The sequence below is a fragment of the Phodopus roborovskii genome, unplaced genomic scaffold (genome assembly GCF_943737965.1).
Source record: "Phodopus roborovskii unplaced genomic scaffold, PHOROB, whole genome shotgun sequence".
Taxonomy (NCBI): domain Eukaryota; kingdom Metazoa; phylum Chordata; class Mammalia; order Rodentia; family Cricetidae; genus Phodopus; species Phodopus roborovskii.
The window spans coordinates 3,733,089-3,877,267 of NW_026126585.1; positions in this window are offsets into that span (position 1 = coordinate 3,733,089).

Genomic DNA, 144,179 nt, shown 5'->3' on the forward strand with positions numbered 1-144,179 from the left:
AAATTGTCTAATGGATGGTGCTTCTCTATATATTCAACTGATTTTACTGAGCGTGTGTGCCTGCATGCATGACAGAGAGAGAGAGAGAGAGAGAGAGAGAGAGAGAGATACTTTTACATGACTCTTAGAGAAACATACCTCAACACTAAAGGCATTGTAGACACTCAGTATCCATTTGGGTTAGGGCAGACAATTCACTGGGGGAAGTGCTTATAAGACCAGAGTTCATATCCTCTGCACCCACGTAAAAATCCAGGCACCATGATTCACATCTGTATCTCCAGTGCTGAAGAAGGATGGATATGAGGATCCCTGAAGCATTTTAGCCAGCCAGTCTAGCCAACTCAGCAAGTTCCAAATATAGTCAGAGACTATCTCAAAATGTAATGTGGAGAGCTACAGAGGAAGGCACCCTAAAACTTTTGTGTATACATGCACTTTCACACACACACAATGTGTAAAATAAAATTTGGTTAATAAAACGTAAAAATATGTGTCAACTACAAATGTTGTAACTATTAATAAGAGTACTTGAAAAGCTAGTGTTCAAGTGCCAGGATTTGGTGTACATCACTTTAATTTCTGCATAGTTGTCCCTGCCCTGATTACAGTGATGAGAAAATTGTGTCTCCAGTGAGTCAAATTATACTTCCGAGGTCACACAGTAATTGAGGGGCACAGACAAGATTTTAAGCTAATGCTGTCTACTTCTGAAATGGAAATACTTCCTGTTATATGTTTAGGACTGCTGAATGTCAGTAAATTAAGCTCACCTCGCTTCTGAGATGAGCAAGTTCCAGTCTTTGTAACAAACAATGGAATGTATACTGTCTCAAATGTTTTACATTTTTATTCCATGTTTCAATGTTGTGGCTTGATTGTGAAGTTCTACTACAAATTCACTTGTTCCCAGCTGACAGTGCTAATAGAACTGTGGACCCTGTAGAAGCCCGAGCTTTGCTAGAGGAAGAGGGTTGCCATGGGCTGGTCTTGATGTCCAGTTCTTCCTGTTTATTCTCTGCTTCCTCTCTGCAGACACAACATGACCAGCTACCTCATGTTCCTACAGCCATTTCCCACCATGATGGACTGTATCCCCCCAAACAAAACTTTCCTCCTTTAAGTTGCTTCTTATTGGGTATTGGTCATAGTGTCCAGGAAAACAGCTGATAAACCCAACTTTCACACCCTTTACTAAACAAAGTTAATGCTGTATGTGTGGCCCCTTTAATATGTCTCATTTTCCATTGTTCTTTGTGGCATTTAGTTTTTGTAACAGTGCCTGATGTGTGCATAGGTCTACCAAGATGGGACTTCTTACAGTTCCTACACACTGAATGCAATCCATCCATCCTTCTCTTGATCTCTGTTCAAGTCCATGTGCTGAACCCAGACGAATGTGGATCAAAAGAAGCAAAGCTCTTCCCCACATGCCAACTTGCAGCTTATTTCAGCATGCCAACTCTGCTCTAGAGGTGCTTGCTATGGATAAAAGAACAGGGGACAGAGATTGACACCTGAGTCACTGTTGGAGAACTTCAGAAAAGGTGGTCATTACTCATTCTCAACCTTCCTAATGCTGCAACCCTTTAATATAGTTCCTCACGTTGGGGTGACCTCCCAACGATAAAGTCGTTTCGCTGCTACTTCATAACTGTAATTTTCTACTATTATGAATTCCAATGTAAACATCTGGGCCATTGAGGGGTCACGGACCCACAGGTTGATAACCACTGCCTTAGAGGAACAACAGAAATAGCTTCATGTTTCCCATAGGTTTGGAAGAACACTAAACACAGAGATATTGGGAGTGAAAATGAATGACACATTTAGAACAAGTGGGTAGATTAGGTCATCCTAATGAGGGGAATATGATGTAGTATCTGACTCCATCCCCTTAGCTATAATAGAAGACCTTAGAGTGGTAAGTTATGAGGAGCAAGAGATCATTTTCCATAATTCATAAACCTGGAAAAATCAAGACCAAGACATTGGCAGACTTGAGGTTTGATAAAAGCTACTCAGTAGACTGCCTCTCACATTCTGAATTTGACATGATAGAAATGGCAGAAATGCACAAACAAGGTTTTGAAGCCTCTCTATACAGGCACTGATTCTTCCAGTCACCTCTCAAAGGCCCTGTCTTTTAACACCATCAGTGTGAGAGTTAAGTATCAGCGCATGAATGTAGTGGAAATTAGAGTTGTAAGACCTGTAACAAGATGGTGGAGAAAATGGACTTCACTCAAAGGACTTAATTCATGTTCTATAATAAATGAAATACAGGGATAATTTCTGATAGTAAATATGAATTTGGCCTTGTCTTGGCTAGCAATTTCAACAGGAGCAGTAAATTGCAGAGGGCCTGAGACTGTGTGATAGCAACAGCATGTGGGTAGAGATGTTTCCCCAAATCAGATCAATCAGGAACTTTGGGTTCCACTGTTTCATCCTCCTGTGTGAAAGATATGTCTGAATGCATGCTTCTCCATGGCAATGGAAGGTAGTGCATGGGTCTAGGTCTTTCCCTTCCCTGGGACCAGAAATTCATTCTTTATCTAGTTTTTCTCTCTTCAGCAAGGTTCAGTGTTTTCAGATAAGGAGTTCTAAAGATTTTAAGTGGGAAAAAAACTGTTTAATAATTCTCCCAAAATGTTAAACTATCCACTTCTGGAATAGGCAATGTCCTATGGCATCTATCCTAACTAGCTTTCTCTACACAGTCCAGAAACATCCAAGAAGTGAGACTCAGAAAACAAATTGTCCAGATCTGCTTGGCCTGCAGGCATGTATGCAGAGGCTGTCTTAATTGTTAATTGTTAATTGATTCAAGAGAGCCCAGATCACTGTGAATAGGTAGGTAGGTAGGTCCTTGAATAATTCAAAGATTAGCTGAGCGTGTGCAAGCAAGCCAGCAAGAAATGTTCCTCCATGGTTTCTGCACAAGTTTCTGACTTGACTTCCCTCAGTTATGCCCTGGAATTGTAAACCAAATAAATATTTGCTCATCTAAGTATTTTTTGGTCAAGGTCCTTTATCACAGCAATAAAAATCAATGTAGGACATCCTCCTAGACAATAAGGAGATTCTCAGAAACCAAACATAAACAAAACAGCTGTCATGTTTGCACTTGTATCAGAATCATATAGCATTATTATACCTTATTTATGAAGTACATTCTTGTAGTACATATATATATATATACATACATATATATATAATTTACAAGGTTATTAAAGTTTGAATTTATAGTATTTTAAATTACATACACTATCACATAATAGTTCTTCCATGTGAGCTAACAAAGCCTCATGCACAAAGGTTTGTAAATGGATGAATAGGTGTGATATATTAAAACTATTTCAAAGCAGGCCTTTCAAACAATGGTATTTTAAATAATCCAGATTTGTGAAGCAGGGACCCTTTTTTTCCCATGGATAGGGGATTTAGCTATTTAGCTCCTAATATAAAAGCTTCTCACAATATGGATAGGAAAACTGTAAGGCAAACCACTAGCATTATAATGCACTTCAAAATAAGAATCAGAGAAGAAAAAAAAATCCTTACCTAATCTAAACTTCCCTCGGGGAAAAGAAACAAATTCACAATAACATCTCAACACATATTAATGGGATTAATAACAACAAAGAATCATCAACAACAATTATAACCAATTAGCCAAATTGGGGCACAATGACACAAAATATGGAGCTTTTAAATGCCCTTGGCCCTGTAGGTACAAAACAGGGACAGAGCATGAGCAATGGATAGAGGGACCAGCATCAGGCACTTAGTGTGCATCAGAGCAGAGCTAAAATGAGCTGGAGAGAAACAGAAATCCTGCCCTCACCCAAGGAGCAGGTACACGTTCCTTCAAGTGCAGCATCTCCCACTGCCACCCTAAAATGCTACCAAAGCTACTTTCTCACAACGTATCTACAGTACCACTGGTAGAGTAGCATCCATCACGGATGGCTATATTCCACCACTGATAGGGTCATTCATGGTGAAAACAGCAAGATTCAGCCCCGATGCATCTCTACAGAAAGGCAAGAGGAGGATAAATGTTGAGAGAGATCTCTGAGAATCAGTGAGGATTCTTCCAAAGAGGTTTAGCTGAGACAGCAAGAACTACCCTGAGGATGGGAAGTGCCACCCCACTGGCTGGGTTCTAAGTGAAAAGGACAAGATGATCTGAGCACCAGCAACCACCTTTCTGTTTTCTGGTTTTATACTGTGATCAGCTGCCTCCCACTCCTTCTGCTATACCTGACTCACGATTGCCGCCACACATTCCCCACCTCCAAGGACTCCCCCTTCAAATTGTGAGTCAAAATAACCCCATGTTTCTTAAATGGATTTTGACACAGCAACAGGACAGGTAAATAATGCAGAACCCTTGTTTACCTTTCCCAGGTGAGTTCCACAGAGTGGCTAGTTTCTCCTATCTATACTATGGCTACTTATAGTCTTAGAGAAATGAAGTAAATTATTTACAACTATCAGGGAGCTGGGCAGTGGTGGCACACACCTCTAATCCCAGTGTTTGGGAAGCAGAGGAAGGAGGATCTCTGTGAGTTTGAGGCCAGCCTGGTCTACAGAGTGAGGTCCAGGACAGCCAAGGTTACACAGGGAAACCCTGTCTCCAAAATACCAAAACAAAACACAAAGAGCTATCAAGAAAGATAAGATAACTTGGTCTAATTCAGAAATCATACATATAACCGATATTAATGTAATCGAGTCACAATCTTACTTAGCTGTAACTTCAGGAGGGTTTGTTGATTGACTGACAAGCTAGTGATTGCCTTCCCAGAGCCTTGTTCCTCCAAGGAGAGTTGAATTCAACAAATGAGGGTCACAACTCCTGACTATTAAACAACTATGTTGGGCCTGTTGCTACTTCTAACCAATGCTACTTAATCATAATCTTTGACAGTGTTGAGCCTAAATCTAGTTTTTGTATATAGTGCTGAGGACTGGATCTAGGACCTTGCCTTTATTAGCCAAGTTCCTGTTCCTGAAGTATAACCCAGGTTTTTTTTTTTTTTTTTTTTTTTTAATACTGTTTTGTTTTGTCTTTGATAGAGAATCTCATTAAATTGCCCAACCTGTTTTGAACTCATTCTTGTATGCCAGGCATGCCTTGAACTAACACTTGCTACATCCTTAAAAATAGTTGGGCATTTCTATAAGCTAAGTTTGCGGGGTTTAATAGGCTTCCCATATAGTAAGGATGTTCTTGGATGTTTAAGATGTCATGTGTACATGGGGTTTCTGAGGTTGTGTGAGGTAAGATAAAGGGGTCACCTATGTTCTTTTTAGTTGAGAAAGAATCTGAAGAACAACATCAGACTTCTAGAAAAAATTCATTTGTGAAAGCTAACTACAGAAATCAGTAGTCGATCATAAATAAGACGTTTGAGGCTGGAGAGATGCTCAGCAATTAAAGTCCTCACTTCTCTTGGAAAGGACTAGATTCAGTTCCCAGCACCCACATGGTAGTTCACAACTGTCTGTAATTCCAGCTGCATGGAATCCAAGTTATTTTTTGATTTCCTAGATTACAAGGCATGCATTGGATGAACATGCACACAGTATGCAAGCATATATATATATATATATATATATATATATATATATATAATAAATCTTTTTAAAATGATGTATCAAGTTGCAGTAAGACTAGGCAACCAAGTATGAGGGAAAGGGTCCCCAAAGCAGGCAGCAGAGTCAGAGATGTCCCTGCTTCCACTGTTAGGAGTCTCATAAGAAGACCAAGCTACACAACAGTGTTACTACACATATGTAGAGGGCCTAGGTCATGCAGGCTCCGTTATTGTAAGTTCAATCTCTGTGGGCTCCTATGAGTCCAGGTTAGTTGATTCTGTGTGTTTTCTTGTGATGTCCTTGACTCCTATAGCTCCTTACTCTCCTTTTCCACAGGATTTACAGAGCTCTGGTGAAATTTTTGACTATGGGTCCCTGCATCTTTTTCTACCAGTTGCTGTGTGAAGTGTCTCTGATGACACCTGGGCTAAGGCACCAATCTATGAGTATAGCAGAATATCACTAGGCATCATTACATTGACTAGTTATTTACTTTTGTGGTGGGGAGGTTGCCAGTGGTGTTTGGTTCTATCCTCATCCTCTGGTTCCTGGCCTTACAGGCAGTGTCAGGAGTGAACTCCCTCTCAAGATATGGGTCTCTGGTTGGCCACTCTCCCAATTTCTGTGCCATCTTTATGCCAGAACATCTTGTAGTTGGGGCAAATTGTAGGTTGACGGTATCTCAGTCCCTCCACTGAGAGCCTTGCCTGGTTAAGGAGATGGCCAGTTCAGGCTAATTATGCCCTATTGCCATGAATCTTAGTTAGGGTGACCCTTGTAAATTCGTGGGAGTTTCCATTGCACTAGGTTTCTACCTCACCCAAATGCCTCCCTTTTCCAGCTGTCTCTTCCAATACTTTCCCCTTCCCTGACTGCATCCCATCCCCATTAGTCCCCAGTCTACCTGAGAAATCTACTTCTATTTCCCCTTCCCAGGGAGATATAAGTGTTCCCCCTTGTGCCCGCTTTGGTACTTAGCCTCTCTAAGTCTGTGGGTTATAACATGATTATCCTTTACTTTACAATTAATATTCACTTATAAGTGGGTACATACCATGTTTGTCTTCCTGGATCTGGGTTACCTCCCTCAGCATGGTTTTCTCAAGTTCCATCCATTTGCATACAAATGTCATTATCATTTTTTTTAAACAGTTGAATTAACCCATTATGAAAATGAATCGCATGCCCTTTATCCATTCTTTGGTTGACAGATATCTAGGTTGCGTATAGATTTTGGCTACTATGAATAAAGCTTCTATGAACATACTTAAACAAGTATCCTTGTGATATGGTAGAGTGTCCTTTGAGTATATGCCCAGGAGGGTTACAGCTGGGTATTGAAGTAGGTTGATTCCAGATTTCCTGAGAAACCACCATAATTGATTTCCAAAGTGGTTGTCCAAGTTTACACTCCCACAAGCAATGGCTGGACAAGTTTGCACCATCACTTGTGTTTTTGATCTTAGCTATTCAGACAGTTGTAAGATGGAATCTCAGAGTCCTTTGGATTTGCATTTCCCTGCTTCATGACCATTTCAGATTCCTCTGTTGAAAATTCTCTGTTGAGATCTGTGCCCCATTTTTTAATTGCGTTGTTTGGTTTGTCGCTGTCTAATTTTTTGAGTTCTTTATATATTTTGGGTATCAGCCCTCTGTCAGAAGTTTGTGCTTTCTATAAGGTGCCATTTTGTCTTTTTGATGGTGTCCTTTGCCTTACAGAGGCTTTCAGTTTCATGAGATACCACATATTAGTTGTTGAGACAAACATATTATGTACTCATTTATAAGTGGTTATTAGGCATAAAGTAAAAGATATCCATGCTACAATCCACAGGCCCAAAAAAGTTAAGTCATAAGGAAGGCTTGGGGTGGGGGAATGTGAATCTTGCTGTAAAGAGGAAATAAAATAGACTTCATGGATGGACATGGGGAGAGGCATGGATTGGAGGGGCATGGGAACAGGAAGGGTCAGGTTGGAGAAGAATGGAGGGAGAGAGTACTGAGATCTGGACGACTGGAATCTGGGGAATCTCTGGGATGATGAGTTTGAATCCTAGTGCAATGGAAACTCCAAGTAACCTATGCGGGTGACTCTAGCTAAGACTTCTAGCATGGAGAGATACAGAACCTGAAGCAGGTATTTCCTGTAATGAGGCAAGACTTCCAGTGGAGGGACTGGGGCCTCAACCCAGCCACATAATCTCTCACCTACAATTTACCCTTCATATAAGATATGCTGTGGTAATGGTCACACAGAAGTTACAAGGGTGGCCAAACAATGACTACTGAAGCTTGAGACTCATGCCATGAGAGGAAGCATACCCCTTACACTGCCTGGAGGGCCAGGATCCAGAGACTGAACAGATCAGAGACCTGGGATAGAATAAAAAAAAATGACTAGCAAGAAAATAGCCAGTCAATGAAACGATTACTAATCATTTTCTGCTATATTCATAGATCACCATTGTCTAACCCAATTGTCATCAGAGAGGGTTTATTCAGACACTGATGTAAACAGATGTAGAGGCCCACAGCCAAACAATAGGTGGAGCTCTGGGAATCCTGTAGAATAGAGGAGACAAAGGATTGTAGGAGCCACAGGGGCCAGGGACACCACAAGAAAACCTACAAAGCCTGGGCTGATAGGGTCACACAGAGACTGAACTGTCAATCTGAGATCTTGCATGGGACTGACCCAGGCCTTCTGCATATATGTTACTGTTGTGTAGCTTGGTCTTCTTGTAGGGTTCCTAACAGTGGAAGCAGGAGCTGTCTCTGACTCTGTTGTCTGCTTTTAGAACCCTTTCTTCCTACTGGGTTGCCTTGTCCAGCCTTAATAGGAGAGAGGAGGGGCCGAGTTGTAGTGCAAGGCCTACCCTTTTCTGAACAGAAAGGAAAAGGAGTAAATGTGGGACAGGCTGGTAGGAGATAATTAGAGGAGATGGAAGGAGGCAAAGAAAAAATTCAAAGTCAGCCAAACCAGAGACTGGTCTGGAAAATTAATTAATTAAACAGTGAAAATGTGATACTTTCTCCCTGGAGGCAATGTTAAGTTGGAATGGCCATGTGAGAGGGGATGGTCCAGTTATGAAGGGTTATACAGTCTCAGTAAATACAGTGGTGCAATTCCTCCTAAGGTCAAGAACAATGTGCACTCTAAACAGGAAATTAGAGTGATGTTGAAATGAGGTCTCCGCATCAATGGAGGCTTGATTATAACTATAATTTTGTTATCAAAATGGAAGATGGTTTAGTGAAAAATGAGTTACAAGAATTGCATATCTATATTGGAAGATATAACACACACACACACACACACACACACGGATTCTGGAGCCCTTTGTTTATTGAAGTAGCAAATATGCAGAGTTTGATGACCTCTTTTAATGCTGCCTTCTTCAGAGTTTATCAGAGGAACATGAGTATCTCTTGGACTGGCTAATTTTATGTCTTGTTTTGTTCAAGACAAAATAGCAACTTATATTTTATGATTTCATTTAACCTTATTTTAGAGATGGTGATTATTACATTCCAGTGTTTTGTGACACTTTTCCTGGGGAGACAAGATACTCACATTTCTACTCACCCCATATAAGAAACCATGACAGACCAAAGTAATGATTACACAAAAATCCAAGTTGATGAACTAATTAGTTTGGGTGAGTGATCAACAACAGTGTGAGTGTTGTTGCTTACAGGAGCAGGGGTGACTCAAAGGCGGCTGCTTGGGTGAGAACCCTACCCAATAATGGTTACCAGTCATGAAAGCTGAACCCCTGGTACTCTCTGAAGGTCCTTCAGGTAGCTTGGCATGATGGGGATTCTGCAGCTCAGTTTAGTGCAGAGGATGCTCAGTATGGGTCTTCTGAATGAATAAATGATTTTGTAAAAATGAACTTATCAATCTCTAGCCCCTGCATATTTTTCTTTATAATCTATGAGAACTGAACTAAGCAAGTATTGCCATGCCAGTCCCCACAACATCTTCCAAATATTGATAGATTATGTCCAGAATATGAATATATAACTCTCACTATTTTCCCTACATAAACTAATGTGCTTCATCACCTAATCCTCAGGCTGTGGCACTGTTTGTCTTAAGGCTATGGAACCTTCGTGAAGGAAGACTTAACCTGGAGGAAGTGGGTCACAGTGGAGGAGAAGCTTGAGTGTGTGAGACTGCCCTTCTTCCTGTGCATCTCTATGTCCTGCTTACTCAGACATGTGCCTCATACTCTCAGTGATACAGCCTCAGGCCTTTCACACCACAATAGACCATACTTTGAACAGGAACCAAATAAATAAATCTTTTTCCTGAAATTGCTTTGTTAGGCCCTTTTTTGTTTTGTGTTGTTTTGTTTGTTTTTGTTTTTTGAGACAGGGTTTTTCTGTATTGCTTTGGAGCCTATCCTGGCTCCAAATCTTTTTAGACCAGGCTAGCCTCGAACTCACAGAAATGCGCCTGCCTTTGCCTCCTGAGTGCTGGGATTAAGGTTGTACACCACCACTGTCATGCTTTGTTAGGCTCTTGGTCATAGCAATAATAAAAGTAATTAATATAATAACCATATGCTTATCACCCAAATGAAGTCATGACTGAGCATAAATGTAAATAATTTTAATAATTAAGCCAAGACTTAGGCAAAAATCAGGACTATTCCAAAGCAAGCAAAACAAGAAGACAGGTGCCTATTAGGAAATTATCACAGGTACTGATGAGATAAAAAGTATTACGAGAGATGGGTATTACTAAGAAATCCTAAGGCCAGAAAATAAACTGGGTCATGCAGAATGTAAGGTTTTCACAACTGTCACAAAAGAGCTGATATAGTCTAACTTTGTGAACCAGAAAAAAAATTTAGAAGCTGAAAGTACAAACATCACAGTGTACCCTCTGGTGATGGCCATGTGGGGAATGGTAGAGGGTGTCAGAGAGGAAGCTTCCCATCCTAAACCAGTAATCAGAAAAATTTGCCGGCCCACATTTTCTCCATTTTTAACAACCCTCTCTCAAGAATGGCTTCACTCTCTTCTGAATGCAGATGCTCTGGCGCAGGACAGACTTCCTGAAAAGACAGGACACATGTCCACTCATCCCAGAAAGGAAACTCGAAGACAATATAGTCTGTCCTGGTGAACCACTGAGTTAATTAGGCTTAATTACAGGAATGTTGGTGAGGAGTTACTCACATGAGTAGGGATCACTCAACAGCAGCTGCGTCATAGAAAACCCCACCCCATCACCGTGATGACCATCATACCTGCATCCTTTGAGCTCTCACCACTTTAGGCAGCTCAATGAGTTTGAGAAATCCCCCCCTCCCTTTTGCTGGTCAATCTCCTCTTCCAGCTGCTATAAACCTGGGGAGGTATCCTACTGAGCCTTGCAAGGTTCATCTTTCCTACACATGTGGCTTCCTCCTGGAGGTAATGTTTTAAGTTTGCCATTTCTATTCAAATACCATCTCCCAGCTCTGCCACTCTGGTGACCAAATGTCCAGTCACTCCCGCCATATTCAAACCACAGACAGAGTAAGGCAAGGAACAGTGGGGAGCAGTAAACTTCTTTCCTCTCTGTCAAGAAACCTGCCTTGCCCTGTGGCAGAGAAGAGCAGAGTCAGGTCTGTGGTGCAGCCTAATTAACACTGAATTCTCTCTTCAATGCAGCAAAACAGACCTTAAGCATCAACACTGGCATGCCAGGAAGGCTTCAAATCAATATTTCTGAATGTGTTGATTCTACTCCATGAAATATTTGTCCAAAAATGTGTAATTAACTGAGCCCCCTGCAGGCTTCAGAGAGTTATAATATCCATCTAATTTTCAATACATCACAGTTTTTATCAGTGTAGAAATCAACAGCCATTCACACCTGAAGCTGAAGGCAAGATAGCTTCAAGGTTAATTCATCTAACCTGAGTTGCTCATCTGCTTTTACCTAAATCTTTACTACAGGCAGAGAATTTAAAAGGAAACAAAGGAGGATGAAACAGAGAGAAAAACGATGAGGAATAGAAGGGAGAAAGTGGCAGGAGGAGCCAACTAGAATTCATCCACACACAATCCACACACACACACACACACACACACACACACACACACACACACACACACACACAGGTTTGCCCTGTGCTTCTGTAGGAATCACAAGCTAGGAACTGTAATGTGTTGGTTTTCCCCCATTGGTCTGGTCCCACCAGTGCACCAGCCCCAAATAACACACAGAGACTCTGTATTTGATATAATGCTGTTGGCCAGTTACTAGTTTCTTATTGGCTATAAGAGAAACATTTTTACAAAATGACATCTCCCATCATCTCCTCTTTTCTGTCTAAAATAAAAAGAAGGGTTTTAACCTTAGCATAGCAAACTTTATCAAACAACAGTTATCAAATAAGAATCACAGTTAGCAATATTTAGTCCATTAACATTTAGCAAGATTTATGTCATTATGTTAAGAGCAGTTGTTCCCTGCCGGTCTGGTCCCACCACGGCACCAGCCCCAAATAACACACAGAGACACTGTATTAGATATAAAGCTGTTGGCCTGTTACTAGCATTTCTTATTGGCTATCTCTGTCTTATCTATTAACCCATTTCTATTAGTCTAAGTATTTCCACGTGGTCTTAACTTACAGGAGAGAGACCCTGGTGTATTACCCTGTAGGTCCTCCATCTTAAATCTCTACCCTACTACTTCTTCTCTCCTCCTAGTCTCCTAGTCCTGCCTATCTTGCTTTCCTATTGACCAACAGTGCTTTATTCATTAACCAATATGAGAAACATATTTACAGAATGACATCTCCCATCAGGGAACCAAACAAACATGAACTCAGAGTGAGTCATTTGCACTAGACATCTAGAAATAGGTCAGAAGGCTCTCATGAGATAGAGTTGCACCAAGCTTGATGGACATTTTTGCTTGGGCCAAAAGTAGGAAAATAAAATCTTAAAGAAAATGTTAAGCAAAACAGTTTTTTAGCAAGGTGCAATAAATGTGAATATACTTATTGTAGCAGTGTGTGTGTGTGTGTGTGTGTGTGTGTGTGTGTGTGTGTGCGCACACTATGGCATTGTGTATACATATGCATATTGGTATGTGCACTTGCACATGCAAACAAGGAGACCGGGGGCCAGCTTTGGTGTCTTTCTCTAGTTCTCTGTAGTTGCTCTATAGTTTTCCATCTTATTTTTGAGGCAGGGTCTCTTACAGTCCACAGAGCACTGATGTGGCTACACCTACTAACCAGGGAGCCTGAGGGATCCTCCTATATGCCTGCCTCTCCATGTTGGAATTATAGGTAAACCATCATGTTTGGGCTTTTACTGGGACCTGGGGATTTGGAATTGAGTTCCTGTGGTTCTGTGGCAGTCACTTTAATCCCTGAGTCATTTCCCTAGTCCTGAAGTTCAGTTTTTGTGACATAATGATATTAGCTTCTTTCCTCACCTCCAAATATTCACTGCCTCTTTCCCAAACATCCACAGACATGGTTATTCATTGTCAAGGCAAAAGAGACAATACTTTCCCCTTTCCCTCTGGCCTTCCCGGGGTTGTTGACGCTGTTCACAGGGTCTTATCATTTCTATAGCCATTGGAGAAACTAGGCATCTTCTATGATCTATTCTCTGCATGCCCACAGTGGTTATTTCTTTAATAGCTTAACACCAGTCATGAAGTGAGATAGTTACTAGGAAATAGCACATAGCACCTACTGAGGTATGAGTAACAGAAAATGCCCTGCCCTACCAAAGGGAACAAAGGATCAAATAAAAGTTTAAAGAACATGGCACCTATGTGACTATCCAGAATAACTTAGTTAACATGACAGAAACTGTTCATCTAGGGAACCATAACTTAACAGTAATGATGACTATTACATAGTTGGCTCTGGCAAAACATCACTTTTATGCAATTTTGTATAAATGCCCCTGAGGTCAATGGTATGCACCTTCACGTAAAATGAATAAAATGCATCACATCACATCTGTCAGTGTCTCTCCACATCTTCAATTTCCTGGCCCTTTATAACTTTCTGTCCCTGTACCCAGGACTTGGACCTATCACCTTCCCCTCCACCTAGAGTTTAGCAGAGGAATTGATATTTTGTTGAAAGTTGAATGAGTAAATCTTGTCAAGAGACTTTGCCTAATTTGCTAGAAAATAATAACAATGTACATTTATATACATACAATATGTAATGAATATAGAATGCAGACATCAAGTGCTGTGATACAGAAACTATTAATTCATTGTCTATCAGCGGCCAAGTAAAGGTTAATACATGATGCTATGAATCTAATCTGTTTGACCTAAATTTGCTGCCATAAGTGAGTAATGATTCTGAGTCCAAGGCAATCTCCATAATAAAGTGAACAGTACTACAGCTTGATCCATAAACAAACTATACGTTGTGACCAAACAACTGAATCTCTAACCATATGGGCTGAATCTCTAGCAAATCATTGCCTATCAAATATGGCCAAGGCAAATGACAAATATTTCCAGGTAGATTGTTTACAGATGTCATTTTCTTCTCTCTAACCATAATCTATACATGTGAAAGGAAGCAACATTCTGAAATATTTTAATATTTTGCCTGCCCAATTCTAGGATCTCTATTAAAGCCAATTAAAGCCACTGTTAGTCATGCTATTATGACAAAAAAAGAGCTTATTTATTTCATAATTTAGATGCTTCAGCTTATTCTCACTTGGTCTCTGTAGTATATGGAAAAGTAGCTGTTCACATCATAGAATCCCTGAAACAGACAAAGAGTCAGTGACAAAACATGCCCTTCAAAGTCATGTCCACTTCCAAAGTCAGCTCTACTTCCAAATAGCTCGGTTATGTTATTCAAACTCAAAAAGAAACATCTATTCACTAGAAGACCAAATAAACGGTTCTATGCAAGTCCCTCTTGGTGGACCACAATGTCTTAATTAGGATTAATTACAGGAGCAGAATGAGAAGTTACAAGAATGGGAATGACCCAACAATTTCACTAGATAAAGGCTTCATCCCATACAGTTATGATTCATAGAAGCATAACTAGCATGTCACCCACAGTATGGTAAGTCATAAAATACTACACTGATGGAGAGTCCTCTCAGTACCCACAAGAAGCTATATTTGTAAGCTGTCCTAGGTCAAATTCTTACTTCTTATATAAAGTTAAAGAGAAGAAGGAGTCGTGAGGATTTCATGAAGATTCATGACCTTCATGAGCCTTGTGAACCCCGAGAACATCTCTCACTCCATAAAGAAATATTGATGAGCCCATTGTTATGAGTTCTTCATGGATGACCACAGATACTCTGATTCAAAAAGACAATAATCATATCCAATGTAGAAGAAAAGAAACAACTGCAAAATGTTCTACCCCTTTCTCTTGCTTTAATGGTCTTTCTGTCCTGTTCCCTAATCTACAATATTCCATGAACCATCTATAGAATATATGAATATTTGAATTCAGGGCCAGTCACTAGGATGTTATGCAAAAGATTCAACTATCCATTTCTAATAGCTCAGCCTACTTTAAAATTTTTCAGTATCTGTGGCCTATTGTAAGAAGTTTCTTTTGAATGTGGCCAACATCAGCTATAATCTACAGTCATAAGCATAAATGTTTAGAAGGCAACCTGGCTAGATTACCATATTCAACTAGCCAAAAATAAATAAATAAATAAATAAATAAATAAATAAATAAATAAATAAAAGTCTACAGCTTCCCCCGTAGCCTGTTATTATACTAGCCTCAGGGTTTGCCTTAGCTTACAATACCAAACATGCATTCCTTCCTGTGAAGCATCCTTACATATATTTAGAGAATAATTGTTTACCTCCATAACTGTTATGCCGTTATTGCAACAGCAAGTGCATTTTGCCTGGAATGCTTGAAGTGTAGTATTTAGCTAGCATTCATAACTAAGCAGCCTGCATATACTCTTCTCCCAGCAGCCTGCATATACTCTTCTGTTACTCCAAACGCCAGTCAGAAGGAAAGAGTTTCCAGTTGAATAGCAGCCTGATTTCTCCATGTTCTACAAGCACTGGCAAGAATTGGTCATGTAGTTCTGGCATAGAGCATCAGTAGGATGGCCCGGGTTATGTGTGGGTCTCAAGACTCTCCATAGATAACAACCATTATAGAGGCAGCTACTCCTGGCACTGGGCTTTAAACTGAACAGCCTCAAATATTTTGGAAGTACTTGCTTACACACACACACAGGTTGCCTTTTGAGTTAAATTCTCCAAATGCTACTTTTACGTTTTTAGATTCTTTTTACTAATGTACCAGACATACAAAATGTATCATTATGTAATGAAACTTGAAGCAGCATAGGCAGGTCTCTGGAGGTTTCCTGTTTTCTATTCCAAGCAAGTGCAAAATGGTCTTGACATTCAGTAGCTAAAAGAAAACATTAGCCAAGTCCAAGGAAGTATTAAAAAGAGCCTATAAATTATTATCAGTTGTTCTGTCAATAAAAAGCAACATGTGGTGGCATGGATGGAGAATACTTCATATCTAACTTTTTATAACTCACAACCATTCCCGTGATCAGAATGGCCTTTGTACCATACACATCCATCTGCTAAAAAGTGCTTTCACTTGATCTTAGCCAAAAGGCCGAGAAGATGGCATTGCTCTACATGTGGAATTGGGGTGGGGGATGTGAGGGGAGTGTGGTCAGGGTGCATGTGAGGGGGCAGAGAGGGTAAAAGGGAGGGAGGGAGACGGAACTGGGATTGACATGTATAATAACAAATTAAATAAAAAAAAAAGTGCTTTCAGCTGGGTGCATAGGCTCTCAAATTCACAAGGAAAAAAACTCTCCAATGGTGGTGTGTAAGATGTGTCTCAGCAGACATCCAACCCTAGAAACACTTTCGTTCAAGGGGGAAATGTACAAAGTAAACTCTCTGGGAGGTAATTGTCAACCAATAGGACAAGCATGTCCTTTGTCACTTGTCCTATTCTCTCTCCATAGGACCCAATTGGAGGTGATCCATTTGGGGGTGCCAAGAATTAAAATACACTTGTTTCCACCATACAAATCCCAGATGTTCTGTGTCTTAGCAGGGGATCCTCAAATCTTCAGTTCAATATGGGGCTTGCTGAATGGTCCTTAAAGGTAGATGGCTACAGTGTGTGTGTGGGGGGGGGCAGCTGAGATAAATGCACTCCATTCCTCTGTATATCAATGATTTTAGTGAAAGCTACCTGTTTGTCTCACATAGCTATTACTCACACATGAAAGGCTTCCAGGGTTCACAGGTACAGCATTCGGCTTTTTGCCAATTTCTTTCCCTGGGAGCCCTGGCTTGACACATTTGCTTTCATGTGACCTCAACAGGCCCTCTCGCCTACCTTCCCTCATGACCTATTCCAACCCAGACTGTAATAAACAATGAAGCAGTACATTCATTTCTGTTAGGTAACAAAGCAGACCCCCAAATGGCAGTGCTGGAGGTAATATTTTAGGTCTGGGTCTCACCTAGGTTGGATTTTGCTGGGGAACAGAAACCTAAGGCATGTTTTAGAAGCCCTTAATGGCTTCCTGAATACTCCTGACCACAGCTGACAGCACCTGAAGAGGTCTGACCTCAACTAGCAGCACTTCCAGTGTCAAACAGAATCACCACGGTAACCATCTGGACATTGCATCCCCAACCCACGCATCATATACCCTTATAATATGCCACACATTTTTGTACCTGGGTGCTGTCTTCAACTACCCAAGGTGGATAGCAGTTTATAATAAAATGAAAAGGGTTGTGGTCACTGGTTTCTTGTTGCATCTGCTTATAGTTTTACCCTCCTCTCGCCCACTTTTTTACCAAATCAGAGGTAAATATTACAGGATACCTCTTACCTATATATTTACTTGACAAAGTTGTCTCTTATACAAGTTTCTTCCGGGCAAACATCTCAGTCTCAGAACCAAAGAGCTACCACAACATTAAGAGGACACACCATCTCACAGCACATGTTGGAATATAACTGTGTGGGGATTTCCACCACAGATATCCCACCTTCAAATGGTGCTTAGTTGCATGCTTTACCACAAGAGCTGAGCCATGCAATTGCTCCACTGAGACTATTATTTGACTGTGTTGAGGCTCTGTTCAAATATCAAATTGTTGTGTTCTTTTCCAGGAGAGATATAATGTCTAAAATACAAGATCAGGCACCAAAATGCTAAGGAAAGCACTCCACCCAAGTCTAGATTTGTAAACCAATGAGTTTGTGGGAGTTATATATAGGAGCATGGATTATTCAAAAGCAGTTGCATCACCAAAACACACCACAGAAGTGAAATAAGTCATCAGAAAGTATTCCCAGGGCAAATACAATACCAAATAGTCCCAATCCAGTCAACTGTTTACTTCTTGTATAATGTCAAGGATAGAGGGGCCTTGTGAGGATCTCAGGAAGACTCATGAGTCCCTAAAACACCTGGCTCCATCCACAAGGCAATAGCAAGAGGCCTTATCTTGTGAATGAGTCATGGCACTGTGATTCAAGACTTCAGTACAAAGCCCATTAAGAAAACCAACTATATTAGTTCCTCTGTTTCTTTGTTAAGTGTCTGTATGGTGGACCTGTCTAGGTTTTATATGTGATTTGAGATTTAGTAATGTTTGTTAATGAATGTGGATGCCTTTGTATTTGGAATATAGATGTCCAGAATTGAGACTGCATGTTGATAAAATTCTCCTGTGATGAATAAGAAATTCCCCTCTTCATCTCTTTTTATTGATTTTAGTTTAAAGTCTAATTTGTTAGATATTAAGATTGCTACACCTGATTGTTTCTTGGGTCCATTTGATTGGAAAATCTTTTCCCAACCCTTAATTCTGAGATAATGTCTATCTTTGAAGTTGAGGTGTGTTTCTTGTATGCAGCAGGAGGATGGATTCTCTCTTCGTATCCATTCTGTTAGCCTGAGTCTTTTTAAAGGCAAGTTAAGACCATTAATATTCAGGGATATTAATGACCATTTATTGTTAATTCTTGTTTGTTTTGGATTTCTGGTTGTTGGTGGTATTATGTGTGGATTTCCCCCATTTTTCTTTTGGCTGTTGGTAAAGTGTGATTATCTATTGCCTATGTTAGTGTGGGTGTAGTTGGTTTCCTTGGGGTAACACTAACCAAACAAGTGATAGACTTATATAATAATAACTTTGAATCTTTAAAGAAAGAAATTAAAGAAGTAACAGAAAATGGAAAAAAAAACTCTCATGTTCTTGGATAGGTAGGATCAACAGAGTAAAAATGGCAATCTTGCCAAAAAGCAATCTACAGATTCAATGCACTCTTCCTCAAAAAAGCAAACACAATTCTTCACAGACCTTGAAAGAACAATACTCAACTTTATATGGAAAAACAAAAGACCCAGGATAGCCAAAGCAACCCTGTACAATAAAGGAAATTCCAGAGGCATCCCGACTTCAAGCTCTATTATATAGCTATAATTCTGAAAACAGCTTGGTACTGGTACAAAAATAAAGAGGAAGACCAATGGAATCAAATTGAAAACCCTGATATTAACCTACACACTCATAAACACCTGATTGTTGACAAAGAAGCTAAAATTATACAGTGGATAAAAGAAAGCATCTACAACAAATGGTATTGGCATAACTGGATGCCGACCTGTAAAACACTCCTGATAGATCCATATCTATCATCAAACACAAAACTTAAGCCCAAATGGATCAAAGACCTCAACATAAATCCAGCCATACTGAACCTCTTAGAAGAGAAAGTAAGAGGTACCCATAAATGAATTGGTACAGCAGACCACTTCCTGAACTTAACACCAGTAACACAGGCACTGAGATCACCAATTAATAAATGGAACCTCCTGAAACTGAGAAGCTTCTATAAGGCAAAGGACACAGTCAACAAGACAAAACGGCAGCCCACAGAATGGGAAAAGTTATTCACCAACCCCACATTTGACAGAGGGCTGATCTCCAAAGTATACAAAGAACTCAAGAACCTAGTCACCAAAACACCAAATAATCTAATCTAAAAAATGGAGTACAGAACTAAATAGGGAATTCTTAATAGCGGAGTCTAAAAAAGGCTGAAATACACAAAAGAAAGTGCTCAACACCCTTAGCCACCAGGGAAATGCTAATCAAAACAACTCTGAGTTGCCACCTTATTCCTGTCAGAATGGCTAAAATAAAAACCACCAAAGACGTTTATGCTGGAGAGGATGTGGAGAAAGGTACTCTCATCAATTGTTGGTGATAGTGCAAACTCATACAGCCACTTTGGAAATAAGTATGGCAGTTCCTCAGGAAAATGGCAACCTCAAGATCCAGTAATTCCACTCTTAGCATATACCCATAACATGCCCATTCATACAACAGGGACATCTGTTCAACTATGTTCATAGCAGCATTGTTTGTAATAGCTGAACATGGAAGCAACCTAAATGTCCCTCAACTGAAGAATGGATAGAGAAAATGTGGAACATTTACACAATGGAATACTACTCAATGTGGAAAACAAAAACAAAAACAAAACAACAACAACAACAACAAAAAATGGAATCTTGAAATTCACTGGCAAATGGATAGAACTAGAAGAAAGCATCCTAAATGAGGTATCCCAGTTACAAAAAGACAAACATGGTGTATAACCACTCATATATGGCTTTTAGACATAGAGCAAAGGATTACCAGCCTACAATCCAAACCCCCAGAAAATCTAAGAAACAAGGAGGACCCTCAGAGAGACATACATGGTCCCCTGGAGAAGGGGAAAAGGACAAGATCTTCCAAGCAAATTTGGATCATGGAGGTGCAGGAGAGGGAGTTATGGAGAACAAGACAGCAGAGGTGGGCATGAAGGTGCAGGAAGATTGAGTCAGGGAAAGAATAGATAGAGCAAGAAAACAGCTACCATAATAGAGGGAGCCATTATAGGTTTAAAGAGAAATCTTGCACTCGGGCAATATCCAGAGATCTACAAGGATGACCTCAACTAACAACCTAAGCAATAATGAAGAGGCTACCTAAATGTTCTTCCCTGAAAATGAGATTAATGACTACCTTATATGCCAACCTAGAGCCTCCATTTAGTAGCTGATGGAAACATAAGCAGACACCCACAGCTAAACTCTTGGAATCCAGTGGCAGACAGTGAGGAGTGATGAACAAAGGGATCAAGACTAGGCGGGAGAAACCCATAGAACTGCTAAGTTGAACTAGGGGGAGCTCATGGGATACAGTCTGATAGCTGGGAAACCAGCATAGGACCAAACAAGATTCCCTGAATCTGGTGTTAGCTGGGAGGACTGGGCAGTCTATGGGGCCTCTGGTAGTGAATCAGTATTTATCCCTAGTATTTGAATGGACTTTGGGAGCCCATTTCACATAGAGGGATACTCTCTCAGCCTAGGCCCTGCTCCAAATGATATGACAGACTTTGAAGACTCCCCATGGAAGGCCCCACCCTCCCTAGGGAGCAGAAAGGGGATGGGATGGGGGTTGGTGGGGGTTACAGGGGAGGACAGGAGGGTGTGGAAGCTGGGATTGACATGTAAAACATGCTTGTTTCAAATTCAAATAAAATTTATATATATAAAAAGATTTTTCCCCCACAATAGAAACCACTAAAGAATATCGAATACTCCCTACTTGGGATGTGTGTAGCATCATTTCCAGCAGAGTTTAACTTAAACCTAACTGTGGTTGTCACTCACTCTTCTCAGACATTAGAATGTGAACATAGAATCCCAAAATCCACATTTGCAGGGACTCCCCAGTGTTGGGAAGGCAGAAACACATAGATCACTGGGGTTTGATGCCCACCCATCTTCCAAATCAGTGAGAAATCCTATCTTAGAAAACAAAGTGGATGGCCTTTGGGGGGAGGGGAAACTGTGTGGAAATGCATTCATATGTATGCCCTTCTTTACATATATGTGTACCAGCATATACATGAACATACACACTCACAAACATCCACCTATACACCAAATATAGATACCAAATACCCAGCCTGTAGATCTGGAGGGCAATCTGTTTAACTATCACTTGTTTATGGGTAACCCTACCATGGCTAGCTGTGTGATGCTCACCAGTTTATGGATACCTCCATTATATAAGTACCTCTGTTACAGGTATCTTGGTTATGAGTACCAAGCTATGGGTAGCTTAGTCAAAGTCATGGAGATTTTCACCCCAAGGGAAGATTCTGCACCTACTCCATCAAGTGAGCTATCCTTGCCTCCCTTGTTCCTCCTTATATCTCTGCAAATCTCCTAGGGGTTATCAAATCACAGAGACCCAAGCCACTCATAAAAGCCCACTCATTAAAGAGACACATTTGAGGATATGAGTAAATTCTATTTCCATCCCAAAAGAGGATCAGAATTTAGCAATAATCAGAATAAAAAACCCATAAGTAGATTCCAAGAGTTTGCAGTCATCTGCACAATTATTTAAGAAATTAACAAATATTACTTTATTGTCCTAAAAAATATATTTTACCAGAGTTAATCTGCATTAGGTGTTATAAAAACACAAATCAACAGAGTTTTCAAATATCATAAATAGTGCCACACACACAAAGAAATGACTTTCATGTTCTGTCAATAGCTTTTTTCTTGCAATCAATATCTCCTTCAAAGAAGAAGGAGAAAGTTTATTGGGTAGTACGTAACATATTCCTTTTATAAAATGGTGTGGGTATTTGTTATTGTGTGTTCAGTTGAACAAAGTTCACAAAAACATTTAGGAGATACTTTGATCGATGCTGGATAACAGCAGGGAATTTCATATCGACTGTAGAGGTGTCTTGGTGGCCTCGTTAACATGCCAAAGGACTATTTTTGAATCTTGCTGAAAAACATATCCAATACTGGAGGTCATGGCATGGGCACAGAGTAAGTGTGAACTAAACCTTGGATCCAACACAAAGACAGCATTAAATTACCAGTTGGGTTCTGAAGACTGCTTATGGCTTTCCAGTTAATACTTGTTACTAGTGGCAACACATCCCTTTGCATCCTCTAGGTTCAGACACTTGTTCAATGGGAGACCTTGAGTGACCAGTAACACAATGGAACCCTCAGCCTTGCACCTCCCTCTGATCTTTAGGACGAAGTCCAGAGGATCATGACCCTCCCTTGTTTGGCACCCGTTTTTATTGGTTTCCTTATTTTGTTTCACCCTTGTCTTAGTTGGGATTATTATTGCTGAGTTAAAACACCAGGACAAAAAGCAGCTTGTGGAGGAAATGGCTTATTTCAGCTTACAAATCACAGTCCATCATGAAGGGAAGTCAGGGAAGAAACTCAAGGCAGGAACTGCAGAGACCATGGAGGAGTGCTTTTTACTGCCTTCTCACCATGGCTTGCTCAGCCTGCTTTCTTACACAGCTCAGGACCATATGACCAACGTGACACACCTACAGTAATCTCCCCCCTCCAACAAAAACTAACCAAGAAAATGTCATACGGACTTGCCTAGGAAATTTGATGGAGGCATTCTGTCAACTGAGCTTCTTATTCCCAAATAACTCCAATCTGTGGAATGTTAACAAAGAAACAAACGAAAGTGCTGTACCTACCATACAATGCATTCTTTCCATGATAGATGGTTTTCCACAATCCAAGCTTTAAATTCCCAACTAGCTCATAAGATCTTTCGCTTTCAGATTACTTGGATAGTGTTTCTTCAGTCTGTTTATTTAATAGTGGCTGTTAATGAACAATAAAACAGCAATGTCAGGGGCTGAGTAGATGGTCATGGAAACCCTAGCTCCACACCCAGAACCAGAGTAATAGCAAGGTGTAGCATCAAGCACGTGTAATTCTAGTGCTGAGGGGCCACACATAAGTGAATCTCCAGAGTTTGTGAGCCAAGCAGTGTAGCCAGTCAATGAGCTAGAGTTTTAGTGAAAGACCCTGTATCAAAACCAAAATAAAAACAAGGTAGCAAATAATAGAGAAAGACACCCAATGTCATCCCTGTTTTACACTCACTCAATGTCATCCCTGATCTACACTCATGCACACACACATACACACACACACATACACACACACACACACACACACACACACACACACACCACAAAAATGAACAGCACAATTATAATGATCTTACAGTAGTAGTCATGTCATCATATGTTTGGGCATTTAAGTTTAAACTTAACAGTTAAGCTCCAAGCACTCTTCTAAGCAGTGTGTATGTAGTTCACTCAGTAGACCCATGCTATTTGATATCTTTCTCATGGTTCAAATTAGTAGCACTTGCTTTTGACACAGTTGACTTTCTCAGCTTGGGTGAGTTTTCTGGAACCAAAGCAGAGATAAAACACAGGCATATGTTTCTCAGCTTTCTCTTGACTGAACCAAAATATCCTTGAGAACTAGTAAGAGCCATGTCTGCATGCAGAACTCAAGTGCACAGCTGGAGGAACAACAGAGGCCAGAATAAAAGGAGAATCCTCAGAGAAAGTTGCCCTCAGTACCTACCTAGAGATGCTTTTATCTTTGCCAAGCTCTTTGTTAGTGTTCTAGCAAAGGCAAAGATTTTTCACTATGTATTTTAAATATTTTTTAATAATTCTTTGGGAATTTCATACACACCTTTCTCTGTCCATTCTTTACTCTGACATCTTTTGGATCCATTCTTCACACTCTACTTTCCAGAGTCAATTTTTTTCTTTCTTTCTTTTTCTTTTTGATTTTCTCATCCTTCCTTTCTCTTCTTCCCCTCCCACACACACCTATATGCACACACTCTTTTGATACAGGAACTCACTATCTCTGGCTAGCCCGATACTCACTATATAGCACAGACTGGCCATGAACTCACAGAGATCCACTTGCCTCTGCCTGCTGAGTGCTTTCATAAATACATGCTCTGTAATTTATATCTTTTTTGTTCTTCATAACCCACTTGGTCTAATTAGTACTTCCTTAAAAAAAAAAACATGGGTATAGGGTCTTTTGCTAGGGAATTATTGACGTATCGGGAGCCACATGCCAAAAAATGAGTTTTCTTTCCCTAGTATCTATCAATTGTCAACAGTCCCTCAGCTAGACTCAGGGGCTAGTGAGCTCCTCTCTATCCCCACACTGGAACGTTGACTGGTTGGATCTTGTGAAGGTCTTATTCAAGCACTTACAGCTGCTATGGGTGCCTGAATGAATAAGTCCTACCATGTCCAAAAGACAGTTTCCTTCTGGTTCTTCCTGACCTCTGCCCCTTATCTTTCCACTCCCTTTTCTGTGGCGTTCCCTGAACCTTGGAAGCCACTGAATATTGACTTCAACCATGTTTCCTATCTTTCCTGTAGCATAATTCCACTTTATATTTTCATTCATTTACCTGTTAATTTTGTTAATGTTATCTGAGTACCTAAAAATGCAAATGGTTTATTATATATATATATGCATATGTATATATGTACATATGTGTACACATGTGGTATGTGTATTATAATAATTATATATCCATTTACATTTATATATATATGATACAGATTGTATATCTAAAATATGATTCTGCTTTTCTGAGAGGACCAGAGGATTAAAAGTAAATTTGGAGTAGGCAATCTAAATCTTCAAGTACAGATACTTGCTATCAAGTTTGAGAATCTCTGTTCAGTATCCCAGAACCCATAGGGTAGAAGGAGAGAGCCAGCTCCTGGAAGGAGTCCTTTGATTTCTATGCACATTATGGCAAGAGTGTACACACACACACACACACACACACACACACACACTCACACACATGGAAGTAGGTTACTAAAGAAAATGTAAAACAAGGTTTTTGGTAAATTTAGTAAAGACATGTCTTACATAGGGTTACTATTGCTATGATAGAAGACCATGACCTGTAAATGGAATTTCTTTTCCTGCTGGTCCCACTGCCGTCAGTCCCAAATAAACACAAAGAGGCTTATATTAATTATAAATGTTTGGCCCATTGCTCAGGCTTCTTATTGGCTAGCTCTCTCTTAATTATAACCCATTTCTATTAAACTATATATCTCTATGTAGTCTTGGCTTAATGGAGAATGTACAGACCTGTTTCTCCTTTAGCAGCTACATGGTGTCTCTCTGGTGGCTCCTCTCTGCTATGTAGAAATACACAGATTAATAGCTATGGGTTAATAATTAAGAGAGAGCTAGCCAGTAAGAAGCCTAAGCCCATAGCCAAACAGGTTATAATTAATATAAGGCTCTCTGTGTTTATTTGGGTCTAAAAGGCTGTAGAGCCAGGTGGAATAGAAACTCCATCTACAATGAACAAAAGCAATTTAGGGGAAAAAAAGGTTTATTTGGCTTACAATTGAACATTATATTCCATCTTTGAAGGACATCAGGAACTCAGGAACTCAAACAGTGCAGGAACCTGAAGGCAGGAGCTGATGCAGAGACCACGAGGGGGCTGCTGCTTACTGGCTTGCTCTTTGTGGCTTGTTGCGCCTGCTATCTTATAGAACCCAGGACCACAAGCCCAGGCATGGCACTACCCACGAAGGGTTGGGCTCTCTCTCACCAATCACTAATTAAGAAAATGCCCTACAGGTTTGCCGATAGCCAGATCTTGCGGAGGCATTTTCTTAATTGAAGTTTCTTCTTTTCACATGACTTTAGCTTGTATCAAGTGACCATAAAAATATTCAGCATAGCACACAAAGAAAATATGAGAGAATAAAAAATGCTAACCCTGAGGAAGATGAAGGCAGCTTCCATGTGGAGGAGGTTCTGCCTAACCTAGTTCTGAAGGGCAGGAAGATCTTGCAGGGGAAGGTTTTCTGGACACAACTTCATGCCCAGATGCTGCAGGCACTTTGCCACCAGGTCCTTGGAGCACCAGTGCCCAGGATTTTGCATCTGAGACAGGGTACTTTCTCTGGCTTTGTTTGGATAAGTAGTATTAAAAGTGTTGTAGGGCAAACATTCATATTTATGCGATATTTAACTTTTCATCAATAATAAATTCAGGTGAAGTCTCACTGTTATTAATATTGATCGATGTTCCAATTGAAAGCACAGATGTCAGGGATTTTTTTTAAAGTGGGTTCAGTTATATTTAATAGTGCTGCTGATGAGAGGAAACCTAATGAAAACCAACAGATGGTCTATTTAATATCGCTCTCGGCTTTGAAACATGTGCCAAGTGTGAGCCACACAAGGACCTGACAGGGATGTTGCGGGAAGCCTTTAATTACAACTATTTGCACTTTTGGACCTGCCAAAATTGCTACAATAACACCATAACTCCATCACCGGCCAACCCAGAATTTAAATAATGCCCATTTATGATATTGTGTGGTTCTGTCTTTCTAAATGACCTCTATAGATTTCATGTCCCACAGGTCCTCTCTTCTCAGTGTCAAGGAACTGGAGCTGGTGGTCAGGAAGTACCCCACACACACACCATGACATTAAAGAAACACACTGAACTTGCAATACTGAGGAGCATCTCTGATGCCATTACTAATTTACTCCATTACAGAACTACCCCAGCAGAGGTATGCTGCCAAGACAATGACTAAGTATTTAATACTAACACTGGAAAGATCAACCACACCATTAAGAACCTGGAAAACCACTTGGTAAATATTACCACCAACTCTCAGAACCAGACACAAAGAGACGAGGTTGCTGAAGCCAAGAAGGGTTCAGTGTCAAGCTCAAGGTCACACTGCATCTAAGTGGCAGCCTAGGGAGCTTAATTAAACATAATAAATTCACAGTGGATCCGTTGATTAAGACAATGTTAGAAAAGAAGAGAGGAGGAGAGGCGGAAAGGGGCTGGCAAAGAAGGGGAGTGGAGGGAAGGGAAAAGGAGGGGAGAGGAGGACTAAGGGGCAGGAAGAGAGGGTTTGGGGAAAGGCATGGAGTAGAGAAGGAAAGGGGAAGCTGTTCTTTAATCAGAATGTAGACAGCAGTAGAAAACCCTCTGCTTAAATGACCAAAGCAACACAAGAACAAAAGACCAGGAGTCTGACCCCCATCATCTATCTAATGTACTCTCTCTGCTGACCAACTCTGTCTTCCGGCTGCCAGCGACTCTAGGGAGTTAGGCATTAGCACATGCGACTCTCTTGGAACAGAGTGAACTAGAACACTGCACATCTATGGGTGCCTTAAAAATTGTTCCACGCTTTGGGGTTAAGATGTGGCAAGTGCCTAGAGGCTAAGGACGCTGGCTCATAGGGTTTCGCTTGGAGAAGACACTCTTACCACGACACCGGTAATGCAACAGGGTTCTATCACTAGGCTTCAAGCCCGGTGGTCCAATAGGCCTCACATGATGCTGAAAAGCTGCCAATCTGACCATCTCCCAGCATTCCAAATTAATAGTCCTGCCTCCCCTGGCCTGTGCACTTTGGCTCTTTACATGAAATTACCAACAGATTGATGGTGGAAAAACAGACGATAATCTGTCCTCTGTTGTTGTTCAATTTATAGATCAATCATAAGGAAAATCAAAGGTAGATGCCAGAAGGAAATGTCAAATTGGCATTCTTTAAATAAAACAAGCCTGAAATCCTGAACAAAATCTAACTGCCATGATTTGAATGTGCAATGCTCTCCTCCCAACCTCCAGAGAACTGTTTTTAGCAATTGTTCTCTGACTAGTGCTGCTGCCTGGAGCTGTGGAACCTGTAGGAGACAGGGCCTCACTGGACGAAGTGCTCACCAGGCAGGCTTTGGGAGGGTGTGATCTGCCACGCCCCCCCCCCAATTCTAACCTCATGTTTGCTTCCTGGTCTACTTTACTGACCCAAACATGTAATATTGGAGAGGCGACAACCTAAATTCAAAAACTCAATTGTTTTTGTTATTTTATAGGTTATCACACAAAGCAGTGCCTTTCATTCTGGCATGTCCACACACGTTATCATGCTCTGTTCTTATCCCTCCTCCTCCTCCCACATAGCATATTCTAGTTAGCTTCTCTGTTACTGTGATAAAGCATTGGCTAAAAACAGCTTGGGTTTATTGGCCTACAAGATGCAGGCTGGCTGTCATTGAGGGAAGTCGGGCAATTGCTCATGACAAGAATCTGAAGGCAGGAACTTAAGCAGACGCTGGAGGAATGCTTGATCGGCTGCCTTATGTCAGTCAGGCCCACCTGCCCAGGAGTGGCACTGCCCACAATGGCTGGCCTTTCTACATAAATCAGCAATTAAAGAAAATGACCCACAGGCCTCCCACAAAGTAATCTGGTGGAGGCAGTTTCTAAACTGAGATTTCCTCTTTCTTGAATGGCTAGATTGGCATCACGTTGACAGAATGGAATTGTGACATTCTTAATGCCTCTTTGCAGCTTCCTTCCACTCCAAAATACACCATCGCTCTCAGACCACATGCATCCCATTATCCTGCTTTCCCTCTTCTTTGTCTCTTCCTCAGATCTTTTCCTCCTTTCTCACGATCCCATTTCGGGTTTCACAATACATACTCACATGTATACATACATCCACACACATACACAAAGAACCATACGTACACATAGACACATGCATCCACATGCATGCATGCATGAGTACATGCATACATGCACAAAGATAATACACATATGTACACGCACATAAACACAGGATACACACCAAGCCTCAATGCAGTTTTTCTACAAGGTATGTGTAGTAATGAGTAATCAGGATTTTCTTAACAAATAATGAAATGTAATGTGCTGTTGGAATTTTCAATGTTCACACAGTATTAAACTGGTGGTATGAGCATATGTAAATTGATGAGGAAACAAAAATAAATTATATTGACACAAAGCCAAAGATGTGGTAAAGGTATACTTTAAATTAAATTTTTTAATGGTGACATTGGAAAAATTTCCTACTCATCAGCTGAACCAAACCTTTTCTATCACTAGCTAGATAGTACTTTCAATTTTGAAAGCCCCAAGGACTTTTTATAAATACCAGATTTACAAGAAGGTATGCAAGCAAACAGATTAGAATAAAACCTATTTTAAAAATGGATAGCATGCCAAATTTGGTTTATAAGCCATAGCTTTCCAGCCTCTCTGACCAGAGTTAGATTTAAATGAATTCTTTACATAACAAAATTAAGTTATGTATAGCTTTAAAATCATATTGTAAAAACTGAAAAATTAAACATAGCAATATAAAAAAAGTTTACTATTTCAGAGTAAAGAGGTCCCCTTGAACATATAAGCAGCCCAAATAACAATATGACTGTAGCTCCTGGTCCATTTGGAGTAGAAGGCAGAAGTCTACCAGTGCCCGAGAATCTCTGTGTCTCTCAGTCGTTTCTTCTCAGTCTACTTCTCCTTCCTAGCTATCATGCCCATTTTACTGCCCCTTGGAGACACAAGAGTCCTAACTGGAGATTTGTGACGGTGCTCCATACTCCCTAAGTATTCCCACCACTCTCTCCTTGCCCAAGGACTGGCATCTGAAAGACTCATTGCCCCTAGTCATATTAAGTGTCTAGCACACATAGTTGACATAAATAAAGCACAACACACATGCACGCACGCACACACACACACACACACACACACACACACACACACGCTTTTTACCTAACTGGAGTTCTAATAACCAAATTAATCATTCAGAGAATATGGAGTTCAAAAGAGTTACATACCATCAGCCATGAAGAGCAGGTATGATCTTGTTTAACCTTGTCCCATCATGCAGACAGCTTTGGTATGCACAAGACTGTGGAACAGACAATGCTAAGCCCTATAAATAACTGTGAAAATACAAAGCGCTAAAGATCCAGTTTTCACAGATCAAGATGGCAAAATAAAAGAATGCTAGAGAGATAAGCAATATGATAACTAATGACTCTGCCATCTACCTTTGAGGAAATTATGCCAATGAAAGGAATACACTGATGTCTAAGTAAACTGCCATGGCACCAAACTTCTTTCTAAATATGAATTTTCATACCCATAGACAATCCTACTCTCAGCATTAATCAGTGAAACTTTGCTTTGCAGTGAACAGAGGAAAATGAATAAACTCAGAGCTGATTAAGATGCTGACAATATTTGATGGCTGAGTTCTCACCTCTAAACAGGACATTTGCTCCACCCACCCCTTCTGAGGCTCAGGAAACATTGAGGAAGTGATGGAAACAAATTAAAAGCCTGGTGACAGAAAGGAGCTAAGAAATGCTATCTCTTTAGCAGCTGCAGCTGTCTGCGATGAGTCTGCACGAGACTGGTCCTACCAACAGTTGATCAGGGATCAGAAGGGGCTGACAGGGCGCATACCTCCCTGCTGAACTATTGGCTAGTGACACCAAGCTAAAGCTTGGTGTATCCACTAAGCTGTATATCCACTAAAGAGCCCTCTAGGTTCCAATGTATAGTCCCAAGCCAAGGTCACACAGACAGTCCTGGTTAAACTCAGTGGATCACAGAAATACATGAAAGTGGAAAACTGATTTGAAAGGAAGAGGGGAAGTTGATGGGGTGGGGAGGGAGAAAGGTGAATGAGAGGAATCGTGATACATTGTACACGTGTATGAAATTTTCAAGCAACAAATTTAGTAACAATTATATAAAGGAAACACTTCTTTAGTCACATAAGGTGGGTATCTGGATATATGTAGTGTAACACTATATGTAATAATTAAAACAGCCAAGTACTAAAAATTATGTGGATGACATATGCATATGAAAATCATGGGAAAAATTAAGGGACGACAACCTTATTAAATATTTCCCAGGTGTAAAAATCAAGAGTGGTATCTTCATATATTAACCTGAAAAGTTGTATATGGTATATTCCCAGAGAAAAAATTGAAAGTTTAAAGCAGTGTGTGTGTGTGTGTGTGTGTGATATCCCTAAAATTTAAGAAAATTATTTTAAGGAGAGAGAGATAACATAAAAGAGGGAGCCATTACTGGTTTGAAGAGGAAACTGAACCTAAAGAAAGGTCTAGAGACCTACAAGACTGCTGCCAAGTGACCATTTGAGCAACCATGGAAAGGCTACCATAAATGTCCTTCCTGGATAGTGAGATCAACTACTAACTTATCCACCATCATGGAGCCCTCATCTAGTACCTGTTGGAAACAAAAGCAAACACCCATAACTAAACACTGAGTTGAACTAGAATCCAGATGCAGAGGTAGAGGACAAGATCACGTTGCAGAAACACATAGAGACAGCTGACCTGAACAAGGAGGAGCTAATGGGCCTCCAGACTGATAGCTGGGAAGCCAGCATGGGACTGACTCAGGCCCCCCTGAATATGGGTCTCAGCCAGGAGGACTGAGCAGTCTAAGGGACCTCAGACAGTGGAACCATGATGTATCCCTGGTGCACAAAAGGACCTTGCAGACACATCCCCCATGGAAGGACACTGCCTTAACCTAGAGACAGGAGAGAAGTCCTAGTCCCTACTTCAAATGACTTGACAGATCTACATGACCCCATCTGGAAGGCATTGCTCTACATGTGGAATTGGGGTGGGGGATGGGAGGGGAGGGAGGTCAGGGTACATGTGAGGGGTCAGAGAGAGTGAGAAGAAGGAAAGGAAGGAGAGAGGGAGGGAGGGAAGGAGGGAAGGAGAACTGGGACCAACATGTAAAATAAAAAATAAATAAATGTAAAGAAAAGAAAATGATTTTAAGTAACTTTTATTTGCTTGATCACAAAATATTAAAGCAGTGAATGATTGAATTGAAATGAATTTTAGGGAACCTTCATACTGCTCTTCCATACCCCAAGAAACTTAGAAAGCCTATCTTAATAGTTTTCTTTTGAAAGTTTCAGTATAGAAAAGTTTCACGTCTTTTGAGAATTTTATCTATAAAATCTCTCCTTTAGCAAAAGGATCTTGTTGAATTACCTTCAAATTATGCTTTCAAAATTCCATTTCTACTATATTATTCCTAGACCCTGTTTCTCTCTATCTCCTGCGTCATGCAAGCCTTCTAGACCTACGCTGAAGAATACCAAAAAGCTTTCAACAAAATGAATTTGACATGAGAGAAACTGGGTGCCAATTCCTCATCAGTACCTCAAGAACATAATTCAAGTTACACTTCCAAGTGGAACAATGGCTTTATAGAGTGATTAATAAAGACACATAATCTCAAATACATGGTTAAATCTTAATGAGTTTTGGGCTAAAGAGATGGATCAGTTATTAAGAATACATACTGCTCTTGCAGAGAACCCTATTGCAGCTCCGATCACTCATATCAGGTGGCTCAGAATCTCCTGTAACTCCAACCCCAAAGAGTCCATTGCTCTCTTCTGTCATCCACAGGAACCTATACACAGGTAGGCACACACACACACACACACACACACACACACACACACACACACTAAAAAAATAAAATATATCTTTTTAAAATTTCAATGAAATTGAAAAACTAATGGATAAGCATTGATAAAAGGAGAAATATGACAGAGCGATCATATTTAGAGAGTGGGTGCAATTTGAAGAATTGAGTAATGGAATGGAATACTGACTTATGGTTTGGGTCTTGTTTTGTTTTCACTCATAGGTCTGTTATGTGCAGAATAAGCTCCAAGGGAACAAACTAGGGAAGAGCTCCTTGGGTTCAATACACCATGCTATCTATATGCCAAGAGACATGGTATTTTTTTTTTCTTATTGAAAGATTTCATTTTTAATTGAAACAGAATTATACCACTTTCTCCATTTCCTCCCTCCAGCCATGCATAAAAGCAGACAGATGCCAGAAACATCATCCAGAATTTTCTGTATTGGGGAATGATTTTCTCAGAGTAGTGAGAAAAAGAAAGAAATCAAGAATGACTCTTAGAATTTACTAAGACGTTCCCAGTAACCTTGAGCATTTTGATATTCAAGAAATTGGCAGGGAGTTTGGCAGCAAAGACCAAGTAATAAGTCCAATTCCAGTACATAATGAGGACGAAGTTCCGGACAACATAAAGAAAGCTCAGAGAGCATCTCCTGTCACAAGACAAATGGAGTGTCTGAGAAAAAAGTGATTAACCAGGCCAAATTCTCTTGAAATGGATGGAAAAGAAAGGCACAAAACAGCCACTGTGGGCCAGGGTAATGACAGCTCAGAGAGTAAGGCCCTTGGTGCACACAAACCCTGAGGCCCTGAGCTCAGCATCCAAACTCCACATAAGGTTGGAAGGGAGAAATTACTCATGAAAGATGCCCTCTGACCACCTGGTACCCGGCGCGCATGCTCTAAGTCCCCATACACACACACATACACACACACCACCACCACCACCACCACCACAAATAAATAAAGAATGAAACAAAAAATAAATAAATAAAAGTTATTTTAAAAACCAAAAACACTGGATTTGCCCAGAAGGAAGTACTCTTGATCCAAGTTATGGGACAATAGAGAGCACGAAAGCCGGGTGATTTTTTTTTTTTTTTTAATGTCAAAGGAGGACTTAGTAGGGAAGCAGTGTCTCTTCAGGAAGGGTCACTGACAAGGAAAACAGAAATGAGTCAAGAGCTGGAAGGGGACATTGAGTCACTGGAAGTTTCATTCCAACTGTCATACTTGAGCTTCTTTTCACATATGATAGTGATACATGGATAAGGATTAAAGGCAAAGAGGAGAAGCTGCCAGAGCTGAGTCCCCAGGAGCCAAAGGAAACCCTGAGCCTGGACACCACAGAGGAGGAGGTGTTGACCTACAGATCAGAACACCAGGATTCTGTGAGAAGAAATACTGAATGCACAAGCAGATGTGGTAGCCGAGAGGGGACAGGAGGACAGGGCTTCCCTGTGGGGAAGAAGGGTGCCTTCCCACTTGGCTGTGAGGCCAGGTCTCAAGCTGGGGATAACACTAAAGGGAAGTGTTCAGGAAGCACTTTCTAAGACCAGGTAAGAGAGATAGTTCCATTGGTAAAGTGCAAAATATAACCAGTTTATGAAAGGACAAGGACCAGGATTCAAACAAACAAAATGTTTATCACAGTGCTGTGTGCCTGTGATCCCACCGCAGGCGACAGTGACAAGCAGATCCTTGGGGCTCATGAGTCAGCCAGGTGAGCTCCAGGTTCCAGAGACAGACTCTCTCAAAAGAAAACACAGCTGGCTCCTGAGGAATTACACTCAAGGTTGACCTCTGGTCTCAACATACATGTGTATACACAAACATGCAACATGCATGAACACTAACACCCATACATGTGCTCACACAGACACACACACACACACACACACAAATAAATAAAAAGAGGAAGATAAAATTGTTTGAACAAGAAAATTCATCCCCGAGATGGAAGCCATTTGAACTCAGGATCTCTCAGGAAATTCTGACCAACAAGCACCTTTGTGAGCTTTTCTGCAGGGACTTCCTGCACTCCAGGAGACACTTCATGGAGAGGATTTTACTGTCTTTATTGTATAGGCAAGAGAAAAGTGGCATTTTCAAACACTGTGCTGTCTTCCAAGTCTACCCAATGACAAACAATAAGGCCAGAATTAAATGCAAGTATATCTAACTTTCGGTAAAAATATTACGGATAAAATTTGCTACTTTTTGTTTTGTTTTGTTATTGTTGTTGTTGTTTGTTTGTTTGTTTGTTTTTCAAGATAGAGTTTTTCTGTATTGTTTTGGAGGCTGTCCTGGAACTAGCTCTGTAGACTAGGCTGGCCTGGAACTCACAGAGATCCACCTGCCTCTGCTTCCCGAGTGCTGAGATTAAAGGTGTGGGCCACTAATGCCTGTCGAAATTTGCTTCTTTACTCCTGCCACAGGACCTAGAAGGGGAGGACTTGGAACACGAGGGAAATTAAGGGTGTGCTTTTAGGGGTGATTTCAAGGTCATAACAAACATATTTCTGTATAAATGAAGGGAAAGGTGGCTGGCAGGTGTAGCTGAGGGGAGGGGTAGTTAGTATGCGTACGTCCTTACGTTCAGTGGGCAGTACTAGAAGAAAAGAAGAAAAGAAGGGAAGAGAAGGGAGAAGAAGAGGGGAAGAAAAGGGGAACAAAAGCAAACCACTGATACTTTTGGCATGCAATTATTCCATTACATATTAATGGGTCTGAAATCTTTGTTTGTAGCTTAATTTTTAATAGACTTTCTTATCTTAATTGCTTAGATGGTAGTCTCCAAAATGACCTGCAAGAAAGATGTGTGCTACATGCTGTCATAAAGTTGACAATATTTACTCATAATGAATTCCTAATTCATTCCTAATTAAGAAGCCCAGGAATGGCCATCACGTTGGTTAGTTAAACCCTAAAGACTACCCACAAAACAACGTCAGGGAAAACAAATGCCTTGCAGGAAATGCCTTTAAATTTTCATCACCTTGTAAATCAACCCAGGAAAGTAAGATACAGCAATTAACATGCAAAATGCCTAAATGAAGTTCTTGAAAAAGCAAAGTGTGGAAACAGCAAATTGTCTTTCTGTTTGCATGAGGCAAGGAATGGCAAAAGTAATGGATTTTGTTGAACTGTTGATGCTGAACAAGCCCACACTATGGATAAGAAAATAGGATAAGTGAGTGAGACACAGGCAATAACAGATCTGTATGTGCATATGTGTGTGCATGTGTAGAGTACACAAAACTGAACATAGACATGTATTGGTTACTTCTTTATTGCGTGAACACACCAAGACCAGTGCAACCTACTGAAGGCAGAGTTTATGTGGTTTATATGGTGGTCAATTTCCACATGTTTAGAGTCCATGATGGTCATATAAAGGCCTGGCAAAAAGGCCAGGAAGCTGAGGGTTTACACTTTCAAAGCTTCAAGTCCTTCTCCTAGGGAAGTATTTCTGCCATCAAGGTCTCACCTCCCAAACACCACCACCACCTGGGAATCAGTGTTCAAAAGTTCAAGATATGGGAGATATCCCATTCAAACCAGCACAAACCTCAAATGCAATTGTAATGAACCACAGGATTCTGACTTATTAAATCTTACAAAGAATTTCATTGGTGTTAACATTTTTGATGATGCTTAATCAGATCAGTTTAAAGATATGCAAGGGTCACTAGTATGGACTATTACAACAAAGCTATTCAATTTGATCAATCAAATGCAAGGTTTTCACTAATAACCAAGTTAGCTAGACATGAGTCTTCTCAGCAGTGGGAAGTTGATATTCAAAAAAAAAAAAAAACTGCAGGCAGTAAGTCTGGAAAGACATTTAAGTTAAGTTTATGAATAGAGCAGCAATGAACATGGCTGAGCAAATACTTGTCTTGGCCTGAAGAATGGATAATGAAAATGTGGTACGTGTATACTACAGAATACTGTTCACCTGAAAAGGCAAAGAAAATAAAATGAAAATTGCAGGGAAATGGATGTAACTAGGTAAACTGGAAAGTTGAGAATATACACTCCAGACTCCTAATTGTCTCTTTCTGGCACCTGTGAGCCTAAAGTCAAGACTACATAAGAAAACATGTCGAGAAAGTAGAAAAGATTACCTCTTGTTAGCTCTAGTCCTGCAGTGCCTGGAACTCAGCTGTCTTGAAAACACTATTGTCAATGATGCAAAGACACCATCCTCTGCCTCACTTACAGGCCTTAGGACTCAGTGGAAACAGAGTACAAGCCTCCAAATCAGAGCCCCACCCTGAGTTGTGCTTATGCTTCTGAGTCTTGTACTTCAGACCCACACTTACCACTACATAGCTTCCTAGTGCTCTGGGAGCTTCAATTTAACCTACATTGTATTTGTGTGTGTTCTTGTGTGGAGTTATCTGTGTGGTTATGAATACTTGGCAAATACAACTGTGTGCACATGAGTACATGTTGGGGTGTGCTGTTCTGTTACAATGCTAGTCAGTAGGAAAGGATATTTCTGAGGGTCCAGGTTTAAATCTTGGCTGTTACATGTACTAAATCTCTTTGGTGGTTTGTGGATTCCTCGTAATGTGATCAAATTTAATTTGACCAAAGGGAAATTTATAATGCACAGACTGGTAGAGGTCCTTCTCACACCCAGAGAAGAACCAGGGAGGGTATAACATCTTATGATACAGAGTAGCCCTGTATAGCAGAGTCATCTTGTCCCAATATCCATGTGATGTTGTGTTGATAGAGTTTCTTTTCTTCCTGGTCTCCCAGCCATTTAGTACCAAATAAACACAGAGAGGCTTATATTAATTAGAAGCTGTTTGGTCAATGGCTCAGGCTTCCTATTGGCTAGCTCTCTCTTAATTATTAACCCATTTCTATTAAACTATGTGTTGCCATTAGGCTGCAGCTTACCCATAATGCTCCAGCATGTTATTCCTTCAGCAGCTATATGGCATCTCTGTGGCAACTCTCTGCACTAAGAAAGGGCTTGAATATATTCATGGAATGCATGTGTGAAGTAAGTGAACTAATTGCTAAGAATACCTATTGCAACCCAACAGGTCATTTCATTAAATAACATTGTATATCATCTTCTGATAAGTAGATACTAGTAGAATTTATGAATTCAAAAACTATCCATTGGGTAAAGCCATGTGCTAGGTGACATCTACTCATGTGGCAGATGCAACACCAGCTCCTAGAAATTTGTAGATAAACCTATCCAAGTGATAGTTCTCTGAAGCTAATAACAGAAATGCTATGACAGAGGTGTATTGTCACTTATTTGGCTTCACCCAGTGAATCATATTTATATACAAACAAAGCAAATAAAGCCATGACACATTATTGACATGGTGAAAAGTTAATCTTCTCTCTGCTGCAATGGTTAATGTTTATATAATCTTAAGGATCCTGTGACTCTTGTAAATTTCAGGGGTTTCCTAAACTTTGTGAATTTTGTTTACTTCCTGATTCTTAATCATGTTTCAATTCAGAGGAAATCCCTAACAAGTGCCTAGTCCCTATTGTCTTACCTTTTGCTCATCCCAGGATTTCTCTCATATAGGAATGAGCTATGCTGGGTGACTGATTTGCATCAGTCACAGTTCTTCAGAGAAACAGAACCAACAGAATGCACATATAAAAGGCATTTAACGTAGAAAAGAAAAGACATTTAATGTAGAAGTTGACTCACAGGAATCACAGCTGCCCAGTCTATAATTCTTGATTTGAGCTACAGTGAGATGTCTTCTGAGAATGATAATGAAATCCTTCGTAGTCACGAAATTCTTCTTACTAAGCCATTCAGTCCAGTGGGACCAAGATTACAATGTAATGCTAAGTGGGTTAAATCTGGTCAAATTCTTGACCTTTTCCAATCTTCTGGGTTATACAACTCTTGTCTCGGTGAGTGTAATATCACATCCCCTGTTAATCAGATTCCAAAAAGTCCTTTCCTCAATGATGAGCTCCCAAGAGATTAGCCTAGCCTGATCCTTTCACTGGTGAAACTCACAATACCACCAAACTACAGCCTCTCTGAGTTCGGAACGCAAATTTACATTAAGATGAGAGTGGCTGATAGCTTTCAATCCCAATCTGTGTTTCATTTGTTTAAAGAAAACACTTTCACTTCTAAACAAACAAAAAGCTAAGTTGTTACTGAAATTTTAATTTCAGAATTCCTTAAACTCTGTTGCGAGAACCTACCGCACTAATTTTAGGAACTTTAAAATGACTTCCTTAGTTGATGTGTCAATGACAACCCTGCCTTGTCTTCTCAGTGTTCCCACCAAAGAGGAAAACCTCGAATGCAACTCTTCCTATGCCTTTTGGATCTGTCACTATCTCACTAACCAGGAGATAAAAGTTGAAACTCCTGAGCCTGGATCACAGTAGGACACCTGAACCCACTCCTGCCTACTTCAGCTTCCACTAAAATTATTCCAGTATTTCTCTTTGAAATGGCAAGTAAATTCTCACCCCCCAGACTATTGCATAAGCTATGTGTAAGGATTCAGGCGTTATGCGGCCTGCCCCTGAGACCTGGCAGAATGTACTCAGGCAGTTCCATGGTCAGCCCAGGTGCAGAGGACCCCTTTAAAAGAAAGACCTCTGCCCACTTTCTCTTTCTTTCCAGCTGTTCCCCTGTCTCCCTCTCCTCTTGTGTACTGTCTCTGTCTCTGTGGCTGTGTGTCTTTTCTCATTCCTTCCCTCCCTTTTCTGACTTCTCACTTAAGCTCTGCCTGCCTGGCATGTTTGTCCCCCACCTCGGTCACCCTCACCTGCCTTGGAATCCACCAAGGTTCCCCTCATGATTTATCCTAACACTATGGACTTTTCCCGATATGCATCCTTCCACCAGTGCTTGGGAACCCACAGCTCTCATTTGGTTCAGCTCAAACCTCCTTTCCTATGTGTAGAACCAGGCAGTCACTCATTTGATTCTAGTTAAGCTGTTATTTCAGAAGACCATAGTCTGAGAAGCTTAAACGATAGGATTTTGTTTATGCCACATTTAGAAGCTGTAAAGTACAAGAATAGTCCACCAGCATATTCAGTGTAAGATGAAGACCTGCCTTGTCACACAACATCTTAGCACGTCTTCACAAGGGCTCTCCAACAAGCATCTAGATTCCGTAAAGGCAATAACCCCAAGCGTCAGAGCTCCAACCCAGGATCTAACCATTTCCTAAAGGCTACATCATCAAATACTGTTAAATCTCCTCCTACTCCTTTTTCCTTCTTCTTTGACAGTTTTTCTCTGTATTAGCCTGGCAGTCCTGGAACTTACTGTGTAGACCATGCTGGCCTTGAAATCACAGACCTGCTTGTCTCTGCCTCCGGAGTGCTGGGATTAAAGGCATGTGCCACTACCACCCAGTTCAAATATTCTTACTTTATGGATTATGCTCTAGTATGCAAACTTCGATATAACACAAACCTCCAGGCAAATGTACCGCTGAGCTCCTTTGTCTCATCCTGACGTTCTTTCACAGTATTCATACACCTGGGTATTATAGGCTCTTTGATTTCCAGATGAGGATTATCTTTTGTGTGAGTGAATGTGTCTTTTAAAAATATGAATTAAGAGCTAAATATAAATAAAACCTGGTTTTCACAAAAATGAAGCATATTTGCTGTGGGATATAGACCGATGGCTAAGGCTCAATGGCATGGGAACTGCCATGTTCAAGTTTCGACTTTAAATTTGCTTCAGTGTCTTAAAATTACCAAGTGACTACTTTAAGGGCTGATGTTGACATGATGGGTGAAGGGTCATGTAAGACACTGGAGAGAGTCTTTGAGGAAGAAAAACCTAAAAGGTAAATTCTAGAGACAAATGCGGCCATAGAATGAGCATGTCGGGAGTATAGGCAGCTGAGACTCTTGGATGCTCTTAGGATATCATTAAATTCTAATTAATATTGAATTAGGCTGCCACAATGTCAGGCATCCCAAGTGTTTCTTCTCAGATTAGACATGTGCACCTCCTCCCATTGCTCCTCCAGATGCTCACCCTGCGGGAGATGCCTTGCTTCTTGTTTGCTTTGGGAGTTCCCGAAGCTTCCAAGTCCATGCACAGCAGGTGCTGGAAACTCATTATTTGATGCTTCCTCAGAGAGAAGCGAGATGGGTAGGCGCTTCAGTGGCCTGGCATTCTGAGATAGGCCTGAGACTCCTCACTCTTTCAAGGAACTGCTGGGGTGATATGTATGGCGACAGCTGGTCACAGGATGCCTGCTTTTCTCCTTTGAACACTCCAAGAAGAGCACCTTCAAGTCAAATAAAAATTGGCTTCCAGAATTAGTGAAGACATTTTTTTTTCTATATATCCTCCTTCTTCGTTCTTAGAATTTCAGAAGGTAAAAGCTACAAAAACTCAAGATGATGCCATTAGGGTTCATAAAGGGTAAGGTGAAGCATCAGTCCATTTGCATTGGCCATGGTTTCCTAGGGACAGAATCAACAGATGCAACAGACAAATAAGATGGTGTTTATTATGGAGTGGAAGGGGGGACATGAGAGGTTGACATGAGTGGTGTCTAAGAATATGGAGGGCCAGAACTCTCATGAATTGACATTTGCAAGCTGGAAAACCAAGGAAGGTTGTACCATAACATAGTGTGAATCCAAAGGCAGAAATTTGTCTTTAGATGGTGTTGGCAGTAACGGGAATACTCATCAAAGACCCAGAATGCAAAGACCCTGGGTCTGAAGACCCAGGAACTCACCTCCATATCAAAGGGAACAGGTCTAATCAGAACGTGGTGGTTTGTTCCTATAATAGTCTTGCCACTCTTGCATCAGTGAGTACATCTTCCTTAGATTGTCAATAACGTAACCTACATATTAATTATATATAATAATAGCTTTCATAGCATATTTTATCACGTTCAACCTGTACCAACCTCTCATGTCCCCCTTCCAGTCTTGCTGATCCCTCCCTTTCTCGGCTAGTCCCCATCTAATTTCACATTTTATTTTTGCCTGTGAACAGTGAGTTTAATTGGAGCTACTTCTAGGAGCACGGGTAAGGGGTGGTTATTTATAGGAACCGTGGGCAACTTATCTGTTACTATACAAATGAAGAAGTGTGTGCTCTCTTTTAGCAACCACTAACTACCAATGGACTCTCAGTGAAGTGGAGGGACCCAGGGGCCCCTCCCTCCATGATGGAGTATAAACCAGCACAGTCTTGCACAAGTAATCACTTTTGCTGAGAATTCAGATGCTCCGTGTGCATGTCATACCTAGTGGATAGCATTCCACCACACTGTATACATTTCTCCAGCTCTTGTCTTGTTTCTGCCCCATCTTCTGTGATGTACCCTGACCCTGGATGATTTGGGCATTCAGCCCACACATGAGATGAGTCCCTGAAGAAACCAGTGTCCACTGCAAAAAGAAAGTTCCCTAAGAAATTAAAAAAAAAAAGTTTTATAAAAGAAGTACAATAATCTTTATTCAGCAAATAAAGATCCTAGCAATAAGAAAAACATGAGGAAGTATTTATTTATATATTTGTTTATTTACTTATTTACTTGTGTGTATATATGCATATGTGCTTTTTCATGTAAGGGGACACAAATGTGTGCAGTTAAATCAGTACTTGAGTGTATGAGCATGTGGGTGTCAGAGAAGAACCCTAGGTGTCAATCCTCTGCTACTATCAACCTTCCTTTCTTCCTTTCTTCTTTTCTGCTTTCTTTGTTCAGACAGCGTCTCTCATGGGCACGAAACTGACCAGTTCAGTTCAGTCATCAAGCCCATACATCGTCCTCTGCCACTGCCTCAGGCATTGGAGGTGCAGGTGCCCGCAGACATGCCTGACTTTTCTTGTGGGTGCTGGGACTCTGAACACAGGTTCTCATGCTGTGTAGCAAGCACCCTCATCCCCTGAATCACCTCCCCAGTCCCTCTTACTTTTTATAACTCATCGTCAAATTTAACATATAACCTACCTTGTGTCATTATATGTGTGTGTGTGTGTGTGTGTATACATACATACATACATACATACATACATACATACATGCTTTCCTTTGTTTGATGCACCTCACACCCCTACTTACACCTGTCTGCCCCCAAAAGTCTCCTTTCCACTTTCACGTCTCGTGTATTCTATTACCCTGCCCAATGCAGTTCTAGGATCCCCACCCACAAAAGTTTTTTAAGGCATTCTTGCTATGTGTTCATCATCACACATCTAACTCCTCAGTCTTTCAATTTTATCTCCTCATCACCCACAACTCCACTTAAACTTATTCTGAAAATATGTCATAGAAAGGCATTGGTCACTAGACAGGGGTGAGGAACTTGAGCTTCTCATATCCAATGCTAGGATTCACCATCCTTTTTGAGGACATCCAACCTGCAAACCATCTTAGACTTTGAGGCCTGTTCAACCTTCCTTCTATGAGTCCCTTCATGCTTGCTTCTTTCCTTTCGTGTGTGTGTGTGTGTATGTGTGTGTGTGTGTGTGTGTGCGCACGCGCACGCACACACATGCTGACATGTATGAATATAAATGCATGTTTGTATGTATCCATATGTAAGCAGGTGCATGTGTGTCACAGCACACCTAAGAAAGTCAGAGGACAACCTTGAGTATCAGTTCTCACTGTAAGCCTTGCTCAAGACACCTTGCTCTTGTTTGCCTCTGTGTTTTTGCTGGAGGAATTCTAGGTTTACTGATGCAAACTCCACATCTAGCTTTACTTGGTTCTAGGGATCTCATCCAGGCCCCCATGTTTGTACAGAAAGCACTTTGAGCACTGAGCATGCTTACCCTACTTTACCCACTTAGCCTAGCCCTCTTGGTAAACATTGTCTATCTAAAATCCAGAAATCGCTCCTTGGAGTCCATGAAACTATGTAAATATTTCCTAACTGGAATTTCCAAATCCCCAACACTGATTTACCGCTTTTGTACAAGGGTAAAAATAAATAAATGAAAGGCTTAGATAAAAGTGCTTGCTTCCTTTTTTCTAAATTATCTTCAACTCAGACTTTCAGCCTCATGTCAAGGTGAAGACATGACTCTAGTGAGGATCCTATAAAGAATGTGACTGAGGCATGCTGGGAGACTCTTTAGGGCTCGAGCAGATGTGGGATATATTTAGCCACATGCAAACACACTCACAGCTGAAATGCCCACCTTCATTAGCACAGCTTCTCATCTCTAAGTGGTACAAGTGTCTCTCAGTGGGAAAAGGCCTCTTTCTGCCTCCACCAATAGCACGCTTCCCTCTCCTGCAGAGAGAAAGCTCAGAGAACAAAGTTCAACACCTGGATGCAGGGAAAGGAGCTAATTATTGTATCTCTTATCCCTTTGGTATCTCCCTTTATTAATGCTGAAGCTTACTTGTGGCTAGTTGGCTCAACTCTTGCTTCATTATAACACAATGATCAAAGTCTGATTCTACATCAAATAAGTCTACCTCAATGATGTTGACACCTTAATCCACTTAATCAATGACAGGGGGCACATGTCTGTGTCACACAGTAATGTGATTTGCAAAACCGCTGCTTTTAAGTAAGAAAATAGAAAAGTTCTAAGGAAAATCAATGTGTGTTATTCTCCGAAGAAACACTGTATTGTGGGCAGAAGAAATGAATTAGTGGATCAGAGTGCTTTCTGAGCAAGAAAGATGACCCGAGTTGGAGTTCCACAGAACCAACATAAAAGCCATATATACACATACACAAAGTCAAATGTATGTATACATATATACATACACATACACACATACATAGCATACACACAGCACTTAGGAGAACAAGGACAGAAAAATGAATGTGATTTTCTAGCTGCCAGCCTAGCTATCGGGTCAGGGAGGCTTTGTCTCAAGGGAATATGTCAGGGAATGATAGATAGGATACTTGACATCATCCCCCGAACCTCCAACCTCAATCCATGCACATAGGCGCATGTTCCTGCCCAAACACCTGTATAAACAACACACACATGCCATACACATATACCAAATATACCCTCACACATATGTATATATACACAAAGAAATGTCACATTTACTGTACTGGAGATCGCTATGCAGGTTAGCTTGAATTTATTGAGCTTAAGGAACCCTTCTGTCACTGCTGGGATTTCAAGTCCACTCTTGTCATTACATCTACAAGGCAGGTATTAAAACAACTGAGCTCTTTTCAGCCCTTAAGATGATTTTAAGCAATAAGTGATTTCAAAGTACTTGATGTCTAAAGCCAGCAGACACAGCACATTCATTAACTTATCATTGACTAACCAGAGAAAAAAGAAGGGTGGTCTTCAAAGAGAATCTGTGTCTAAACTAGAGACTTCCATTACTTATTGGCCACTCTAAACACATCATCAAACTTGTTTGATCACAGGTCTTTGGACTTTTAAAGTTGTTCATTTATATTGTGTGAGGTAGGGCATGCATGCACCAGGGAAAATGTGGTCAACAGAAGACAGTTTTTCCTTCTACAACATGAGTTCCAGAGCTTAAACACAGGTACCGAGGATTGATGGCAAGTGATTCTACCACTGATCATCTTGCAGAATACTTGAGTTTCATTGTAATTATTCATCTTAAAGATTTTGTTTTATTTCTGGTGTATGTCAGGGTGTGGGGGCAGAGGTAGGCGTGTGCTTGTGTGCGTGCATGTGGGTGCCGTGCTCATGGAACTCAGATGTGTTCCATCTCCTGGAGCTGCAGTTACATGCAGTTGTCTCATGGGTGCTGGAAACCAAATTCAGGCTCTCTGCAAGAGCAGTGATCACTCTTAACCACTGATCACATCTCCTGCCTTGATACCTCACATTGTTTAACAAACATCTGAAGTAATTCCAGGGCATTGAGATGTTTGTGCGTATGTGCGTGCAAGACAACAAAGCTTTGACAAAACACTGCGTAATATGAAAATTTATTTAAAGAATATACATAATAAACAAGGTCTTTATGTCTATCCCACTCAAGCAAAGTCACTGAAATATAGCCAAGCAGTAGTATCACACATCTTTAATTCCAGCACTCAGGAGATAGAGGCAGGTGGATCTCTTAGTTCAAGGCCAGCCTGGACTACAAAGCAAGTTCCAGGACAGCCAAGATTACATAGAGAAGCCCTTTCTCAAAAACCTGCCCTCCAAAGATGCTGAAATACCTTACATTTGCAAGAGACATCCCAGAATTCCTGTGGCAGAACACAGTGAGGACCATTGGACTTGTTGGGTCAGGTTAGTCTGTATCAGAAAACAAGATAATGACAGAAAGGACAGGTCCTTATTATTTCCTTTCTCCATGTGGTGCAACCCCACACTGGAGCTTAATATCCACATGAAGACCATGTGTCTCTGCTGTTTAGTCACAAGAGAGTATGACTTCTAGTTCATCATCCCAAGTTACTGACTAAGTGCTGGCCACTCACCTGCATTCTTGACATAGAAACAGATACTTTTAACGCTGTCAAAACCAAGTCATATTGTTACAGTGTGTCCTGGTGTTTCACCCACATGCCCCGTTAAAAAGTTGGACTCCATTCCTAAAGGGGGAAAACAGGTGTATGGGCAGCTGCACGGTCTACTGAAGCTTCTGTTAAAACTTATGCTTTAGATTTCAAACTTCCACTGCAAGCTGTTGTAATTTAAATGTGACCTGCCTACCGTGGCTCACATGACTGAAGACTTGATCCCTGGATGCTGGCACTGTTTGAGAAGGTTGCTGAAACTTCAGGAGGCAGAATATCACTGGGGGAAACGGGTCCCTGGAGGAGGGGCTTGAATTAGCTCAGCCCCCGCTCCTGTTCATTCTCATTTGCTGGCTACAGACTCTATGTGACTAGCTGTCTCCCTTTCCTGCTGTCACACCTACTCCACCAGAATGAACTGTAAGAAACGTTCCTTCCTTAATATATCACACACACGTGCGCACGTATTCTGCACTTTTCACAGCATTTTCAGGCTTCCCCAGGTTCATCTTATATGAAGAGAGTAATAATGATGATTTACCTGACATAAAGGTTATCAGGTGTCCTTGGCCACCTTCCATGCAGTACAGGATAGCCTGACAGTGACAGCAACTGAGCAAGGACGGAAGCAGACAGTGCACAAGCAGTAATACAGGTCTTGCCTGCCCCAAACCTGAGCCTATGCAATGAGAAAGGTGAACTGTCTCAAGGAGGTCTAGAGAAGCAAGTGGCTTGCAGAAGTTTCCATTAACACATACTAGTTCTGCATAACAGGGTTTCATTGTGACATTTTCAGAAATATGTATAAAAATGCACGTAGATTATCTAACTATTCGCCGAGCGGTGGTAGCACACGCCTTTAATCCCAGCACTCAGGAGACAGAGGCAGGTGGATCTCTGTGAGTTCAAGACCAGCCTGGTATACAAGAGCTAGTTCCAGGACAGGCTCCAAAGCCACAGAGAAACCCTGTCTCAAAAAACAAAAACAAGAAAACAAAAAAAAAAAGATTATATAACTTATTATAACTTCTCCTGTTATTTCTTGTCTTCTTTCCACTTTTGCTGACCCCTTCCTCTTCTTAAGTAGCTATCGTGATCATTTCTAATATACTCACATACAGTATGCAGTATATGTAAATACATATCACATACACAGCCTATAGTACACATACATACATATTACCAACACATGCATATGCATGTCATCAAAATGCAAAACACACACATAACAAAATACACAGAGTTTTTGTCCTGCCTGACCCCACAGCCATTTAGCCCCAAATAAACACACAGAGGCTTATATTAATTATAAACTGTTTGGACAATGGCTTGGGTTTCTTATTGGCTACATCTCTCTTAACTATTAATTCATAACTATTAAGATGTGTATCTCCACATGGGCTTGGCTTACCAGTGATTGCCCAGGAATCCTACCTTCCCTGTGGCTACATGGCATCTCCCTTAAGACTCTCTCTCTCTCCCTCTACTCAGCATTACGCAAAACACCAACCTCCCATATAAACACCGTAAACAGAAAAAAGCACACACTACTTTATACACACACATACGCAGATGTGTACATATCACCACCACACACAAAAATGCACATACACAACACCTACCATATATGCATACACATATCTCACACATAATATTGACTTCTATTGCTAAACAATTACAATACCTTATCTTTTGCTGACAAGATGACTCAGTCTGATAAGCATGAATGAGTTTAATCCATAACACCCACGTAAACAATTTCAGACACTATAGTTTATGCTTCTAATCTTACTGCTAGGGAAGTACAGACAGGTAGATCCCTGGGACACCCTCACCAGCCAGCTCAACCTTCTTGGAGAGCTACAAAATGGATAACTCCTGAAGAAAGAAAGACATTAAGAACTGCCCTCTAGCTTCTACATACACACACACACACACACACACACACACACACACACACACACACACACACCTTCATACATGCAAACTTGTAACTGTCAGGAAAGAAAAGTCTTGCACCAGTAAAGCATCCATAAAGGAGTTAATTGATAGAAAGGAATGTAAAACTTCACTTGTTCCCACAAGTCTTAAAGCCTCCCTTGGCTGGGTTCCAGAGTACATGCTAATTTGCATGGTTGAGGTAAGGTGATCTATTTATTAAGGCAATGAAGCTGAGCGCTAGATTATAATAATTAACTCCTTGAAAATAATTATTTAACCTTCATTCAAATTTATCAGTCACCAGGGCTTGGCTGGCTCCTGATCACCATCTCAAAACTATTAGTTGGAAAGAGTTTCTGAGAACAGGTCATAGAATCCATTCCCCCTGCTTTTATTGTAGTTCCATTACTGGGTGATCTTAACAAGATCTCATAATTAATTAGTCTCATACAGACAGCCCAAGAGACCTCACTAATCAGTGACCATTTCTACATTTAAAGACAGAAACCCAGCTACCTTAATAACCAATATCATGTGCAAGTGATTCAGAGGGCAAGGAAATTAATTGAAATTGGCATAGTTGCTGGAAGTTTGGCTGAATGACGGTACAGGTGTCTTCTAAGTATGGGTTCTGGCAGAGATACGATGCTCTGCCTTTTAGACTGCAAAATATTTCAACATAAGTTAGAATGATTGACAGGTTCTTGGGTTTCAGTTTCTTAATTCTTAATATCTCTTTCCACTTCTCCCAGCTTATGTTTCTTCCTATTTTCAGCCTGTCTCATATCATTTGAATTCCTTTTACTCTACCCTGCAAAAAAGTTTTAAAATTTTCCCAAATGATATAAAATTATGCAGTATATTCATAGAAATGTAAAAATAGAAAAAAAAAACCTTTTTGAAAAGCAGACTAAAGAAAATCAGCTGATATATTTATATTAAGTTAGAGGGTCGAGTTTTATTTTCATTTGGAACTTTCTACAATCAGTAATTCCGATTTTGATAATAATAATTTAATGATTATGATATTAATAAGAATATTAACTACAATGGTTACTATATGAATGGGGAAAAATATGTTGGTTTAGAGATGAAAGGGTGTCTTGGTGTGTAAGAGTGCTTGCGACTCATGCATCAGGACCTGAGTTTCGGTCTCCTGACTCCACCTAAAAAGCTGGGCATGGCTTCACACAACTGTAATTCCAGTGTTATGGGGGATGCAGACTTGGTACTAGGCCAGCACAGCCACAAACCAAAGAGCCCAGGTTTTTTCAATGACCCCTTTCATGGAAACAAGGTCTAGAAAAATAGAAGAAGGCACAAAGTGATTTCCTCTGCCTTATGCCCACACATATGCATGGAACTCAGCTGTGCAGAAACCTGCACCACACACAGATTCTTACCGAAGGGTTGTCACTGGGGCACACCTTAGTCCCTCTCTAAAATGTGACTGTTGCATTTCCATCAAATTCCTTCTACAATACTTTCCCTCTAGGGCTGTTGTAGAGTTTAATAAAGCAGCTTTCGTGAAGTTCCTTCCATGTTCTCTTCCTATATAGTAATATTTTTTTTGTGATATCAGAAGAGACTTCACAGAAAATATACTGACATTTACTATATCAAAAATGTAATGTCTCTTTTGTTGTTTTCATTTTTTGCTGCCGGGATGTGAGCGGAGGGCATTGTGCCTGCCTTAAGCTCCGTCACACTGAGTTGTGCCTCTACTCCTAACACCTTTGTTTTTGTCAAAAACACCCAGTCAGTAAGTCAGATGTTAAGTCAGAAATCTCTCCCATACTGATGGCATTAGTCCTACTCAGTAATGGCAATCAGCAAACACAGCGTGGCCTATGTAGCCTGTGTAGCTGCTATAGACTTTTGGCCAACAGTAATGATTTGCCATTTTCTATATGGACCCGGAACAGTAATTAGGTGTTTCAATTGCATGCTTATTTTGTTAAACAACTCGTTAAAATAAAATGTCAACCTAAAAATCAACACAGGACATTTTTGCTGCTTTGAATGAGTATGGCCCACATAGGCTTATATATTTGAATGTTTAATCACTATATAGGGGAACTGTTTGGGAAGGATTTGGAGGTGTGGCCTGGTTAGAAGTAGTGTGTTAATGGAAGTAAAGTTTGAGGTTTGAAAATCTGTCTCCTGACCTCTGCTCCTTGCCTGTGGATCAGGAATTAAAGCTCACAGCTACTGGTCCAGCACCATGCCTGTCTTCATTCTGCAGTGATGATCATGGACTAACACTCTAAAACTATAGTAAGCAAGGTCCACTTAAATTGTGTCTTTTATAATAGTTGCCTTGGTCATGGTGTCTCTTCGCAGCAATGGAACAGTAACTAAGACATTTTTAGAGCCAATTTTGTCATAGAACCAATTAACAGTCAAGTCTAAAGTTCTCTTGCCGCTGGATCTGGTGAAGGTCAACTGAGCAAATCATCTCTAATTCTGCAAGAGAGGAGCTTTTTTTTAACGCTGTCCATGTATTATGCTGATTCCTTGCAGTAGGCATGGGGCCATTAGGCCAAGACTCTTCTCATTCTTTGAAGAGAGGACAGACATAATTATTGTAGGAGATTTGGCCATTTGAGAAAACATGTAAGTTTCACCACAAACTCTTAGGACTAGTATTTTTGATAAAGTAGGGTAAGGAAATACTTGGGGAATTGTGTGTTTTATGCAGAAATGAGGTACTTTAAAACATGAGCAAAGTACATCTGCATGGTAAGACCCTGTACAGAACACACAAGGAATACTGCTCTGACAAGTTAAGCCTTAGACTAGCGTACTTCCCTTCCTCCCAGTGTGAAGCTCTGTTTCTCATCTGTCCTTATGGTAACCCCTCCTCTTACTTAGACTCATGATGACAGTCCCAATTTATTTCATACCTGTTTTGTGACCAACTGGACAGAATAAAGATGTTTACAAGAAACACTTGTGTCCCTCCCTTTGCCTGTCAGACTATTGATATAATAAATAGACCCCAAGAAATTAAAGTTTTCCCAGAATCTCATGCTGGCAAGTAAGAGGCTAAAGAGGTTCCCAGAGAGGGGAACCTATCTATCATCAAGAAAGAGATTTCACACATTTCTAACATTTGCAGACAAACTGGAGCTGAGTTGATGATGGGTCAATGATGGACAAGACCACACCTTGGCCAGGGATGTTTATCTGTGTATTCCTCTTGTCTTCTTTTAAACATAAGTCTGTCAGTACCCCAAAGATGGACATAAGAGTCACTGAACCTCTTTGTTATTTTTTTCTAATGTGGCTAAATTGAAATCTGATTTTTAGCACTACTTGCTATTTAATTGGACAACTGAGAAGTAACTAAACCTTGTTTATTCAGTATGCTGGGACCAGTTTCTGACCCCAACAACATCGGTAAATCTTTCTGTATTTAATTATTATTATTTCTCCAAAATCAAGGGCTTGCTGGAAGCCACCATACTTCCTTCCACCTTCAGCCTGCAATTTACCCCAGTTTCATCCCCCACCATTCTTCATCTCTAACTCCACTAAGCCTGGAAAATGAATGTATGTTATGCCATACTGTTCAGAGTATACCATCTACTAAAGTTTTAATCTACTTGGATTTGATTGGATGCTTATTTTGCATTACCCAAGATGATTGAATTAGCATGTCTATTTTACTTTGTGTATTCTGATACGGTGATGTCTGAGGATTTGCTGAATTTTAAGGACCTTCCCTCTCAAGGCTGAACCAGTTCCTAGAGAGGATGAGCATCTATAAGTATGCATATCTTTTATATGCAAACCATCCTCCCAGAGTCCATATGGAACAAACTCCCTCATCAGGTTCTCATACGCAACTACCTTGTGGACTCACGCATCCCACATCCTGATATTAGACAAAGACAGCCATACCTCAAAGACTGCTAGCATTATTTAAACTGATTTTTAACCTCTAGACCATATCTCAGTCTCCCAGCTCTTTACCACGACGCCAAATGCAAATGCTCTGCCCTTTGTTCTCACTTCCTCTTTTCTTGACTCACTCCTTGAGAGGCCCTGGGGCCCTATGGCCTCCTTGTTTGTAAAAATGGCTTCCTGATCTGTAAACTTTATTATCCTTGAAGAATAAACAATAAAGTCTACATGTTAAAGTCCTTCCCTTAAAAGTCAGCTCTTATAGGAAACCTTCATAAGCCCTTCATCTCTCAGAGTAAGAGTGACCCAGAATTTCCGTGGGCTCATGCATAACCCATGAGAGTTCTGAACAGCAACTGGTTATGTGGTTGCTTTCCCTACCTCTCTGTCTGACTCCAGCTAAATCTTATATAAACACTTACCACCAGAGCCTAAAATAACACCTACTCCTAGACTCTCCATATGTTTGTTGAAATGAACTGAATTTTTTTTAAAAAAAAAAAAATTATTCCTGACTGCCACGGCGTAACTTTGAAGGATATAGAGGAGAAACCAGATTTGTCTGGTTCAACATATTGAACATTAGTACAGAAGAGGACACAGGCTATTATAAGACCCCAGAGGATGCACAAATGATCCTCTACCAAGGACAGCTCAAAAACATTCATGTTGGTGTGTTTGTATGGGTGTGAGTGTGTGTGTCATATTGTGCACACATGTATACACACATACATTCATATTTGTGTGGTATGTGTATGTGTGTGAAGCTGTGTCTGAGCACTGTGCACATGTGTGTAGAGAGCAGAGCACAATGTTAAATGTATTTTTACAATCACTCTCCATGTTATTTTTTGAGACCAGGTTTCTCACTGATCATGGAGCTTGCCACTTAGGCTATATTAGCAGGAGAACAAGCCCCAGTGATCCTCCTGTCTCTGAAATCCCAGCCGTGGGATAACAGGCATGAGCTGCCATGCTTGGCCTTTATATAGATTCTAGAGCTCAAATTCCGGTCCCTGTGCTTGCATAACAAGCACTTTACAAACTGAACTATCTCTGGAGCTCAAATTTTCTTTTTGGTGTCAAATTCCAAGAGTACTCTTGTGTTCAACAGAGCATATGGATTATTCCATAATAAACTTCATAACGGAATGAAAAATAGCCTCAAAGACATAAATTAGGAGCCTCAGACTCTTGAAATGAATCGGATACTGTATTTTAAAATGGAAGAGAGAATGGTTGCATCAATTGAGTTACTTTTCTTGGATTCCACTTCTTTTCATCATTCTATCTTGCCCTGCCTTTTCCCCTCTGCTGCTGCTTTGTCACGAGCCACACGACTCTTACACAGAAAGGCCCAAGCAGTGAGTTAAAGTTCCATAAATGTTAAAGTGCCCTTAAGTCCCAACTTTCCCATTACTCTTTCATCTTGAACAAATAATTCAACTCCCCCAAAATATCCCTCTTTTTAGTAAGCTAGTACTGAAGTTGCTATTATAAATTAATACTATAGGCAGAATTAAACTAATTGATCTATATGATATATGTCCTGCACACAGCAAGAGCTCCAAATAAATATGATATACAGCCATTGCTGCCTTTGAAATACCTCCCACCATCTCTTAACTTCCGCGTATGCACATGTATCAGATCGGTCTTTTCCAGGGGCATGTAACGCTGACCATATTCAGAGCTAGCCTTCAGAATTCTTCCAGGAGTTTATAAACTGAAGTCTAAATTCCCTGGTACTGGATGAAAGAGTGTTCCATGGCTCTTCCCCTGATGATACCTGCACTCTTTCCAATTGTAGAAATTCCACAGATAAGCTGAGCTTCTACTCGAAGTTTCTGCATGCACTGAGCTTCCCCAGGACTCTGTGTGTCCTGTGCCAGCTGTTCCCTTCACCTGAAATGCCCTCACAAGCTGTTATCAGAAGTTTCAAGACAGAAATTTCACTAGACTGAAAATTATGCAACACTGATTGACTGATTAAAATTTCAGTTATTACAGAGAAATCAGAATGTGATAGGTCCAGAGCCAAATTATCTTGGAATGTTGGCTCCCTAAACGGTCATTTAGTGCTCACTTGTATGTCTAACTATCATCTTTGTGACTATTGGATAAATCATTTTAAAATGTGCAAACAAGACCCCTCGCTTCCATAAACCCAAAGGCTAAGGATGATTTCATAGAGCATTTGAGACTTATGATAGAGTTTCCTTAACTGCAACCTGCCTCCTTGATGAACCCACCAACATATTTAAAAAGTAACCTTCATTTATGAATTTCTTTGTTATGTTACTGGGAAACCTTCATGAAACTGTTACCGTTGTAATAGCTAGGTTAAACTGAATCTGTATTTGATAGCCACAATCGCCCACATTTGGCTCCAAAATAGATTATCTCCTATACCTTTCGAGGTAGGAGCAGTACAGTTTATGTTGACACAGTCGGCCATATCTTCCTTCTAAGCAAAAAATCGTTCCCTTCTGCACTCTTTTCTCTCCATGTCTCTGTGGCAGCACCCTCAGACTTACTCATATTGATTTTCACATTAAGTATCTTCAGACAGTCTGCTGTAAGTTGACCTTGAAAGAGAATGTGTCTTCCCTTCATGTAGTCAATGTCTCAAAGAATGCTTAAAATGTTGTCAGAGCTCACAAAGTTCTCATAGAAATTGGATTAAATCACTCAAAATCACAAAATTAATGTCTTTCTTTATCTATTGGCTTTTTTTTTTTAAGTCATTGGCAGTGGAAATAAAGAGATAGTCTAAACTGCCATCTAAGGCATCTCAGACACCTCCACTCAGATCAAGCCAGGAGTTACAAGTTGTTGTGAGCTGCCGTGTATGGGTGCTTGGAGATAAATTCAGGTCCTCTGGAAGGGAAGAAAGTGCTCTTGATTATTGAGTCATCTCTCCAACCCTTAAGACAAGACTCTTGATTTTGACTTAAGCATCTTAAAAACAGCTACCTGTATTATTTAGGTGGCTTCAAGGGGATTTTAAGGAATTTTTATTGAATTTTTTCAGAAAATGAGATCACTGGATGTAATAAGCCAACAAGATAAAACAATATGTCATAAAGGGGAAAGAAACCCTTACTATAATGGGTTACAAGGGAGCCAGACATGTGTCTTGACTATAAAACAAGTTCATAATCTTGTTTCTGAGATTGGAAAAAAAACGTTACACATTTACTGCTTGGAAAGGAGGAGGCTAAACTCATTGTTACTTTAACATTTGTACTTGAAATGTCTTTATAAAAGACTATCATCTCTATGTTGTCTCAGAGGCAAATGCTGATTGTTGTACCAAAATTTTCCTTTCTCAGATGTTGAAAGACTTAATTAAGCTCCATTGTGAGTGCCTCTTTTTTTCTGTGAAGCCTGAATTTTTCCTTTCTTTCTAATATGCCCCACTTTTTATAAATTTGGCAAATATATATGTATGTATATATACATACATACATACATACATACATACATACATATTCCATATTTTTCAAGCCTGGTTCTACATGAAGAAGAGAGAATGTGAAGGAATGAAGTTTGAGAGTCCCTGAATCAACACCTATCAACATACATTGTGTGTCTCCATCTCTTCTCCTGCTTCTCATGTCCCCTCTCCTGTAACATGTTAATACACAGAATGACATCACAGGAAACATATCCTACAAACATGTTGTTTGATCTTTGAGTGTTAAAGGATTTCTTTCAGAACCTGAGGCAACTGCTCTATAGTTTTAGCTCTTACTTGATTAAACATATAACAGATGTCATAGAGTATATAAAGGGGGTATGTTCCCTTTCATATTAATTTCACACTACCTATTGAAACTTCTTGGCATGTCACTGAAATAATTATTTAAGGGAAATATCTGCTCTGCTATTTGATAATTTATTCTACTCTCCAAATATATATAGTGTGATGGTTAGTGTTATCAACTTGGTAAGATCTTGAATCACATGAGCATCAGGCCAGTGGGGATGCCTGGAAGGAATTATTTTATTAGATTAATTGATGTGAGAAGACTCCTCTTAACTGTAGACAGGACCATTCCCTAGGTGGGGATCCTGGATTGTGCAAAATAGGGAAAGTGAGCTGAGTACAGGCATGGTCATATTTATCGCTTTCTACTTTTTTATGGCTGATTTGATATGGCCAGCTGCTTCAACCCCTGTGACCTTGACTTCTTCATCATCGTGTACTGTACTGTACCTTTAACTGTAAGTCACATGGGCCTGTTTGCCCTACAATGGTCTTTTTCAGTATGTACTGTCACAGGTAAGGGGAAAGAAAGCTAAAGAAGTAGTCATCTTAAAATCATACACTTGAGTTGTAATTTCCACAAAATTACAAATGATGGGAATCCAGGATTCCAGTTCTGGTCAGAACTAATAGAAAAAAGTCTGTCTGAAGCTGTGGAAGGCTTCAGAAAAGTAACTTCAAACCAGATAGGAAGTGTCTAGCCCTTTTGTGTTGCCATTGACTCTATTTTAATGCTGAGCTACATTTCTAATAATGGGTGTTCGATGGAATTTTCCATTCTCATTTCAACATTGTTAGTATCTACTGGGTCAATAACTGATATTGTACGTGCACAATTCATGTTTTATACACCTTTTAGTCTTTATAGGTGTAGCATTGGTCAGAATATCTTTCCAGTAAAATGTTTTACTGCAAGTAATTTTGTATATAATTGCATTTAGATAGATTGTCTGGGAGGAAACAAAGCTTGAGAGAAATGCCAAAATAAGTCACCAGGAAGAGAACCTTCATTGATCAAGGCTAAGGATAGCACCAGTCATAGATTTCATGGCTAACCAAAGCATTGAAAACAAGTGCTTGCTGAGTCCTCAGCCTTAAATGGGACACCTACATGACCCCCTCCAAGGGCTCTGGGGTCATCTTGTAAGAGGGCTATGAAATGCTGTCATACAGGCATGACATGGCCATCACACTCATGAACTCTTAGCAGCTATAGTTGCCTCATAGATTCTGCACAAACTGAGCCCTTCAACATATCCAGTCATAGGTGGGAGACAGGCTAATGGGGATCCAATCAGGGAGGACGATGGCAGTAAAAGACTGCTGGAGAAGAGGTCGTCTCTCTCTTCTGTGTGGTAAGTTACTCCTGTCTAGTTTTAGAGTCCCCGGTTAAACTTAATGGGTCTCAAAACACAAACAAAAAGATGGGAAATGAATCGGGGCCTTTGTGTGGGAGGAAGAGGAAGTGTGATGAGTTATCAGAGAGATAGGAGAGGAAAGAATAATGATTATGACCATAATGTAAAATGTACATAGATGAAATTGTCCAGAAAAAGATAGTAAAAGTAGATGGACAAAAAAAGCCACAAGACCAAATTTTCAAATAAGTAAGTTGATTCCTTGGATTTTTAGCCACATTTCCTTTGTAATAGAAAAGGTCAATCTGACTACTTAGCATTATAAGAGAAATTTGGTGGAGGTATCAGGGGATTAATGATTTTGGTGGCCTCATTGTAGCGAGAAACAGTCATACCTTTTTGACACTGTGACAGGACATTGTTACTTCTGAAGTTCATGCTCAGGAGTCATGCAATCAAGTTTTGAATATTCATAGAGAGAAGTCTCATGATTAAAAATATATGTATTAACTCTTCGAGAAAGTCATACATTCAATGTATTTTAATTATATACATCTCCAGCTCCTCTCCTTAACTCCACCTTTCTACCTCCCAACTTTGTATTATTATTATTATTATTATTATTATTATTATTATTACTACTACTACTACTATTTAATGACCCATAGATTTCGCTTTTGTGCTGCCTATATACTTCTGGTTGTGGAGCCATCTATTGGAGCATACCCTTTAAGATAATTAGCTGTGTGAATCTGGTAAACTGTAATAATGACCAACATGGCCATCTATGTGCATGGGTATGATAGTGGAGTGTTACCAGTTGCTTTCTTATGGATTTTAAAAACCACTTCACAGGAAGAAACACATGCCTGGTACTTAAAATCTGTCCAAGAAATGATGGTTGGAGAGTTTGCAGACCCTCGGGGTGAGCCCGCTATTGTTTTGCTAAGTAGACATAGTCATGAGCTGCTTTCTAAATTAGTGTCTCTCTACTATAAATTAGTGCAGCTCTCAGACATCATAACATTTCAAGAAGGCTTAAGATTTTGTGTTGGGCCACACCCGTAGTTATTCTATGGCCACAATCCATAGTTGTTCATGGACCTCGGACTGGACACCCCTGGCAGAACAATTCTAAAGATGTCTGTGCCGCCTGATCAATGATGCCCCTTTGGGTTTTTATCACTCCTTTGCCACTTGAACTAGCCCCAAAATTCAAGAATGTATTGACCTTAATTTGGGCCTCTACGCTGAGGCCATCTACTTACTGGTTAGCCATCTTCCCTTTGAAACTATGTTTTAAAAAAATCAGACTTGAATTGAACCAAGTAGCAGATAAGAGATATCTAGTCATAAGAGGCATAATGAATCAAAGATTTGAAAACCTGTACTCCAAAATCTATCAACCCATCCCTATCCAGGAAGTGATTCCTACAGACACAGGAGGATATTCTAATTCTAGCATTTAGATAAGGAAACTGAAGTTGTAGTGACCAAAGGAAATGCAGTGGCTGCATAACTGCTAATGCTTCATTAACAATTTTATAATTGGGCTGGGGAGATGGTAGCATTGGTGAACTGCTTGCCTTATAACCGTGAGGACAAGACTTCAGTTACAAGGGAGGGTATGTGTGGTGGTTTGAGTGAAAATGGCTGACATAAGTTCATATTTGAATTTTTTCTCTATTTTTTAATTTAAATAAAAAACAATCTTATTTTACATGCCAGTCCCAGTTCCCTCTCTTTCCCATTTTCTCATGCCCCCCAGCAACCCTCCATCCCACCTCCCGTCCCCTCCCCAGGGAGCCATTATACATTTAAAGAGAAATATGACACTAGGAAAATGTCAAGGGACATATAAGGATGACCCCAACTAAGAATCTAAGCAATGGTGCAGAGTTTACCTTAAATACCCTTTCTCTATAATGAGATTGATGAGTACTTTAAATGCCATCCTAGAGCCTTCACCCAGTTGTTGATGGATGTGAAAGCAGAGATCCATATTTGAATTCTTGATCCCCTTGCTGGTGAAACTTTTTAAGAAGGATTCGGATGTTCTGGGATTTCAAAAACCCCCGTCTATCTGTCTCTGCCTGTGTCTTTCTTTCTCTTCCTTGTGCTTGTGGGTCAGCTGTAAGCCCTCAGCTACTGCTCTGGTGCCATACCTGAGTGCTTGCTGCCATGCTCCTCACCAGCGTGGTCAAGGACTCATCTCCTTAAACTGAAAGCAAGCCCCAAATAAACTTTCTTCTTCAAGTTACCTTGATCAATTGTAATCCAAGTACTGGAGCCAAGGGTGGATATAAGTGGGTCCTTTCGACCTTCTAGAGAGCCATTCTCAACTACTTCCTAAGTGCAGATTATAGGACAATGAGTATCTCTGCCTAAAATAATAAACGTGAAAGTGGACATCACCTAAGTAATGACACCCCCAAATTGTCCTCTGGCCTCCACAACCCTGCACCCAAATGTACATGAACACTCTCACATCCTGTGCACACATAGAAACACACACACACACACACACACACACACACACTATTTTGTGAGTAATACTGTTACCATCAGATGTGGTTCTATAATAACTGTAATGACTCTGATCCACAGTCCCACAAGAGCCACTTCCCTAGTCCCTCTGTACTGTGTGTCGTCCTACTTCTTCATCTTGCCTGACTCCAAGATTAAAAAAATGGTCCCCACAGTTCCACCAAAGTATTTCCGGCACTTAGGATGACTGTGGGTGGTGACCACTGAAGGCTAGCAGCCTTCCTCTACCAGCCATCAGCCCTTTCCTTGCTCATCTGTGAGTGCTGCCTGCTCTGCTGAGACTCTTCCTGTTTAAGTCAGTGATCTGGTTCTTGGTGTATCTTAATCCAATTCAATACCTATGCTCTACCCTGCCTTAAGGAACCCAGCAAAGACAGACCTCATTTCATCAGAATAGTATCTCAAACTCAAATGATATCAAGACAAGGAACACCAAAAGGGGACAGAGGGTTTCCTTTAGGCCAGCAACTGTAAGAGGCCACTCTACATACCTTAGCCTGAACCTAATCTAGACATCTGTAAGGGTAATTGACATCATCACAACAAAAGCAATAGCTTTAGGAATAGATCCCAGGTCAGGAGACTAATGGAAAGTGACACACCTGATTCCTTCCCAGTACAAGAAACAGCTCACACCAACCCCTCTATCTTCAAACTTTAGAATGTGTGGGAAAGAGAAGCTGGCTAAGGTAACCTGTAGAAGCTGATCTTCTGGGATACAAGCAGTGAGGAGGAGGACACACACCCATGTACTAGCTTCTCTTCTAGATCTGGCACTTCCAGCCCAGATCAGTCCCCTTGAGAAGTCTCCTCCATGGAGTCTAAGAAGTGAATTGGCACAGGCTCACCACAGGCACTATACACTTGCTCAATGTAGCCCTTTATAAACTTTTCTTTTTGGTAACAGATTCCTAGAATCCCTTTTGAGAGTTACTACTCCCCAATTCTTAGACCAAAGCATGAGAGATGAGTTAAGTTCCCCTAGAAACATATGTCAAGTCCATTTTTAGGGAGGAAAATGACATATACCCAAAACGAAGTATTTTAGTGGAGCCAAATCCATGCTAGATAACAGTTGTCATAAGAAATTCTGGCCAGTTTTGGACATCAGCTCTCAAGAGTGATGTCAACTGCTGTTTCTTGGCCATAGCTCTCATATGATCATCCCTGTGGGTTACAGGATGTTACACATCCATTCTCCTATGAGAGCTCTGCATATACTCTTTATATCCTAACACTTGGCATTATGCCCAGCACCCAGTTAACACCCGGGCCACAGCAGAAGGATGGGTAGGGGTGTGAGAGGATAAACATCTACTTAAGGCTGTCTGCATCCAGAATGTGAGCCATCATCATGGGAACATTCTACTTCACCTCAGCCATGCAGCTGTCTGATGCTAACAAATAGAGGAGAAACAGAGACTGTAAGGTCTCCAGTGTTGGGGGGGGGGGTCCAAGAAGGACGCCAAGAGTGACAATTTAGGTAAGATATGTATTTATTAAGGGAATTATTAATGTCAAGGAAAGACAGTATGGTGGGGGATTTTGAAAAGATCCAGGCTACTGAGGTTAGGCAGGGGTCTCCTCTTACAGATTTTAGAAGCAGATAGTAAGTTCTACGTGGTCTAGCTGATAAGTAGCCCATTGCATGTGCTCACAATGAGGCTGTCTCTAATCCACACATGGCAAAGGTTCAGCATAGGACTGCACATGTCACCAACATAGCACAGGACCTAGGAAAGACCAACCAAAGGTATCATAGCTGGATACCTTCCATTGCTTTTACAGCAGCTGTGGGGAGGGGGATGTTGCAGGTGAGTATAGCCTGAATATCACAAAACCACAATCTATAACAAAGATGGACAAAGACGAAATGACTTAAATGAGTTTATGGCTTCACATGGGTTCTTAAATGATCAAACTCCAGGTATCCTAGTGAAAAATGAAAAGGTTCACACATTTTGTCACTCATAAACTAAAATACTGGTCAGAAGGGTGTGCAAAACTGAACGAGCAACAATAAGGCTGCCCAATTATGATAGATGGGGTATTTTCATATGTGTGTATATGCACATGGTCACACACCTGTGTGCATGTATATGGAAGCAAGGGTTAGGTTAATTGCTTCCCCAGTTTCTGTATATCCCATGTTTTGAGACATCGTGTCTCACTGTACTAGAGTTCAATGATCAGCTAGGTTGGCTGGCCCACAGGCCATGGGATCTTCCTGTCTCCAGCTCTCAGTGCCCCCAGGGTTTTGATATCCTACATAAGTTTTGAGGGACCAAAATCAAAATCAGGTCCTCATGCTTGTGTAGCAAGAATTTTACCAATGGAAATATCCCCAAGCCTAGAGACATATTCTAATAAAAGAATATGAGAGCCACCACACCCAAGCCCCTGTGCTGTTCCCTGAACACCCCAACCCCAGTAATTCAGGCAGCACACTCATACTTCACTATGCTCTTCAAGGTCCTAAGTGCTTGCTCTGACCCTTCCTTGTATTGGTTAAGTTCAAGTCACAGTCTCCTGAGGACTCAGCAGAGGAAGAGAAGCAAAACACGTAACTGCAGGATCGCCGTGGTGAGTGAAGGAGACAACAACACAGAGCCCAGCTGGACTATGCCGCACAGGTTCCGGTGGGCCGTGTGCACTCCGGCAAGTTTTCACTGGGGATTTTTCTGCCGTCTTACATTATTGCTTTAACTGTTTCAGTAGCTTTCATCCTCAAATCTGGAAAGCGATTTGTTGTGTAGTTTTAGAAATCAGGGTGTGTGTTCTGTCTTCCTCCGTACTCAACATGAGAATATCCAGTAAGAAGAAGGTAAACATGCCAACAGATATGTGGCCATTTTGTTCAGCACAGGATCAACTAAGATACACAGTATTTGAGGTCCAGCAAAGCCAGGAATGTTGGGGCAAGAAATGACTTCAAATTAGGGTGTCTGTCTCACAGGACAACATCATATTCAAGCTCCATATGCCTACTGTTGAGAAATGTGTCCAAAATGCGTGCTGAATTCTTTTTTTAAAATAACGTCTGAGGGTCTACAACATTTCACATGGTTCACAATGTAAAGGCACTTGCTTCCGAGACTGACATCCCAAGTTCAATCCCCAGGACTCACGTAGTGGGAATAGAAGACTGGTTTCTTCAAGGTGCTCACTGATTGCCACATACACACCCACCCACATGGGCAAAACTCCTGCACACGGACGTATACAAACACACTCACACAGAAGAAAGACCAGCTGGAAGCCTCACAAAAGAGAAATGTCCCAGTTTGTGGTGAGGCTGTTAGTAGACTGGCCTCGCTGTGTTGCCAGGAGCAACAGCCTGCGGACAGCTGCTACTGACCACCCAAGCATGGCTTTGCCATGTTGGTGTTCCAAGGGGCTGCAGAGAACACAGCTCTACTCGAAGTCCTGGGCTAATGGGAGCTCCCCATCTTTCTAGGGCAACATGTGTAACATGAAGTTTCTGCTACTTAACAGAGAATGGGAAAGGATGGTGTGATGTTAGTTTTAAAACATCCATTTGCCACAGCCTCGGGTGCCATGGAAAGAGAGGGCTGATTGAGGAGCAGTTCGGATCAGGTTGGCCCGTGTGCAGATCTGTGGGAAGTTCTCTTGATTGTTAGTTGATATGGAAAAATCTCATCCATGGTTGGTGTGCTATATCCATAGACAGACAGAGGGTCTGCACCACACAAGAGAAAGCCAAACAGGAGCAAGCCTTGCTTCTTCTGACTATGGACATGGGGCATCAAGTGTCTGCCCTATTGTCCTGCAATGATAGGCAGTGACCTGGAGTTGTAACCTGAATAAAACTGTCTTCCTCTCAGTTACTTGGGCTTGGAATGTTATTCACAGCATCGGAAATAAAACTAGAACAAGTAAATGGTCGGCTCCTCAGTGAGCTTTTGTGGCCTCGGCATGATGTGGCCTCAGCATGATAGGGAAGACAGAGTATCTCCCACAAGCGTATTGCCCAGAGGTGGCTGCGTGGCCCTCTCTACATAACAGATGACTGGAATATAGGAGAGCAAGTGAAGTAGTTAGTCACAGCTACCTCTACTAAGCAGTATAAAAATCTGCCCTAAGAATCTCCTAGAGGGTTTCTATGGCTTGATTTCAGGGGTGTGGCAGATCATAATCTGTAAGAAAATTCTAAAAGGAAGAAACCCGAAATGGAAAAACATCCTGAGACTTTACAAGCATTATGTAAAGTATTTCTTTTCTATCTTATTGCCTAAATATAGAACATAATTTGGTTTCGTTTGCTCTTTCACTCAGTGTATCTCCTGTTTCTCAGAAGTGAAGCTTTCAGGGTTTTACATTTTCCTTCAGTGAATCTGGAATCAGCTCCAATTGAAAATGGGGAGTAAATCCTTAGATAGAGACTCTTCATAGGCCCAGTGGGTAGACTATGAACTAAGTGTTCCTAAAATTCTTCTAGATGATGCCTTAGTCACTCAGTTACAGGGGTTGGAGACATAAGAGAGTTGGGATCGTTCTTTTTGTGCAAACAAGGTGGTGTGAATTTGACTCCCCCAAACCCACATAAAGAGCTATGCCCATGTGGCCACAGTGAAGAATTGAGGACTGGGAGATTCCTCGGATTCACTAAGCAGCCATCCCACCCTACTTGGTAGGCTCCATGCCACTAATGTAGTGCCTGGGGAATAATAGGAAAGGTTGTTGCTCCACACAGGCGTGCGCGCACGCACTCACAAACACACACACACACACACACACACACACACAGAGAGAGAGAGAGAGAGAGAGAGAGAGAGAGAGAGAGTTTTATACCGCTTACCTTGTTGGATAGCTAGTGTGAAAGGATTCACATATGGAACCTGATTATTGCCTAACGTTGAGGGTACTGGTGATAGCGGATATACAAGATATTATAGAATCTTCTAAAGAGTCAAGCAATGATATGAAAGATCAGTTCACCAGCTGAACATAAGAAGGAAGGTTTTAGAAGATGTCTTAATACAAGTGATACCGAACAGAAAGGTATAATGTCCAGTTTAGGTACAATTCTGAGCCTTAGGATGATGCTCTTGATTTTGTCTTCTTTCTCAATCTTTCCTGAGCACTGTTGGCTCCCATCTGAACTCATCGTCCGTCTTCCATGCTTCACGGAAAAGCCAGGTCCCTGCAGAGATGCGATCTCTTCAGAATCAACTTAGTTCTGCCCTTTCCAGCTGTCATGTCATGCTGAACTTAAGTCTCCAAAATCAGCCTGGAAGTTCAGGGGGCTCCAGCATCCAAATCTTGTTCATCTGGCTGCTCCTTTTCAGCTTGATGAGTCAGCTTTTAACATAATGCTTCCTTCTTTTCTTATTCTCCATGTTTAGCTCCACTGCCAATTGGACTTTCCATTTCACATGAGTTTTGGTCTATTGCAATTTTCCACTTCTCTAACTCTAATCCTGCAGCTACAAATGGAGTCCCAGCTGCACTAATATCTCCTACTTGCTGGCACAGAAGAGATCGATATTTCAAAATGCCATATGTAATATAGATCGCCAATTGCATGCGTACAAGCACAGTGATATTTGAACCACTGACGTCTCTGTAAGATACATAAACCAGAGGCCAAAGAGGAAAATTTCTGAAATTGATGTTTACTCTTAGCCACACAGATAACTATTGTTATGTTATCTTCTTAGGAGGTGCTGTTGTTGTTTGTCATATCTGAAAGTGTGAAACATGAGGGCTTGAGTTTGATTTTTCTGTAGCCACTTTTTGAAAAGTCTGGGTTGATAATGTAGCTTGTAGCTACAGAAGCAAAGACAGGAATATCCTTGGAGCTCCTTGGCCAGGCAGCCCAGTCTAATGGGTGAGGTCCAAACTAGTGAGAGACTCTGTGTCAAAGAAAATTGTGGGAAGTGCCAGGGAAATGACATTTATGCTTGTCTGTTGCAAAATACTTGTTTACACTGTAAGATATGTGTCTGTCTAAGGTGCCTTCTGATTAGCTTAATAAAGAGCTAAATAGCCAGTTGCTAGTTAAGGGAGGCTAGGTGGGATTTCCAGGGAAGAGAAGAAGAGGAACAGGAATCTATGCATTCTAATTTCACCAGCAGACTCAAAGCAAATTGGATGTACTAAAACAAAGAAAGGTAAAAATCCATGTGCCAGAACATTGATTAATAAAAGCAGGTTCATTTGAGTTATAAGAGATAGCTGGGTACAAGCCTCACCTAAAGGGCAGAAATCTCCTTGTAATTATTTGCAGGCTGGTAATCCAAAGCTAGTCTGGGAAAAAAAAGAGAGGGGGGAGCCCATCCCGAGGACTAGCATATCTAGCACATGCATGGGAGAGCCCATCCAGGTGAACCCACCTGGCCAGAATCTGCCAGCATCCCGGTCCTGCCTCCACCCACGGAAGGAGCCCACATTCAGGTGCCCTGCTGAGAGCCTCCTGAGGACTGGGAATTGTACACAGGGTAACCAATCCCAGAGAATCCGCCCATCCAGAGTCTGCCAGCACCCTAGTCCCACCTCCACCCACTGGAAGAAGGCAGCTATGGGGTATTAGACCTGCTTGCACCCACTGGAAGAGAACGTTGGTCCCATACACATCAGGAAAAGAAGAGTCCCCTCTAGTATGCACTGGTAAACAACAGTATATGAACACTCCTCCACTGCTGGAGAGAGTGCAAATGTGTACAGCCATTTTGGAGATCAGTACAATGGTTCCTCAGGAAAATGGGAATCAGTCTACCACAGGACCCAGCAATTCCACTCTTAGGCATATATCTACTGGTCCACATTCATGCAACAAAGACATCTGTTCTACTATGTTCATAGCAGCATTATTTGTGACAGCAAGAACCTGGAAGCAACCTAGATGCCCCTCAACTAAAGAATAGATAAAGAAAATGTGGCACATTTATACAATGGAATACTATTCTGAGGAAAAAAAAAAAAACAATGGAATCTTGAAATTCGCCCGCAAATGGATAGAACTTGAAGAAAGCATCCTGAATGAGGTAGCCCAGTTACAAAAAGAGGAACATAGAATGTAGTCAGTCATATATGGATTTTAGACATAGAGCAAAATCTATAATTCACACCCACAGAGAAACTAGGATACAAGGAGGAGTCTACGAGATTCATACAAGGTCCCTCACAGAAGGAGAAGGGAACAAGATCTCCTGAGGATTTTGGGAGGGAGGCAGTGAGTGAAGAGGAAGCTAGGAGAAAGAGAAGGGAAGGAGACAAAACATGTGGGACTAAGAAGATTGAGGCAGGGGAGGAATAGATGAGAGAGAGAGAGAAAGAGAGAGAGATACTATAAAGGAGGGAGTCATTATAGGTTTGAAGAGAAAACTGAATCTAGAGAAATGTCCACAGACCTACAAGACTGACCCCAACTAACAATCTAAGTAACAATGGAAAGACTACCATAAATGCCCTTCCCTGGTGATGAGATTGATGACTTACTTATCCACCATCAGAGAGCCCTCATCTAGTAGCTGATGGAAACAGAAGCAGACACCCACAGCTAAAGACTGAGCAGAACTGGAATTTAGATGCAGAGAGGGAGGAGTGATAAGAAAATGGGGACAAGACCAGGCTACAGAAACCTACAGACAACTGACCTGAACAAGGGAAAGCTAATGGACCCCCAGACTGATAGTTGGGGAACCAACATTGGACTGACTCAGACCCTTTGAACATGGGTCTCAGTTAAAAGGCCTGGGCAGTCTAAGGGACCTCTGACAGTGGAACCAGAATGTATCCCTGGTGCTCAAAAGGACTTGGGGAGCACATCCCCATGGAGGGATACTCCCTAAACCTAGAGGCAGGAGGAAGGGCCTAGTCCCTACTCCAAATAACTTGACAGATTTTTTTTTGATTCCCTCCTGGAAAGCATCACCCTCCCTGTGGAGTGTGGGGAAGGGAATGGAATGGGAGGAGGGTCAGGGGGCATGGGAGGGAGGGAAGGAGAGAGAGATGAAGTGAGGGAGGAAGGAAGAGAAATGTGATTGAAATGTAAAATAAGAAAAATAAATAAATAATTAAAAAGGAACACAGTCATAAACAGGAAAATCAACATGATGCCACCAAGTCCAGTGACTCCACACCAGCAAGACCTGAACATCCCAACACAGATGAAACTGAAGAGAGTGACACTAAAAACAACTTCACAAAGATGATAGAGACCCTAAAAGAGGACATGAGAAAATTCTTTAAAGAAATGGAAGAAAAGACAAACTAAAAGTTACAAGAAATAATTCAAACAGTGCAAAGTTTGAAAGCTGAAATAGAGACAATTAAAAAAAAAACACACACAGTTGGAGGGAATGCTGGAAATAGAAAAGCTGGGTAAGTGATCAGGAACAACAGATGCAACCATAGCCAACAAATACAAGAGATAGAAGAAAGAATCTCTGGTGTTGAAGATACACTCGGAGAAATACATATATCGACAAAAGAAAATCTTAAATCCAATAAATCCCTATCACAAAATATTCAGAAAATATGGAACACCATGGAAAGGTCAAACCTAAGAATAATAGGTATAGGAGAATGTGAAGAAACCCAACTCAATGGTGCAGAAAAATATATTCAACAAAATCATAGAAGAAAACTTCCCCAATCTAAAGAAAGACATGTCAATAAAAGTACAAAAAGGCTACATAACACCAAATAGAGTGGATCACAAAAATAAGTTCCCTCACCATATAATAATCAAAACACCAAACATGCAGTATAAAGAAAGACTGTTAAGAACAGCAAAGGAAAAGGGCCAAGTAGCATATAAAGACAAACCTATCAGAATTACAGCTGACTACTCCATAGAAACTCTGAAGGCCAAAGGTCCTGAATGGATATGCTACCAACACTAACAGACCACAGATGCCAGCCAAGACACAACATACCCAAAATTATGGGACACTTTGAAAGCAGTACTAAAAGGAAAGTTCATAGCACTAAGTGCTACAAGAAGACATTGGAGAATAGTCACATTAGCGAATTAACAGCACAACTGAATGTTCTAGAACAAAAGAAGCAAACACCCCCTGGAAGAATTAATGCCAGAAAATAATCAAATTGGGGGCTGAAATCAATAAAGTAGAAACTAGGAAAACAATACCAAGAATTAATGTAACAAAAAGTTGGTTCTTCAAGAAAATTTACAAAATAGATGAACTTTTATCCAAACTAATCAAAAGGCAGAGAGAGAACATGGAAATTGACAAAATCAGAAATGAAAAGGGGGAAATAAAAATGGACACTGAGGAAATCCAGATAATCTTCAGTAATACTTTGAAAACCTGTACTCCACAAAATTCTAAAATATTAATTGAAATGGACAGTTTTCCTGATAGATATCACTTACCAAAAATTAAATCAAGAACAGATAAAAAATTTAAATAGAACTATAACATCCAATTAAATGGAAATAGTCATCAAAGTCTCCCTACCAAAAAAAGACTCAGGGCTAGATAATTTCAGTGCACAATTCTACCAGAAAGTCAAAGAATAGCAAATACCAATACTCCTCAAAGTGTTCCAAACAATAAAAGGAGAAGGGTCAATGCCAAACTCTTTTTTCTAGGATACAATTACATTAGCACCCGAGCCATACAAAGACACAACTGAGAGAGAGAACAACAGACCAATACCCCTCACAAACTTTGATGCAAAAATACTCAATAAAATACTGGCAAATCAAATCCAGGAACACATCAGAGAAATTATCCAACATGACCAAGTAGGCTTCATCCTAAGAAAGCAGGGATGGTTCAACATACAAAAATCCATCAATGTAATCCACTATATAAACAAACTGAAAAAGAAAAACCACATGATCATCTCACTAGATGCTGAAAAATCCTTTGACAAAATCCAACACCCTTTCATGATTAAGGTCTTGGCGAGATCAGAGATAACAGGAACATACCTAAACATAATAAAAGCAATATACAGTAAACAAACAGCTAACATCAAACTGAATGGAGAGAAACTCAATGAAATAAGACTAGGCTGCCCATTTTCTCAATATCTCTTTAATATTATACTTGAAGTACTAGCTAGAGCAATAAGAAAACAAAAAGGAAATCAAGGAGATTCAAATTTGAAAGAAAGAAGTCAAACTCTCATTATTTGCAAATAATATGATAGTTTACATAAGTGGCACAAAAAACTCTACCAGGGAGCCAGCCCCTAAAGCTGATAAACACTTTCAGCAAAATGACAGGATACAAGATTATCTCAAAAAAAAAAAAATCAGTAGCCCTAGTACATACAGACAGTAAAGGGGCCCCAATGTTGCAGAGAAACACTAGAGACTGTCCAGGCAGCCAGATGTGTCTGTCATTTCTATAGTTTTGGTGGTTCCTATTTCCTGCAGTTCCTATTTACTCAGGGAATATTATATCCCTTTGAGGTCTTGGGGGTGAAGAACAGGTAGTTATAATTATACAGTTCTCTTTGTCATCAAATTCATGAAAGAAACTTATATAAGAAATGTAAAGTTTATATAGTTGAGAAACATAAAAGCTTGAGTTGTTTATCTAAGATGTTTTAAGGTATAAAAAGATATTTCTATGATAGAAAGCTACAATAGAAAGTAAATTAGGTACAAGACTTTGGACTCACCAAGAGAGTATAGATAACAAAGTATTTTCTCTGAATTTGCCAAGTGCAAATGTGCTGACCATTGTGAATGCAGTTCTTACCTAGGAATTGTTTTTTATTATATATAGTTTTGTCACGTTGGAGGTAAACCTTTCCTTTTTATTTCACCCCAAAGGGGAGAAAGTTGTGGGAAAATCTTTTGTACACTATGAAGATGTGTCTTTGCTAAAATACCTTCTGATTGATTTGGTTTAATAAAGAGCTGAATGGCCAATAGCTAGGCAAGAGAGACTAGTCTGGATTTCTAAGGAGAGAGAAGAGGAGGAGGAATCTAGGCATGTGGATATCACCAGCAGATTCTGGGCAAGTCGGACATGCCATACTGGGGAAAGGTAAAATCCAGGTGACAGAACATACATTAATAACAGCAGGTTAATCTGAGTTATAAGAATTACAAGTCTAAGCTAAAGGCCAGGCTTTCTTAATCAATAAAAAGTCTCCTTGTCATTATTTGTAGGCTGGCAATCCAAAGATAGTCTGAAAGAAAGCTTGCTATACATGTCCTCTGGCTTCCACATGCAGATGTCACACAGCAGCACACACCAAGACTCATGTATGCATACATATAAATACATGCATAAAAAATTTAAGCAATAGCCGGTGTTTCTACTGTGTTAGAGTTTGGGGATAAGAGCCAGGACTTACACAAAACTACTGCTTGGATCCATGTGTTTGGTATCTCATAGGACATTCAAACAGCTCTTTACACTATCCTTAAAGTGCCTCTACTCTAATGATGTCCCTTCTCCAGCAGGTGAGGACGTCAGAACACAGGGAGATGAAGTATTGTGTCTTGACTCTTCACACAGTAAATCATATATATGGACTGTAATCCCTGGCCTCCAATATTCATAAACTTGCCACAATTTCCAAATTCATGATATTTGGAGACCAGGACACACACAATGTGACATGTAAGGACTTAAGGGAAGTGGGAAACAGTATTCAAAGGATAACAGTGGAAGAATCTTAAAGGATAGAAACTCGCCAGTGTCAAGGAAGAAGGGAGACATCACTTCCAGCAGCAAATGAATTGGTTCGTAGATTCTGAAGTCATTGGCTAATTATTTGAGTTAGTTCCCCTGGTGCATATTACCCTTGTCTAAGTTAGATGATTGAATAAATATCTATTGAATATCTACCACAGGTTAGACCACCATGCCTTGTACTTTACAAGCTTTCTTGCATTTAACTCCCATTAAAAAAAAAAAAAAAGCATCCCTAGTTTTACATCCCTGAAGTAAGAATGAATTCAAATTGAAAACTGAAACATGGCAGTTATACAAACAATCCAGTGCTGGACATAAGAGATGGTTGCCTCACAGGACCCTCAGTCTACAATGCTGAAGCTGAGCTAGAAGAGAGACTACAAACCTTGTCTCCCATCAGAAAGCTAGAGATGAAGAGAGGATTTCCACCCAGATATGTCTGTTTCATTCTTCACAAACTTTCAGATAAGCTTTAGTGAATCCTTTGGCTATAATATTTTAACAAAACAGGAGGAAAATTTCTTAACAAAAAGATATACATTCAGCAAGACAGAACTACTTTGTCCTAAAGCTGTAGGTATTGATTAATCCTTATCATACCATACCACACTACAGTGTATCCTTATTTTAGAGACCCATGGTGAAATTCCCACCAATAATTGCTTCAAAGATAGACAGACAGTGGATAGATTGATAGATGATAGACTGATATTGTTGGTGATATAAAATAGATAGTAGACAGATGCTAAGTAGACACATACTAGATAGATAGATAGATAGATAGATAGATAGATAGATAGATAGATAGATGTCAAAGATAATATATAATAGACAAAAGATCAAGGAATTGATATAACTATTTATATTTTAGTATGCTTTCATTTATATGCAAGACTATTTCCATGTGCTTCTTATTTAAGCCCTCTCTATAATTCTTGGAATTAACAAGTGCACAATCTTAGACATGGTCAGCAACCTCTGAACAGGTGAGATGTTAAAATGCTCCTACAGTCATCACACACAGACCATACCCTCTGAGTTGGCAAAACCCAAACAGTAAATAAGTCTCAAAACAACATAAAATCATCAAGCTCCTCAGAGGCTCCAAGTCATAAAATGAGCCAGCTTTGAGGCAAGAAGGATGATCCCTATTAAAGGGGATTTTCGGACTTAGGCAGGATGGTATGGCTCCAGTCTAGCGGAACAGTAATTGGATGAAAATGTATTCAAGGAGAAGCTATGGTCTGTGTGGAGAGGGCACCCTGAGAGAGCCATCACTCTTCAGTAATGTTGCCATATTTCTGTGCCACATTATTGAAATGTGTTTAATGAGCAGTCTCCTTCTGAGAAGATACCACATCCCCAGAAGCAGTTGTCATGAAAGATACTGCTTAAATCAAGAAGGAATTATGTTTATTCCTTCACATTTCTTCCTTTAGCAGTTGAAATATTGGCACTATCACTTTCCACTGTTGGAAATACTTTGTATTTATGAAAACAATACATAAATGAGGAAGAAAATTAACAATTAAAAAGTATAAAGAATATAGACACTAATGTGATCTTTCTGTCTAAACACACAGACAACCTTGCTAGCTAAGTGTATCATTTGCTAAATTTGAATATCCATATTATTTTTATATACATAGGTGAAATATATGCTTATTTATGATATTTGTAGACTGTTTCGATTTTGTACCGCAATTTTCATTAGCAACTATTACTTTTACTTTTTAGACACAATCTTATGTAGTATAAGCTAGCGCTGAACTATCTACATAGTCAAGGATGACTTCGAACTTCTAATCCTCTTGTCTGCACCTCCCAAGTGCTGTGATCACAGGTGAGTGTCACCATGCTGGTTTTATATGGTGCTGAAGAGTGAACCCATGTTCCTCCACGCTAAGCAGACATTACCAAAAGAGCTTCACTCTGAGCCTTCCCATGTTAACCTCAAATGTCTTTGTAACACCTAGGAACTCTGCCTGCATATTCAAGCGCATTCCTGCTCATAGGAGTTGTCTTTCTTATTAACAGGTAGTAACAGCTCCATGACTTCTGAGACTCTACTCCACCTTACCCTGAGTCTGCATTACACATGCTATCCCCATCTTTCCTCCTTCATCAGAGATGTAACATACTGCCTGTTGATTTCAATGTCAGAGGCAGAATTCAGCTTACCCATCTTGCTCTTGCCAGTCATGTGATTAGGAATTAGCTCCATCTTACACTACCAAAGTCTCCATATTTTTTCATCCCTAAAATGGATGTGAGTCAAGATTACAAAATGAAATGCACAGCAAACACATATCACAGTGTTGGGCATGGAGTAGACCACTGGGTTATAGTGATGTCCAATAGTCAAACTTAGAGCTGGAGAGGCGATTCAGTGGTTAGGACACATACTGCTCTTGCAGCGGACCCAAGTTATGCTCCCAGCACCCATGTAGGTCTTCTCAGAACTGCCTGTAAGTTGTGTTTCAGAGGAGCTAATGTCCTTTTGCAGGTTCTGAAGACGTTTGCACTCTCAGATGCACAAATGTGCATGCAGCCACACATATGTATCTTTCTACAGGAGAGGAAATAGTAGTTGAAGTTAAAGAAAAGTCATAGGAGAAATAATACTGAGTGAATTATTACATTTCTCCAACAGGACCAACACAAGATTCTTGAGCATAATAAACTTTATTATAGAGTCAAAGATGGATTTACAGCCTAAGTCAAGAAAAACATTCAATTTGATGATCAAACATCACTCTTCACTGAAAATTTGAGAAAATATTTCCCAGAGTTATTTCGTACTGCTTTTCCAAACAACAACACAACTTTAACAATTTCAGAAAGTTCTTCAGAACCTGTCCTTCATAAATTGCCCCATTGCATTTGTGGGGACCATTTGATTTTCTTACTTGGTGGATTACTTTTTATGCTTCTTGATCCATCACTTGATTGCAGGTTTAGTGTATTCCTTATTGATTTGCAGATGCTATTTTATGAATTGTATATAATTTATGAGGCTATCATCAGTTCAGCATGTCCCAGCAATTCTTCTCCTTTGGTAATAGTCTCCTTTCATTTTTTTTTTCCAGTGGTCTCATCTGAAATTGCAAAGTGTATTTTAATAGAAGACAATCTATATGGGCTTAATATATCCTACCATTTCATGAAAAACTTGTAGAAGCTTTTTAATACCATAACATTAGTCTTTGTGTTTTAAATATCCTATATTCCTTACCTAAAAACCTTAAAAGCCCCATGCTGTAGGGTTACGGTTTCGGATGTTATAATTGAAGCTGACAAAGATCATATATTTGCTTTTATTTTTTAAAACTTTGGCAAGCAGAAGTTCCAATCTTTTACATTTTCTTAAGTGCTCATCCTTCCAAGGAACTAGACTAGTATGGGTGCACATTACCATAGTACACAAGGCCTCAACTTGACGAGTTTCCTTTAACACTTCTTGTAAACCACAACTACAGGAACACATTTCTTTAGCACATATTTATTTGAACATGTCTTTATTTTTTATTTTATTTTATTTTATTTCTTTATTTTTTAACACTTATATGTGAGTGTCCTGTGTGTATGCACGAAGAGGCCTAAGGATGATGTTGGATGTTTTCCTTGATCATTCTCCATCTTATAGATTGAAGCAGAGTCTCTCGCTCGAACCCAAAGCTCCGCTTTCCTGACTATAGGGTTCTGTTTGACAGAGTCCATTTTTTAGCATTCTAGAGATACATTCTTGTGCATTTCTAATGAAATGTCAGCTGCCACTTGTATCACCCTTCTCCATGTAACATGATAGTTTTCTCTGACTGCTTTCAAGGTGATCATTATTTTTAGTGTTTAGTGGTCTATGTATGAAGTTCCTAGTATATTTATTTGTATTTATCTTACTCAGGGCTCACTACACATAAATTTCTATCTTCCATTAGCTTTGAAATTTCTAAACATCTTTATCTATTTTCTTTGCCTTTCTTCCTAAGACTCAGGTACACAAACTTACTTTGCTTGTTTCTTGGGTCTCTGTAGTTCAATCCAATTTTTAAAAAAGTAGCAACAATAACAACAAAAAACTGTCTTTCTTTCCATACTTTACATTAGTCATTGCCTTTTTGCTCATTTGTTTAGAGAATTGGACATTTCCTGTAAATTTATTTTTAATAGTTTTAATAATGTATCTGCATGTGATATGCTTATGCCACTTGTGTGAGAGTTCTTGCTGCTCAGTAATGAGGATTCGAATTCAGACAATAGCAAACTCTCTGGTGGCTCACAAATGCCTGTAATTCCAGCTGCAAGTGATCAAAGACTTCTTCCAGCTACTGTGTGTACGTGAATGTACGTGTGCACACACACAGAGAGATAAATAAAATCTTTAAAAATATTTATTATCTGGTCAGTTAGAAGGTTCTGCAGGTAAGGGTAAAAGCAACCCTGCCAACTTCAGATCAATCTTTGGGTCCCACATGTTGGAAGGGAAAAAGACCTCCCACAGCTCGTCTCATGATGTGACCCACAGCTGTATTAGTCAATCATTCATTCAGGGGTCTCTAGAGGAACAAAACATATATAGAAAGAGATAGATGTGTAGATATAGATATGTGTGTGTGTGTGTGTGTGTGTGTCTGTATGCACGTACACACAATGACCTGAGTTTAGTACATTATGCCTACAAGTGGAAGGAGAGGACTAACTCCCATAAATTTACAGGTAGCAAAGCCTTTACCCTCTGAGTCATCTCTCTGGTCCTCGTGAAATCCATCACAGCCATTCCGCGTTTGTGTCCCACTCGCCCATGTGTGAGTTCTACACTTCAGCGTATCAGATTCTTTCCTGCTAAAGTCTCAAAAGGTGTAGAAAGAAATGTGGCTCTAACAATAACAAAAGTTAGTTTGTCCATTTCTTTGGGGGGGGGAGTCATCTTAATTTTTTTATATTTATTATTTTTTCTTATTTTACATATCAATCCCAGTTCCCTCTCCCTCCCTCCCCCATTAAGAAAAGGGGTCAAGATCAGGCTACAGAAACCCACAGAGACAGCTGACCTGAACAAGGAGGAGCTAATGGAGCCCCCAGACTGATAGCTGGGAAAACGGCATTGTACTAACCCAGACCCCCTGAACGTGGGTCTCTGTTAGAAGGCCTGAGCAGCCTAAGGACCTCTGACAGTGGAACCAGGATGTTTCCCTAGTGCAGAAAAAGACTTTGGGAGCACATTCCCCATGGAGGGATACTCCCTTAGCCTAGAGTTTGCCCAATTTTATCCCTCTGAAATGGCACAAAATTCTTACCAGCAGCTAATAGAGGATGTGAGAACTGTGAGGGAAACGTGTATATGTTTGTTTTTTCTGTTTTTCAGTCAGTGCTGTCCTCATGGTAACCATGTTATGTTTCTTTGATTCTTCTCTGCTACTTCCCCAAATAGCATCGTCTTCCCCCACCAAGAAAACCGTATTGCCCAGGACCAGAACTTTCCACCAAACTTGCTGGGTAGCTCTGGCTATTATGGACTTCCCATAGTCTTTTTCAGCATTTATCCACCATTTCCATTTTAAATTTTACGTATGAAGTTCCGTATATAGCAAGACGTAATTAATGTGATAATATAACCTTGGAGCTGGGAAAATGTTTCAGTGGTTAAGAGCCCTGGCTTCTCTTGCATATGCGGAAGATTCGGTTCCCAGCACTCACACCCATCATGCATCTTCCAGCCACATGTCATCCAGAAACAAGGACCCAAGTGTCTTCTTCTGGTCTCTACAGGTAATTACACATACACACACATAAAAGGTAACAAATCACTAAAATGTATTTAATTATGTATTTGCTATAGAATGTTATATTAATGCAAAAAAATATTAATTTTGTTTCTGAATGGGAAAAGGTCTTAGAGCATAGCTTGCTTACCAGCAAACCCAGGTCTAGTTATCAGCTTAGAAATCTAGGCAGGACTACTTCAGTGTGATTTTTGTGTTTCTAGATCAAAATGGGCTGCATACCACCCCCTGCAAGCCCAGAATGGTTAAGTCTTCCAATGCCCCTCTTCCTACACTTCCTGCTGTTGGGGGTCGGCGCCTGCTTCAGACTGTGCACAAGAATGATTTCATTTCAGAAGACACCAGTGGTAATTACTGCCTGACACATACCGCAGACACTCACCGGGTACACTGGAGCTTCCTGTCCCTCGATGACAGGTGTGCTTCACGTGTTAGTGAGGGGTAGGCGAGGCTGCTGTTGGGAATATACTGCTTCAACACTCGCATGTTGCCTGTCTCCTGGGCGAGGCACTGACAAGGGACGAAGACACAGAAATGAGAGCCTGTGTCCACATCCCAGTAACGCGAGCAGAGGAGTGACAGCCTCTGGTGCCTGTTGGCATATAAAGCCTCTGTCTTGAAAGAAGGCTTCTCACTAGGAATCTAGTTACATGATTTCAAAATCCACCATGACAGTCATAACGCATGACTTAAACACAGTATCTTTTCTAGACTGGAGAGATGTTTCAAGAGGTAACGGCGCTTGCTGTCAACCTGAGTTCAGTTCCTGGGCTCACCTAATGGAAGGAAAGAACTGAATCCTTCAAGTTGCCCTCTGCGCTTTCAATATCTGCATCCTTCCTGCCATTCTGTAGCATGCCAACCATTGTTTTAGAAGTCCACTCGGCTGTAATTCATTTTTGCCATCTCCATTTACAAGGTAAAAAGAAAAAACTTTAAATGTTTATCTATGACGTTTATTACTCTGTGTGTGTGTGTGTGTGTGTGTGTGTATGTGTATGCTTGTGAGTGTGTATACGTGCATGCCATGCTACATGGAAGACAACTTGTGGGAGTCACTTCCTTCCCCATGTGTGTTCCTGGGATTCACCTCAGATCTTTAGACTTGGAGCAGGCATCTTTACCCTTTGAGCCATCTTTTAACCCTATCATGCAACTATTAATTCTTTTTTTCTTTCAGATAGGATCGCATGCCGCCTAAGCTGGCCTCACAATCATTATTCAGCTGAAGAGGCTCTTGAGTTGCTGGTCCTCCTATCTCCACTTCCTGAGTGCTGGGATTAGAGGTGTGCTCCCACACTCCTGTTTTCTGCAGTGCTAGGGGTAGACTCCATGACGTCATGCATACCAGGCAAGCATTCTACCAACTGAGCTATATCCTCAGACACAGATAAGAATCTTAACACTTCAGATTTACCAGAAGTTGAACCAGAGGAAGTTGGGCACATGTAGTTAGCACACGGGAAAAAGATATTTTATAACTCTTCTCGTTTCAACGACTTGATAGAACGGCGGATGTAAACAGCGAGACCAAGATTGCCGAAGACAGCTTTCGGATTCCTTGATTGCATGAAGAAGTAGTTAGTTTCTTTCAGTTTTCAGAGAGAGGAAGCAGTGATCTCCAGGAGACAGAGGATGCCTGCCATATCACAGCATCTTACCACAGTGAAGTAAGGCGAAACAAGCAAGGTGAGCTTATAGAGCTAAGCACTGGGTTAGACTTACTTCCTGGAGTCAAAGCCACGCAGGTGAAAGAAACCTACCCCATTAGTATATGCTGTGCCACTTCAGGCCCCTGGTTCATGTGTGTGAAGCCTAGTGAGTCCACTGATTTTGTCTGAAATGTGTCTTTGCTTTTTTTTTTCTTTTCTGTTTATGTATGTGTTTATGTGTTTGTGTGTTTGTGTGTATATGCATTTGTGTGTGAGCATGTGTGTGTTTGTATGCATGTGTGTAGTGTGTGTGTGTGTGTGTGTGTTTACAAATGGCTATATGCGTACATTGAGGCTGGAGAGAGGTCGAAGTGTGTTAGTATGTTACACACCCTATTTCTTGACACTGTATCTCTATCTGACATGATGCTCCAATTAGGCTATGTTCACTGGCCAGTGTGCACCTGGAATCTGTCAGTGTCCTACTTCCTAGTGCTCTGATTACCAGCTTGTGCCACCACAACTAGCTAAAAGTAGTTGCTAGGGATTAAACACATGTCCTCATGCGTGTCTAGCAAACACTTTACCTACTGAGCCGTCTCTCAGTTACATTATACACTTTTTCCACATTTACTTGCACATACCAAAAGAAGACACAAAGTTTTATCCATTCTCTCACCCCAGTGAGCTAGCCCATAATATTCAGACCTCACACTCACATACAGCAATGATCATCCAAATACAGGAGGCTGAGCTCAAAGAAACTTCTTAGGGCATTCTTAATTGTTGACTTATTTGAACTGAGGCTGCTTCCACCCACTCCAAAATGTGCAGTTATCAGCTTCCATCTTGATTTTGTACCTACCAGATGTGTTAACCCCTGAGCTCCTGATGCTTAGCCATGCCCTTAGATTAGAGAAAGTCCTTCTATGCTAAATTCCTTTGACTTCCGTGTCCCATTGTTTTAAGAAGGGTGCATTGCCCCTGGGGTCACCACTGATCAGAAATTCTATGACAACACTACCATTAAATCTTTTTCTCAATCCAAACTCTGTGGTGTGTTTGTATGTGTGTGTGAGAGAGAGAGACAGAGACAGAGACAGAGACAAAGAGACAGACAGGGAGAGAGAGAGAGAGAGAGAGAGGGAGAGAGAGCCAAGTGAACAGACAGCTGGCCGCCAAGACCTCACCAGTGCCTGGATTGCAAGTGTATGTCATCACAGCTGGAATTTGCACACGGCCATTTGAGTGAGATGTTCTTCCATAAGACTCAGACATTTGCACTCTTTGTCCCCAGTTGAAGGCTCTTTGGGGAGGAGTAGAAGGCATGGCCTCACTGAAGAAGGTGTCATTAGGGGTGGGCTTTGAGTTTGCAAAAGCAACATACCATCCCTAATGTGTCCTCTCTGTTTCCTGCTTGTGTTTGAGGTGTAAGTTCTCAGTTGCTGCTCCCCCTGCCTGCTGCCTGCTCCCTCTTCTCTGCCATCATGGACTCCACCCCTCTGGAAGCATAATCCCAAATCAACCCTCCCTTCTGTAAACTGACTTGGTCGTGATGTTTTAGCACAGTAATAGGACAGTAACTAACACAATGACGTCAGGGGTTGGACTCAGAATTTAGTTATGATGAAGCAAGCACTGGACTCATTGAAACACTCTGGGGAGGCCACCCTTTGGATAGTCTTTTCGTCTTTGAATTCTGGAATTGTACTGGCACTGGACATGCATCCTACCACACAGCCCATCCTGTTTGTATGCTCATTTCTGGTTCCATCTGACTCAGTCTGAATCTCTTTTCCTTGATGATTTCACCAGTGCCTGGATGTTTATCATCAGCTGGATGCCTTGATTCTGGGTGTCTGTCTGTCTTCAGCTATTTGCTCACTTTTCCCGTGTGGAAGTTTTAAAAGTACCTTGACTTGGACTCTGCCCAAGGAGAGCTTTCAGAGACATCTGCATGTCAGTGTTGCAGCCCGGGCATCCTCACTGCTCTGAGACCCTATCTACAACTTCCCCTTTACTCCGACACTTAAAATCTAACACCAAAGCACACTCACATCCAAACAGATACACTCAGAAACTCTCTTCACCATCACTTCTACCTAGGGATACTAGTGTGTGAGAGACTTCTGGGAAGACACACATGGACACACATGCACACACACAAAAAGAGAGAGAGTTTATTCACCCTATATAGAAAACCCATGATAAATCAAAGTAATGACTACACTAAAGTCCAACTTCGTGAAGCAAGGAGTGTTCCAGCTTGCTAACAGGAGTGTGAGAGAGGGATTACTTACAGGAGCATAAATGCCTCAAAAGCAGCTGCCTCACCTATGAGCCCAACCTGGAATGAGTGGCAGCTCAGGAAAGCTGCGTCTCTGAGGATTCTCGCACAACTTGTAGATAGCTCCGCAGCTCTGAGAATCTCCTTCTCAACTCAGCTCATCAGTCTCCCTTTGCCCACCCCCCAGTCTTTATTGTTTCTATAAATCTGGTGAGGGGCCTTCAAGAATCTTGCAAGTTTTAATTTTCCCAGACATGACATTTGTTTGCCTCCTGAGTCATGCGCTGCCCCCACCCCTCCTGGATGAAATGTTCCCATTAAGAGGAAATATTTCAGACAGTTACTCCAGTGTACCTATTTCACTAAGACCCGCCCAGTCCATTTCTGGTAGATTTTGTAAGTACTCTAATTGATGCTGCTGCTGATTTTGCTTGCACCCTTGGTGAAGTTACTCCAGTCATCTTACTGGATGCTTGAGCACTTGATTTGAGGGTGTTTTGCTGACTATTGGCTTTTTCTGTCTACCTGCGACTTGCTATTTGTCCTTATACTTAGCTTGCTATATAGGCAATACACTCATTCATTTGAAACGGGATTCATGGCTCAGTCTCCACGTGAAACAGGTGCAGGGGACTGAGTTCGTGTTCTCATGCTTACATGGCTCTTCCCCAGCTCTCTGGGATAGCACTGCTGAGCTGTCTTCCCAGTCCTGTGTTATTATGTCAAAGATGCACGGGCTTGTGGTATGGATAACAACATCCAGGCAGAAAGACAACTGGGAGAGAAGGCGTTGGATCACAGAGAAAAGAGTGCCCCTAGCCACTACTGTCTTATAATCCCGGTGCCTCTGGTCACCTCTCTTTCCTAGTTCCACTCTCTCCTCTCCCCATCCCCCAGCTCCCCTCTGCATGGCTGTCTAGTGTACTTTGTCTTTGTCTGTAGCATCACCGTTCTCTACTCTTGGCTTGCATGTGGATTTTGCTGAGAAACTTCTGATGGCCTGCTCATGAGCACGGTCTCTTCTTGCCCATTCACTCAGGTGAAAACATTAGGTAGGAAACCCTAATGGGCTTAACGCTAATAATCATAGCTCCTTTGTGCTTTTTCTGCCTACCTGTAGTCCAAACACAACCAGGGATGGGTGATAAGTGGAAATCTTCCCCCTGTGTACAAAAATAAAGTGAGTCTATGAGTAGAGTAAGAGGACAGGTATTGTCTACCCCATAAAGCATGGGCATCAAGGACCTGTGCACAGAAGAACTTTGTAAACCTCCCTGTAAATTGGATCACTTCCGAGTTTAGCTATATATAGAGTATGTTCATTAGAATCGTTAGCTTGAGTCATATTGCAGAAGGTTATAACCTGCAGGGTCCATCTTCCTGGTACACTGCTTGACTCTTGGTCTCTCAGCACATCCATCAGCCAGCCTCCACTTTGCTACCCCAGGCTTATTACCCATTTCTCTCCAACAGAGACTTACTTCCCTATGGCTTCAGATGGAAACATCTTGCCAGTCATCTGTAGCTTGCTCAGGAACTACAAGCCATATGTGGAAACAGAAAGAAGCTGGAACATGGCTGCTTGTAGAGTGCTTGTTTAGTGTGCCTGAAGCCCTGGGTTGCATCTCTGGCATCAGAGTGGTGGATGCACGACAGGTGATGAACACCTGTAATCACCGTGTTGTGAGGAAGAAGCAAGAGCATCAGAAGCTCAAGGTCAGCCTTACCACAGAGGAAGTTTCAGGACAGTCTGGGCTACGTGAGGGCCTGATATAGCAATGGAGGAGTACTTTGACTGACCAAGATCCAACAACAAGAAGCCTTGGGTGAATCAGATGATCTTTTAAAAAAAGCTAAATTTATCCCAAGAGACAATTTTATTCCAAAGTGGTTCCTTGATTACACATTGATACTTAAATGCTTATTCCTTTGTGAAATGGCGGTACATACGTTTTAGTTTGTTTCCTTTGCAACTTGCTTCGTTTCTTTGAATTTTCATTCTCGTTGGGATCGTAAGTGTTGATCCATTTTGTCTCTTCCATCCTCCTTTTATATCCTCAAAATCATCTGCTATGGGAAACTTAGTGTGGATTGGACAGAGCAGTTCACGTCTGAAAGGGTTTCTTGGGGTCTTAGATCTCCTGTCAAATCTCATAGGTTCAAGAACCTGATTTACCACTTCGTATAGCTGACAAATTATCCATGATGCACAATCTATGTAGTACATAACCATAACAATAAAGCTGAGTTACACTTGCTGCTTAGCCTGTGAATGACTCAACCTATCAGTCCCCACTATCAACCTATCAGACAGGATCTGCATAGTTACACACCTAATTAGAGATGGAACCATTAGTCATGTTTAAGTCCATCTTCTGAAATCTGTATTTTAAACACTGCCTAACTGTTGCTGGAGATTTTTCTTTCCTGCCTGGTCCTGCAGTCAACTTTAGCCCCAAATAAGCACACAAGATACTATATTAATTATAAAACTGTTGGCTGATGGCTCAGGTTTCTTACTGGCTAGCTCTCTCTTAATTATTAACCCATTTCTCTTAATCTATGTATTTCCAAATGTTCTTGGCTTGCAGGAGAATGTCCAGATTTGTTTCTCCTTTGGTAGCTACATAGCTTCTTTCTCTCTACCTACTTTTCCCAGAATTCTCCTTGTCTCCTAGTCCTGCCAATCTTCTTGCTTCTTTTGGCCAAACAATGTTTTATTCATCAAGCAATAAGAGAAACATATATATATATACAGAAGGACATCCCCCATCAGCCTAACATCACCAGATTTCGCTGTTCTGAGGTTGTCATTTTTAGTGACTTAAGTGAGAAAAGAATCATCCTATGAACAAACCTTGGACTTCTGCTTTCCACAGTTCTACACCAAACGACATTGAATAATGTTTAAACTGTGGATTTGAGTGAACGTTCTCTTAGGTATTTTGCATGTGGTGTTTGGATACTCTAGATCCCAGAAGACCTGAGTGCTACAGAGACATGAAGAACTGGTATTTAATTCTGAGGCTATCAATGGCAGAAGACCTAACTAGTCAGAAAAGCCCTAAAAATCTCTTCTGTACTACCGGGATTCAAAGAAGGAGAGCAGAGGTTCATTGACTTGGCACTCATGGTAAACATTTGTTTGCATGTTGGTTTATTATTTAAAATTCTCATAATTTGTACAATGTATTTTGATCATATATACTCACCACTACCTCATTCATCCCCCCCAGAACTCCCCAACATATTTACCTCTTGATTTCATGTCCTCGTTATTATTAATGTTGTAATTCACCCCACAAGTCTAATTAGTGTAGCCCACATGTGCATAGGTACAGAGCTATGCTCTGGGGCATGGACAACCCATCAGCAGCCAGATCCCCAAGGGATCCTGGACATAACTGGAGATGCTATTCTTTAGGATACAAACTCCTCCATGCTTTTCCCAAACCTTCTCTCCCCTCCCTCTTCCCTCCTTCCTTTCCTTCTCTGGAACCCATTTCCACCTTTGGTGTCTACATAAGTACCTGAGTAATGTACCAATGTCTTCAAAGTGCTGTCTTCGTGATCTCCCACATGCTAACCAGGGTCTGCCTGGCTCTTGAACCTAGACCTGTACTTTCTCTTTGGGTTTCAAGTCTGACTCTCCTAGCTGAAGTGTTTTCACAGCCTGCAGAGACTGAGTCTCCCACATCACCAAGACCTGCTTTCTTTTCTTTCTTTCTTTTTTTCTTATTTTACATATCGATCCCAGTTTACTCACCCTCCCTACCACCCTCTCTCCCACCCTTCCATGCCCCCTACCACCCTCCCATCCCATCCCCCCACTCCACATGTGGTGGTGCCTTCCTGGAGAGGTCATCTAAACTGTCAAGTCAGTTGAAGTAGGGTCTAGGCTCTCCCTCCTGCCTCTAGGTATCCCTCCATGGGGAAAGGGAACCCAAAGTCCTTTCGTGCACCAGGGATACATCCTGGTTCCACTGTCTGAGGTCCCTTAGACTGCCCAGGCCTTCTGAGACCAATGTTCAGGGGGTCTGAGTCGGTCCAATGCTGGTTTCCCAGCTATCAGTTTGGGGGCCCATTAGCTCCTCCTTGATCAGGTCAGCTGTCTCTGAGGGTTTCTGTAGCCTGGTCTTGTCGTCCCTCTCTGCATCTGGATTCCAGTTCAGCTCAGTGTTTAGTTGGGTGTCTGCTTCCGTTACCATCAGCTACTAGATGAGGGCACTATGATGGTGGATAAGTTAGTTATCAATCTCATTATCAGGGAAGGACATTTATGGTAGCATTTCCACTGTTGCTCAAATTGTTAGTTGGGGTTAGTCTTGTAGGTCTCTGGACATTTCTCTAGAGTCAGTTTTCTCTTCAAACCTATAATGTCTCCCTCTTTTATTTTCTCTCTCTCTCTCTCTCTCTCTCTCTCTCTCTCTCTCTCTCTCTCTCTCTCTCATCTATTGAGTCAGGGGAGGAATAGACCTGCTTTCCTTTCCTCAACATTTCTTATCTCAGCCCAGTGTGTTTCATTTGGTCTCACATTGTGGTACTGGTGGAGAGAGAGAGAGAGAGAGAGAGAGAGAGAGAGAGAGAGAGAGAGGAAGGAAGAAGAAAGGGAGGGAGGGGAAATGAAAGAAAAAGAAAAGAAGAGGAGAGAAGTAAAGAAACAGGCTACCACCTAAAATTCACCTAAAAATTCACACCTATGTATAATACCACCCAAAGCTTTGCTTCTTATATAATGGTAAGATTTTTTTTTCACTGAAACTCTTCTGACTTCTCTGTCACTTATTCCCTCCAGTCTCCAACTGTATGGTTTTTATTTCCTTCAAGGCCTTCGTCAACACTTGCAGCAATGATAAGATACTGGACATCTATCTCCAATGATTCAGAAATTCTGGAAAACAATGTAGATTTGTCTCTAACTGCTGCTCATTCCCCCCTGAATCATCACACACAGAGCCTTTATTATCTGTATTTCTCTGTGTGTGCAGGTATGTGCATGTTGATGGGGTGTATAAATATGTGTGGGTATATGTGTCCACTCATATGTGTGTAGAAGCTATAGGCTAGCCTTCAGGAGCTGTCCATTTTGTTGTTTGAGAAAGGGTCACTTCTGTGTCCTGGAGCTTGATGATGCAGCTAGTCCGTCATCCAGAAAGTTAGAGATCCCCTGTCTCCCCATCCCACTATTGGAATTACAAGCATGCACCACCACACATAGACTAGTTCTGAGGATGGAGCCTTATGTGGCAAGCACTTTACTAACTGGACCATCTCCCCAGACTCTATAAGCTGTATTTCTGATAGCAACAGAGTCAATGAAATACAGGCTTTTCTTACTGCAATCCTCACATATTTCCAGCCTCTGCCCACTGACCGGTTTCAAAAGCACTTCTGCTGTCTTAAACATCTGTTATAGAAGTTCCCAATTTCCAGGTACCAAAATACATATTAGCTTTCTATTGTTCTACAGAATGAAATCCTGGAGACTTAAAATAATACCAACTTACTACAGTTTGGGAAATCAAAAATTCAGCACGGGTCTTCAGCAAGGCACAGAGCATCTTTCTCCTACCATTCTGGACACTTGGAGAAGCTCTGTTATCTCTAAGGGGGGACGTAGCCCTACTCACTTTATCTTGCCAAGTTACCACAATGCCTGCTCTATGTCTGATGCACTCTGATCTCTGCCCCTTGGTCACATCTACTCCTACCCTGTGTCCCATTGCAAAAGCCTCAATGGTGATATAGTTCCATCTAGATAATTCAAAATCTCCTTCACTCAAGGTCTTTGGCTTAGTGGTATCACCAGGTACCGTTTCTATCAGATGGAAAACTCCCAGATTTTAGAGGTGGGGACAAGGGCATTCACAAGGAGCTGTGGTGGTTTGGATGGTAAAACTGTCCCCTACAGGCTTGTGCATTTGAACATTTGGTTCCCAGTTGGCAATGGTTCTTTGAAAAAGTTCTGGAATCATTAGTCTTGCTAAAGGAAGTACACACTGTAGGATGGGAAGGAGCTTTGGGGGTTTTAGAGCCTCATTCCCTTTTCTGTTCTTTCTCTCTGCTTCCTGAAAATGTGATCAGCCAGCCTCCTATTCCTTCCACTATGCTTTCCCTGACTGTTACATGCCTTACTCACTATATGATGCACTTTACTTTTCTAGAACTATAACCCAAGGAAAGCCCTCATCACCCCTAAGTGGCTTTTGGCTGGGTCCTCTGTCACAGCAACAGTAAAGTGACTAATAGCAGGAGACTGTCATTCTGTCTGTTGTAAGAATCCTTGTGTATTTTGGATATTAGTGTCTGACTTGGCATCCTGTGAGTTGTCTTTTCAGTTTATAATAGCTCTGCTGCAAAACATTTTAAATAGGCTTATAATCGCCAGCCCCTGTAAAGTCATAGCAGATTTATTTTTGTGGCCTAACCCATCGTCTACCCTGAAGGCAGAACCTTATTGCCCTGGTCAGAATTTTTGTTTAACACATGCTAGAGTTATTTAGGAAGAAGAACCTCTATGGAAGAGAATTCTCTCATTATGTAGCCTGTTTGCAAGTCTTTAAGAGGGCCCAGTTCATCGTGCATGGTGCCATCCCTGAGCAGTGACATGCTGAACAAGTCATGGGGAGCAAGTTAGCAAGCAGCGCTCCCCCACAGGCTCTGCATCAGCTCCTGCCTTGGGTTCCTGCCTTGGTGTTCCCTAGCTGTAACCTCAATGGCAAATAATCCCTAAGCCGATTTTGGTCATGGTGTTTTATCACAGCAAAAGAAATCTAAATAATATACTTTTGTGTGCTTAAATCTTTATTCTGCTCTTGTTAGATGTGCATTGTGCCTAATTTGGTATACAACGTTCATTTTAGGTATTTGACATCCTAATTATTGTTTACTAAAAAGTAGGATATGGAAGTATTCAAGTGTTGTCATGAATTTATCTATGTATTCCTGTGATTCTGTTAGATTTTGAAACATACATTTTGAGATTATTTGTTGTAATGCTTGTATGTTAATAACTGTTGTAATACTGACTTTTCCACATCAACCCACTTTAAATGTGAAAGGTTCCCTGGGATCTCTCTTTAACTGTCCGCTTTTATATAAATACAGTCATTAGGTGAATAAGACCAAGTTGTGTCTTTAAATACATTTCTATAGTAATGTTCTAGTTTATTTTCTGTTATGTGATCAAACGCTGGCCAAAAACAGCTTAGGCAGGGAGAAGGTCTTTGTGGTTCACATACTACAGGTCATGGGGCATCAGTGAGGAAAGAAGAAATGAAAAACTGTGAAAATATGTTGTTGCTCGCTTGCTCATAGGTTCATGCTTAGCTAGATTTCTTATACAGAACAGGCTCACTGGTATATGGATAATATGTCCCACAATAGGTTCTTCCTACATCACTTAGCAATTAAGGCCATCCCCTACAAACATATCTTCTAGCCAATCTGACCTGAGCAACCTTCAACTGAGACTCTCAAGTGATTCTAGGCCTGCTCAAGTTGAAGTCAAGATGGCTAGGATGGCTAAAGACTTCCAATTTTCCATCCCTGGTTCTGATAGCTCCCCACATTCTAGATTCTTATGTGAAGCTTCTTTTCTGTCTTGTAGGTACCTTATCCAAATGGGTCCCAAAATACAACTCAGTTTACTCACCTCCTACTGTTTTGTTTGCTCTCAGAAAGTGTCTCACCCAAGCATAGTCTCAAGCTTCAATTTCCTGCAAATGTCAGTTGTGGAATCTACATGCTTCTTGCCCCCTCTCTTGTCACCAATGTCATCTGCCATCCCCACTGCTGCAGCCACTTCCTACCTGGTCTCAATCATCCTGGTCTCATCTTCCCAGGCAGATGTTCACACTAAAGTCATTTGGTCATAAATCAGGACATGCCCCTTCCTTTTGCGATTCCCCAAGTGTCCCCTTACTGTTTTCCACTTGAAAGGCAATCCAACTTCTTTCCCAAACTTCAGGTCCCCCCATAAATTAAGGCTGAGTTGGTACCCTACCATCTTCCAATTTCTCCTTTTCCTGTGCTATGTCTGCTTCCTTCTCATTTTCGGCACTCTGCACTTGCTCATGTATAACTAACATGGTGATATTTTACCATCTAACAAATAAAGCTTGACTGAAAATCAGAATGCAAAGCGAGCCACACTGGTCAGCCATAGAGGCCAGGTCCGTGGTGGGACACGCCTTTAATACTAGCACTAGAGAGGAATATAAGAAGGAAGGACACAGGAGTCACTCAGTTTGCAATCATGCTAAGGACAGGATTGCCTCTCTTTGTCTGAGCCTTGGTAGAGGTAAGAACTCTCTAAGGGTTGGCCGCTTTGCTTTTCTGACCTTTAGCTTGAACGCTAATATCTGTCTCTGTGAAAAAAAAAAAAAACACCTGACAGAAAACATCTCAACGAAGGGAGAGTTTATTTTGCCTCACGGTTGGGCATAGTTAATTATGGTGGGGAAGTCATGGTAGCAGGAGTGTGAGGCAGCTGCTCATACCATTTCCACCATCAGGAAGCAGAGGGATGAAGGCTGGAGCTCAGCTTGCTTTCTCCTTTTATTTCCGTCAAGATCCCAGACCACAGAATGGTACTGGCCACAGGATGGGTCTTCCCACCTCAGTTAACCAAATCTGGAAACTCTCACAGACATGCCCAGAGGTTTGTGTCCCAGCTGATTCTAGATCCCATCAAGTTGACACCTTTAACCACAACAATCTCATCCTTTTGTAGCTGATACTTTGTCATCATTTAGTCTTAATGTTGTCCCTTAAGTATTTTCCCTGCCGTCTGGAATTCAGCCTCCTAGTGCATACACTAGATATTATCACAGTTCCATGTCCACTTCACAACACATCACATTTCAACAACATTCATGGTGCTTATCCGCCATTTGAAATATTCTGCTCGCTTATTAACCTAATTAGATTTATTTCTCTCCTCCCCCATCTCAATTACTATTGGTTTCATGAGAGCATAGATTTTCTGTTTTGTTCTAGTTCTACTCACATTCTCGAAGCTGAAGTCAGCACATAGCAGATATTCAATAGATTCTTGTATTATAAATGTATAATAAAAATCTATCTAGCAGAAAAAGAATGAAATATTTATTCAAGAGTCAATATGAGAAAAGATACATCCTAACTACACTCAAACTCTTTTTCTTCATTCAAAATTACATTTGATGGGCTGAGTAAACAGCTCAATGAGTAAAGTACTTGCCTGTGAGCAGGAAAATCTGAGTTTAATCTCCAGGACCTACATTGGAAAGCCTGTAATCCTAGCATTGCAGAAGTAGAGACCAGTAGATCCCTGGGGCTCACTGGCCAGCTAGCCTGGCCTACTCAATAATTTCCTACCAGTGAGAGATCTACTCTCCAAAAAATAAGATGGACACCTCTAGGAAAAGTACCCAAGGTTGAGCTTTGGTCTTCATACACAACAATAAATACGCAAAACCCATTAGGTACATGGTCACATCTATAGCTAGAGTTGATGTCATTCCAGTAGATTCACAAGGACTGAGCATTTAAAAAGGGGAATATATTGACACAAATATTCAGGGTGCTGTACCACAGAATAGCCAACAGTGAGAGAAAAACAGAGCAAGGCACACCGTAATCAAAGTTCATAAAGATTAAGTATGAATAGAAAGGAACCAACCACAAGTTATAAAAATAAAACTAGGATTTGGGGAAACAGTAGAACAGAAATCAAAGACTACATTTTAAAGTATTAAATACAACTTTAGGAATACTTTAAATTTTTTATACTGGTACATGCATTGGCCATAACCCCCATTCACCTTTTCTCTTTAGCCTCTTATTTGTCCCTTTTGCTACCTTAGCTAACTTAACATCTACTTTAATTATATAATCTAGGTATGTGTGTGGGGGGTGTCTACATAGACTTTAGTAACTAAAAATAAAAGGTGTGATATTTGGTTTTCTGGAATGGCTCCCATTCACTTCAGATGATTACTTCCAGTTACATTCATTTTCTTACGGATGACATGACTTCATTCTTCTACGTGGTAGAAACACTTCCTTTGTGTGCATAAACTGCACTTTCATCTCCATCCTTCTGCTGTTGGACACCTCAGTTGGCTCCATAATGTAAAAACACCATGCTCAGTCCTGCAGCACTCAATGAGCCAGTATCGTGATGGCTTGGATTCCCCCAGTCAAATACCCAGGAAGCACATGGATGAGCCAAAAATCAATCAAAATGATAGCTCCAGTGTGACAGAATACAAACGGGGTTACTGGAAGAATCTCTGGCATGTATTACGCTTCTCTGAATCTGCTGTGGGTTTTTAGAAGACACAGAAGGATACATGGTTGCTACATTGAATTTACAATTCTTGTAAGGCAAGAGACATTCCTGAAAATAAAGCAAACACTCTAGAGTAACAGAGCCAAGTTCCTTGACCTCAAGCCTCCGTTCACAAATATCATTCATGAAGCAGGAACTTTCATGGCTTCAGGCATGAGGGAAACACAAAGAATAGACCTTCACTAGTTTAAAAACATACTATGACCTGACAGAACACAGACCAAAGTACTTGCTGGTTAGGTTTTTGATAGAATTCAAAGAAGATTTGTGAAGGGAAAGCACAGCCTGCATTGAATCCTGATGAAATGGAATAAATGATGACCATGTGCAGGGACTTTAGGAAAACATGAGGCAGACACAGATGTAATGACTGGGTGAATGGCTGGCATGTCCCTCTGGTATCAGTGATAACATAAAGGGTGCCTCTCACCAGGGATGATGCTCTGGGCAGTGATTCCCTTGGCTCAGCTGTTAGAAGTCTACATTCATTCCAGATAGTGTTTACCCTATCTCCACTAAAAAAATACCTGGAATATGAGCAGGATTTAGGACAGTCCATCCATATTTGTAAACAGCCAGTGGTGATGCCTAAGAAAAGGGGCTTCTTAAAGCTAAATGGCATTATTAATGGCCAATCAGGATAAACTTGAGTGGTAGAATGAGGTTCCATGCCTGTTACATGTATTTGTTAGCAAATTGGTTCCTGTATCATGGGGGAAATATCCAGTAGAGGAGTGTGTACATTGGAAGTAGAAGGGAGGACACCTTTCATCATTCTCCAGGCTACCTGGACCATGAATTTCTGGGGATTCTCCTGTCTCTACCTCCCATCTTACAGGAGGAGTGGTGGGGTTACAGATGCTCACCTCCACATCCAGCATTTTATGTGGCCCCTGGAGACTGAACGCAGCTCATCAGGTTTATGTGGTAAGCACATTTACCCACTGAGCCGTCTATCTCCTTGGCCCTGAAGATGTGATTCCAGGTCTCAAAGACTTCAACAGGGAAAGGTAGTCTATAATAATATTTACTCTCACCAGAATGTGGATCATGACTAAGTTAAGGCCTCTACTTAAATATATTTGAGAAATGTCATTTAAACTTTCTAAGTAGATAATATTTTACTACATGAAAAGGGAAAAATAATTCATGCCAAAGTAATTGGCTTACCCCCTAGTTACTCAATAAAATGCGTGTGAAGTGTTCCCTTAAATTTGAAAGCAAGTGAATTTCAGATGGATTTCCTCCTGAGCAGAAATTGAAACCAACCCTCTGTCTTCCCTGGGGACCTTTTGGTTATGGTGCTGTATCATGTGTGGATGTACAGTGGGCACCTGTTCAAAGGCAGACTGGCTGCCTCAGGGGCTCACATGGCTTTTAGAAACACAACAAAGAAGGAAGTTAAAAAATTTATTTTTTTTTATTTTCATGTAATGTTAGAAAACCAGAGAAAGGACTTTGAAGAAGAAAAATTTGTGTTGCTTTTAAGCATGGTTGTATTCTAGGAAAATCACCCGTCAAGTCGATGCTTCTGTCTATATAATTGATTTTAATGCACCAGGAGAGTTCCTCATTGAATGAAAGGCAGTGTGCAATTGTTACAGAATATTTTCCTTATCCCATGGGCTCTGCTCTTATCTCCTGGTGCTCTCCAAGCAGAGACAGCTATTCTTCATCATTCTAGCCTGATCACTAGCAATTCTCAGCTTGAAGAAAGACACATTTGAAAGGGCTTTTCTTGTGTGTGGATGTTTGGTCTTTATTCTGTTCTTTCTCAAATCATTGGTAAGATTGTTTGATTGACAGGTCATCATTGTATGCATTGTATGTATGGGATGTTCTGTTGAGTACATACTATGTGACATGGTTAAGTCTGGGTAATTAACATCTGTTTATTTACCAGATTTCCCTGAGTCCCTTGAAATGACGTTTATAGCATAAGTCTGATGCATCACTATTGGTCAGTCACCCTATCCGAACATCTGAGACTTTCTACCCTTTTGACCAACAACTCCCAGTCCTGTTCAGTCTGTGGAAACTAACTGCAAGGTAGACAGAAAGGAAAAGCAGTCAAGGAGACAAGTACCTGGGTGGCAGGCTTTTAGTCATGAGAAAAGCCTATGGAGGGGACGGGTCACCTTATTTTTAGTTTTCTCATGAATTTTGTTTCCTTTTCCAAGGTACCAGTCCTAATTTATCTTTACGCCAGTCTCTGCATCCACAACACCAATTATCTTTCATCGCGCTGATAATTGCCATTACAATTGACTCAACGTTATATCTCACTATGACTCTCTTTTTAAGAATGTATTTGTATTGATTTGTATATGAAGATGTCTGTGTGTCTATCTATGTGAGTGTATGTCATGTGTGTGGAGGTGTGAGTAAACACAGAAGCTAGAAGAAGCCATTGTATCCCCTGGACCTGGAGATACTGGCAGTTGTGAACAGCCCAGCTTGTGTGCGAGTACCTGAACTCTCCAGTTGTCTCGAAGAGCAGCCAGTGCTCTTACCTTCGGAACCATCTTTACAGTCCCTCTTCATGATTTTGCTATGTATTTCTCCAGAAGTTAAAACACAGGGTATATTTTTTATTTATCTTTTTCAGGTCATTTGGCAACTTTTCAGTTGATGTGTGGTCTTGTTGGAGTTGACCTGAACCTCTCACATGTCTCGACGGTCGAGCCCTTTGTCAGATTCACAGCTTGGGAGTCTTCTCCCACTCCAAGGGCTGCCTCCATGGTTCAGAGCCTGCTTAGTAGCACGGTCGTTTTGCTGTCTTGATTATAGTTATATAGACAAAGTGTCCGCCAGGACAACTTTGCAAAATTTTTCCTGATTCCTTCTCAGTAGTTTCACAGTTTCCATCAATTTTTACTTGCCACTTTGAGTCTACAGAATCCCTTCATGTGTTCCTGGCACCTTTATCAAAAGCCACTGAGTAAAACCGGTTGTTTTCCTATTCCTTCCCCAGTCCATTCCCTTGATCAACAGGATTGTCGTTGTTATTAATTTCTTCAGAATTGTACATAGGAATGCAGCGTGTTTTGATTGTTTTAATCCCATCATTTTTTCCCATTTCTCTGAGAAATCATATGTGATAACTGTACCCGCGGATCCTGTGAATTTCTGGTGTGCTTTTTACTTGGGAAGACACAGAATGTGTGCAGAAATGAAAGAAGGCAAGGCCTCTAAGAGAACGGGCACATACAGTAATGAACGTGCTCAAGCAAACTACTACATACGGTAGAACGTTGTTATTAGTTCTCCTCACCAACTGTCTTTTCAAAGAAGTTTCAGGTCACAGCAGAAACAAGCAGACAGTAGGGCCCTTTCCCCCATATATAACATCTTAACCGCCATCACCTGCATCGTCAAAACATCCAGGCCAGTGCAGATGTCAATTCACAAAGCCCACATCCCTGGAGCTCCTTGCACAACTTGAGCAGATCCATTGAACGGTCTCTTCTCTCAGCAAGTGTTTGTTATTTATAAAACTTCAGGGAAGGGCCCTGTGAGTCTGGGAAACTTCCAAGTCTTCAAAACCCTCCTCCTCTCTCTAGGAGACAACTTTTTCTTTTTGGAGGAAATAACTACACAAGAACCAAACTATGAACTGTTATTATTAGATTTCTTTATATTGGGGGGATTAAATATAGCCATTTCATTTTGGTTTCTTCACCTCTATTAGTAGCCACATGCCCTGACACACATGACTGTGTTAGGCATATTACCATTTTCTTAAGCTAATGATCAGCTCATATGTTAAATGAGAGAACTGGACAGGACTCGATTGTAAGTTGATTATACCTAGAGGAATTTTAATGCTGGTATCTCCTTTGTCTGAAATGCTTCACAAGGTCACCCATAGCAGAAAGCAATATTCACAAAATTAAACATAAACAGCTCATCAGAATTAGGTAATTAGTTAGAATATGCTTTGAGTATAATTACTGCTTGAGCCAAGCCTGCAGGCCTGACTCTTGGTGCTGTATCAGAAGCACAGTGGTGGCAGGAGGCAGGACTGAGTCCTGCTGGCTAACCAGCAGAAGGCCTGAGCTCATTAGCCTGTTGTTTTAATCAGTCTCAGGTGAGCTCTACCTTTAGGCTGCTCATCCACAAGTCCACAATTAGAAATGAGGTTGAGGCTGAAGATCCAAACATTTTTCTCCTATTAAAATATAGAAACACTTGGATGAGTAGGGTACATGAAAGCTTATGGACATAGTTTGTGTATAGTATCTCACTTGAAATATAAGCTGAGGGCCTGGGAAGGTACTTGAGTAGGGAAAGAATTTGTCACACAAGTGTGAAGACCTGAGTTTGAGTTCCTGAGGGCACAGGTAAAGCCAGATACAAAGCTACTATGGTGAGATGTTAAGTTGAGGCAGGAGAATTCCTGGAATCTCATGGATCAAATTGAGTGGCATACACAGATGGAAGATGAGGACCAACACCACCGGTTACTTTCTGGCCTCCATGTGTATGCCATGGAAAATACACACACACACACCTGCTCTCTCTCACACACACACGTGTTGTGTGCACAAGAATAGAAAGACACAGAATTTGATGATTTGAAAAGCAAAAGAAAATGTAGATGGAGAGATAAAACTTCTAGAAGAGGGGGTTCCAGAGAGAATCTCTTGAGTTTTGTGATTTTGCTTTCGGAATGTGATATACAGAAAAGATTGGGGTGGGAACATCTAAACCCTTGTCCTTCTCATCCCCAAAGAAAAATTTAGGGTGATATGACTATACATTTTGATTATGCTTTGAAGTAAAGCCGTCAGGACCACATATTTGCACCATTTGAAGGGATTTTATATTTTTAAGAGCCCAAAGAATGCTTTTGATTAAAGTGATTCTGTCTCTGCTAAATCTTAACTCAATACCCTCTAGAATAACATGAAGGTCAAATAAAAGCTATTTTTAATTAAAGTGAATGACTTGATTTCACAAAATTATAATGTTTTTTAATGACTGTGGGAGATTGTGTTCAAGGCAGGAACCTGACATTTTGCCTTAATCAATGCACATTTTATTAAAATCAATGTGGTCTATTATGTAAGGCCTATCGAAAGAACGTTAATAAAACCTGTTCTATAAAAAGTAAGCAACTCTAATTTAATTGAGATTTAACCTGATGATAGCTACAGTCTTCATTCAGGACATATTTACTGAGCACTCACAGTGTCCTATGAACTGGCATGAATCAATGGAATCCCCTTCAGGTGTGTAGCGTGGACTAACTAGCTTAGCCCTGTATGCTGGACTCGTATACACTTTACTATACAATATTTCACCAGATTTCCAAAGAATCATTTCTACTACATCTTAAATGAGAATTCAGCCTGAGGAGACATCGAAAGCTGATAGCCCTCTCAATTGATATAAACGAGTGCTTAATATAAAGCAGAATAGTTCAGAGTCCTGGTCACAGGTCTTGATACTGAGAGAGGAGAGATGGAGAGAGAGACAGATCATAGGGATGTGAGTGTCAGAGTGTAGATGCACATGCCTTCATGTCAGAGGACATTGGGTGGACTCTATCATTCACTAAATGAAAAACCTGCCCTTTGGACTAGCCGGGCTGGGTTCTCTTGGTGTATGCCTGTCTCTGCTCTCCATAGCTTCAGTATAGGCATGCAAAGCCATGCCTAGTTCATGGCGGTGAAGGGAGTGGGGGATACAAATCGAAGCTCTGCTCTGCGTGCTTACTCAGCAAGTGTTCTCAACTACCAAGCCATGTCCCCAGGCCCCAATTATGGGTATTTATACTTTACAAAGTAGAGAGCTTTGATTTTCCTGGGTTTGTTCTCCTGTTACAAAATGCAGGCTTCCAGACAATCTTGGCACATTAGCTTCCAAGAAGGCCAAGGTGTTTAACTAGTGGAACCACATGAGATGCCACAACCAAGGCCAGTCCTTTGTTTCTTCTTATTCAATCATCTGCTAAATTAAATTTTTTGTTTCTCAGACCCTGAATCTTCATTCTTGTTAATACTGAATTTTATTCTATTACAGTTATTTTTAATGGACGGTAGTTCAAAACCAAGTTCTTAGTAACTTAAGGAATAAAGTACATGAGTAAATTATAAGTGTGCCATAAAAGAAAACTATTTGGGCTGCCCTGAGATTGGTCTCCAAGACCTAGCTGTACTGGTGAATCACAAGATCTGAGAAGAGGTAGAGATGTCATCTCACTATACTTGGTAGGGTGATAAGACCAAGGATGATGCTAATAAGTGATTCTGCCACCAGAATGTTGTCAACTCACAGCCAAACATATTGAGCAAAGTTCCAAAGGACCATCCTGCTTAGGTTATATTGCATAAGGGACTCAAAATATTTTGCTTCCTCATTTCTAAAATATAAAAATGTTTTTTGTCATCTTAAATGTATATACACCTTGCAATTTAAAGAATTATTCTCTCTGTGCACATACCTCTGTCTCTGTCTCTGTCTCTCCAGTTGGGTGTGGAGGTGTATGTTTGCCACAGCATGCAAATGGAGATGAGAGGGAGGAGGCCATTGGTTCTCTCCTTCCACATGTGAAGTTATTTTTCAATTAATTAAATATGATTTTCCCCCCAAGGCCCCTTCATCATAAATATGATGGGTCAGTTTGCTATCAAAGGCATTTTGGAAAGGGATGAATATAATATTTATCTTGCCATGCAAAGCAAGCAACTCATCATTTATTTTCATAACATTTTAGAATTCAGAGTATCTCAAGACCCCATAGTTTCCTCATCTGTCATAGTGGGTGGGGAGAATCAGAAGACACTTGGGCTAGGAGAGAATTCATTCATAGACTGTTTGCCATGCAAGCATGAAGACGTGTTCAATCTCCAGAACACATTAAAAAGTTGGCTCCTGCCTATAAGCCTAACAGTGGAGATGCGTGACAAGAGATTCCTGGGGCTTGCTAGCCATCTAGCTTAGTCTAGTTGGGGAGCACCAGGCCAGTAAGAAACCATATCTCAAAATACAAGGTGAATGGTGCCCGAGGAACTACACCTGAGGTTAACCACTAACCTCCACACATGCACACACACAGAGAACCAGAACACTTAAATGAAGTCCTGTGTGGAGGATGCCAATCTTTTGCTTATGGGTGTGGAGTCCCATGCCTTTGTTCACATCTTGCTCTTTCCCATGGCCTCTCTCTCTCTCTCTCTCTCTCTCTCTCTCTCTCTGTCTCTCTCTCTCTCTCACACACACACACCTTTTCTGATGCAGACACAATCTTTACCCACAAGTGCAATGAAAACATCCTGTCCTCTTTGCCCTGTGTTCTAGTTTCCTTTCCGTTGTCATAAAACAAAAAAAGCAGCTTAGGGTGGAGAACAGAGTTTGTTCCCGATTCTGAACGTCAATCCACCACTGAGGGAAGCTAGGGCAGGGACTTGAAGATGAAACCATGACGGAATGATACTGTGTGCTGTCACTCAATCTCATGCTCACCTCACTTTCCTATACAGCTCAGGAGCACCTGACCAGGAACAGTGCCACCCACAGTAGACTAGATCCCCTTATACCGTTAACAATCAAGATAATTCCCTACGGACATGTCTACGGGTCAGTCTGATCTGGGCAATCCCTCTGTTGAGATTCTCCTCTCAAAAGGCTCTAGACTGTGTCAAGTTGACAGGTAAAGCAAGCAAGGACAAGGTGTGGTTGCACACACCCTTAATCCTAGAACTTTGGAAATAGAAGTAACCAGATGTCTGTGAGTTCCAGGTCGGCTAGGTCTATACAGTGAGACACTGTCTCAAAACAACACCTAAAACTAAGCTAAATAGGATATCTCCACTCCCACAAACTACTATACCACTTCCAGGGTGTTTCCAATATATGTCTGCACCCTGGGAACAAATACTGTCTACACCTCATTGCTTCCATCTCCACTAGTGTTATTTAGAACAGAAGAGCGGGTGTTATTAGAAACCAAATTGGGCTCAGAAGATGGGTCAGTTGGCAGAGGACTGGCATTCTGTCTCTCAGAAGCCACGTGAAAATAGGAGGCACAGACGCACACTTGTAACTGCAGCTCTGAGGACACAGAAAGATGATCTTAGGACCTCACTGTCCAGCCAATACAGTGAGAGCTGTGAGTTCTATGTGCAAAGGCACTATCTCAAAACACAAAGTGGAGAGCAACAGAAGAAAGTCAACTAGCACTGGACTTTGGCCTCTATACCCACAGGCACCCATATGCATACACACACACACACCATTTAATAAATCAATATACCCTATACTACACACACACACAAACCTTTTTAATAAATCAATATACCCTATACTACTACTACTACTACTACACACACACACACACACACACACACACACACACACATACTATACTAGACATTGCCTACATTGAAACTCTAGGAAGCAATCCTGCATTCAAATAATTTATAATCTATAAAACCTCAGGTTCTCTAGTGGTACACGGTCAAGGATGGGGGCTTTGGAAAGGCATGCCACTGTCTGGTGGTTGAGGACAAGAGTGACATTTTCCTTTCTCCCATCAGCTTTCTGGCTGTATGGTTGATTTGGATTTCCTTATTAACCTGTATTTTTCTCACACACCAGGCCGAAGTCCAATCTCCGCAGAGTCTTTCCTTTCTTCCCGTATGAATCAAGCCTAGCATGCTCATCTTGTTGTCAAATTCGCCTGACAGATAGATTTGCTACAACAAATGAAAACACTAAATAAGCAGCCCCCATCTATTTTTTATGGCTGACATTCGTTCCCAGCAAACAGCAAATGTTATCCCAAGATGAAAGCATCTATAATTCCTGAAGGTTTCATTTGGCTGTAAATCACAAGGAATATTTCCATTGTAAGTCTTCTTTTTTAATGTAAAGCCGGACCTAAAATACATATATTCTTTAAATTCCTTAGAAAGGAGTGCAGCAAAGTTTGATTCTGACAAGAACTGCGGGGAAGATGGTTGTGGTCAGTGTCACAGAAGGGTTAAAAAGCCATCAGCATAAACACCCAGTGTGATTATACTTTATAAATAAATATGTATGTTAACAAGCCTAAATTGATGCAATCAAGAGTTCAAAGACAGGGGGCTCAGTCACAGATGCTTCTCCTCTCCATCACCCTCAAACTTTCACTTTTGCCGTGTTCAAGGTCATCATCACTCCCCGGCAAAGCTCCGGAACCTACCATGATCCAGCAGCAGCTGTCAGCAGCAATCTTGCTTGCCACTCAAGCACCCTTCTCTGGGAAAACTCAGAGCAAAGAGAAAGAATTCTGGGGCAAAGTAAAGTGACATATGTAGGAAAATGGTTGACTCTGGAAAGTACTGTGTTGAGTGACATAACCCAGACCCAGAAAGGCAGAAAGCAAATGTTCTCTGTCATGTGCAGATCTTAACTTTCATTGTTTGTATATATGTCAGTAATAGGTAGAGGAGTGAATGTAGTCCATGCAAGCAGATAAAAGGCAAAAGATGGTAAACGAGATGTGTTGGGGAAAGGGGAAAGGACAAATATGTAACAAAAGTGGAAAGGAGGCTACTAGAGAGGGAGGGTTTAACAAAAATAAACAATTTAAAAGAAAGAGATAGAGGAGACAGCTCAGTGGGTATGAGTGCTTGCAGCACAACCATCAGGACACAAGTTCCAATCCCAAATTCCCAAAATTCCAGGCTGGGTCATATGCTAGCCTGAAACTCAAGCCCTACTGAGGCAGGGCAGGGGCAGAGACAGGAGATTCACTGGGACTTGATGAGTAAAAGCCTAGCTCCCGGTTCAGTGACAGAACCTGTCTTGAGAGAGCAGGACACCTGGCGTCCATTTCTGGCCTCTACATACATGAACACAGATGCACAGACACCAAGTGCATATATACCAAAGAGAGACACACAGAGAGAGAGATATATACTAACAATGCCAAAGTATTCCTATGTATTCCCTCCTGTTAAAAGGAACATATTAACTTTATGTTTGAATACAGGGGCAGACACCACTTAGTATGGCTTTGCAGAGGAAGGAACATGGGCTTAAAGAGTTTTAATAAATTGTTCTACATCTCACAACTTATAAGTGAAGGAAGATTGAAAATGGCTGACTTCCGGTTGAGAGAGAGAGACCCAGAACAGAAAAGGAAACTGAAAAGCCCTTCAAAATATTTCCTTCCTCATCATTCCACTGGAAATAAGAGACAGGTAGGGGGAAATGGAGAGGGGGACTTTAATTGGGGAAGGAGGAGGGGAGTCAACATGGAAAGAAATTTATGGAGGGGCAAATAACAGCATATTTGGTAAAGCCTCAAGTAATCATATACATTTACATAAAATCAGATTTTATATACATATGTATATATGTATATTATAAGTATGTATATACATATATAAACATCTTAAATGAAGTTATGCCACTCGGGCTAACACTGCTCCCCACAAAAGCCATAGATGACCTAACAAGAACACAACTACCAGGCACGAAGGATAGTGTGAGTGATACCCAAAAGCTGCATAGGCTATTGCTGTTGCCCTTGACTGCCTCTTAGAGGTTAAAGTAAGTCCTTGTTGCAGAAGACATCACATTCTTTAGACAGGTTTCTGAATATTTGAGCTGGATCTAACATAAGAAGACCTCCTTCCTATGGTCTAGTTTTCAATGTACCAGAAGGTACTGTGTAAGCTTTCAGTGTAGGGAAGCAAACAATAGACCTAGCTAGGTGTGATGCCTTTGAACCACAACAAGGACCAACATGGCTAGATATACCTCAGGATGCAACAGTGACCCTCAGAACTTGGTGGTAACCAATGGCTCTCTAATTGAATTTAAGGCCTACTCATCAGGAGGAAAACTGTGTGGGTAGTGCTGGAAACCTGACCAATTACCCAAGGCTAGTGAGATTAGAGATCTCAGAGGAGAGCCTGCTACTACCATTTTACCAGACCAGCATAATTTCTAACTGAATTCTAAAGCTTATCCTTAAGCCCACAGGCAAATATAGCTCTCATCCCACATAAGAGTAATATCTCTTTGCAACAAACAGTCCATTGCAGAAAACAACTGGTCTCAATGCATAGATCAATAGACTGTGAGAAGCACATCCCCAAGCAGATACACCTACTACACAATTCCTGACCTAAGGTTGAGGGAACATCTTGAAAGCAGGGTGAGAAAGCTTTTAAGAGTCAGAGGACCACAAAGTCTGCTGTGAGATTTTGTCTCTTTCAAATGACAGGGAAGCTACACCCATGATACTTCAACAATATGGCTGCCTAAACAAGACCTGAACAATGACAATATCCATAGACAGGCTAGTGTGGAAGTGGGGAATCTCATGAGTCCCACACCTGCACAAATAAAATAAAATAGAAGACTTACAAGCAACTCATAAGAGTGAGAGCATAGAGAATTAATCATTCCCAAAGATGAGACCTAACTGTATCTGATACAAAGATGCTAACCCTTAAACCATATACACAAAAGCAACAAAAAGGGATTCAATGAGTTGTATTTATGTGTGTGTGCATGTGTGTTTATAAATAACAATTAAAGAAAAACAACCATCAATTTGAGATGGAGTAAGGCAGGGCATGGGAGTGACCAGAGGAAGTAGGCACTGGAAGAACCCGGAAGACAGAAATGATTTAATTTTATTTACTTACAACTTTCAAAACATTAAAATGAATAGAGGCCAAATTGTTTCCCTGACAGATTCGTTCCTATCCATCAGCATTTGGCCGGGCAAATCACATTCCATCTACTCATACTGCAACTCTCACCAACTGGCCATTATATTCTTGACATTTGCTTGAAGCAGCCTCAGTGCCCACAAAGCAGTATCAATGTTCATCTAAGCTGCCTTTGTCTAAAAACTTGCATAAGTCTGGTTTCTCTCTGCCTCTCCTGGGGAAAAAAACAAAAAAAAACTCAACACTGTTACCAAACTACCTATTGCATTCACTAGAGACATATTGCGCACAATTTGTTATAGGCCAGTTACCTGGGAAGGATACTTTTGTACATTCTTTTATTTCATCTTTGCAACATTCATTTATTTCATCTTTGCAACATCCATATGGGCTGTATTTTCTCATTTTCATATACAAAAAAAACCTATAACTAAAGGTTAAATAAAATATTGGATGTCACAGAAGCTTCGAATCAAAATTTCAGCACAGATCCCTGATTAACTATGCAATTCCAGACAGTGTTACTTCCTGACCCCCAAATGAGGATACTACACCATAGTCAACAAATGACTTGGAATTGTAATTTCAGCACTTTCTGGTTCTGTACTTTATTTGAAAACAACTCATATGAAAGCATCCTCTCATTTTATTTTTTTTTCCCAGAGAGGAGCTGAATAAACAGATTTTGTGATATGTGGCCACCGTGGCAAACTTGTCAGAATGCAATTATTAATCTGATATTTAGGTATTTATTGCTGTCATAAGACTCTACACAATGTTTTTGAAAAATTGCCCTGACTGGTGGCTTATATCCTAGGCTTTATCAAATGCACATTTTTTTTAATATAAGGCAGGTACCATGAGGTTGCAGGCACATTGCACTCATATCCAATAACACTCTATAATCCTGAAAATAAAATCCTGGGTTACTTTTATGGAAAATTTCTTCCTGCTTATATTTCTTACTTCAAAACTGTAAGTCATCTGTGAAAGGAGAGTGGCATTTTCTAAATAGGAGAGGCTGTAAAGGAGCTTTCAGAAAAGGGAAAATGGTCAGGACTGATGGGGCACACCCAGAATCTCAGCCCTTGAGAGACGGATGGAAAGAATGTTAAAAGTTCAAGGTCACCCTCAGTTATGCAACAAGTTCAAGGCATCATGGGCTACATGAGACTTTCTCCCATAAAGAAAACATAAGGCACTAGTCAGTCTAACATCAGAATAGGATTAAGGCTGAGCCATGGCTCGTACAGACACGAAATGTCCTCTGAGGATCCTCCACACTGGTGCACACAGCAGCTGGACTAGCAGGGGATACGGATTCTCTTTTGACCACATTCTCAGCAGCATTTGTTGGTACTTGCTTTTTTTTTTTTTTTTTTTTTTTTTTTTTTTTTTAATGATAGCCATGCAGACTATGATGAGATAGAATCTCAATTTAGTTTTAATATTGGGTTTCTCTGACCACCAGCTATTTTGAACATGTTTTCGTATTTGTTGATCATCTATATCTTTCATTTTAGTGGTTTATTTTTATTGTTTTTTATTTGCATGCATATATGCTTGTGTATCTGCACACATGCATGCACATGCCCACAGAGTCCAGAAGAAGGCATTGCATCCTTTGAAGTTGTAGTTAAAACGGTTTGTGAGTCACAGATATGGGTACTGGGAATGAAATCAGTGTCCTCCAGGTCACCAAGTGCTCTTAACCACCAAGCCATCTCTCCAGGCTTCATCTTTAAAGACCTGTCTGCTCATGTCACTAAAACACCATCCATTTGATGACTGTTCCTGGTATTTGCCTAAGGGTCCATCCAAGTCAACATGTCACTTGTGCACTTATCTCCACTGCAACAATATTCACAACAGCTAAACCATGGAACCAACCTAGGTTTCCAACAGCAGAGTAATGGATGATGTAAAACATGGCCAGTAGTACAATGGAATGGTTTTCAGCCATTAGGAAAACAAAGTTATGTTATCTGCAGACAAAATAGATGCAACTGGAGATAAGTGCAGTCAACAAATTAAGTCAGTCTCAGAAAGACAAAGATCATGCTTTCTCTTTTGTGATTCCTTGATTTTGACCAGACACAAAGATCAGTTATGAACATAAGACATGAAAGTGGAATCAAACATTCCAGAAATAAAGGAGACTACATGAGCAAAGCGGGTTTAAGAAGAGGGTAGTGGGCTATAGGATGATTAGGTGTAGATACTTGTACAAAAAATGCCCCAGTGACCAAACTCAATGTGTAATTGACAGGGTCATTCTCCCAGAGCTGAGAAGACTGGCTAATTCCATGGTGCCCAAGACAACTTCTCTTTTATGTAGGGACATGAAGTATGTAGATCCCAGAGGGGGGTGTTTATATGGAGTCAAAACTACTGTCATAATAATTCAGATACGTTATTTTTCCTCTAACAACAAACCAACTTGTAGCTATGGCAGCTTTCCCAGGTAGACTGCAGAGTCCCAAGATGATCCTCCATATGTCCCCCCATTTACTTCCTCCCACTCAGGAAACTGAGCCTCCATCTGCTGGGATCTTGGTTAAGGAGACAAGTCGCATACCTTCTTAGCATCAGCCAAAGACTCTACTCTCTTCATAATTTTCACTCAGCACCCACCCAGAAAGACATAATTTGTAGGACCAATGTCTTAGTGAACTCAGAGGCTTACAAATAGGCACAGTAGGAACTAAAGAGATGGCACTGGCCATGAAAGTGTGAGGACCTAAGGTGAATACCATACCCAGAACCCAGGTTTTAAAGAAAGCTGGGCGTGGTGGCATGAGTTTGTAATTTCAGTGATGGAGGTGCTTAGATGGGGAAGGATCATTGGAGCTTATTGGTCAGCTAGCCTAGCCTGCTTAAAGAGAAGTTCTGCCTCAAAATAAAGTGGGTAGTTTTAAGAAACAACACTCAAAATTGAGCTTTAGCCCATATAGATATAGATATATATAGGTATAGATAGATATACATACATATGATCGTACAGAGAAAAAGAAGAAAGAAAGGCAAGTAAAAAAAGAAAATAAGGACTCAGTGGCTCTTCAATCAAAGGCTGCATGGCATGACTTTGAATCTCAAATAGGCTATGGCTCTCAGTCACCTCTTTCTGGCATCTCCGAACAAAGCTTTTAAGCAGGCCGCTAGGAGAATTGTCACTTGAGGGTGTGGTTCACTATTTCAGCATCCTGGAAAAATCCCAGCAGCTGCTGTTGAAGGAAGCATCACAGAATGATGGGGCATGAATCAGAGGCCATTGACTTTGTACACACTGAAGAAAAAAGAATACAGCCAGGGCTATAGGCTGAGGAGGAAGGGGAAAGAAAAGCTTCTTCACACACCCTTTGTGCTGAGCGCCAAACATAAATGGACCAGATGGCACTATTCTAGGAGCTACACTCGGCCTTGTAGGATCTTCAGCAGTGTCTCAGTAAAGGCCAACCCCTGTTCCAGAGCCAGATTCCCAGTGTTCACAGGGCAGAAGACTCCTCAGAATGAGGAGTCTTCCAGTTTCGGTCGGTACCCCAAGAACTCAATGTCCAGTCCAGTTGCTGCAACACGCAAGAGGCTTTAATGAACAGGAAATGTTTGCGCAAACGGGCTCCTCCAGCACACCGGGCACAGGTGTATTTAAAGGCAAACCCACAAGCTTAGGGAGGGGGTGGGACCCTCTGTCCATTGAGTATGTGACCCTTGGAGGCCGGATGGTCTGCTATTAGGGTCAACAGACCTTAGGGCCTCAGGTGTGCTAATTAATCTTGTCTGGGCAAACCAGAGTTGCAGCTATCTCTTTGTTTCCTAAGGACCCTATTCACCACCTGCTGACTCACAGGAAAGGAGGGGCAGTGTGAATTCTTGGTATCTCGGGGCCTTGTGAGAGGAAGTTAGCAAATTCCAAGGAACACATATTGGTTTCCAGGTTAGCCCTTCATTAACTTTACTTTTTTTGTCTTTCATTATCATAACCCTTACACACAGCTGTATCTCAAAGCAGAGTATAAGTAGGAACTACGAAAGTGGGAACTGGTGTCATACCCTCAGTATAACTTTCATACATGTAGTGCTACTGAGAAGGGAAATCTTCTTCCACTTGAAAACCACACTGCTCTATGCTCTAGAGGAATCCCAGGCCGCAGCAAGAAGCAAAGCTGTGTGCATCCCAGGAAATGCTAGGGAGCATGTCATATGGCCTTCTTATCCATATTTGGTCTGGTACTTCCCTTCTCCCTGAAGAGGAGAAGAATGCTTTGTCTTGTGGGCCTGAACACTCTCCAGAACCCTCCACCAGGATGCTGTATATCTAAGATATCGATAATTCTTCCAACATACATAGTACCCTAAGGAACAGTCCATAGCAGTATAACTCTTGAACTTCAAATCAGACCTTACAAAACTCGGGTTCAAATCCTGGCTTCACTGTGTATCATTTCAAGACTTGAAACAGCTTCTTGGTGTTCCTGTGAGGCAATATAAGATGCTGTTAAGGGTCTGGGATAGAGACTTGTAACAATGGGAAAGAATGCGGTTTGGTGGTTAGCTCAGTGGTAGAGCATTTACGTGGCAAGTGCAAGGTCCTGGATTCAGGAAGAAGAGGAAGAAAATAAAGAGGAGGAAGAAGAGGAAGAGAAGGAAGAGGAGGAAGAGGACGTGAGGACAAGGACAAGTAGGATGAGGAGGAGGAAGAGGGATGAGGGTTTAACTGATGGGAGGGTCGGCTGGGATTCCATCTCACAGAGTCATTCTTCAGCAGGAAAGAGTGAGGGATGGAGGTGAAACCACTGAGCTGGTCTGGAACACCATCTTCTCTGTGGCTGAAAGAAGAAAGCCTATTGATTCTACTTTGAAAGATTGAAACCCAGTTTCACGGAAACTAACCTTCCTTCCTTCCTTTTGCTGCATAGAAAAATGCTCTCAAAAGAGTAAAAGCAGTGCATGGATTGAAATGGACTGAGACAGAAAGAGAGCTGTCCCCGGATTCGATTTTCTCCCAGGGGCATCAATATTAATACAGTCACACTTTTCAGGAGGGTGAATCGCTAAATCTGCAGAGCCCCCAGGGACAGCTTAACTGCAAGCCATCATCTCCAGGATTGCACAGTGATGCATAGCCCTCCTGGGCACGATGATGCATAGCCCTCCATGGCACAAATCCTAATGGGTGCAAGTCTCCATCCCACTGGAAGGCAGAGGCAGCTGAAGAGGGTCAGGAAGCAGAAATGCATAAGAAGACAAAGGGGAGTCTGCTTGCCCTCACCAGCTGTGAGAGGAGACCCTCCATCCAAAACCCCTTCTTCATCTCACTTTCTCTGCTAACCACATGCACCAGCTTTCTTTCATTGGGGTCAAGGAAATATCTGGTGAATAGTCTGCACTTGAGGTTGTCACAGGCACAGATCCGAGTCACTGCTCACCTATGACGGAGAATTAGCCCGGGAACATGTAGTTAGAAATAGGAATAAGACTGAACAAATGAACTGGAAGAAACCCCACCCACCCCCACCCCGAAGCACTGAATCACTGAGTTCAAAGCCATTATTGGCCATCCACCTACCTTCTTTGTGTCTGCATAGCACAGGCTTCTATCACACACTCTGTGCCTTACAGGAAGCCCAGGTGGGGAAGGGCGTCCAGGCTTTCTCTGCTCCCTGCCTTCTTTCATGTTAATCTTGATGTTGCAGTCCCCAGTCCCTACCCTCCTGCTGCACCATGACAGGTACTCAGCTGACTCCTACTCCAAGTGTAACTGTTCTTTCGGGAATGCAGTATTCTGAAGAAACGTGTGTCCCTCCCTTTGGCTGTCATACAGTTACAGTGGACCCCACGAAAGTGGATTTTTTTCTCTGGGAATCTCATGCTTGGAGAAGGAAAAGCCTGAGGCCCCATGGCCAGCAAGAGAGGGCTTATTATCTCCATGTAAAACTCGTTAGATGACCTGGAAGGAGACACTGGAGAAGAGACGATGGATTGAACCATCCCTGAACCGGGACTGCTTAGCTGTGTATGTCTCTGGCCCTCTAGTTGAGCCTAAATTTCATTTTAATGTCCCAAAGATGATAGACTTGATGACCCTGAGGAGACAATGGATTCTTTGTTCACCTTTCCAATGTGGAAACATAACAAACTCCTGTTTTCTTCCGTTCACTATTATTGTGTCTCTTTTTGGCTTATTGAGGATGGGTGGCTGAGCCTGGCTTATTAAGGTTACCAGAGCCCAAGCAAGATTCCCTTCTTCCTGTCTGTGCTTCCCCTCCAGACTCTCACAATGCTACCCGAGCTTGCTGCTTCTAATTCCCTCCCTGATAGCGCAAAGGCCCTCTAGGTCTCCCAGCTCTTTAAGGCCCTGCTATGGCTGAGTCTGTCGCCATGGTGCTATTTTGGGGAAATGAAAGAGATGTTCTTTTCAGAACTCCATCACTCTGTCCCTGGCTGCTATACCTCCTAATGAAGCTCTTCTCTGGGCCTGGGGGCATTCTCTTCTTCTGCAGGTCCCCAACAGAGGGTACGCTCCTGTCATCCACTTTTCCATAAACCTGCCCCTCGCTTTTTTAAGTTGTAACATCCCTCACCCACTTCTTCCAGAGATTTTCCACTGTGAAACAAAAAACAGCCATCTAGTTTGAATTGAGAAATCCAGTCTTTTCCAAGAAGCGAAAGGCAACACTGGTTAAAATGAACAGCTATGCCATAATACTGAACTATAATACCAAACAGAGTAAGCTAACAATCAGCATCCTGCAAGACAAAAGTCACCAGCTATATGCTGCTACATTCTGCTGTGGCTTTTCGTTCTTCTCTCGTGCTCTGGGTCGCATCTAAATTTAATCTCATTGGATTCCTCATCTGGAAACTGGATTAGCTTTTGTAATCCATTGCCTCTTAGAGGCCATGATGCTGGGGTAAAACTCCCGGTTATCTTAAGCACTTCCTGCAGCGATGCCTGCTGTGGGCCTTTCAGGGCTTGTTCCAGTGATGCTGAGGCTGAGAGCTGGACCATAAGGCTCAATGCTCTCTACTCAGTCTTCCAGGTGAGGGGAAAAGAGGAAACAATAGCTGCCTAACAACCCAGGGAGACTAGAAAGGACTTCCACTCAGAAAATCCTTTTCTACTTCACAATCTATAGCTCAGCAGGGACTCTGACTCCTGGGCTGGAACCTTGCTCACAATACCTCTTCTCAGAAACTGTTTAGACAGAAGGAAACCAGATTCTCCTGGAATCCAGGTGGCTTTCAAGCTCCAGTCAACCAGAACTTTGAGAACTACCCCGCCACCACCCCAGGGGCCTCTTTTTTTTTTTAAAAAAAAAGTGGTCTTTAAGTGCTTCAGGCTGGCCTTGAACTCTTGCTACATAACACAGAATGACCTTGAACTCTTGATCCTCGTTTCTCTTTCTCCCAAGCCTGTGCTACCATACGCAGTTTATGTGGTGCTGAGGATCTACCTCTGGTCAGGCAGGCACAAACAATTAAACCATACCCGAGGAAAGCAAGAAGCAACTTCTTTCTTTCTTTCTTTCTTTCTTTCTTTCTTTCTTCCTTCCTTCCTTCCTTCCTTCCTTCCTTCCTTTCTTTTTCCCTATTTGGCTATTTGGTTATGCCAAGACTGGAAATATCATGCTTTCTCTGACTTATCCTAAGCAATGCACAGTGTTAAGGGAAACAAGAGCCATCAGTGTAGGAGCTGTCACTTTCACCAAGTACAGTGAATTCTCATTTATTGAAATTTGTTGAGGGCCTACTACATGTCAAGCGCTGTCTTAGTTTAGGGTTTCTACTGCTGTGAAGAGACACCATGACCACAGCAACTCTTTTAAAGGAAAACATTTAATGTAGGCTGGCTTACAGTTTTAGAGGTTTAGTTCATTATCGTCATGGCAGTGGGCAAGCAGACACGATGCTGGAGAAGGAGCTGAGAGTTCTAACATCTTGATCTTCAGGCAGCAGAAACAACTGAGTGCTTGAGCATAGGAGAGCTCAAAGCCTGCCCACCCGGCACAGGGACACACCTACTCCATCCAGGCCACGCCTACTCCATCCAGGCCATGCCTACTCCAACAAGGCCTTGCCTACTCCAACAAGGCCACACCTACCCCAACAAGGCCATGCCCACTCCAACAAGGCCACTCCTACTCCAACAAGGCCACGCCCACTCCAACAAGGCTTTTCTTTCAAACAATGGTTTTCTTTCAAACCACCCAAGGTCTATGACTAGAGAAGAAGACATCAGTCAAGATGACAGGCAGATATCTCCTCTCCTTGTCCAGCTTCTTACACTCATCTCCTTAGGCTTTCATAGCAAGCACTTAACTGGCTGAGATGGTTCCTCAGCTCTGCACAGTCCTGGTGAATGAATACATGTTCAAGGATTTCTCAGCCTTCTCAAATTAGAGAGATGCCATCCTGTTCAGAAAAGATTTCCCCTGCTTTATAAGCTATAGAAGGCTTGGCCATGCGCTTCTGAGTGGAGCATTTTCCAGACCTTCTGAGAAGAAACATGAAGGGCTGGAGGAATAATAGAGATGGAGGATTTCATAGTTTCATTTCCTGTTGCTGTGATAAAACACTATGACAAAAAAGCAGATTAAGAGATAAAGGGTCCCCATCACTGCAGGGAAGTCACGATGGAAGGGACTTAAGGCAGCTAGTAACACTACTTCTATAGTCAAGAGAAGGGAACAAGGAATTAATATATGTACGCTAGCACTCTGTTCCCTTTCCCCTCATCCTCTCTCTTTTTCATTCAACTCAGGGCCCAACTCATGAAACAGTGCCATTCACATTCAGCGTATTTCTTCCCTCTTCAGCTGCTCCAACTGAGAAAACCCCTGAGATGCCTGTCCCAAACCCAACCTAAGTTAGACAATTCCTCATGGAGACAACTTTCTCTGGTGCTTCTACGTTGGGTCAAGGTGACTACTCCAAGGCACTCTAGGAAAACCCAGGGAGCAAGAAGGGGTCCCAGAGTTTCCTTCAAGGCACACATTTTATGGCCTTTTGGGTCACTCTGATGGTCAGCCTTCAATCTACCTTCAAAAGCATTCTACCATGATGGGCCTCTTTATCTCCGCAACCTTGTTCGCTGTGGAAAACTAAATATGCCTTTAATATTTATCTGTGCTGTGAAAACAGCTTCTACGTGCATCCCTATGAGAGAGCTAGTGAAGATCAACGCAGGACTGACATATACCAAAGTGAAAGAACAAACAGCAATATTTATTTCTCTGTCTACAGACATAGTGCCTCCCGAGGGTGACAGCCAAGTAGCAGTCACAACACAGTGCTCGAATTAAGCAGCTTGTCTTCAGGAAGGCTAGGATGCACAATTCTTCCTTGTTTTTGTGTATTAGACAGATGTGTGCTATAACATAATATGATGAGTGTAATATTTAAAACATGTAATGTTTGGGGTAAGGATGTCTCCAACCTTACTTTGTTTGAATTTTTAACAGGCAAGGACTTGTTGTTTTACATATTTTAACCCAGAGAATTTCAACTCCTCCAATTTGTTATTAATGTCATTTCATATTATGAAACAAGCAACAGAGAAGGGTGGGGCTTGCCCCCCCCCCCCGTGTCCTATGTAGTAGGATTTCCATGTGCATTTTAGTTAAGATTCAGAAAAAAGCACTCCCCGTGAATTTTGAGTATGTTCGGACATATAAATATGTAACACCTAAGCATAAATACTGTATGTTTTAGGTGAGTTTCCCCAAAGCCCCTCATGAGATAAGAAAATCAAGCAAAGGAAAGAGAGAGATAGAAGAAATGCTGATGATTTCAGTGACCCAACAGAAGCAGCCTCAGCCAGTCTCTCAGTCAACTAAGAAGCTCAGATATCTGTGTACCATGTCACCCAGACCAGGGAACAAAACACCTTATATCATATGTCAGTCTCCAGGAAGGTATCTCAGAGTAAATTAGGACTCTTGGCATTCACAGCTTCTGCAGTAATCACTCCACTGTCCTGGATAAACCTTTAAATAATCCAAGAACTCTGTATTTCTGGGAGAATGGGAGAAGATAGTATGCTGGAGTAAACCTGAGAGATGGATATAGCCAAACAACCAGGGTCTTCTAGACTATTTCAAGGCATACTCCCTATAATCCGAGGGAGAAGCCCAGGCCCCATCTGCAGCAAGTAGATCCACACTCCTAGACCTCCCCCATCTTATCTGCAAACATGTTTACATCACCAACTGCTCTTAATGCCCTTCGCTCCCCTGGCTATTGCATCAACTCTGTACAAGGTGGTCATTTGTCCTTCAGCGGCTGGATATAGAACCGAGCATCCTTCTTTAAGCCTGGTCCACAAAGTATAGGGTACACACCCCTGGACGTTCTTATACCATCTACCTGGGTTGTAGTTCACATCATTGTCCAGTTTTCTTACTAGTTTCACAGTTCTGGAATCTTTATTTGGTCTCTTACCTGCTCTTTCTCTCTTTAAGAAATATAACCAGACTCACATTCACTTTGAAAGAGAGGCTTCATAGTTCAAGGTCATCAAGGACATAGAGACATTTGTTTGTAACTTGTCTTTGTTGCTTGCTGTATATGGGTCGTGCACTAGTCATGCAAATCTTCAAGGCTCCTTACTTGCACTATGGGTATGGAACACTGTCTTCTAGCATGACATGCCCACTGCTCTCTTGTGATGAGGGATGTCATTCTGTATATATGTTTCTCTTATTGGTTAATGAATAAAACACTGTTTGGCTAGTGGCCAGGCAGGAAGGACTATCAGATGAGAGAATTCTGGGAGGTGTAGGCAGAGCAGTGGCCATGTGGAGCTTATGAGGGTAGGGTATACCAGACATTCTCTGATAAGATAAGGGCATGTAGAAATACATAGGTTAATAGATATGGGTTAATAATTAAAATAGAACTAGCCAATGAGAAGCCTTAGTCATTGGCCAGCAAGTTAGTAATTAATACAGCATCTATATGCTTATTTGGGGTCCAAGGGCAGTGGGACCTGCTGGGCAAGAAACCTAACAGCAACATTCTCATGCTATCATTTACCATAATGAACCAAGGGACTCTAGACAAGATTGTGTCCATTAACTTTCCATCAAGGAGGGAAGGAAAGGCTCAGGCCGTATCTTTCATCAAGGATTTTTATGCAGTTGAGAGTTGCTAGGGAAGGAAAGGCTCACAGGGCCTTGAATCTTTCTGAAGGCATATAGGCTAGAGATAGAGGTGAGAGATAGAGAGAGAGAGAGGAGAGAAAGAAGCATTTTCTTCAGTGGTGTAATCACTCATGAGTTGCCTATGTTCCTGTAAGTAATCTGTCATGAATATTCATGTAATTAACCCCAATTAAACTCATGTGTTTACCAAGCTAGATTTGACTTGAATTGTTCCTTTGCTCTGTCACTAATGCTCTATCAGGATGAAAAGATATTTGTTCACCTCCTCAGGAAAAGTTCCAACAACAGCTTGTGTGAATCAGAAATTTTGTGAGGATTAAATAATTTAATGCAGAAAACAAATACTTACAATCATTAGCTGCCATTGTTCCTCATTGTTACATTTGTAGTTTTTCTTTTTTCTTTTCTGTTTGAATTAGGACTTCCTGGTGTAGCTCTGGTGGCTATATCATGAACTTCTACAAAGAGGTCTTGGCATTAGATCATTAAACACCAGGCTCCTTTCATCCTTTCCTAATCTGAGCTAGAGAGGTGACTCAGTTGGTAAAATCCTTGCTCTGCAAGCATAGATACTAAAGTTTGAATCCACAAAACCAACATAAAAGTCAAACACAGTAGTGTGAAACTATAATATCCTACTCCTGCAGAGCAATGGGAGGTGAACGTAGAAAAATAGATGGCCTTTTGCATACAGGGAATACCAGAAAGCCTGTCTCAAACAAGGTAGAAGATGAGACTCAACACCCAACATTGTCCTCTGACCTCCAAAAGTGCCCCATGGCACAGCTGTGCATGTGCAGGCACACACACACACACACACACACACACACACACACACACACACACACTACTATTACTGCTACTACTACTACTCTAAACTCATGGTTTATTGATAGTTTTGACAACTACATGTACAAGACAGAGTTAGATTGATCAGTGGATATGGCAAAGACTGAAGCAGAAAAGTCCTTTCCTGAATCAGCTCCCAGTGAAAATGTACAGCCCTCTTCCTGGTAAGCATCTTGAAGCAAGCCCTTTTAACCTCTCTTCATCTATCCCATCAGAAGAAGAGAGACATGGGAGACAGGCAAACAGAAAAATGGACACAGACAACACCTTGGAATGAGGTCTGCCCTAGACCTATCCCGCATCACATACAACAGAGCCACTGGGAAGATGCAAGACATCCATGTATTATAACTAACAATGAAGCCACTCAGGAAGTATGCACACTCAACCCCTCATTTCGCAAGGGTAACTGTCTGTCTTCATGTTTCTTTTGCTGTAATAAACATTGTGACCACAGGTAACTTATGGAAGAAAGGGCTTATTTCAGTTTACAACTCTCAGTTATACTCCATCACTGAGAGAAGTCGGGGTAGGAACCTGGAGACAGGAGTTCAAGCAGAGGCCATGGAGGAATGCTACTTATTGGCTTGCTCCCCATGGCTTGCTCAACCTGCTTTCTTATTACATCTTATACCACCTGCCCAGATGTAATCCTGCCCACGGTGATCTGAACTCTCCAGAGATCATTCCTCTATCAAGAAAATGTATCATAAGCTTACCCACAGGCCAATCTGGTGAACACATTTTCTCAACTGAGCTTCCTTCTTCCAAAATAACTACGTTTATATAAAGGTGACACAAAACTAGCCAGCACTGTCTTCAAGGGGTTTAGACTAAGAGTGAGCCCAGATTTGATGTCTCCAGTTCTCAGTGTCTCCTTTCTTTCTGTAATCTGTGGTCTGTAGCTGCCTGCTGTCTGTTATGTTTGACTGTGCTGCCTGCCCCCCCCCCTCACCCCTACACACACACACACACACACACACACACACACACAGAGGAGAGAGAGAGACAGAGAGAGATGATTTTAGGTCAGGGACAAAAAAGTACATAGCTTAAGATGGAAGCATCAAGATACTCAAATAAAAAGAATATTTAAACTTGAACTGGAGATCCCAGGCAGAGTAAGATTACTTACACTGTTCTCTTAAAGGCAGGCAAACTTAAACAGGCTGAGCACACAATGGGGCAGCAAATGACTAATTGCTTTAAATAATCACAAGGTTCATTATTAACTTGACCAAAAGGTCTGGCAAAAGTTCAGTCTCTTACAAGGCTAGAGGGATTTTCAGAAAAAGATCACCCAGAAAAGTATGATAAATTATAGAAAAGAATCTAGACAATAGATTAACAAGTAGAAAGGAAAATGTATCCTCTGTGGGTGGAAAACTGTGTGAAGGTGTCTGTTCTAGCTTCCTTTCTGTTGCTGTAACAAAGACCATGATCAAAGGCAACCTAGGGAGGAAAGGGTTGATTTCATCTTTCAGGTCACAATCCAGCATTGCGGCAAGTCAGGACAGGAACTCAAGCACGAACCTGAAGCCCGCTTGCTGTTACCTCTAACCAGGAAACTCACAGCCAAGGAAGTTCAACTGAAACTGTGCAGGAATGCTGGAGAATCTCCCCCCGTTAACCCACCTCCCCTTACAGGGCAAACCCCCACCCCCGAAGACGGGGGCCCCCCCACGGGGGGTCCCACAAAATAAAAAAAAATATTTTCCTTCACACCCCCCCCCACGCCCCCCTCTGGGCCGACCCCCCCCCCCAACACACCCTCCTTTGGGGGGGGGGGGTGGTGTGTGGTTGGCGGAAAAAACAATAACAACACCTTTTATATTAATAAAAAAAAAAAAAAAAATTTTTTTTTTTATAAATATTTTTTTTTTTTTTTTTTCTACCCCCCCCCCCCCCCTCTTTAATCTTTCTTCTCCCTCCTCCTGTTGTTGGAGGAAGGGGGCTGCCCTTGGATGAATATTTTTCATGCATTTTGGAAAGAAAGAAAAAAGCATTCTTCTTGGGATGATTTTACTTAGCTGGTTTCAGTTGAAGATACTCAGTATGATGAAGTGTCAAGGTCACCTTCTAGACCACTTTGAGCCAACTCATAAAAGCCACTTCTGAGAGTAAAGCATGGTAGATTCTGGTGGTTGGTCTAACCCATGAGACATATACTGAGAGTGAGCCAATTTATTGATTCTTTTCAGTGTTTTTGACCTTGAAAAGTACAATAACATACATTTACTAACTACATATATTTCATGTAGACATATCAAAAACAATTATCTTGATGATATTTTTTGTATGTCATTAAGGACAGTGTTACTATATGAATGTTTGATTGTCTCATCTTGGAAGGTGTTTGAATAATCTACATGGTTTTATATTGAAATAGGGCTAAACTGGAATGTTTATATGATAAATAAGTTTGTGAGTCAATTTATTAAAAACAATTATCTGTGAGTTTTACTCAAGTAATTGAAATAATCACTTGGGTAATTCCAAGCAAATATTATTAATATATACTAGATTTACAAAAGAACCAGAAAGTGGGTGTATGTAAAACCATTCAGTTTTTCAGTGCTAGTAAGCATGATATACAGCAAATTAGATTTGCCTGTTGGTTAGAGTTGGTGGGAGGGTTACAGTCTCAATGACCATGTGAGTGAAAAAATTCAAAAATTGTACAACAATTAGTTAAATTGTAAAAGTGAACAAAGTGAGCAAAATTCAAGATTTCCACCCTCATTTGTTTTTGTAATTTTTGTTCCACCCCCAGGCACTTAGTCTAGGCTACCGCAAGCAATGTATACTTTAGACACAGATTTTACCTGGTGGAAGATTACAGTTTGGAAGAAAGCAAGTTAAAAATAAGCAAGCCACATAGAAAGCACAATTGGCCATTGTTATTTTTGAGCCCAGATTATAATACTCTTCTAGGACAACCCCAGTAACTCTCTGTTGTATGTCCCTAGCGTTTATGAGTTTTCCATTTGACTTTCAAAATAACATTGTCAGGACCCCCAAATCAATGGCATACAGAGAAGTGTCTTTATGCTACAGTATAAACTACAGAATATAAATGTATGGCTAGCAGAACTAGTGAGGCAGTCTGCCCACATCTCAATGTAAACTCGTCTCTGTTTTATGCACTATCAATATACGTGAGCTGTAGCTTAGACATTTGTATCTCTCAAAATTCCTAAGTTGAAATTTAATCAACAATGAAGATATTAAAGGAGGGGCCCTGGAAGATGATGAAGCTTGGTGTGTGGGGTATCCACAAATGACAGTACACTGTAGAAGAATTGTAACAGGGATGTACACTTCTTCCATCACCTAATAAGCAATCAGGAGGCACCACCTATGAAGCTAAGGGTAACCCTTGCCAGGCACTACGCCTGCTGATACCTTGACTTTGAACCACTCAGCCTTCAAATTGTAAAAATGAAAGTTTTATTATTTATAAATGGCCTGCTTTTAAGTAGTTTTTTATAGGATCCTAAACAGACTAAGACAATATTTACTGCATTAATGAAAATGTTAAAGTGTTGATCCCTTGAAAATGGGAGAAAATGGAATGGAAGAAAGACCCTTTGCCTCTGACCACAGAGAATTGGGAAGACTGACGTGGGGGTTGTAAAAGTAGAAGCAGGTGACATCTTCTCTGGAGCCCGACATTCTCCAGCGTGTGGAACTGGAAGAACAGCTCCTTGAGACATTTTCTTCAGTTGTGCTTATAACCTGCTTTCCCTTAGCCATCCTCCCTGTCTTACTGCCCATGTCAGCTCAGTCGCATTTGCAGATTCATCTTCATCTTACTTGTACACTCTGGGGTACCCAGAGCTCAACTATTCATACTATCCTCACCTGTGCTTGCTAGCTGGGTAATCTCAAGACACCCTACATCTGCAAATGACTCCAACACAAGAAGGGCTCTCAGATCCTGACCCCTTGCCCCATCCAATCCCAGAGTCACATGTTGAACTGTTCCCTGGCCTCTTGTCTCCTATTGTACATGTCTAAACCTACTGCTCATACCTCTGTAATACTGACTGTAAGCCTGCCCTTTGTCTGCACTCAATGTTTCTCCAGAGAGCCTTGTGGCTCACTTTATCTCTAAGTCAAAGGGCACCTTACCGATGAGCTCAGTGGCACAAGTTTGAGTACTGGAATTATAAACCCCAGATCCTCTATAAAAATCTAGCTGTGGCTGAATATACATCTGTAACCCCAACATTGTGTGAGGGATGGGGAAAATGGTTGAGGTTTGCTTGTCTATCAGCCTAGCTTCCAGGTTCAATGAGAGACTCTGTCTTAAGGGAATAAGGTGAAAGATGATAGAGTAGGACATTTCTTGTCCTTCTCTGGCCTCTACACCCATGTACATAGACACACACACACACACACACACAGAGAGAGAGAGAGAGAGACCACACATAGAGACACACATACCCACGATCACATACACATACAAACACATGCACACAGACTCACAGACACATACACACCCACACACATACAAACACACACATGCTCACACACACAGAACACAGAAACACATACACACACACACACACACACACAGAGACCACACATAAAGACACACACACCCACGATCACATACACATACAAACACACGCACACAGACTGACAGACACATACACACCCACACACATACAAACAAACACACACATGCTCACACACACAGAACACAGAAACACACACATACAAAGAAGCTCTAATCCTCCCCCTCTCCCCAATCTGTCCCTTTTCCTTACATCTTCCTTCACTGACTTTGACTTCTCACTATCTGGCATAAATGTAAGCTCCATAAACGTTTCTCACACTTATCAGATATTCAATTAATATTTATTGATTTAGCTGCTTGATTAATTCATAACTGAACACTCCAATGTCCAGTTGGATTAACTTTTCAGTTTTAGTGTATTATATGCTTTGAAAAGGAAAATGGGCTAGAAAGCCAGTATCAAAACTCTAGTATTGCTTTCTGTGGGTTCCAGGCCCCCTCCCCCACCTGTGTCACCTGGACTTGGGACCCCCTGTGCATTGTCCCCATTGTGCCCTGCAAACAACAGTCTAGCAACCATGACTTAACTCACCATGATGTTCCACGTGAAATGTCTTTTGTCTCCCTAAGAAGCAATCTGAGGGTCTGGGAAGATGGCTGACTCAATAAAGCACCTCTACATAAACATGAGGACCTGAATTTAGATTCCCACACCTGCATGAAAAGCTAGGACACGGCCCCCAGCCCTAGCTTCCAACCAGGGGCTAGGGTGGAAGTGGGGGGAGGCAGATTCCTTTTATTCATTCATCGGCCAGTTTAGCTGATACACAGAGGTGGGGGAGGAAGGGAGAGAGACAGTCACAGAGTCTCTGAGAAAAACAGAGATAGACTGGGGCATGACAGAGAGACATCAATGATAAGAAGGGGGTATATTCTCTGACTGTCTTCATCTTATTCCCGGGACATAATTTCCTTCAAAGCCAGGTGAACATGCTACAGTTTTAAACCTACAATTCCAAACAGCCAGCAAGCTCTCTCTGGGGCCAGCCTCCAGTTAGCCCAGCAAGCCCAGAAGAAGGAGCATACGTGATGGAAGCCGCAGAGCTCGCTTTGCATGGAGCACAATGGAGACTTGCAGGTAAATGGAAATTACCACCCACTGGGCAGGCCTCTCGTGCAGCTATGATTGTTCATTCCCCCGAAGAATCAGCTGCCTTAGTTCTCCACCAGCTTGGTTTGCTCGGGCCACGCTCATACCCCCTGCCCTTTTTCCATCAGGCGGTTAATTGTGGATCTTAAAAAGTTGCCCAGCTTGGAACTGTGAACGGCCAAGAAAAATGGAAAATGTTCAGTTCATATCAATGGGAAAGAAAATGAACTCAGCAGGCATTTGATTTGTCCAACACAATATGAGTTTCTCTTTAGGTACAGGTGAATAGCCCTTTCTACCTCGGTGACTGTCCCTGCTGTGGCACACTCCTCCACAGAGCAGAGTCAAGGTGCCCATGGCCCTCTCTCAGGTCCTGCTGGCTCCTAAAGCAAAGAGCGGGTGGTGGGAACACATCTAGCACTGGAGTTTACATGGGGACCTGAGCTCAGATACCCTGCACCCATGCAAAGACTGGGCGTGGTACCATGTGTCTATAACCCAAGCCTTGGAAAGACAGAGACAGGCAGACACTTGGAGCTCACTGACCAGCCCTCAGTGAATAAGCTGTGTGTTCAGCAAGAGATCAGCCTCAAAACATAAGGTGAAGAGGCTGGAGAGATGATTCCCACGTTAAGAGCACTCTGTGATCATCCAAAGTAATGGAGTGCAGTTCCCAGCACCCACTCAGGGAGCTTACAAATACCTGTAACTTCAGCTCCAGGGGACTTAGCACCCTCTTCTGGCCTCTAAGGACACATACACACATGTGGCTGGCACAAACATGAACACAAATATACACATAAACTAATGCAAGATAAATAAGGTGAAAAGCATAAGGGAAAGCATTCTAATATGATCCCTAATATCCTCAAGCATGTGCAAATACTCTCAAATGCATGTATACAGACATATATATGCAGGCAGACACATACACGCTCACCCATATGCACACAGGACAAACACAAGTAAAACAACACAAACTTTAGCATTGCATGCAATACTAGCAAACAAAACTATTTCTACAGCCAGCAGGGATGTTCATTAGTGCAGTATCGGATTTCTGGAAAAGGACCTGAATTTCAAAGCAGGTCCTTTGGTCTTTGGAGTCAGCCCATATCCAAGCATCTGCATTCTCTGTGTGGGGCTGATAGAGTGACTTTATTGAATGCCTGGCCTTTCTAATGCTGTTTCTAGATGCCACCTGTCACCTACTCAGCACCCACAGAGAAAAGCCAGTATCCCCAATGGGAAATACAACGTTATTACATAAGACCATGAGCCACATTAAACATGTGTGTTAGCCAGCATCTATGACTACTGCAGTAGTCCTGAGTCCCTTTTTTAGCATGTCTGCCCAATTCCATGTAGATAAGAGCATTGAAAAGAGTAACATCTATACCCTGTGTTCATGCCAACCTCAATCACTCTATAGACTGTGGTTTGAGTGTACTTCATAAAAGGGACTTTCCCAAACACACTATCTTCAAACAGTTATTTAGCTTTGATAACTACAAAGAGGAGAAGCCTTGGTTAGCCCTTTGGCATGTATCTGACTCCAAATACCAATACTTCCTCACTCTCTATGGAGCCCCTGTTCTTGAACATACCTGGCTGTCAGACCTTCTCTAGGCATGTTAGAATCCATTAGTACATCCTTCTCTTCCTCTCTAAAACACCTATATGTAGAATGCATTTCTTCCCTTCACATTTCCTGATAAATGTAGGCAAGGGGGTTAGTATGCTGCAGTTACAAATATCTGGCATCTCCCTTTGGGAAGATGTTCAACCTTGACCCTCTTGCTTAGGCTTAGTGACAATATTATCAGCACAGAAGAGCTGATGGCTGGGAAAGAACTCAACTCTTCCAAAGGTAATGGTGTATAAGGGTAACCTTGCCCCATGTCCGCAAAATTATAGCACAGCCAATATGACAAAAAAGGCCAGGAAGCCTCTTCAAATTGTATCAGCACCTCCTGGAAATTTTTAAAAATTGTTTTCATTTCAAAAGCCCAGGGAAAAACAAATTGTTTTCAAGTATTCACATGAGAACACAGAAACATGTTTGGTTCCAGCAGCAGTGCCTGGCCAAGCTTGTGAGAAGCATCGAGTCACATCCAATCTACAATTTTTCACTGATGCCGACAACAGCAACTCTCTTGAGGCTAGAGAGAAAATACCATATTTACTTGCCTAATTCCCTATTCTTTCCAAGATGCAATTGCTCCAGAAAGCAAGTGGGAAGGGGATGTCAAGGAATGCAGGCTCAGAGTCCTCCAGCCCTTGAAGCCAGGAGCATGGGAAAGGAATGAAGAAATGAATGATAGTACTTGTGCGGTTTGAATGAGAATGGTTTCCCATATCTTAATGTTGGTTTGCCAGTTGGTGGAATCATCTAGAAGGATTAGGAGATGTGGCCTTCTTGAAGTATGTGTGATTTTGTGAAAGTAGGTATGGCCTAACTGGAGGAAGTGTCTCCCTGGGAGTGGGCTTTGATGTTTCAAAAGCCCTTGTCAGGTTTAGTCTCTCTGCTTCCATCTTTTGGATAAGATGTAAGATCTCAGCTACTGCTTGAGTGTCTTGCCTACTGCCTGCTGTCATGTTTCCTACCACAATGATCATAGATTAACTCTCTGAAACTGTAAGCAAGCCCCCAGTTAAATGCTTCATTCTATAAGTTGCCTTGAAAATAGTATCTCTTCAGGATTAGAATCTTAATTAAGAACCATCGTAGTTGCTTAGGCAACAGGATTTTATTATGCCTAACTGACAACCACCTGAGCATTGAGAATCTGTGATAACTACAGTGGTTAATCAGAACCCACAAAATTACTGTGAAGAGGCACTGAGTGACCCCTAGTCATCCCTGACTTCTCTTCCAAGAGCAAAAGGAGGTTGGCAACACTGGCTTCTTAACCACCTAGCTATCAAGTAGAACTAGTACATTCAGACCCTGTTTTCATTCCTTCAGCCTTTCAAACTCTCTGTAAGGAGAACTTTAAAGGTGCAGTCTTGAGCTAGACAGAGGGCTCAGGAAGTAAAGTCACCCAACACCCAGGTAAATGCTAACTGTGTGTGGTGGCCCATGTGTAATTCTGGAGTCTGCAGGAAGCTCAGACAGGAAATAACCAGTGCACGTTTCTAGCTAGACTAGATGAAACAGTGAACGCTGGACTCAACTGAGAGATCTTGACTAATTAAATAAAGTGGAGAAAAAAAGGATGAAGACGCCAGACATCAATCTCTGACCCTTCACGAGTATGCAAATATGTGAAAATTCATATACATTATATGTGCCTACATATATGTAAATATTACATACATACACACACACACACACACACACACACACACACTGATCAATTGAGCATACAAGTTTAGACTCAGGTGTGTGTTCACACTCAATAAGTCCAAAATCAAGCCACAAAATAAAATTGCAAAGAAAGTCTTAGAGTGGTGGAAGTAAATATCTTCAGCCATATTTAGTCACATGGAGCCTAGGGGGCCTCTGGGAAGACATAATCCTGGGCTCCATTTAATAATTTAATAATGCGCCAACCCATGATCACATCACTCAGTAGGTAAAAGGTCAGAATCAATCAATCCCCCTCTTGGATATAAGCCATATGTCCAGGGCACCAGATAATTAATGTAAGAAAATTTCTAATCATAGAAGAATGGTAACTACAATAGTCCCTTCAAAGCAATGTTTCTGTTTTCATGGTGTCAGTAACCTGTGGCCAAACATACTAAAATATATTAAACAGGAAGTTCCAGAAATAAGTCATCCAGAAGTTTTACATCACACAGTTAAGAGTAGCATAAGAAGATAATGCCTAGTGTCGATTCCATTGGACCCTGTTAGTGACTTGGAAGCCATCTCAGTTTCTGGTGGATTGTATAGGGTTCAGCACTGTCTAATTATCTTGAAACTTAAACTCATGGAATGGATGGGAATGCCACAGTGACTATGTCAGGAATAATGGAAATATAGAAATGTACAGTTTGACATCTAATGAGACAATTGACTGGACAGTGACTATCATTTCTTTAGGAGATACAGCAAATGTCACAGAGACTTTGTCAAGCACAGCTCAATCATTGACAGCAGCTGAGCTCAGTTACAAAGCAACACCAATACAAAAAAATACTGTCAAAGACTCAGTTGGTAAAGCGTTTAGCACACAAGCATGAGGACTAGATCCCAAGAGCCCATGTGAAATGTGGAGTATAGTAGCACATGTTTGGGAGACAGAGATAAAGTTTGGGAGGCAGTGCTAAGCTGATACTTCAGACTTACTGGCCAGTCCTAGATTGAGTGAGAGATCTATGTCTCTATAATACCAGATAGCATCTGAAGAATAACCCCCAAAGGTTGTTCTCTGGTCTTCAAACATACACACTTACCTGAACATGTACATTCGTGTATATATATATATATATATATATATATATATATATATATATATATATACACACACACACACACACACACACACACACACACACACTTTGCAATGTTGATTTTTATTTTATGCATATGCAAACATGTATTACATGCCTGGTGCCTTGGCAGGCAAAAGAAGTTGTTAAATCACCTGAGTTACAGACTGTTGTGAGTTTCCATATAAGTGCTAGGAATTGAACCTGTCTCACCGCAAGAGCAGAAAATGGTCTTCACTACTGAGCTTCCTCTTCGGACACCCCCTCCACTACTACTGTGTATCTAAGGACTGGGAAAAGGCTTCCAAGGCATGAGGTCCTGAGATTAGATCCCTAACATACATATAAAAAGACAAGAAATACCCATGCATGATCCTGTCACCCCATGGAGAGGGAGAGACAGCATGATAATCATAGGGGCTTGTTTGACTACCTGGAAATAAGCAAGTTTCAGGTTTAGTGAGAGACCCTGTTTCTAAAGGATGATAAACGAGAGCAATAGCAGAACACACACATTGGCCTCTGGCCAACACACATGTATACTCAGGCATACACATACACAACATACAAAGACAACATGTTCACCTGAATGCCAGTGCATTAAACTGCTGATTTACAGAAATTTGAGGGATTAAAGGAACATGTCAAGCTAAATTAAACAGAAAACTGACTCCAGAAAGTGGGGAAATGTATACAGAAGACAATCATGTGCATTGGGCTAATAACTGGCATGGAAGAGAGTGAGAAAGAAGATATTATTAAAGGTGAAATGTGACCTTGTGGTTAAATAAGCCACACACAGCCCACAGGCTACTTTTAGATCTTAGTTGAAAGGATGCACAAGCCACTTCCCCTATGGAAAGCTATTCACTTTCCACAAGATGATAGTACTACTCAGTTTACGCTTCACTTGAGTTCATATGGATGGCAGACACATACTGAAAGACAGAGGGATGCATATTGCCATGGTAAATGATTGGAGGTAGGAGAACCACCTTGGCTACCAGTCCTTGTTCGAGTCATGGTCTCTTTTGTACTTCTGCTTATAGCAGACTAGCTGGCCACAAGCTTCCAGACATTCTCCTGAATCTATCTTCCAAATTGTTGTAGGAATGCTGGGATTACAAATCCACAATACCCTGCTGACATTAGTTTAGGGGCTCTGAACTCAAGTCCTCACACTTACTGGTCAATTCCTTTAACCATTGAACAATATCTGCATACTGAAACGCATACAGTAAATGTATGTACATGGCATCCTGATTTGTTTAAACTATTTCCCTGCCACTAAAAGGAATGGGGAGTGAAAAATAAAAGATGACTACCTGATGTTGGTAATTAATGTGTCTGAGTGCTAAGTTTCTACTTAAAACTGCTCAAAATAAAAGTTAAAGATACATGCTTGCTAATTAATGACTAGCTGTGATGTCAGACAAGTTATAAATTTTTCTGAATTCTGTTATCTCATCGACAAAACAGTGATAACAATGTTTTACTTCCCATGATTGCTTTGGAGAATAATGAGCATAATAGATACAAGTGATGCCAGGCTTCTAGAAGGTATATAGTAATGCAAAATTCCCTTGTAGGTGCCCAGAGATTTGTAACACCTTGTTGATACTAGTCCTCCTCAGATAGCACCTTCCACCTCCACAGTTCCAGGGAGTGCTCCCATTGAGCGCCAGTTTAAGTTGCATGTGTTGGGAGGGAAGGCTGGCCAATACACATGCATATGAAAGTACATAGACTACAGGCTTTTAGAAGAGCGAAGCATTTTTAAGAGATCTGATGGTGAAAACAAACAGTTGAGGGGAATGAACATAAGGTGTAAATAAAGGGATAGTGGAGAGGTGCAAGTGTCAGCCTTCCCAGAAGCACAGATCAAGAGGGATCTGAGATGAGTGCATAGATAAAGAGAAACAGAAAACGGAAAGCAGTGAGAACAACAGAAGATGGAGTAACAACCAGCGGAAGCAAACCTGAAACAGAGGGAAGGAAAAAGAGATAGACCAAGACCATGGAGCATTCATTCATTCAGTCCTGAGGACATGGAGCATTCATTCAGTCCTGAGGACATGGAACATTCATTCATTCAGTCCTGAGGACATGGAACATTCATTCATTCGGTCCTGAGGACATGGACCATTCATTCATTCAGTCCTGAGGACATGGACCATTCATTCATTCAGTCCTGAGGACATGGACCATTCATTCATTCAGTCCTGAGGACATGGAACATTCATTCATTCAGTCCTGAGGACATGGAACATTCATTCATTGACTTGAAACTTTACACTTTATAGACTCAACAGTTAGAACTTTGTTGGAAAATTCAAAGTCTCCTTGAAATTTGACTCCAGGGCCGAAATGACAGGTGAGGCAATGAAATGCTTGTCTATCTGAGTTTGATTCTCCAGAACCCGTGTGAAAAACCTAGGGATGGTGACACATTCTCTTAGTCTCAGCCCTGGGGAAGACAGACATATCTCTGGAGCTTGATGTTCAGCCATTCTAGCTTACTTAATGAGTTACAGGCCAATGAGAGACCCGGTCTTAAAACAAGGAGGCCAGTGTCTGGGGAACAACACACAAAGCTGTTCTCTGGCCTCTATACTCTCACACACAAACACCTACATACATACACACACTACACATACCAAACATATACACACATCCATACAGAAAGTTGCCTCTAATCTTTTACAGAACTTACTTTTAGGTACTTACATCTCCTAAATTAAAGATTGTCATAGCGTAGATACATGAGAAGCTTCAAAGCAAGGGAGAACACTAGCATGCATAAAGGTTGGGTCGGCGAAGAGGATGTTCAGCTTCAATCGCACCCAAGAAGGATGGGCCAGAGGTCAAAAGACCCATTAATAGCTCAGTTAGGGTTCTGAAGAGCTCCAGCTAGCACAACAGGGTTCAGAAAAAGAATCTCATTTTGCTCCAAGCTAGAAATGGATAGTTCAAGTCAAGTTCCATTAAAGGAAAATGGCAATATAACAGAAAATGTGTTCTAGAAATGTATCTCATTAGAGAGAAGGAAAAGTCTTTCATGAAAGCAATATCAGAATCAGAAATGGGGTGATAAGAAATGAATGGAATTGGGAAGTGGTCTATTGTAGCTCCCAAGTTCTTGAACATTGTAGTTCAAGGCTGTAATTGATAAATAATAGATTTCTAATTAAGTGAAGTTTAAAGCAAAATCAGCTTATCTTGAACAGTGGGGAACCTGTGTGTGTGTGTGTGTGTGTGTGTGTGTGTGTGTGTGTGTGTGTGTGTAGGGAGAGAGAATATATGCACGTGTGTGTACAGGTGCCCTGTGCACATGGAGGTGTCCTGCTCCACCACTACCTTATTCCCTTGAGATAGCGGCTCTCCCAGAACCTGGACCTAGGCTGGCAGCCAGCAAGGCCCGGATCCTCCTGTCTCTGATCTCTGCAGCCTTGGGTTACAGCCATGCACAGAACCACAGCCAGCTTTGCCTGAGTGCAAGGAAATCAAACTCAGATCCTCATGATTACACAGCAAGCATCCTTACCCACTGCATTCCAGCCCCATGGAAATAATTTTTAACCTGTTGGATGCCTGCTTGCCTCCAAAGCATACTGGAGTTAGATAGGGGCTAATGTAACTGGTCCTCCCTTCGTGCACAAAGTCCTGAACTGTCTGAGCCTCTGAAGGTGGAAGCCTTTTAAGAGACCTGATTAATTTAACATGTCAAACCTAATGGTGAATGAGTTAAATTTCACCAAAGAACAATTAGTCAAGCAGATAAATGAACACTAGATGTTGTTGTATGCAAAACACAGACTCTGATGATAAAATCAACTGAGTGCTATGACTACCTTTGCTTCTCTCTTCTTCAAAAGGTTTCCCTAACATCATTCCCTCGCTGACCCAAATGCCACAGAACACACCGCTGTCATTTCTCAGGTGGACAGAGCAAAAGTCTTCTAATCTGGTTTTTTAGTCACACTCACCAGCATCATATCTGACCTTTTTCTTACCGTCTCTATGACATTTCAAAGCCTCAAAGAGGAAAAACCTCTTGGCATGCAGCCCTCAATTGTACTTCAGCATCACATACACTCCACACACCCAAGGCACACAGAACATTGCACAATGGAAGGTGATGAGTGTGAAAGGAGCGGTCCAAGGAGGACCTGAAAAACAGTGACACGGCGCGACCAGTGCACTCCAACTCACAGCAGCTGTAGTCGCCTTCACAAGAATGCGCAGGATCAAGCCAGTCGTGGACATGGGCAGTGCTTAGAAGAGCACTAGCTGAGGAGAATTGGTGGCTTTTACAGGAGGGAAAGACAGTTTTCTTCAGGGCTGGAAACCATGGTGGGGGAGCTGTATTTCAGCCAATAGCCCTGTACCCATGAGTGTTTGAGCAGAATGTAAAACTGAGATGGGAAAGGGAGAAATCCAGAAGAGATTGGAACAGAAGATGAGGATGGGGGATATACGTGAACTATTATCTCAGTATATTGTACACATGTATGAAATTGTCAAAAAATAAACTTAAAAAAAAAAGAAAACTCTGCACCCCTTTGCATTTAATGTAGAAAATTGTGACCCATGTAAACTCAACCTTCTGAGTGTCCTTCAGCTCTGTCATCCTGCCTCACCACTTAACCATCATGCCTTGGCCACTTTTGCTTGAACTTCCCTGAGAACACCAAAATGTGAGCCTCTGCCTCCCTTTTCCCTACTCCTTGAAAACTGTCCACTCTCTACCTTCTTGACTAGCTAACCCATCCTCATCCTGCAGACATCAGGAGTGATTGTAGAACCACTTTCCTGATAGGATGCTCAACTTCTCTGATGATGCTATATGCCCTGCTGTGCTGAGATCTAGCACCTACCACAACCTCTGGTCCCCTCAACGTTATACTTCAGATGACTCTTTCATGCCATTATATAGGCTTTCCAAATTGAAACATGCACATCCAGATGGAGCTGGAAGCTCACGGGACTACTCAGGAAGACTACTGGGGAAGCACCTGGCCTCTTCTAGTTTGTCTTTCTCCAAATTCCCTGATAAGCCCCAGACACAGAAGCTGAGAAGCAAAACCTGAGCCTGCTATCATGAATAGCTGAGAAAAAAGTAGCAACAATAGAAGAAAAATGAAACAAATCTATGTCTACAAAAAAATAAGTAATCATAACTAAAACAGAAAAACCCAGAAGTAGTATGTATTTCTGTTTCTTAAAATTATGAGGTATAATAGATAAATAATAAACAAAGAGTATTAAAAGTAGTTGTTTGAGTAAATAAGGAGAGATAGTAGGTAAGCTAGGCATGACGGCCAGCCTGGGACATTTGAGACCTTGTGAAAAGGAAGGGAGGGAGGAAAATAGAGAAGGAGGGAAGGAAGGAGGGATAGAGGGAGGGAGGGAAAGAGGGAGGGAAGGGAGAAATAAAGAACTAGGATGGTATTAGTGAATAAGGATTGATGCAAATAGAAAACTTCCTACCTGTTACAAAAATCTCTAATATTTTACTTATCCAAAGCAGAGTCTATTACTTTGAAGAACTAAAATATAGCAGAAGGTGTTGGGGAAAGGCAGTAAGATGATATAGAAAAATAGAAAGAAAAAGGTGGAAGACCATGGAATGTTTTATGGTTCCCAATACAGAAGCAAAAGAGAAGACCACCACCAGCATTGGACCGAGGAGAGTTAAACGGGGGCATGGGCCATGGTACAGTGTGGGAACCACAGACCTATATCCACCACTGTTAGTTGCTCTGGCAACTGGGCTTCCTAATAATGATAATGATCTTATAATGTAAATATGCATACGCAAATTAGGCAATTAGTAATCAGAAGCAAAGTCAGCAACCCCCCCCCATTAGTGCAAGAACTCGGGAGGGCCTTGTACAAGGCTGTTCGCAGTCAAAGAATGAGATAATGCAGAGAAGCAAGGAGATGAAATGAATGGAATCCTGCTCTCCCACAGCTTCCTGCGCACTTCACATACATTGTATGCCTTTCTAATTTTGGTAAATCCATCACATGCAATGAAGTAACTATTTTATGGCTCACTGCTGCCTCATCTATGTGACAGTTTCTGCCACACCCCTGTGGCAAATGTCTCAGAGACAAGTGGATGAAACTAAATTCTTCCCACCCGCAAATCACCTTTGCCAGGTTTTGGTGTTTATTTGTTGATTGACAAATACTCATTGAACAAGTAGGTGGATCGGTGGGTTAACAAATGTTCACTCAAGAAACCTGGCGGAGGCTATCAAAAGAGATTGCTTCTCCCCAGCCTAGATGTCCTCATTGAGACCTTTAGTCTATCAGTTACTCTTTGCTGTGACAAAAGACATAACACAAGAAGTTCAAGAGAGGAGGGATTTATTTCAGTTCCAAGTTTAAGAGGAAACAGTCAATAACTGCAAAGAAGGCATGGCAGCAGGACATGAGGCTCACATGACTTGGAATAGTTCATCCAGATTCTCCAAACATGAACAAAATGATGTGATGGTCATTGCCAGAAGAAAACATGAATGGTCTCTAACCCAGTCCAAGTAGAGTCTTTGGTCATCTCTGAAATATCCTGAGCAGAACCTGGACCTTCTGAATTTTTCTAAGCTTTCTAGACTCTCCAGCTCTCACATTCTGGCTTGTTAAGTTTCATGGCAGCAGGCTAGGGCTTCCGCAGCCTATGGTTCCAAACCCTCATATTCCTCCTGAAAATAGGCTTCCAAAGGCTACAAGTTTTACCACAGCAACAGCGCCACTCCTTAGCACAAGCTTTCCATCTTAGGTTACTTCACTGCTGTGGCAAAGCAAATAAAGAAAGGAAATTTTTGTTTCAGCTTACATTTTGAAGGTACAGTCCACCGTGGCAGGCAAGGCATGGCAAGAGAAACCTGAGGCACCTGTCACAAGGCATCCACAGCAGGAAGCAGAGAGAAACGAATGCTGGGGCTCAGCTCACTTTCTCTGATTTATTCAGCGTAGGACTTGCGGCAGCTGAACGGAACAGCAGTATCTATCTACAGCTATGACTTTGTGTCTGGGATCTTCAGCCTCCAGCTGTTGCTAGCTCCTTGCCTCACTCTCTAACCATCACTTTACATTTCCTGTCAGAGTGGGTCTTCTTTGTCCATCCCACATAACAAATTCAACAGTTAGTACCTCCAGAAGACCAAGCCTCACTCAAGGGCTCAAAGGGGACTGGCTGCTTGAAAATGCCTCCCTTTCTAACTAGCCATAAGTTAGACATATAGTTAGCATATTTTTTCTAGGAAGCCTGTGCTAAAATTCACATATATAAGCAAACAGGTTACAATGATAAGCCACAGGAAATGGGTGTAATGGGAAAGGAAATCGCAATCATAGTAAATCCTTAGGTCCACCTATGACTCATCAACTGAGTGGCCATATCAAACTTCCTCCATTTATTAAACTTTAAAATACCAATTAAGATCTCTCTTTTACAGGATCATCATAAGAATCATAGAATCAACACATTATAAACAACATGTGACTGTTAGTCATATTAAATCCAACTTTTACAAACATCTTCAATTAGTTGCATTGGAGGATAAACATAGGGTCTTGCAATAAGGGAAAAGGAGGCAGGATCAGTTTCTGACAAATAGGAAAAGATGTTGAGGGAACAGGACAGATTGAAGACATGATCCCTTGTTCTCCCCTCTCAATAGCTAGCATTAGTGTCTACAAGACCCTGATTCTATTCTAACAATCTGGTTCCTATACCATTGTTTTATACACTGTAGATAATGGCACACTAGTGAACTGCCATGACCAGCAGTTTAGTAAGTGAGCAGAATATAACCAAAGAAGCACAGCAGGAAGATGCTGACATTGGTAGGGCAAAGGTAAACATTCCTGAAGCATTTGTCTTGTATGGCAGTTGTGTTTGGATGTCTATGTAAGACTGCACCATTGGGCACAGTGTATTCTTACTATTAGTCAAAATTTAAAAAAAAAGCGTAAATCTGCACTTTAGCTATAAACATGTTAAGATATATTATTTCCTAAATATCCAGTTCTGTTTCAGGTCATTGATTTGTCCAGAAAAATTACATGTTTTCCTGCTGAGTCTAAAATATACAAGTAATGGGGATGCCCTTCTGTATATGTTTCTCTTATTGGTTGATGAAATAAAACACCGATTGGCCAGTAGCCTGGCAAGAAGTATAGGCAGGGCTACTGGATGAAGAAAATTCTGCGGAGAGGAAGGCAGAGAGAAGCCGCCAGGGAAATGCCATGCAGCAGATGAAAGATTAGCATGCTGGAGCATTACGGGTAAGCCACAGCCTCATGACAATACGTAGTTTATTAGAAATCTGTTAATAATTAAGAGAGACCTAGTTACTAAGAAGCCTGAGCAATGGACCCGAAGTTTCTAATTAATGTAAGTCTCTGTGTGTTTATTTGGGGCTGAAGAGTGGCAGGACCAGGCAAGAAAGAAACTCTTTACATACAAGAGTTCTTCATGGCAACAGACAGTTATTTATTGATGAGGCTTATGGTTCTAAAGCCCCACTTGACATCCATCTTTAGTCTTCCTAGGACAAAGCATACACTCTCTGAATTCCTAGGTCTCATCCTATTTAGATACAATCAATTGCATCATACTTGATTTATAACTAATGGAAAACTGCCTGTAGCTCTTCTAAACCCTCCACATATTTTATTTATTTATTATTTATTTATTTGTTTGTTGGTTTGTTTTATCTATTTATTTATTTTTGTTTTTCAAGACAGGGTTTCTCTGTATTGCTTTGGAAGCTGCCTGGAACTGGCTCTATAAACCAGGCTGGCCTTGAACTCACAGTGATCCACTTGCCTCTGCCTCCCCAGTGATGGGATTAAAGATGTGTGCCACCAACGCCCGGCTAACTCCACTTCTTACAGGCAGAGACTCTCTCATTTTCTTGCTCTGAAATTCAATTATGGTGTCAATGTTTAAAATGTTTGCTAAACTAGCACATAAAATGTAATCTTGGAAAGAGAAAGGCCATTTTCCTATCAAAAAAATACTTCCTAATCAGCTGTGCCACTCTTGAAAGTAGGATTTATTGAGTACCACACAGGATAGAATGAAGTTCCCTCCTTCCCAGGGCACTGCACATCTGAATTCATTTGCCACTAAGAAACTCCTTTCTTATTCGTGAACGAGCATATTCAGAGTGTAGACATCAGATTGATAAGAGCAGCTTCAAATTTCAAATAAGTGTAGTGTGCAGATGCTCAAGAGAAAAAAAAAAATCCACCATGACCCAAATATCCTTGACTCAAAATGTCAGTGAGAGTTGTCCCTTCAAAAGGTAGCAATATGTTTTCTAGGAGACATGAACTGCTTCAAATCAATATATATTATATTAAAACTTTAGTTTTGGAAGGTTTCTTTTTTTAATAAAACATCAAAAGAAGAAAAAAAGGTATTGTTTTGGCCCCCTGTGTCCCATGGGAGACACAAACCTTTACAGTCTGTTGGTGTAGATATGAAAAAGTGCTCTGGGCAGAGAAATGAAATCAATATTCTGATTCCATGTCAGACTAGGTATTCTGAAGGCTTCTCTGGGGCAGTGATTGACACATAGGCCCCAGCTTCTCTAGTCCAGGGCTCCTTAAATTCTTTTGTATTATGCTAAAGAAATATTTATTTGCATAGTTATATACAATGGGCATATAAATCAAATATTTATTTCCAATAAATCATACATTTAAATGATTATCTGATATATATTTATGTATGTTTATACATATATACATATGTATATATATATATAAACTATAAACCATTTATTGAAGATTTTAAAAAGTTATATACCAATGAGATGATGAGTTTATTACTTTTTATAAAGGCATTTTGGCAGAATATTTGATACTGCAGGATGTATAGTATCTTCAAGGTTCATCAGTGTTGACCAACATTTTAGTCTTATAATTGTCAATGCTCAGAATGCCACTGCATGAATTTGTAGTACAAAATGGCAGAAATTTGTTTAGGCTCACTGAAGAAACTGTTGGAAATTCTCTCCTACTCTCAAGCCAAAATTCACTGAACGAATTTTCATGACTCAAGTCAGCAACTCAAGCAGTAATTTTTTTTTAATCAAGAAATTTAAGAAAACATGATCCACTAACATAATAACATAAACTTAATTTCATGCTGAGGAATGATGGTAGAAAAAATATTTGAAATATTTGCTTTCTGTAGTTAATGAATTGTGTTTCTTTGAGAGCCGAAAATATAATAGGAACAGTAAAGTACTGCAATCTATAACATACAACAACATCTGAGCAGTAACGCTTGGGGCAGTGCAATGCAAAGACCATGTGTTGTGTGTTGGGGATGAGGGCTGTGGTGAGTCTTGCAATGGCAATGTAGCACAGGAATGCCTCAACTTCTCACACAATTGATTTAGGATTAATTTTCTTTTTTTTTTGGTTGTTATGCATTCTGAATCACTTTACTGTTTCCAAATATTTTGTGATTCTCACACTCAGTCTGTGACTTTCTGATGGAGTTGTGATCCAGACTTTGAAAATCTAAACTCAAGCTGCGTGTAGTAGCACGCGCCTTGAATCTCAGCATTCAGGAGGCACAATCAGTCAGATCTCTGTGAGTTCCATGTCAGTCTGGTCTACAGTTTGACAAGTTCTAGGCCAACCAGTGGTTCACAGTGAGAATGAGGAAGATGAGAAGGGAGAGGGCTGTAGGCTGGCATCCCTTGGAATAGGAAGCTAAGGACAGGCAGGCTGTTAAACCCAGCCCTCCTTTCATCAATGGGCCATGTTTTTCCTTTCATTATCACAGGCGCTAAAGTAAATTTTCTCGAACTATTCACACACAATTTTGCTCATTTTTCAAATTTGGATGAGCATTCGGATCTCCTGGGAAATGTTCCTAAAAATACAAATTTCTGATGGAAGATATTTGAGGTCCTGCATTTCTGTGACATTTCTGATCCCCGAATGAGAAGCCAAAAGCCCATCCAATATTTGGTTGCTACATCAGGAGCAGCAGATAAGCTAAGACTGAAGCACACTTTGGGCTTATGCGTTTGCGAGGACCACCATCCACGACCTCTTTTAAAACAGAAATACCCAAGTTGGTGAGATGGCTCAAGAGATAAAAGTGCTTGCTTTCAAGTCTGATGACCTGATTCAATTCCTGGGCAGCAGATGGTAGAGAGAACAGACTCCCACAAGCTGCCCTCTAATCTCTACTCAGGTCACACTACAACATTCTCACATGCATACAGACATGCACTCAGACATGCACAAAATCAAGAAATAACTGTAACAAAAGCAAAACACCATCAGCGAATAACATGGAAAGAATTCAAAACAAAATTTGCCTTGAAAGGAGTAAAATAAACTCAAATCTGCTTCTTGATGTCAATAAAATGTTTTTTTTTTTCTTAATCAGTTCAGTTCAACAAATTAAGTATTTGTGTGTGTATGTTATGAACATAAAAAGAATGTGGACTGGACTGATGGTTTATCAGTTAAGAGTACTTCCTCCTCTTGCAGATATCAGTTCCCAGCACCTACATCATTCAGCTTACAACTGTCTGTAATTACAGTGCCAGGGATCCAAAATCCTCCCTGGTCTCTGTTGGCACTGCACTCATAGGCATAAACCCATACTCAAATATACATATGCACAAATATGAAAACAAAATTAAGTCTAATAAATAAATAAGCAAATAGCACCAAGCTGGGGCAATTAAGTGGATAGGCAAGTTCAGACACCAGAATGCAAGTCTGGTACAGTCTTAGGGAGAGCTGACTATAGTACCTAGTCCTGTGACCACTGGCAAAGGCTGTCTTCACCACATCATACAGAAGCCAAGGCCATGATTCTAGGTCTCTGGAAGGATGGAGAGCTTTAATGAAAGCTGACCAGCGAGATTCAATGTACCTTTTAAATGAGCCTGGTAGTAAAGAGAGTCAAGCATCCTTGAGAAAGGGACTATGGTGAGATGGCTGAGTGCACCTAGACGTCGCAGTAGAAGACTCTGTACTTTGTAGACACATCTTGCAGAAAATCCTGGTCTGTTAAGCATCTATATACAGCACCCCTTGTTTCTAAACGTGAGGTTCCTGAGTACCTATTCTTACTTCTGTCCCATCATGTTCTAGAACACCTTTGACACCCCACCAGCCTCTCGAGATCACTTTGGCTGAGGTTGTATATGGTTCTGCACCTGCTCCCATTCCCCCTCCCCCCACCAAAAATAAATAAAAAACAGCTGGAATCATTTTTATTACAAGGAAGTTTCTGGGTATAGTTTGAGTTTTAGCATTTCTGGGTATTGAACACTGGACCTTAGGCTAGGCAGGCAGCCTACCACTGAACTGTATGATGAGATACAAGGAAAACTAGGAGACACGGGAAAGAAAGAGAAGCCTGCTTGAAGCCTTTCTCCAGTTGAGAATGAAGAATTGCAGCATAACCAGCAGCTGCCAACAAGGATGCTGACAGAGATAATATTCCCTTTTCCTCTGTTTTTATAGTTATTTGTTTGGTTTGGGGTTTACAAGACAGGGTTTCTTTGTATATTCCTGGCTGTATTAGAACTCGCTCTGTAGACCAGGCTGGCCTCAAACTCACAGAGATCCACCTGCCTCTTCCTCCTGAGTGCTGGGTTAAAGGTGTGTGCTACCACTGCCTGATAATATTCCTATTGCATAGAGAACAGTACAACAGCAATGAACCCTATTTGAGGCCTAAGTCTCTGTGATCTTCAGGCATGGCAGTATCCCTTTCCTGATATTTTCAGGGACTTTAGTAAGCAAGTTTACATCTTTGTTTACAGTAAAAACTAATTTCTAACTGCCACCCTGTGACCTGAAGTGTTTTTACTTCATCAACTGTAATCCCATCCAATCACACACGAGTCATCTACTAATGTCATTTATCAACAACAGAAAAGGAAAACATGGTCCAGGCTGGAACAGTGGCTTGGCATTTCATAGTGTTTGCTGCTCTTCAAGAACACTGGAGTTGGTTCCCTGTCATCCATGTTAGGTAGCTCACAACCACCCTTAACTCCAGCTCCAGAGGATCGGATCCCTCCTCTGACCTCCACAGGCATCAGCACTCATGTAGAATCAGAGAATGTTTTCTTCATTGTTTCATTTATTTGGATACTAAGAGACTTTGATATTTAAATGAATTTTAAAGAGCTTTTAAATTTGTATTAGAAGACAAGCGCCAAGCCCATCCTCTGTACCCAAAGTGTGGTAAAGCCAGTAAGATTTTAGGTGAAGATACATGTCTACCTATGAATGGACGAGACAGACAGTGTAGGGTTAAAAGAGCATTGGCAGGCTTGGCTAGCCCAAGGAGGGAGCCAGTAAAGCTGTCAGATATGAGAAACAGAGCTATGTCAAAGCTATCCTGTTATTAGTTGTTAATAATAATTAATTATTAATGATTCCTTAATCACCTTTTTATTTTAAGATATTTTTTTAAACCTGTTCTGAGAAGAGAGTACTGGAGAGATGTGTACTGGCCTGGCAATGGCTTTGGGCAAGCTGTGTCCACAAATATTGCAGAGTCTTACCAAATGTAGCAATGCACATAAGCACACGAAAAGAATTAAAGTATCCTTATTAGCTCTCATACTTTCTAGTCTCTATGATAAAATACTCTGGAAAAAAACAAGCATCTTGGTGAGAGAAGTGTTAATTTTACTTCACCACTCCAAGCTCCAGTTCATCATGTGGGGCTGTCTCAGAAGCAGGAGCTTGAGGCTAGAGACGTTGCATCCATAATCAAGAGCAAAGAGAAGAGTAAATTAATGAATGTCATGCTTGCCACTTACCTCTCATTCTTCATTCTTACACTATTGCCCATGGTGAGCTATGTTATTATCAATAACCGAAACAATTCCCCACTGATATGCCCACAGACCAACCTAACCCAGTCTCATTACATTTCTTCTCAGATGTTTCTACAGTGTGTTGACAATTAAAACTGACCAATGCAGCAACCTCTAAGATACAACTTCAGAAACCACCAAAAATAACATATATGACTATCCTAAAGATACTACAGATGACCCAAGTTTTGCTCCCAGGCTCACAATGACCTTTAATCCCAGATCCAAGGGACCCAATGCAATGTAGTTAGAACTACATTATATCAAAAAGAAAAGTTGGATGGGAGAAAATAAAAGAGATTGAAAACAGCAAGATGCAATTCTCGCTTCCTTCTGATAAGAATGTAGCTTCTAGTTTATCTTATAAATTAATTTAAAATTAATATATAGGTTGTAGAAGGTGAATTTTCTCTATCTCAGTCCCATTGGGCCAGTTTCTTTCTACCCACAGGGTCCTGCAGCTACTTAATGAAATAAGAACTCTGAGGCTTATTATCTGTTAGAATCATTTAGCTAATGGCTTAGGCTTCTTACAGGCTAGCTCTCTCTCAATTATTAACCCATTTCTATTCATCTGTGTATCACCACATGGCTTTGGCTTACCAGTGGTGATGCCCTGGTATCTTGACTCCCTGGTACTACATGCCCAGGTTTGTATCCAACTTCTGACACCACCCAAGAGAACTCAAGAGGAAGAGATGCACACAACCCCTTTAGATTGTCACATAGATAGGTAAGCCCTAAGGCATGGCTTGCTGCCCCAAAAGTCATTGGCTAAAGGAATTGAAACCCCACAACAGGTAATTATTTAGCATATTCCCTAATTTAATGGAAATCACTAAGCAAATTATTATCATTTTAAACCGATTCCCTCATCTATTCTTCAAACCCATTAGAAGTAATCCAGAGCTTGCCTAGCAATGGAGACATCAAATCATTGGGCTCTGTCCCCAACACTGCATGGACCAGGGGTGATGGCCCATGCCTGTACTCCCAGCACTCTCTGGGGGTGGAGACAAAAGACCAGGAAGTTAGAATTAGTTTTAGCTACTTCAGGAGTTTCAAGGCCAGCCTGGAATACATAAGACCCTGTCAAAAATAAGTAAATAAATACATATCATCATCAACAACAACAAAATTCAACTGTTTCAACAAGAGGCAAGAAGAAATAAAAATTAAATGACAAAATACATTAAATAGAAGCTGCAAAGATAAAAGGACAAAATAACACTAAACTTATTTTTCCAGTCACCAAAATGTGGACTGAAACAAAAAGAAACTCAGATTGACAGCCCAGATGCAGATCTGTGCAGGCACAGCATAAAGTCCAAAAGGAAGGAAGGAAGCCTGTTCCCAATAGCAACTCAGAGAATAACTTCTGAAGAATCAAGACACACAAGTGAAGCTCCAAAACATTGTTGAAAGAACTAAATACTCCCCAAGCTACTTGAAACATTTAATGCACTCCTAACTGTCCTGGCAGGAAGAAAGATATTCTAAAGAGACCCTTGTGTCCCTCCTTTTCATTATCAGATTAATTAAACGGTTGTCCCCAAGAAACGTCCCTGGAGTCTCATGCCTGGAGAAGGAAAAGGAGGCTGAAGCCTGTACCTGCCAGAAAAGAAGCTTGTCATCTAGGGAGACTCCACACAGTGCTGAGGGCTTGTCAGACCCCCTCACTAGAAACATTGAAGGTAACGGAAAGAACCTCACCTTGACCAGGACTGACTGAGCAGCCAATCATAGCACCACAGTTCTTGACTTTTGTTTAAGCCTAAGCCTCAGGACAGTACCACAAAAATGAACTTGAAAGGGGTGTCACTGGACCTCTTTGTCCCTCTTTCTGGTGTGACCACACTGAATAAATCTCCTTCTCTATTTTTCACTATTTTTTCCTTCCTTTAATTGGCTGATTTTCCAGGCTCTGATCCTGATTGCCCATTGACAATATTTCTGTTTCCTGTGGTCATTCTATTATGCAATAAAGAATTGGAAGGTCTCATATAACTTGCTCATTATAATAATTTTATCCTTAGTAATATTAAATATGAAATAAAAGTCAATCCTCTAATTATTGTAAAAATACTCTTATCATCTTACCACTAGTCAACCTCTCCCATCTTCTTCCCCTTGCCTCCCCAGCCTTTGATTACAACTCTTCTACTCTCTACTCTGTGAGGTCAATGTTTTAAAAATTCACGAGCAAATGCAGTTGTATAGTATTTATCTTTATGTGCCTGGCTTATTTTACTTAATACAGCATTCTTCAGACCCACCCATATTGTCACACAAATGGTAATATTCTTTTCCCTTTTGTGGCTAAGCAGGTTTCACGGTGTATAAATGTTACATTCTCTTTATCCACTAGTGAGTATTTTTGTTGATTACATACATCTGGTATGCTCAATAAATGAAAAGATGCAGCTAGGGAGAGGGCCTAGTGGGAAAGCATGAGCATATGTCTTCAATACCAAGAACCCATGTAACAATCAGGCGTGGATGCACATATGCTTACAATCCCAGAACGTCCAGTGGCAGTTGGAGTAGATACAGAAAAAATGCTGGTCCTTGTGATGCAGCAATCTATCTCCAGATTCAACTAGAGACCCTTTCTCAATGGAATAATGTGGAGAGTGTTAGGACAGCACACCCAATATCTTCCCCTGGTCTACACACATACATAAATTCACACACACACACACACACACACACACACACACACATAACATCATATACAGACACAAAGTAAAAATGCATCCATATTTATAGGTAGGAATACTTGGTATTGGTAAGAAATTAATGCTAGAGAAAACAGTCTGTGTATTCAATATAGCCTTTACAGCAGCAGTTAGTTCTGACTGTCAGCTTGACATACAGAGGACTGGGCTGGTAAGTGAGTCTCAGTTGTCTAGGTTAGACTCTGCTGTGGGCATGCTTGTCAGGACTAATATTTACTACTTTAATTGAGATGTTAAGATCCACCGACTGTGGGTGGCACCATTCCCCAGAAAGGGAATTCTAGACTGTGCAAGAGTGAAGAAAGCAAGCTGACCACTAACCTTATAATGCATGGATTCATTGTTCCCTGCTCTTGACAATGGAAGTAATGTGCTACCGGTCTCAAGTTCCTGCTGCCTTGACTTCCCACAATGATGGACTGTGGCCTGGAATTATAGGGGGAGTTTTTTTTTTTTTTTTTTTCCTCCTTGTAGTTGCTTTGCAAGGTATTTAATTACAATAGGTATGAAGCTAAGACATTTATCAAAATGTTATGTAACTTTTCCTGGAAGACATGAACTAACATGTATTTAAGTGACTATGAGAGGCCAAATTAACCCATCCATGTCCAATCTGGTGAACCAATGAGTTTATTTGGATTACTAATAGGCACATAAATGGGGATTTCTTACAGAAATGGATCAATGGTAGCTGCATCACTGAATAACTAACCCTGCCTTGGGTTCTGACGAATCAAAGCTGCAATCCTGGACCTTCATGTACTTATGCAGTCAGTTTGTCAAGTCAGAGAGTCTCCTGTTCTCAGCGATCCTTACCTGGATATGGAGGGTCCTCCTGAATCTTATAAGTTTCAGAGAATTTTTGAAACTTGTTAGTTCTTTACCACCTGTGGGCTTACCCTCTCTCTAGGAGAGAATGTTTTAATTTAGAAATTCCTGAAACTTAAGGAGACTACACAGGAACATTTCAACTCAGAGAAAAACATCATCATAAAAAAAATCAATCTTCAAATTCGTAAGAAACAAGGAATTGCAAAAAAGCACAGATAACATGGCAAAAATTAAGTTTGTTTTGAAGGTTATATTTCTTTATACATACTACTAAACCAGCAAATTTTATTCTTTAAAAATGAGTTTATCTGCCCAACTAGTGTTGGAAGTGTGCTTCAAATAATCATAATTTTCCAGTTTCTGAGAATTCCAGGGAACACAGGTTTATTGTTCCCAAACTTCGGAGAGGCTTACGCCAGAAATTTGAAATTGAATTTATTTGCTGTATTTCACAATGCTAAAATGTAACTTTGGTACTGAATAAAAATACTGAAGTTTTAATTAATTATTTTAATGGCCAAACTTGGAAGACCTTGGCCATCTCAAATATGAACTCACTACAAAGCCACAATCATTAGGGTAAATAAAAATATCTGATTGGACAGACTTGAGAGTCTAGGTATAAAATCATACATCCATTGTCACTTGTCTTAGGCAAGGGACTCTAATCCAGAGAAAGGAGGGAAATGATCTCTTCTGCATGTTTTGGAACACCTAAACAATCACATGAAATTAGTATAAATCGGGCCCCTCTTATCACATTACACATGGAAGAATTAAGGGGTTGAGAAAACTTAGACACAAATGTGAGGATCTGAGTTCAAATTCCAGAAGTCACAAAAGCTGAGCATGGCTGCACACACCTATAATCCCAGTGCTTGTACTCAAAGATGGACACAAAGATAAAAAATACCCAGAAGCTCACAGGTCAGCTAGGCCAGAATAGACACTATCAAAACAAAGACACTGTGCCATACATGAAGGTACAAGGCAAAGGTTGTCCTTTGACCTACATACACACATAACATGTGTATGCCCCCCCACACACACATATGGGGGCCATGGGGAGAATCAATATTATCATGAAACTCTTACCAGCAAATAATATTTCAATTTACTTGGCCTTAAGTTTGCCTGTATTTGTAGACACAATACAAAAACAGGTACAACAGAAGCAAAAATGGATATAGCTAGACTGCATCAAAATTAAAAGTGTGGGGAAATGAAGAGCATCATCAAGAAAATGAAACACATCCTATGAAACTAAAAATATTAGTACATCAAATACCCATAAGTGTTTAATATGTAG